General features: G+C 38.7%; 2 protein-coding genes and 1 long non-coding RNA gene across 6 annotated transcripts; 1 reads left to right on the forward strand and 2 right to left on the reverse strand.

Moving 5' to 3' along the window:
• Positions 1-1,631: 1,631 nt before the first annotated feature.
• Positions 1,632-100,735, forward strand: fgf13a (fibroblast growth factor 13a). 4 transcript variants are annotated; one of them, XM_026144991.2, is made up of 7 exons: positions 1,633-2,180; positions 2,459-2,621; positions 51,835-52,002; positions 78,880-78,990; positions 83,911-84,014; positions 93,903-94,101; positions 98,749-100,735. In XM_026144991.2, exons 2-7 carry the CDS (start codon positions 2,573-2,575, stop codon positions 98,883-98,885), a joined length of 768 nt encoding a protein of 255 aa, XP_026000776.1. In that variant the 5' UTR covers positions 1,633-2,180; positions 2,459-2,572; the 3' UTR covers positions 98,886-100,735. The 4 variants fall into 4 exon arrangements, with proteins under 4 accessions (XP_026000784.1, XP_026000776.1, XP_026000790.1 ...); XM_026144999.2 differs by lacking the exon at positions 51,835-52,002 and having other exon boundaries at positions 1,632-2,180; XM_026145005.2 differs by lacking the exons at positions 1,633-2,180; positions 2,459-2,621; positions 51,835-52,002 and adding an exon at positions 73,780-74,089.
• On the reverse strand, positions 9,551-38,870 carry LOC145431878 (uncharacterized). The gene is made up of 4 exons (XR_013912184.1): positions 38,692-38,870; positions 11,244-11,417; positions 10,526-10,568; positions 9,551-9,793 (listed from the first exon to the last, which is right to left on the reverse strand). It is a non-coding gene; the product is annotated as an uncharacterized LOC145431878 (long non-coding RNA).
• On the reverse strand, positions 24,380-33,011 carry LOC113007912 (uncharacterized). The gene is made up of 2 exons (XM_026144977.2): positions 27,765-33,011; positions 24,380-26,950 (listed from the first exon to the last, which is right to left on the reverse strand). The coding sequence occupies exon 2, from the start codon at positions 26,690-26,692 to the stop codon at positions 25,376-25,378; it is 1,317 nt and encodes a 438-aa protein (XP_026000762.2). The 5' UTR covers positions 26,693-26,950; positions 27,765-33,011; the 3' UTR covers positions 24,380-25,375.
• Positions 100,736-144,179: the final 43,444 nt, after the last annotated feature.

A 144,179-nucleotide genomic window follows, 5' to 3' on the forward strand; every position in this document is an offset into this window, starting at 1 on the left:
ACAAGACTCAAAAGGATTCCCCTGGAAACCCACAGAGGTTCTGTTTCCAGGTGATAGGTGTTTTTGCAGCACTGGGGGAACCTACAAAATATGTTATGGCTGCTTGATGCATATCATGTTTTAATAACCATCCTCTGTCTAAAAAAGTATTTAAAAGATTATGATTTAGCTTAACTGGGGTTCACTTTCTTTAAATCCTGTGTCAGAAATATAACTAAACTCAACTCAGTAGAGTGCAATTTAAAAAACAATGCAATGACTGGACTGTTTTAAGGGAAAGTAACTCACCGAGACAGGTCCCAGTATGTCTCAAATGTCTCAGCAAGATCTGCGGATGTGAAGAAAGTTCGAAGTGGTTCCAGTTTCTTCTAAAAATAGCAACCATATGGCGTGTAACCCTTAACCTAGGGGTCTTTTTCCCTTTGCTGCCACTGCATGCTACAGCTCTGCATGACCAGGGGTTGTGACATAGAGCCTGCTAAAAACTGGACATGGATTGAAAGACTTTTGAACAGAATCTAAAAAATAGCACCCCTAATTAAAAAGATTATAGTGTCCTTAAAAATGGAAATCAATATGTTTTGCTGTTGATATGGCTCAGTTGAAACTGAACAGTTTAACGTGACTTCAAGTGAAGCTTTTAGGCTTCATCTTTACAAGTTTCACAAGGTAAGGACACTTATATAACATATTACTGCAGTAATATGTTGCAGTAATATTAATAAATGGCTTTATTCATTAGTCTGATAGTCTCTGAACACTTACAAAAAGATAATTATAGTTAACTCTTTATTGCATGCATTTTACAGTGAGTGCACTGAAATTGAGGTATTCCTCACTCCCACAATCGATTTATCATGACCCACAGTGAATCACGTCACACTCAAACGAGTTACTCAGTATACTATTTGTTTATCTACATTGAAACTGTATTGCATGTTTTTTAAATGTGTAAACTTGCAAGCATTCCTCAAACAATTCATCTTTATTTATCTGAACCAATTACACCTGTAAAAATCTGTGCGGTATGGGGACAAAACGCATTTCAAAACAGTGGTGGGACTGCGACATTAGCTTCTCCGGTGTAAAAGACACCTATGTGATAAACTTCACCTTGTGATTATGTAACAGGAATGTGAGGTGGCATCTGGAAAAAAAATGCTCATCTGGTGCCAGAAGGGGGAAAGGACTTAATGTGGTTGGCACTCTCAAAACACTGCTGTAGAACTGGATGTGTCCTTTCAAGGACCTGAAAAACTTTCAAGGACCTGAGAAGTGTTCATGAAACTAAAACAAACTGATACGTTCCACTATCCAGTCTTAACTAGGTGGGTTATGTTCTCAGTTAAGAGTCCGATCCATCGGAGCTTGTTTTACATAACACCATCGTATTAGTCATATGGAACAAATATCTTATTAACTAATGAGGTTATGTAAACTGTAAAATGATAAAGCTGCAGGTATGTAAGAAAGCATAACAAGAATTTACTGCGGTTTTTATTTTTATGTGTTATCCTCCAGCCACTTACTGACTTCCAAATGCATATTTAATCAAGTCAAAGGAAAGACCTCCGAATATATATTTAGAAAATGCGCATCTCGGATGTGAATGGGATAACGCATAGCTCTGCAAAGGCAACTGAATGAGAGCAACAGCAAGATGGTGCGCGCCATGCAGCACAACCTCCTGCTTTAATTCTTCTCCGCATCGACACCACAGCTCACATGCTGACTGCATTCATGGCTCGAGCAGCTCGTTTTCACCACAGCCGTCATACGCGGGTCAAAAAACAATTGTCCACTGTGTGAACGGGCGCTGTAACTGGTAGAGCGCTCTCACGTTGTGTATCCTGTTGATTCTATCTGCCGAGTGTTTAGAGGAGCAGAGCTCGACCGTGAAAGCCTCAGACAAGAAAACCTGGTCGCCAAAAGCCACACTGGATGGGATTACTCTCGGGGTTTGTTAGACACTACAGCTCAGTGTATTATTCACTTGAATTTTTCTTGACTGAAGACCTGTGGGGAGCAAAAGTGCGCTCCATTTCGCAGCTTTTTGCTCGTCTCCCTTGTCACAATAGAGTAGGTCGTGATTTTTCGTATGCAACATAACGGGATTCATAGTGGGGACGTTTCCTTTCATCAATGTGCATTGATGTAGCAGAAAACGTGGAGGAGATAAGGTAGGTTAAAGCGCGGTGTTAAATCACTGGAAAGGCTATACGAAGATAGGCATGCGTATAGGCTGCTTCTTTGTGTTTATTGAAACTACATGAGGTCTTTGTCGTGTGGCGTGTGAGTGTGTCTATCAATAGTTGAATGTTTTCATTGATACCCAATTGAGAAACACCTTGCAGCACGAGAAGCTCCATTGTTACGTTCTTTGGCCCTGCTGTAACACCAAACGCAGCTGTTGTGTTATGAGAGAAAATGCAATTTTGATGAATATTTCTCTTTACAGAAGCCTTATCTCATCACTTGGAATCTCCGGTCAGGATTTCATTGAGGACTGTCAGCAATTAAGGGGATTTCGATTCTTATCTAATTCGGGAATTACACATCCAAACTGGGATCTATGAGCGGAAAAGTGGCGAAGCCTAAAGAAGACAAGGATGCTTCCAAGGGTAAGAGAAGAGCCTTGGCTTGCACAGCTTGCTTTATCCCCAAATCACAGGTTTAAACGCGACCATGCGCTCATTCATTCCCTGCATGGTGCTCAAATCACCCTTTGAGGTTTGACTGAAAACAATACCAACCACTGGATGGTTCACCATTCCCAGCACGATGCATGTGGATATTGCTCTTTGAGATATGCTATTGCAGGCCTATACGCTGCACGATGTTTTGAGTTTGAGATCACATGCGTTTCTTGCCTTGACTTGGTGATCGTCAGAAACGCAGATGATTTAGCAAAGGCAATATGTTACAGGGTGTGTGTTACAGGATGTTAATAAGCTAACCAGTATAACCAGTGTAGCGATGGTGGTGGCATCCTATTGTGTCACTGGCATCCTGTTGAAAGGTCCCTTTGTGTTTCTCGCTCGTACACTGAGCCGCACACTCTCGTCACATCTGCACTGCCACGACGCGCGGAGCCCTCTCGGTCTCGTAGCTCGAGTTTATGACCTGTGGCGTAACAAAGAGGCTCCGTATCCCTGAGAAAAAAGGAAGTAAACTGCCTTGGCATTGCCATGGAGACAGAATGGAGACAGGTTGCCAAAGAAACCTAGAGGGACTAATCGCAACCGTTCCGTCCTGATGTGCGGGACAGCTTACGCACCGTCACACACGTTACTGCGTCTTTGTCCTCGTGCTCAGTTTTCTATTAAAAGATTTAAAAAAAAACCACACACCAGAGAGGACAGGACTTTTCGCGTCAGTAAATATCTGGGTATTAAAATAAAATAACTTAAAAAATAACTCTTAATTGCAACCAGTAAAAACGGCTGTTTCCCAGGTTTAGTGACAGAATAAAATACCCAACACTCACACCGTGGCAGCGTGCCCATAACAGTCTTCCTGTTTACTTACAGTATAGAAATGCAATTGAATCTTCCTACTATCGTGTTCTGACTCCGCTTGAAGTGCTTACAACAAATCAATGAACTTATTGGCTTATTTTGGCAACACTGCTACCTGACTTTTGGTGTTACTATATATGGTACAGATGCATCCTAATCAGGGTACTACAGAATATTACAGTTTTTATTAACATTTAATCTTTATTAATAGGCATTAATAAAGTATTACTGCCTAGTGAGCTATTGAGCATACCTCATCCAAAGCTGCTTTCCTGGATGAGGGCACAGAAGGAAAGATTTGGTGTCATGGTGCATTTGTTGTTAAACCACTCTACTTCTCAACCTCCGTGGTTAATTTGTTGATGCATTTAACAAAACATATAATGGAAAAATAGATATTCTTTTGATATTATATAACCTTTAGATCCATATTATGTCTAGTATGTCTATAGTATGTCTTTTTAATGTTTATAGTATAAGATGCTTGACAACTAACTTCTGCATCTAAAATAAAACACCAGTAAGGGAAGCTTATCAGTTTTTTTGCTGAATGTGCAGTGAGTAAAACATGCTTTAATTGATTTCAAGATTAACCTCCACGGGAGCTTTTGTTCTTGTCTCCCACTGGAAATCAATGGCACGCTCTCTGGAAGCGCTATTGCCAAAACTATCAGATGACAGCAAAACATCTTCAACTTAACTATGAGTGTTCACTAAGGCTTGTCTCCTTTTATAAATTTACAGAAAAACACACAAATGTGGTGTAGCTGACGTGCTTTCATGTGAGAGGAAAAAAATAGAAGGGGCTCGGGGGAGGACAGTAGACTGTGAATTGCTGAGAGGGTCATTTGGTACCAGCTGCCCTCCATCAGAGACTTGAATTGCACAAGAGCCGAGAACCGCATGGGGAAAATCACCACCGACCCTGCCAATGTTGGCAACCACCTGTCCCACAAATTATTTCAGGGAAACAGTCCATTAAAGCCGGAACCACCTGCCATCTCCACAGCTCCTTTTTCACCCTGCAAGCTGTTGGACTGCAGAAGCTTCTCACTGCCCTGCTTTTTTTTAACAGAGTGATACCCCCTTTTTTCTTAATTTGAAAAAAGAATCTCTCTTGCCAAGCTGCTTAAATTACCTATGATGGCATATTTTAATTTTATTTTAGTAGTATGTCTTTTGCAGTTGTAGTTTTCTGAATGCTTACATCTTTACAAAAACATTATTTGGTTAGAAAAAAAAAAAAAAGAGGGGTCGAGCATGAGCATCTCGTTTTTGCATCTACAGACAGATTTAAATCCTGAAAAGTACAAGTAATGTTCTCTGTGGGGGTCCTAGTAGTAGTCATACCACAAAGACATGCTATTCAAGCTGTCACTCAGTAAGAAAGTCACTTTTTGTTACAGGGTGTTTTCTTGGTGACTCAGTTTTGTGACAGGGCACTGTTTTCTCTCTCCGACTCCCTCAGGGATTTATTTTGTTAGCAAAGCATGTGAAAACAGAAAACATGCATAGACTGAAAGAGAGAAACATGGCTCTGTGTAGAGTACCAGTATCAACACCAGTGAATCACGTTGTGTTAGTTTCCCCTTGTCCTTCTGAAGCTTAGTTGTGCGGACAAAGTGATGTGTCAAAGCATGACGTATACACTCGCTCGGCTTTATAACTTTCCAGGGCTTGAAGCCTCTCTCAGATAACTCTCGTGCATATGCATTAACTGTTGAGATGATTAACTCTCCATTGGTTATACAAACATTTGCACCGTATGTGTTTTACTTTATGGTCCAATTTAACGTACATTTCTCTGATTGCTTTTTATCATCATTTTGCTAATTTATCATTATAATCAGTTAAAGATTCCATATTTCTGAAAAAAAACTAACAACTTTGTGCTTCTGTTACTTTCCTCAGACTTGATCCTAGCGCAGTGCATTGATAAACCCCCTCTTTGGCTATGAGTGTCATCCAGTCGATTCATGTCTGCCTCAGACTGCAGGACAAAGTGCAGAAGAAGACATAAGTCTTGCATATTTGCAGGGAGATTAATTCAGCTCAGCGCCAGCCACAGAAATGAATCAATAGATATGCAGAGAACAGTTTGGAGCTGCTTCATTAATCACAGTGCAGGCAACTCTATCCTCCACAACACTGACACCTGCTCTGGTCTCATCAGCAAAACCAAATACTGTCTACAGTGTCATTAACTTCTTTTAATCTAATGAGGCTCTTCAAGAATCTCCTTTGAACAATATGTGGTGAAGGGAGGATCCACTACTTTAATCATTAAGACTCTATTAAATGCCTTCAGCACCCGTACTGTTGTGAACTCTCTCGGGATGTTTTAACAAAAATAAGACACAGCATGCAGTGACAGGATTGGCATTTGTGAGATCAACTTGTAGTTAATAGTTTGACATGCAGGGGTCGAACAAAAGTCACGCCAGGGTGAAAAATGACTCCAAACAAAGTTTCAACATTGTAAACTCACAGGATTTTCTCACATTTGTCTGGCTCAGATTCATAATATTTATTCAGCATACTGTATCAACACAAAATGAATCTTTTCCCCCAGTTTATGTCCTTTTTAGTGACTGTCCTACCAAAATTGTGAAGTTTAAGTAGCTTAACATTCCCTTGATATTGAAGTGTTTGGATATTCTAATCTTGTCAGAGTATGTCAGGATCTGGTAACATGAATGAACAGATTATAGATTGTCTTTTCTTTTCTATGTCAATCCAAACAGGTTATGTTCTTCATTACACTACAAGTCTGTACCATACTCTGTCCCAACTTTGTCCCAACTTTGAAGTTAGTGACAAGTGTTAATGTGTGAAAGTGCGTGGTTCTGCACTGTCAGATGCTTTACTTGTACTGACGCAGATCCGGCTACACGACCTCAAGGAAACTGGCTCACCTCCTGAGCGGAGTCTAATGCCACTCAGATCTCCGAGTGCCATCAGTGATCTGCCACTTTCCATTGCTGAATTGTGTGCTGATCGGTGTTTGAGAATGTTGAAGGCCTGTCTCTTCAGTTCCTAAGCTTGGGTTTCTGACTCAGGGTCCCCTGTGACTGGTTTCTGGTGCTTGATTCATTAGAGTTCCTAGGATGTTTTTTTCTTTCACATGAAAGGTGTGTTTTGGTTCAGCATGACAGCTGCATTGTTGGAAATGGTTATGTATTGATCATTTAGCAGTGAAATACATCTGAACGTATGTGTTTAGGATGAAGACATTTTAATCTTATTAATTTCTCAACTTTGAAATGGAAACTATGCTATGTTTTACGTCATTGCTGCCAGAAATGTTCTGCCCCTAAAATCTCTAAATGCTTCACTGCGGGTGCATTAGTCTGCCTGCTGCTGGTAATCCACAGAGCTGCGTGTCTTCTGAGGTGAGGCTTTTGTGAGAGGCTGGCCTCCCTCAGAAAACAAACCCGCAGGTTGTTTGTGTAAGCTGTGTAAGCTGACCTAGTACTAAATTTTAAAGTTAAGTGACCACTACCAGCCGTGTGAATAAACTCATGTAAATAAGCTCATGTAATAAGCTCACGGGGTTGGAACATAGTACCTGAAATAGTTTTTTGTGCTTAAACGATGAGTGAAAAAAGGTCCCAAATGACAATTACGCTGCTTCCTGCTCTGCCTGGCTCTTCCTGTGAACCTCTTGCCATTTCAGAAAAGATCACATGAGTATTTTCAGACTGTAGAAGCATATGGCCGATAGAAAGGTTTTAAAGTGCCCCTATAGTTTATACTGCACTTTTCATTTTTCAACTAATCTTTGCAGTTTTATACTTTGAAATACCTGGTTGTTAATTTACACATGTCATTTGGCTTCCTCCATAAATATTGTGACTAAGAGGGGCTAAAGACATTTAATCCTTATTACTTAAAAAAGGCCATGAATGCTCTTTGCTGAATATCACAGCTGTTTAGCAAGCATGCGATTATCTGTTAATCTAATCTCAAAAATAATAGGCCATGTTTGTTTTTTTTAACAATGATAATAACATTTTTTTGAATATTATGTTCATTGTATTAACTTCCAATTCTTCCAATAAAAGTTACTCAACATGGTCTTGTAATTAACATTATCCCCCCAAATTAGGTTCAGGAGTAAGTATGTGTCCAGAGCTGAAAATTCTGACAGTTTGCTAACAACCAACTCATGTAAATATATGGGATGAAAAATAAGGCTCAATATACAGTACATGGGGTGTGCATGAATTGGCACAGGAACTGGGATGAGTAAGAATTTGTATGAGGATCCGGGATCTAAAGGGTTCTTATGATGTTCAAGGTAGTTTTTATTCCAGTTATTAAGGTAGTGCCATTATACCAGCACAGTAGATGGAAATTAAATGGAATACACAAAAAGAAGTTACTGACTTCCTTGTCACAGAACGCGAACAGATAAAATATCAAAATTAATGTTTTTTGCCATTTCGTATTTTTGACTTCTGCACAAAACGAGTGCGTTTTAACACAACAACAACATGTTCTTTTCCAAAGTCCTCTTCAGATCTGACTATGGCCTGCTAATGCTAACATGGTTCATGATAGTAATCTTATTACTTCACTTGAATCATTTCATCAAAAATGACTGTGTGTACTAAAAGTCTGACAGTAGGTTTGGGATTATTCACTACCTGTGGATTTTAGATTACTGCAGTTTAACTTTCAGAAATGCACTCCGTGCTACAGCAGTTAATCCCATCTAAAGATAATCCCCCATAATTGTGGTTGTGTGTGTCAAACTGGCTGATAACAAAATAAAAATCTCTCTCAATAAGGAAAGAACAGAAATATTTCAGATTGGGATTGCTGTGTTTTGCTTACTTAAAAAGTACGAGATAAACCACTTTTATGCAAGTGTGAGCTTCAGATTATTGGACCTACTTACACTTTCCTATAGCTGCTCATGTCAGTAAGCCAAGTTGAGGTTAGCCACCTTCATGTTAGCTCAGGGATTTAATGAGGGAAGAAGAACATTTTTCCCAGTGGTCTATTATCTGCTAAATTTAACAAAGATAAAATCAGCAGAAAATTGAATCATTTTCTGGTCTCCTTTCCGCTGCTGTTATAATGAAAGCATGTTTAAATGGCATTGCTTAGTTTCTTTTTTATGCTCATCATCTAGAGATGACAAATGGTAAACAGAATTATGTCCTTCTCATATAATACTGTTGCCAGGTGTGAGAAAATCCAGCTCTGATTGTTAATTGACTCAGCGCAGATCTAGTGCTGTTAGCCCGACTGAGATGAAGGAAAGCGTTCATCTGTTCAACTGAGCATGTGGCAGGAGTGACTCATTTGTGTGGAAAGCCTTCACGCCACCTTGGGCTCACATACAGTTTGTGGAGGGTATGCAACACGTGCAGTTCTGCAGAAGCTTTACCACAGATGTTCTTTCCAATTATCCCCAAACATATGGAACCAAGTGGATCTTTTATTGCTGAGCAATTTGTGCTTCTAAGTATAGACATTGTTAATTACATTAAGCACATTTTAGCAACATATTTTTAACTGTAAATACTGTACTTACTACAACAGACAATGAATGAGGAGCTATTGGATGTTTTGAGGGCAGAAAGAGGTCACAGAAGCAATTACAGCATCCCAAGGTTACCATAGAAACCATGTGTCCTGTCATCCATGGAGCCTAGTGGGACGGGAACAGTGTCACATAAAGTTATTGTGAAATAAAGATTCAAAAGGGGACATTTTCGGCTCAGAGTGACAGCACTGAAATGTTTCTGTTAATGCTTTAACATCATGTCACGTTCAAAGGTTTCATGGCCTTGGTTTCTGTATTTGAAATGATGCTCAGGATTAATAGTTGCTCTGCACATTAACTAATTAAAGTTGATGATAATTATAAAGGGGATTAAGCCGAGGTAGGAAAGGGACAAGATAAGGATGAACCAGTGGTAATAAACAGGATCTACAGGCTGAGCAGGTCTGGGAAACAGCATCTAACTGGCCAGCAGTGCTTATGGTAAGGGCAAATGATTGCCTCAGGTTTGAACAGAATGCAGATTAGTGATTGACAGTCTCTTAATGCCGGACAAGGCTGTAGTCTCTGTAGAGTGAATTCAACCGGAAGACTCCAAAGCAGCAGACCACCATCTCCTCTGCAAAACGTGCAGAGAATAGTTTAAAGGATTACCAGCTTCTTGCTCTCCTCCAGTCCTGCAGCTGTTTCACACGCAAGTTACAGGCAGGGCCACACTTCAGCTTGCATCAGTGATCTACCTTAGCAGTTCACTGGATGTCTATGAGAAAAACATATCAGTGTTGGAAGCACAAGGGTAATACTTAACTGATCCAATATATTGTTAGATTGGGAAAGACAAAAGCATTTTTTATGAAGTATGATCTAAAGTGTTCATGAGCTTATACAGTATTTTCTACTATAAGATAGCATCTGTTTTTAATGTGGTGCCATGTAAGGGCCCGAAGATCACAAGCGTTCAGTATTTGATTTTCTGCCTGATCCCTTGCACACAGAGATTTCTCTGAAATCTTTAAATCATATTATGGCGCCTAGATGATGAAATTTCCAAATCCTTTGCAATTTCATTCTACAGCAAGAATTATTTATTCATTTACACAGTTTCCTTAAAAAAATTTTTTCTCAAAGAGTCAGACTTTGATGCTGAAAGCTTGTCCAAGCTTTTGGTATCCCTAACCCTACTTTATTAAAATATGTTTCTGGCATCTAATTCAATAGCAGCACATATTTTGTCTATTTTAAAAACTGGCTATAACATTAAAAGGATCATTTTTATTGGGCTGGAATAAAACCCTTTGAGCTTGGGTCATGACAGTGATGATATATGGCAGAGAAAGGAAGGATAATACATTCTTAGGAAACTATTCAACAGAAAGAACTTTCAAGAATTTAGAAATACAACATATTAAGCCTTGAAGACGTAAATGCCACAGCCACTGAAATGTTGGTAATGTGCCTTTATGTGCATTTGGAGTAATATTTTAGTACTCACTGTGTGAAAAAGATGACACAAGTGTTAAATGTGAGTGGGCCTTCTGTTTCAAAGATGTGAGAAAGAAGAAAGAAGAAAGACATTGTTAAGATGACTGCTAAATATAGCAATGCTCCTTCACTGGTCCCTGAAGCCAATTTTACACAGTCTGGAGCAGTGAACATCACGGCTGCGCCTGCCTCCTTTTCATCAGGGAGACATCATTTACATAATGAGACGCTGCCACGGCAACAAAGCCCCAATAAGCATGGAAGTCGTCAGTCATGGGTGGAGGATATCGAGGTGGCTTGCTTACATGCACTGAACGCAGCGCTGCAAATGTGCATGCTGTGACCCAGACAAAGAAAAATGCATGCTGATACACAGCTCATTATAAAATGAAAAGGGAAAGGCAACAGTAAATTAGTGCCCCCTATTGTTTTTTTTTTAATAAATTTGTAATTTGAATAACATTTTATTAGTGCTTCTAACAATTCAAAAGTATATGTAAGGTTTAGCTCCCGAGCTCTTCATAGATTATGTTGCCCAGGATTATATAGTGAAAACCAGTTAAAACTAGCACAACACTGACCAACCAGAGTGGTAGAATGCCCTCTCCGCATGAAATCATCATCACGCTAATAGCCCGATAAAATCATATAACATAAGAAGGAAAACTTTACAGTTTAATGGGCAACTTTTACTCTTAATTGTGAATCACATTTTTTCCAGTACTTACCAGAAAAAAAAGCCACAGCCAGAACATCTTCTGATAAACTGCCCTGAAGTTAGTCTGGCATTGACAGACAAATGCAAAATAGTTTTCATCTTCTCAGTTCAGTTGAAATCTTCTTCAGGGTTTATTAAAGGCATAGGCCGCATGTCCCTGGGATGTTACTGGACAGCTCAGCTACTAATCAGAGAAAGAAACAAAACAAAACAGAGATGATGTGAAATAGCACTGATCAACAGAGGAATGTCAGAGATGCTAGTCATCATATCAACCCTTATAATTGTTGTGATTGACCTTCAGCACAGAAAAGGGTGGATGGAGGTTTGAAAGCAAGGGGAACGAGATCCATTCTGTAAGAGTAACACGAAGTCTCACTGGAAACACGAGGGCCAGTCTTAACACAGTCTTTTCCAGGCATTCCTGACACAAACCATAGCACTTTAAGTACTACCCTACCAGAAACTTTTGTACAAGCTGCGTTAGGATTGGATACTTGATAATGTGGAAACGGTTAAAACTGCTTGAAAGCAAACACCGTGGTGCTACAGTTTCCCCACCGTTAACCTCATAGTCAATGGACATTTAGCCAGGCGGCAGTGTGATTCAGTTTCCTGCCTTAAAACTTTTTTCTTTGTTTTGCCAGATGTCATTAGAGATTCTCTGTACTGAATGATCACATCGTTTTCAATGTAATTAGAGGAGACAAGTCTCTGCCTACACTGCAGCACTGAGATAGAGAAAGACAAAAGAGATGGAGAGTTAAGAGAGAGAGACAGCGGGAGAGAGAGAGAGAGAGAGAGAGAGAGAGATGGCAGTCAGTGATCTAACAGTAATACATAACAGGAGAACTGGCCAGCATAAAGAAGATGAACAGTGCTGTAGGCGAGATGAAAAGGTTACGTGCAATAATGCCAAAATATTTCAGCTTTGCTTAAAGGTTACAGTGGAAAATTAGGACAAAGACAATGTTAAATTGCTTCAGTTCCTTTGGTTACTGGGGGACCTTGCGCAATATCTTATAGTAGCAATGTCACCTAAAATAAAGCTGATTCCAGTTTTATTTAATTTTATATTTCTAATCAGTAATAGATGTGTATAGTTTCAGAAGAGCCGATGAGAACACCAATGCGTCCTGCACAATGCTCTGCAGTTGTGTACCCACTCCTTTGTGTTCCTGACCTTTATGTCATGTGTTTGCTGTGCTGTGTAATCAAGTGGTCACTTGTTTCCCCTGGTCTTATAGAACAAAGACGTGACTCTCGCACCAACATTTAGAACATGTTTGACAGAGCAGGAAATAAACTGAAATCCCCAAACAGCAGAGTCAGAAATAGCTCTTGTTTTCACATGGTACAAGTGTGTGTGTGTGTGTTAATGCTTTTTATGTCTGGTCTGCCAGAGTTATCTTAGGATTTTGCAGGGCTTTCTCTGTTCGGCTATACTCTGTAAATCAGAATTGACAGCATCTGGCGTCAGTTTATGATGTAGATTTAATGTGATTTTCTTTCATGTTTGTATTGTGATAGTATTCTGTGTATTATACTATGCACATACAGATCGATATACAGCCTGTGTAGAAGACTGTTGGCTTTTCGGACACATTTGAGCAAGTAAACATTTAAAAAAAATTACCTGAAAATGTGACACAGAATCAATTAGAATTTCAATGAGAGAAAAAGCTGATGTATTTCATGGAAAAGTAAGAGTAGTCTACATCATTCTTTAGTCTATATTATTCAAATATAGAAATGTTAGTGTCACAGGATTCAGAGTAGGTGCTAATGATTAGGGAGACTTATTTAACTCCATGTCATCAGGTGTTTTTTGTGCTGTTAAAGTGTGTGATGTCATCTACCAAGACCTAAGCTGCTCCACGAGAACTTCAGGGAAAAAACTGGTTGTGGATGCTCGCGAGATTATTAGTGTTTCACACGACTGCCAACTTGTATAAATACAAGAACATACATTTTGATGAAAAAAGTCTGCCATAACTCAAAAATGTCTTCTCATCTGTAGGCAGTTGTCACAACTGATGGTGTCAAATTGGATACATCTTTAATTGTAAAGAGGTTTTACAAACAGGAAAGATTATTTACAATAAGAATGTGCTCTGGACAGATGAATCAGTGACATAGTTGCTTTGAAATGGTAGTATTTGGAGTTGCTTTGCTGACTTGGCGACTGGGGAACATTACGTGATTTAACTGTGAATTTCACATCATATCAAAAAAGTGCTTAAACTGTAAGTATACCTTTGATCCTAAGCACCACTAGCAAATCCACCCAGGGATGGCTCAAGAAGAAGAAATGAAGAGTTATGGAATGGGTAGTCAAAGATCTGAATTCTGCTGAACTGTAGGATATTTGAAAGAGAGCAGCACATGCAAGCAAAAGCTCAAACATCTTAAACTGAACTGAAAACATTTTGGAAGGAAGAGTAGCAAACCCTTTCAAAAGGACCATTTCCTGGTAGATGAGGCTGAACTGGCTTCAAAAGCTGAGGATGTGCTTACTTTTTCTGAAGAGGAATTTTACATCTATTGATACTTTTGCTAAATAAATCTTTGCTTTGTTCACTATATGTGCATTTTAAAAGAAAACATTATCTTCCATCTATGTGTTACACAAAATTAGCTGATAAATAAGGTATAAAATTGGAGACTTTCACAGGTTCCAATTTTACAGATTTCTTTATACGTTGAAATCTAGATTTGGACAAAATAAAAAATTGGAAGAAATCCCCTTGAACTCTAATACTAATAATGATTAAAATGATCAATACTCAAATATCAGCTCTAGTGCTAGCATCGCTAAAAAAAAAGAAGACAAAAATGAATTCAGAGAGTTGGCATCTTACGAAAAAGTGAATTATGGTTTATTAGATAAATTGCATCAATATGATTGTATTTGGTCTCCCTTTACAAGCTGGCTTTCTGTAACTTGATGGACAGAGGAGTAATGAGAGAGTGGTGGTGTGGGGATTGGTGTGCGAAGAAAGAATAGGATAATCTCCCTTTGTTTTTTTATTTTTTTAAAATTATTTATTTATGTATTTATTTTTTCAGTTCTGTTATTGAAGTTTAAAATGAAATAAAAATTGCTGATGATAAAAAAAAAATGCATTCAGAGGACATGAAAACATTCACATACTCTCTCACGGTTACTTTATTAGGCACAACTGTTCAACCATTTGTTAACACAAATATCTAATCTGCAAATCGCATGGCAGTAACTCTGAGCTTTTCTGGTAAAGACAACCTGCTGGAAAAAAAAAGCATCAACATGGGGAATAAAGGTGATTTAAGTGACTTTAAATGACTTAATGGGCGTGGTTGTTGGTGCCAGATGGGCTACTCTGAGAATTTCAGAAACTGTTCATCTACTGGGAATTTTCCACACGAACATTTCTAAGGATTACAGAAGATGGTGCAAAAAAGACAAAAATATCCAGTGACGGAAGTTCTCTAGGCAAAAATGGCTTGTTGATGACAGAGGAGAATGAACAGACTGCTTTAAGACTGTAGGAAGTCAACAGCAACTCAAATAACCATCTGTTACAACCAAGGTGTGCAGAAGAGCATCCCTTTTCGTGCACCATATTGAATCTGAAGTAGTTCTGCCTTGTATCAGTGGGTTATGCTCACGGCGATGATAAAATGGTTTGGAGAATATTTTCTTGGTACACTTTGGATTCCTTATTACCAGTTTGAGCACTGTTTAAATTTGACAGCCTACCTGAGTATTGTTGCTGACCATGTCCGTCCCTTTATGACCACAGTGTAACAATTTCATGACATTAAAATCAGTGTACTCCAATGGCTCCCCACAGTTACAAAATCTCAATCCAGTGGTACACCTCTGGGATGTCATGGAATGGGAGATTTGCATCATGAGTGCAAATGTGCAAATTTAGAGCAAATGTGTCATGTTTTCATGTCAATATGGACAAAAATTTCTGAGGAATGTTTCCATCAGCACCTATGGATGAATCTGTGGATGAATCTAAGCCACGAAAAATTAAGTCAGCGCTGAAAGCAAAATTGGTAAAACTTTTGAGGTCCACCGTGGATGGAAATATTGAGAAACAAGAACATTTGTAGATTCACACATGATCCTAGTTCCACAGGATTACATCATGCTACCAATAAAAACAAACAAATCACTTAAAAAAAGTGATTTATACATTTCATTCTGTCTTTTGGTATCAAGTGCTGAGATGAGCCTTGTGAACGATATAAATAAATCTGATTGTCTCCCATGCTTCTGATTTGATGCATTGTGTATGTTGGTGTGTCTGTTCAGAGACTGTACTTGAACCCTGTGGGCTTATTTGGTAGGAGGAACAGAATGTGTTGTTAACACTGTGTGGAGGCAGTCCTCACACTTTCGCTAAAATCATCACACCCATTAAAAAAAGCACTTGCATGGCTTCTCAGCTGTGAGACACTAGAAAACCAAAAAATAATATAAAAGTAATATTTTTGTCTGTCAGGTCACTAAAAATGATTGCCATTATTATTGTTTCTTGCTTTTTTTAATCTTAAAAACAAAACAAAACCACAACTGTTGGCAGTTATTGTTGAATGAAATATAAGGACTTTCTGTTAATGAACATGTATGTTTTTGTTACAGATGTACAGGGCTGTAATGCATTGACAAAGCAAATGTTTAATTATAGAAGCAACTGTAAAAATGGTTTTCAGCTGAATCCATTAACTCTTTTGTTCATTCATGGGTCTTACATTATGATTTCGTTCCCTCACAAATTGTGAAATGTTCAGGCATGATGCACACAACATGCTCTACAAATCCACAGTTTCTCTCTGATGAATATGTTATGTAATTTTACATAGTATAGACGTGTATAGGTTGTGCTTGTGTGAGTGGGTGGGTTGATTCTCAACAATTTATGCTTCAAAGCTCAGAGGCACAGATGGCTGCTCAGTTTTGTTGTTGAGTTGCTCTACCGGTTTCTTGTCTTTGGCTCTGGGTTGCCATCCTGTCTTGGCCTTGGCAAAACAATAGTACCCACCTACTCATACAATCCACATTTACACACGTGCATGCACGCACACACATACACACACACACAAACACAAGCACAAACACATACTTGGAAGTATCTGGTCCTTACCCTGCAGGCTAATCAAGCTGCCTACTCTGTAATAACCACCAACCCTGCTGCATCAAGTGACCTGACCCCTGCCAGAGTCCAATCCAGCATGCTAATCGCTGTGACAGGCAACTTAGCTCAGCAGTTTTTTCATTAAATTTAATAGAACCATGTTGTTTTGCAGAGTTGTGTATACTGTACCCAAAATACACAGTAAGAGAAACTTAGCTTAAAAATCTCTATGACACAACTTACCTTCATAATCCAATGCAACTTTATCTCCTGAAATTATATGATTTTTTTCCACATATTTATTTGCTTATAAACTGTAATGTTTATAAAGACTTTTGAACCTTTACAATGAACTGCAATGTTGGAAGGGAGTCCCAGTCCCTTATTGAGTAATTAGCCATTACCTTAATAATAAAGCACAAATTACCCACAGATTGGTAGCACAAATTGAATAAAGGAAGCGGTGCAAATTTGCCCTGCCTAAACCTGGCCCTAGCGATCCACAGTTTATACCGAAGAGAGAGTTGAATGATGAAAAAAGTGGAATTTATCCTTGTGCAGTTGATGACTGCTGCTCCGGCACTTCTCATCCTGCTCTGAATAAGACTAAAAACCCTAGTGGGATGCGTATATATTTGCATGTGTGAGCAGCTGTGTAGCAGTGCAGAAGTGTTTTATTTAATCATCTCTCTATTTGCTCTTCTTTGTAGCACATTTTTAGACAGATAAAAAGCTGAGTGTGTACTGAAGGCAAAGCAAAATTCTTTCAATACACCTTACAGATGGAATGTGAACACACACAGAAATACACACACATGCTTATACTACACTGTAGCATGACGTGCAACATGAGACATGGTAGTATTATGCAGCGTAAACACAGTGCAGTGGATTAATTATCACATGGCTGGGGTACCTCTATTAAAATCCAATAGGCTGCTATTGTATTTAGCTTGCTGATAATGCTAATGCAATATGAAATGTTCTCCCAATGTAGAGTATGTTTTCTCATTTTCATGCTTCATACAATCTATGTATAGATTCAGTCTGTTCTGAAGTCCTTTTTTTTCCTGCATTTCAGTTGTTCATTATTTATTAGCTCCAATTTCAACATGATCAGCTCAGTTTCTGTCGTGCTGGCAGAGCAGGGCAGATACACGAGCACACGAGCGTAATACAGTGCAAAAAATGACGTAGACGACTACGTTGTAGACTTTACCGGGATGAAATTGAGGACCACAATTCTAACTTTAGTCTTGCACACTGAAGAATGTGGCACACCCAAAATGCATGGCCACTTTTGTGTTAATCATTTAATTTAATTTATTTAATTTGTTTATCAGTTATTTTCTGTGGCTATTAATATCCAAAATGACTTTGACAACATGACCAACCTAACCAGTGCATTATTTTGTCACATAAACTGTATAGAAGGTACAAAGAAATGGAGCAACACCCCAGGTGGAACTATTATTCCAAGACAGGTGCAACCCGGTTGCTTTAGGGGGATGGACTTCCGCCCACGAGTCAGATGCAAGCTGAGAGGCAAACCGAGTGCACTGTCTTCATTGCTCCTGAACTTTACCTGTGTTTGCAGGGATTTCTTACGGGCCCCAGGAATGGTGCCACAATAACAAAGAAGAAATCCCTGCAAACACAGGTAAAGTTCAGGAGCAAGTGCACTCGGTTTGCCTCTCAGCTTGCATCTCTTATTCAAGTTTCAACAAACATGAACAGCATTAACAATATCCACGTGTGCATGACTTTTTCAGTCCCAGTGTCCATATCTGTCCATTTCCCCAAAGTCACAAGTAGAAAAATAAATGAATTCACACTCTACACGTTCCACTATTTTACATGTACTTCATGCGATTGCTCAGTCTAAGCAAAACAAAAGTACACACCTGCTCTTACTTAAGCAGTTGGAAGCCACTGTAATCTACAATGAATTTACAGCAATATACGACTGTACAGATTCTGAATACTGAAATTGAGCAGAATTAGACACACATTTACAGCACACTGAGGATGAAATTCACTTTTGCATAACATGGACAACTTCTTTCTACTTCACATGTCATTAACACTCACATATTAAACAGCTATATACTTTTCAAACCTCAATGACACTTAACAATAAAACATCTTTGTATCAAAGGTTTATATAAAATAGTAAAGTGTGCGGGAGTACCAACCTTCATAATGAAAAGAAAATAAATCGATATGAATGACCTTCCTACAAGACAATGCTCTGGGCGCTAACGACCCACAATACAAAACATTACCGCGCCGTTTCTGCTAGCGGCCTGCGCAGCCTGACGCCGCTGTCTCACACTGATGCGAGTCGACCGCGCGGCAGTGCCCATAAGTGTTACAGGTACTGTTCTACTTCTTCACAAGTTAACATGGAGATAAAACATTGTTATGTACAAACAGTGGTAGTATTTCTTTACCAGGTACCAACCTGCAAACACAGGTAAAGTTCAGGAGCAATGAAGACAGTGCACTCGGTTTGCCTCTCAGCTTGCATCTGACTCGTGGGCGGAAGTCCATCCCCCTAAAGCAACCGGGTTGCACCTGTCTTGGAATAATAGTTCCACCTGGGGTGTTGCTCCATTTCTTTGTACCTTCTATACAGTTTATGTAACAAAATAATGCACTGGTTAGGTTGGTCATGTTGTCAAAGTCATTTTGGATATTAATAGCCACAGAAAATAACTGATAAACAAATTAAATAAATTAAATTAAATGATTAACACAAAAGTGGCCATGCATTTTGGGTGTGCCACACACTCCCCTACAAACCAAAAGTGGCTCCCGACACTTGCAATTAACAGTGTAAACTTCCATTAACTCTGAATCAAACTTTAACTCTTCACTCAATATACTCACAAATTACAAATACATATGGGTGTGCAATGATTTTCTACATTTTCTGAATACCCAACACTATATGTACCCAAGGTCCTATGCCCGTCTTAAACTCAGCAGCAGATCGGGTAAGTGACAGCGGAGTGTACACCAGGCATAATATGGATGGGTTGGACTGAATGCCAGTACGATTGTGGACACTGGTGCATATAGAACACTGGCTGTACACCCACAGAACTAACAGCAAGACGTGGCTGATACGTTGGTTGGCCAAGGGAAGAATAGGTCAGTATCTGGCCAGGTCTCCTCTGCCTTGTAGATCTCCTTAGTACGGGCTGAGGTTCAGGTTGAGACCCTTGAGTGTTTTCACTGGAGTCATTGGTCTGGGGCGCCAGCTGCTCTTCGCCAAACTCTGGTTCCTCCACAGGGGGCGAAATGTCATTCTCTCTCTCCTGCTCCATCTCTCCTACACTCACTCGGTCAAACTCTGATCCCATAGGAGCATCGCCACCCTGCATGTCACCAGGTGTCTCAGGACTAACCAATGACCCGCTCACTGGGACCTGATTAGGAATGTCCCGATTGGTCCTTAATGATTCTCTGGGTACCCGCAGCCAGTAACAAGGTGCCTCCTCATCCGTTTCAGATCCACTTACATCACCAGCCTCTATTTGGTCGACCGTTTCCCGTGGCTGATTTGACTTTCCTTTTGCCCTTGGCGGTCTATCAGGCATGCGATCATCTGTAATGTCTGCTGGTAGATCATTAACTTGAAGCAACAAATTTCTGTGGAGGGTGCGAGTATGGTGACCTCTGTTTTCAGGGCTGACCTTATAAACTGGGTTGTCACCAACCTGCTCTCTGACAATGTAGATAGTTTTCTCCCAATAGGGTTTCAGTTTGCATGGACCTCCCCTTTCTGCAACGTTGCGAACAAGAACCCTGTCACCTGGTTGTAGGGTTACACCCCTGTTCCGTTTGTCATAATAGTGCTTGCCTTTGGCACTCGAATGTTGGCTGTTCGTGCTGGCTATCTTGTACGCTTCGATCATTTTCTCTTTCCATCGTTTTGCATATCCACTTGGAGTGTCGGCCTCGTCCTCAGCTACCAACCCAAAGAGGAGATCGACGGGGAGACGTGGATGGCGACCATAAAGGAGGTAATATGGAGAAAACCCAGTGGACTCATGTTTGGTGCAGTTGTATGCGTGCACAACGTGAGACAGGTGATCTTTCCAGTTCTCTCTCTCTTTCTCGCCCAACGTCCTGAGCATTTGTAGCAGAGTCCGATTGAACCTCTCTGCAGGGTTGCCCTGTGGATGGTATGGGGAAGTCCTAGAATGGTTTACACCGGCCAGTTGTCTGAGAGCCCTAAACAACTCATTCTCAAACTCCCGGCCCTGATCATGGTGAAGCTTAGCTGGATAGCCAAACCGAAGATTCGCTCCGCAGCTGTCTTTCCAGCCTTGTTTTTAGTGGGGTATGCTTGTGTGAATCTGGTGAAGTGGTTGACTACAACCAGTATGTATTCGTACCCACCCCGGCTGGTCTCAAGGTGCAGAAAGTCAATGCATACGAGCTCTAGGGGCGAGCTCGATGTAAGGCTCCCCATAGGTGCCCTGTCAGGTAAGGCTGGCTTTTTTTGCTTAATGCAACGACATCGTCTGGTGATATATTCCTCAACCTCTCTCTTCATAAAGGGCCAATAAAAGCGATCTCTTACTAGGCTAAGGACTCTTTCCACACCAACATGTCCCATGTTGTCATGGAGGTGTGAGAGGACAGTTTGTTTGTAGATGGCAGGCAGGACTAACTGCTTTCGGCTGGGAGTCTTCCTATAGAGTAAGCCATTTTCCACCTGCAGCCTACTCCATTCTCGTGACAATTTCCTTGTGGACTTGTCCAATGTTCTACGAACCTCATCAGTTAGATCTCTGTTATTCTCCTTTAACTCTTAACATTTTTCTGATAACAGGATCTTTCCGCTGCTCATCTGAGAGCTCTTTGCAGCTGATGACTGGAAATGTTCCAGTGTCTGCATGTGTCTGGTGTTGTGATGTTATGTTGAGGGCTGCCACCCATGCTACATCCCCTTTTTCTGCAGTCCTAGTTCCCTCCCAGGTGGCACACACTGCCTCTTCTGGTAGTCTTTCTGAGCACTGATCCATAAAAACACTGATATCAAGTGGACAGCGCGAAAGCGTGTCTGCATCAATGTTCTGTTTGCCTGGCCGATACCTGATTTCAAAATGGAAATCGGCAAGCTGCCCCACCCAGCGATGACCCACAGCATTGAGCTTGGCTGTGCTCATAATGTAGGTCAGGGGGTTGTTGTCCGTGAAGACCGTGAAATGGGGCGCATAGTACAGGTAGTCGACAAATTTTTCACATACTGCCCATTTCAAGGCCAGAAACTCCAGTTTCCCACTATGGAGGTGGCAATTCTGTTCTGCGGCCCCTTCCCCTTTTCTCTTACAAGGTTAGTTAGAGGTGGGCTGGGGTTTGTCTTGAGCAATTCATAAAGCGGCCTGGCTATGCGGGAGAAGTCCTGCACATAAGTCCGGTAGTAGCTCAGAAAACCCAGTAGCCGCCTGACATCACCGACTGTTTGAGGGGCTTTTTGCTTTAGCGCCTGTACTGCCTCTAGGTCCTTTGGGTCTATCCTCACTCCATCTGCCGACACCAGGCGGCCTACATACCTGACCTCTTTGCGAAGTAGCTCACATTTCTCAGGGCGGAGCTTAACTCCATGGCGTTGCAGAGCTTGAAGTACACGCCGCAAGACCTCAACATGTTCCTCAAAGGACCTGGAGAAACATAGCACATCATCCAGATAAGGGATGCAACACTCATCCCTGAGTGTGTCCAACATTTCCTCCATGCTTCTTTGGAAGGCTGCTGGTGCATTAGAAAGGCCAAACGGGATCCTGACCCACTCATATAAGCCCCATGGGGTGGTGAATGCAGTCAGGTGCCTGGACCCCTCCGCGATAAAGCCTTGGTGGTAAGCCTTGCCCTGATCTAGGATGGAAAACCACCTGTAGCCTCCGAGTGAGTCAATCAGGTCCTGTATGCGGGGGAGGGGGTGCCGATCTGGCACAGTCTTTTTGTTGAGAAGCCGGTAATCAATGCACAGGCGCAATGATCCGTCTTTCTTTCTCACACAAACAATAGGGGCAGCATATGGCGAGTGTGATTTTACAATCCACCCCTTCACAAGCAGCTCCTGTATATATTCTTTAACCTCCCTGTACAATGGCTTTGGGACTGACGCATAAGCCTTTTGGACTGGGGTGTCATCTTTGAGTCTAACTGACATTTGGAGAGAGGGTATACATCCAATGTCACTGCCGTCCCGTGCAAAAGCAGCTGATTCCTCATTCAACATTTTCTCGACTATTCTCTGCTGTTCTGAACTAAGGTGACTGAGGTCAACCGGTGGTCGCCACAGGTCAGCAAGGGGAGTGCCAGGAGAGGCCACATTAACTTCAGCCTTCAATACACAAGCTTGTGTTGGACCCCCATCTCCAACGTCCTGTTCGCCTGGCTCCAGAACTTTGGCAACATGTTGGATGGAGCCAAGTTGGGACCTCTTTGGCAGAGTGATTACTTGGTTTGTGTGGTTGGAAATTGGCACTCTAACAAATGGTTGTTTGGTGTTACTGATTTCCAACAATCCTTCCCCCACACTCAGCTGCTCTAGCGTGGCGCTATCCTCTAGTGGCTCATACAGGACAACAGGGTTGGAAATGTCAAAGGTAGATGGTACTTTACATCGCACATTTACCGTTTTACCAGGTGGAACATAAACATTTTCCTTCCCTACCCTAATGGTGGTTATACTGTGGTTTGACTCTTTCTGCAGATTGATAAAGTTGACCATGGCTCTTGCCTGTTCTTCCTCCACTCCTAGGGCTTTGCGGAGAAGGCTGAGGATCATAGTGTGTGCATCTGCATCACACTTATGACTATTAATCATCCCTTGGAGGACATTGGCTCCCAGTAGTGGCTGGGGGAGGGGGAGCTGGCTGATTAGGAAGGGTACTTCCATTGTAAGGTTGGGATCGGTGTTCCCCGGGAGATTAACTGTTAGCTCCACCCACCCATCATATGGGATTGGCTGTCCATTTGCTGCACACAGGTCAAGGCTTTCCCCAGGATCAAGAAGTTCTTGTAAGGGCCTCACTGCATATTGGGGAATGAACGTCTCCTTCCAGGATCTATCAATGATGCTCACTTGTGAGCCAGTATCAAATAGTACTGTCACAGCATAGCCGTTGACAAAACAATTTAGTAGGCTCTTTTTACCAATCAATGGCACTGTTCGGGCTGTACTGTCAGTAACTGCTTGGCTTTTCAGTGGGGAGGGCTGGCTTTCTTCTTTGCAGCGTTTTTTTCCCTTTCCCTTCAGACGTCTCAGTTTGCTAGTGGGCATTACTGAGTGGGACTGGGGATTTGGGATGGTCTCTGTCTGTCCCTCAACAGAGACCGGCTCCCGTTTCCCGGCTGGTTGGTTCGTTTTAAACAGCCAATTGCCCTATGCCCGGCATCCCCACACACAAAGCAGTGATTACAGTTTTCTGAGCCTTGCTGCATACATTTGGTGCAGCTGGGTATTTTACCTCTCCTTGCAGCTGAAGGTTGACTTGGTGGAGGAGTGAGTGCCTGGTTAACAAGAGGTTGGGTGCCATGGAATTGGTCCTGGCCTGGCGTTTAGAAAGGTGCAGTCTTTGATTGGGTTGTATGAATAGCTGCCGCTTGTTGGCCCATTAAAGTCGCAACCATGTTAGTCAAAGCCTCTACTTGTGCACTAAGCTGTTGGATCGCATCATTATCCCCACTGTTTGCACTCACATCCCCTCCTTCCACCTGGGGCCTGTTCTTCGTACCTCGCTAAGTAAGTTAGCTGGATTAGATTGTTGACGATTTCGCGTGATCCTGGATCGTTCGGTTCCCCGAAGCTCATCCGGGACTTGCTGTCATAGCAACAGAGCCGTAAGCGTAAACCTGCTCGGGAGCAGGTTTACTTTATGTAAACAGGATTAGATCGCGGCCACGCAGGTATGTCCGCTTCATTTATACGAAAGCAACAGCGATATTCCACCACTGTTTCACCATAAATAAATAACATCAATGTAACTAAAGATAATGCAGCACTTGATCCTTTTATTGATGTCACACAGATACATACAGGTCATTTTCTAAAAAAGGGAAATGTACTATTAACATTCTATTACATGTATGTGATTATTACAGATGTAATTCATATTTCAGAGTAGTAATTGTAAATTACTTCGTGTAATCAAGATGAGAGACCACGGCTATAAAAGCGAAGGTGGATTTGGGAAGCCTGTCGCAGCCATGTCCTGTCCGTATACGCGACCAACCCATTGTATTACAGGCCAGTATTACCTTGCCAAGAGACGAAAAGCAATCTAAGAGATAAATATTACCATTCTGTAGAATACTCCTGTATTCCACTTTTACTTGTTCCCATGTTCTTGTGGGTCCTGTTGTGGCTCTAATGTGAAAGGGGATATAATATAACATATTATAATATAATATAATGCCATATGATATTGGACAATATAGTGTCATATGATAGATCTACCCTACCGCCTACTGGTGTTGGCCAGAGGGGCCGATGGCGCGATATGGCAGCCTGGCTACAACCGTAGCTGCCTCCACCAGTGTGTGAATGTGGGAGTGAATGAATAGTGGTATCGTACAGCGCTTTGGGTGCCTTGGAAAGCGCTATATAAACCCAATCCATTATTATTATTATTATTAAATTACCTACGAGTTTGATTTGTCAGCAACTTTCTGCCAGCCCCTCTCTCCTTGCTTTTGCAGCCTTTGCAGTGTTCTCTTGCGTTTTAATTAAACTCTGAAACTCCTGAAATCCCGCACTCAAGAGTTCTTGCTCTGCTGCCGGAAAATACCGTGCACGCCCCTTCGACATTTTCGCCGACCAATCAGCGGGTTGCCGATCAATGTTTCTACTATCGATGCGTAGCCCCTTTTACGACACCCAGTGATGTCACATTACTGCGTCCAGCTGTACTAATCGTCAACAGCAGGTGTGTTCGGGGAACCGGATTAGCGAGCTCACGGTTAGCGCGATGGTTTGGTCTTGGATGTGTCATTTGATCTTGGATGTAGTAAGCGACGTACGAAGAACAGGCCCCTGGACACTATGTGTATGTGTTGTTTTTTGACGGGGGGCATGACCTAACCTACGCTGGTGTTCATTTTCATCGCTAATCATCTTCATAACCTGTCTGAGAATCTCCTCATCAGTGACGTTGCTGTTTGAAAGGAGTGGCCTTAGTTGCTGTCTGATGTCAGTATGTTTTGTGCCCAGGCCTTGGTGGATACTGTGAAGAAAGACTTCCTGAATAGTTTTGGGTTCATAACGAATGTCTGTACTGACCTGTTTTGATTGGAACAGGATCTTCTGTTTGAGTCCAATCATGCGGTACAAGAACTGTTGTGGGGTTTCTTGTTCACTCTGTCTTGCACACATAAGCTCTTGGAACAATTCAGTGCTGGCCTTTTCACCCAGATGTGATCTGAGAAAGCCCTTGAGTTCATTCACAGTGATTTCATCTTTGTTGATGAGCATATCCTTGAAGACACCTGGCTTTACAATTCTCAGTACACCCCGGATAACCTCAGTCTCTGTGAAACCCTCTCTAATGCCTTCATCTATCTGTTTACACATGCTGCTATAAGTTATGTCAGCATTGTGGTCCCCAATCTGGCCACCATGTACCTTAAATTCCCTCCGTTGGAGGTAAGAGAGGTCCTTTAAGGAAACCATTCTCTCAGTGGTTACATGTGATGAGGGGTGAGGTATTGCTGCATGTGTTCCTGGGTCACCTATACTGTGTGCCCCACTAGGATGTGTGTTACTTGCATTTCTAAAATGCTGTGGCTCTCCACCCCGCTCATCATTTATGATTTTAGGCTGGGTTGGACTCAGATTGGTGGTGCGAGCCTGTGCACCAAAGTCAGTCTGCTGTGATGTTGTAGGCTCTCTGGGGATGTAAAGTAAGAGGGTGGTATGCTGTTGAGTGTTAGTAACTGGTGGTAACTGGCCTAAGGTAGCATGTGTCACTGTAGTGCGCTCGACTGTCTTAGCACTAACAACTGGTGACTCCAGTGGCTGCGCCACCCCATTAGCAGTGTTCAATAGGCCACGATTTTCAACCATACTGCATACAAGATCATTTAGCACCAGCAACTGACTCATTCCCTCATCCTCAGAATTTAACAAAGCATCTGACTGCATATAGTTGATAATGCAATCCACACAACCTTCTTCATCAGTGGACTCTAATTCACTACTCTGGCTGTCTGTGACCAGGTCCCTTGCGAGCTGATAGGCTTCTGCACCTGAAAGCTTATACAAGTTCTTTTTGATGCTCCAAACCAGCTCCTTGCGCGCTGCTGCCATGATGAGCTTCGACTAATGAGACACAGAGGTGCAGTTCCGTTGGTGGAGTGAAGACCCTCGTACAGATCTTGACTTCTCTTTGTGGACACCCACCAGCTGTCGTCTCAGCTACAGCGATGCCATCTCACGTTGACTTTCTGGTTCTAGTATCTCTGGACCCTCTTCCTTAGAAGACTCAACAGGAAGTGGATCCCGGACGAGCCCCCACAATTTGTTACGGGCCCCAGGAATGGTGCCACAATAACAAAGAAGAAATCCCTGCAAACACAGGAGCAATGAAGACAGTGCACTCGGTTTGCCTCTCAGCTTGCATCTCTTATTCAAGTTTCAACAAACATGAACAGCATTAACAATATCCACGTGTGCATGACTTTTTCAGTCCCAGTGTCCATATCTGTCCATTTCCCCAAAGTCACAAGTAGAAAAATAAATGAATTCACACTCTACACGTTCCACTATTTTACATGTACTTCATGCGATCGCTCAGTCTAAGCAAAACAAAAGTACACACCTGCTCTTACTTAAGCAGTTGGAAGCCACTGTAATCTACAATGAATTTACAGCAATATACGACTGTACAGATTCTGAATACTGAAATTGAGCAGAATTAGACACACATTTACAGCACACTGAGGATGAAATTCACTTTTGCATAACATGGACAACTTCTTTCTACTTCACATGTCATTAACACTCACATATTAAACAGCTATATACTTTTCAAACCTCAATGACACTTAACAATAAAACATCTTTGTATCATAAGCTTTATATAAAATAGTAAAGTGTGCGGGAGTACCAACCTTCATAATGAAAAGAAAATAAATCGATATGAATGACCTTCCTACAAGACAATGCTCTGGGCGCTAACGACCCACAATACAAAACATTACCGCGCCGTTTCTGCTAGCGGCCTGCGCAGCCTGACGCTGCTGTCTCACACTGATGCGAGTCGACCGCGCGGCAGTGCCCATAAGTGTTACAGGTACTGTTCTACTTCTTCACAAGTTAACATGGAGATAAAACATTGTTATGTACAAACAGTGGTAGTATTTCTTTACCAGGTACCAACCTGCAAACACAGGTAAAGTTCAGGAGCAATGAAGACAGTGCACTCGGTTTGCCTCTCAGCTTGCATCTGACTCGTGGGCGGAAGTCCATCCCCCTAAAGCAACCGGGTTGCACCTGTCTTGGAATAATAGTTCCACCTGGGGTGTTGCTCCATTTCTTTGTACCTTCTATACAGTTTATGTGACAAAATAATGCACTGGTTAGGTTGGTCATGTTGTCAAAGTCATTTTGGATATTAATAGCCACAGAAAATAACTGATAAACAAATTAAATAAATTAAATTAAATGATTAACACAAAAGTGGCCATGCATTTTGGGTGTGCCACAAGAAGATAAAATCCAAGTGTTCTTTGCGGAAAGGACTTTACATTTGCAGGCTTGTTCTGGCTTTTCCCAGACAGATGAGCTTCACATAACTGAAAACTTCTTAACAGTGAGTTCTTACATCACACACACTTGTTGACCACACATTCAGGAGAATACCAACAATACACGGAAAGCTCCACAAACACAGTAATTGTGGCCTCCCCTATAAATTGGGAATCAAAGCACAGTCATAATTACAGTGCTGTTTTTTCACCAGCTTTTCCAAACTATTTTGAGCTGAACTTATTAAAGCTGTGCCGCCACTAATTAAGTTGTTTGTCTTTGCAAAGCGATCTCTGCCTGCCCACTGCTTCTTACTAATAAGTAGTTGTGTCATGGCACCCTGTCTACTGATTGAAGAGTCACGGAAAACAGAAAGGTGGAAGAAAAATGACCCGACAATGGCAGACATTCATTAAAGCAGTGTATGTTTTTATAATTTTGTTCACACTTTGAACTTTGAATTTAATACACTGAATGTTGCTTTATTTGCAGTTTTTCATAAAGGTGAAACTGCATCCTGCCAACTTACAAGTCTGCAGGGAGCTGTTAAGAACACTGATCATGGCCAGATACAATAAATTTTTGTCAGCTTTTGTTATAGTTTATTGGCCTGTGTGCACACCAAGTTTATTTCCTACAGATGGGGATGGTGAAAACTGAGGTTCCAGATTTTATTTTGAAAGCTTAGAGATTGAACCCTTACTTCAGAGTATGTAAAAGCAAACCCTTGGAGGCAGAGGTTGTGTAAGCCAGTATAGAAATAATTACTCCACCATCTGCTGTATCTGAGCAATGTTGAGACTGTTGAGAGGTCTCATGTTCCTTCATGTCATCTAATACACAACTTGGAGCAAGACAAGTAATTTAAGCTTGGTTTGCAGACATTACAGAGAATACCGTGGGGCAGCGTGCATGTCAGACTCTATAATCATATGAGGAGATTCTGTCAATGTCTGTATGCATATTATATCAATGCATGTTGTGTAGTGTGAATATTTTAGCATCAATTAAGTGACAGTTTGTAAACATGCAAAATAATCTAGGCACAGCATCATTTCTCAGTTTCCCAGAAATGAAGCCAAGCAGCACAGGGTGAGAAACAGACTTTTTGAAATGAGTTCCAGTTTAAAAGCAGTAAATTATAAACGTAGTTATGAAGGAATGCAGAAGAAAACCAACATAAGGCACAAGATTAAATTATGTTTGCATGTGAGTAGCACCATATGGTGGTTTACCCTTTCTGTACAAGCTGCGTGACTGCTAATATAAGTATGCTCAAAGTTTGCATGCTAGAGGCCCATGTATGCGGTCTTGTGAGGTTACTTCGTGTGACTCTTCTAGCTGGAGGCTTTCTCGCTTTCTGTCTCTCCTACTTTGAAGCATGCCGTGGAGTAGGAAGCTGTCTGCACCAGCAGCAGTCTGATTGGTGATGAATGTCTGGACAGATAATCTGTGACTGATCTTGCCATCTATCTGCCCTCCAATTTAACCCTTTGCACCTAGGGAAGTTAACAAACATTCCTACCTACAGTATTCACAAACTGATCAGGATTAAACACATGTAAAACACACAGGTAAAATCAAGCCTTGAGTTTGAGTAGGGTTGACTGCCTCATTTACTTGTATTCTGATGATAGTCTTCAGAAGTGGACATGTCGCCAGTCTGCAGGGCTAACACATAGAGACAGACAACCATCTACACTCACACCTATAAGAAATGTAGGCTCCCTAACCTAGCCCCGTATATGTCTTTGGATTGTGGGAGAAAGCCAGAGAACCGCAAGAGAGTCGACACAGACACAGGGAAAACATCCAAACTGGCTTCAAATTTAGGACCTTATTTTTGTGAGCTGACAGTGTCAGCCACTGAACCATCATGCCACCCTAAAACAGAGATAATTGTAAATAAAGGTCTGCATCTATTGTACAGTAATGCTGCAACTTAGAAATGGCGGTTACTTTCCAGAACTGAAATAAAAACGATTTAAAGAAAAAAAAAACCCAAACAAACAAAAAACACAGTAGATCTCATTTTAGCTAAGTAATATGGACCTTTAAAACCCCCCACTGTAAAACAAGTAGGTTTCAATAAATATTTAAAACTCTTAAGCCCAGTCTAAAATTAAAGTGATGCACTTGTAGACTGCTTTTGTCACATGTAGGTTTAAATCCTTTTGCCTGTCTCTTTCCCCTTCTATCCCTGCCACTCCAACTTACTCTGTTAACACTGAACTCTGTGTAACATACTGTTTAACTCCTCCTCTTCTTTCCTCAGCGACACTTACACTGCATGTCATTAAATTTTATGTCACTCTCCAGGCCAATGAGCTTGTAATATCCTGGGCCAGAAGTTTTATGGTGGTTTGTCTGTGCCGTTGGATGAGAGCTGGATGTTTGAGTGCAGGGTGAGCAATGATAGCTGAGAAGTCCTGAGCCAGGCACACAGGAATTATGTTTGCTGTTAAAATATCAGCTCTCTGACAGTTCATGGCCTGAACCCCGTTTACCTATTACCTCCCCTCTGTCTAGCCCATAGGATATCAAAAACAGTACTTAAACAGATTTTACCCAAACGAGAGCAGCCGTGCTGTATAAGAGTCATTACACACAAATCACATAAAATTGCTTAAAGCTACAGGATTCTTGATTACATAGTAAAGACCTTATCAGCTAGGGTTCATCCAATAAGCAGTCTGCAATAAGCATCTAATAAGAGTTTTTCATTAATAATACAAAAATGTAAATTAATTGAAATCATTTATAGTAAATCCTGCACATCTTATGGAAAAAAGCTCCTAAATCATGGATAACTTAAGCTCTCGTTCATTGCTAATCTATGTCTGATATCTGGAACTCCTTTACAAACACAAATGCACACCTTACATCATACCACTTCTGCGTCACTTCAACCCCACCTGTCTTCAGTCTCTTCCATCCTAAACTTTACTTATTCTTATGTCTTGCATATTGCTTGGTCTTCCAACATGTTTCTCTGCACATCATTCTTTATCACTTTTAACAGGACTTTTCTTCCTGTGTAACTGTTAAGATTTGAACGGTTTTTGGTTGAGAATGCAACACAGTGCCTGCTCACATACACTCAATGCTTGTGGAGCAACAGTAAGTGTAGCAACACAAGAGTGTAGATCCCAGGGTGCATTGGGAGTGCTTGAGGAAATGTAAGCAGCTTAAGCAGTCCATGATGTTGTCATCTCTTCTCAGCTGAGCTCCCAAAATAACAGGCCCTCTGGGTACAGACTGGCAGAGCTGAGCAGGGGACAGTCAACAGACAGACCCAGAACAACCCGGCCCAGATTACACCAGATCAGACCATCCCAGTTACTCAGGCCATTTAAGCTCACACTGGTCATTTTAACTTTACAAAGCAAAAGTTCTTCCAGAGGACTTTGCCTTTACGTTTTATGACAGTTATCACCCCCGCTACTCAGAAATTTGTACAGCTCAGCCCATTTCATAAAAGAGCTGAGTGCAGCAACCAGTTTCCTGTGAAGCCCTTCATTTTGTTAAATCACTGGCTCACGTGTTAGCCAGTTAACTTTAATGAGTAGGCTTTTGGCCTGTGGCTTGTGTGACTGGTAAGGTAGTCATGGTGGCGATGACAGCTGAAGGGGGATGAACGTGCCACTCTGTTTCTCACACGTGTATAAGGAAACACATACAAAAACACAAACTGAAACTCAAGTGTAAAGCAGCCCTGGACCATCAAAGCAGCACTACTATGTTTGACTGTTGGTATGATGCTCTCTTTTTTAAAATGCTGTATTAGCTTTACTCCAGATGTAATAGGATGTAAACCTTTCAAAAACTTCAATGTTTATTTTGTTGATCATCAATGGTCTTTACCTTGAAACTTTCCTGTGGATGCCATTTTTGTCTGTTTGTTATGTTGAGTCATGAGCACGAAGCTTAATTGAAACACGTGAGGATTGCATTTCTTTAGATGTTGTGGGATCTTTGCGATCTCCCGGATGACTTGTCAGTGCTCTTGGAGAACATTTAGTAGGCTGGCCACTCCTGGGAAGGTTAACCACTGTTCCAAGTTTTATCCATTTGTGTAAAATAGCTCTCTTGATGGTTTGCTGTAGTCCCAAAGCTGTAGAAATAGATTTGTAACCCTTTCCTGACTGATAGATGTCACCGACTTTATTTCTCGTGGCATGATTTGTTGCTTTTTGAGAGCTTTCACTTTGTCATTCAGGTTCTATTTAAGCAATTTCTCGATGAGGTGATTATTGACTTAACAATGAGGGGCAGGGTCACACAGGGCCAGGTAGGTTTAGCCAGTTTTTTTTCCTCTTAATAAATGAAATCATAATTTAAAACCTGCACATTGTATTTACTTGGATTATCTGTGTCTAGTAATAAAATTTGTTTGAGTATGAAACATGTACATGTAACAAATATGCAAAAAAAGTACAAAATTGGGAAGGGGGTAAATACTTTTTCCACAGCACAATATCTACAAGCCCTCATTAAGTTGCTAAGTGTGTCGGAGAAGGAAAATTCTACACTTCCACTGAGACAGCAGACAGAGAAGAGTGTTTAAGTCTTCTCACTGCCCCTCTTTCTCCCATCTAGGTCATAATATAGGCTATAGGCTCCTCTATGTGTTTTCTAAGTATGGTAACACAGCACGCTTGTCTGTAAATAGGTGATTGGCATCCACTGTCTCTGTGTCAAACACATGCAGTATATGCTGCAGTGTGTGTATTCTCATTCATACCAGTAAATACAATGGGACCAGTTAAAAAAAAATACTGTGAAACTGGGCTGCTCTGGACTGTATTCCCCTGATCCTTTGGACACTTGGAGCTGTGTGTGTTCACTGTTTACAGTTGTTGCCAAAGATAGAGAAAATTAATATTTTATTTGCCCTAAAAGTTATATCTACAGTTACACTGGAATACGTTTAAAAATGTAAAGTTGCTTTTTACTACACTGTAAGAGCCAAATGTTGTATTCAAATAAAGTGTTTCCATTAATAATAATAAAATGATTATGACTTTTAGGACCCCAGTTGGCACAGCAGTAAAACCTATTACTCACTCGTGTCCTGCAGAAGTTACACTTCTCGCAGAGAAGTTTAAGTTTGGCGAGGCATTTGCAATTATTAATGTTGCAGATCGGAATCCATTAAAGGATCTACAAATGTTTGACCACATGTGACACATATGCTGGTCTCAAAGTATGACATCATTGAGGTATTTCAAAATACTCATCAGTGACGGTGATTAAAATAAAGTCAGGTTTCAAACTGCAGTAATCAGCATTTTCCTAAATGTTTCTCTTAAAAGTCTAAGTGCAACAGTCCACAGTATTTTTGGTTAAAGTATTATCAAGTTATTTTGCTGGGCCAAAAACACGAGTTATTTTAAAACACTCACTGGTTGCTAAGCTGTCGTCATGCGTTTAACTTTGTGCCACGTTCACAGCTTTGCTCCTACAGCCTGTCATCACACCTGTTTATGGCAGAGGTCAGGGGGCAGGTCACTGAGTAGGTTGAAGGCAGGCCAAGAATGAAGAGAATGATTGTGGATGTGGTGCTGATTACTGCTAAAGTATTTGAAGTGTTAGTATTTGTGGATGAGCTCTGAAGGTACCGACGTGTGACAGGTGGAGAGGTGCAGAAGTGCGTTCTATAAATTTTCAAGAAGGTAGTCAGGTCATCGGGTTCACAGACGCTGCTATTCTATATTTCTTTCGTTTTTTTATTACCAACAATCATCTGCTTACGAAAAATTTAAGCATGCTCTTAAAATCTGAATCTACTGTTGGTATTTAAATTGAAAAGTAAGGTGACTATTGAACATTATTATACAATGATCACCTTCCAGATTATTGTATAACCGTCAAACGTTTTTCCCATAAGAGCAATCTGTGTGTCTTTTTATAGTCCATATACATATTAGCCGGTTGTTGTGTCTTAAACTGTAGTATGCGTATAGTCTGTGGCTATACTACTCTGCATCTGTCGGCCTCTTTCAAATTAGATCGCCTCTACCCTGAAAGAGATCTTTCATCATTTCTTCCCTTTTATACACAATCCTCTGTGGCTGGTGAAAATCAAGCTAGCAGCAAGAAAGGTCACGGAAAAGCGCTGCTGCTCACTTTAGTGATTGGAGTTCCTAACCATTATCACTCAACTTTGCTGCCAAATTTTACTGTGCTATATGCTACATGTCATACATGCATTTTTTTTTTACAGTTTAAAGACACAGCGACTGACAGTTCATACTAGATAGAATTAGAAGTACAGTAAAAGCTGAGTGTGTGCAATGGCTACTTTACCCTAATAGCTTTTTGACATACCATGGTAATCAGAGTAACATGAAAAAGTTCAATTAAGGGAATTGTGCTGGAGCAAAGGTGCTTTATGTACTGAACCAGAGTCCCTCTGGGATTTATAGTGTCAAGCCATAATGGAGTGTTTGTGGTTAGGTCACATGAAGGACAAAGGCATATCCAGTCTGCATTAGATTTAGACCTGATAGACTGTGGGGAAAGCATCAGTTGTAAGTCTGTGAGAATGATGTGTACTGTTGTAAGCGCCTCAGTACTGATGCCAGTGGTAGCATGTTCATGTTTGCTGGATTAGGTCTGCTGCTCTGACATTAAAAAGGGCTGTGACTTTATGTCAGAGCCCTTATCAACATCAGATAGGAAACAGCAGCATACAACAGTTTAATGAAAACCTGTACTCAAAACAATCTGACAGATCCATGACTCCAGATTGCTGGCAGAGAGCTATTGTATTTAAAAAGAGCACCTGGTCTTTTTACCCTTGTTTAAAAATCCTGTTGATAAGTTGTGGAATCAGAAAGCATCTAAAATGCTGTTCTGTTTGGGTCTAACTGTATGTAATGTGTCTAAAGGGATTTAAACTTATTTTCTGCGGCATTGCTGAAGTCTAAAGTTTCCAAATATCTTATGTATCATAATGAAAAAAAAATAGTGATACTTTATAATACAACTAATGACTAAGGGTGTAATCCTCCTGTAATTAAATGCTATTATATTTATATTATATCACATTTTCCTGCAAATACTGAAAAACAGGTACACTATAACAATTGGGTAACACGCCAGGTTTACAATGCAGGAACTCCAGCAACACTTGAGGGAAGATGAACAACTTTAATAATTGACCAACGCGTTTCAGCCTGTGGCCTTCATCAGGGTCAACACGCCAGGTTTAGACAGGAAACAAAGAAATCATTAATAAGTAATTTTAGGTAGTTCATAACTTCCATTATTTTACAGGAAAAGAAACACAAATTATTATGTAAATAACTTTAAGAATTGCATGGAGAATTTTAGTTAGTGCGTAAGTAATTTTACATGTATAAGTAGGGCATAACTTCATGTATTTTATAGGAAAGAAGAAAAAATACTTTATGATTATATTTAGGAAGTCCAAAACTCATTTAAAGTAGTGCCTAAATTCATGGTATTTTACAGGAAGTAATTTTAATTACTGTGTACTTTCTTGGTAATTTTGTGGAAAAACAAACAATATTTCCCTATGTCACACTGTGAGTGCACTGGGGTGTTTGGGGTGTGTGCCAGTTGCTTAACTTTAGCTCTATCATTATAATGTTACCTGTACTATTATAAGGCCTGCAAATTTTGATAGTATTTATTTTTTTGTAAGTTGGTAAAGCAGAACATGAAGTCCCTACCATGAAGTAGGTAGGCACACTACATGTAGCTTTTAGGCAAATACAATTACATTCTAATATAAATTATAATGCATTGAAATTTAATTAAATTACAGAGAAATTATGCTCTTAATTGTTGGCTGTATTATTAATATATAGAAGAAGTGCGCCACTGATCTTGCATTTTTGGTTGACTTGTTATCAGGAATACAGGCTGCATAAATATGTAGGATTATGGTTGTCTTAGAGAGGCTTTGAAGCACAGAGAAATGAACATAAGGCTGAAAATAGAACAATCATAATATTGTAGAGTATAAAATGCCATCAAATGTCTTCTTGTGTCCTAATAACAGCCTAAAACTTACAAATATTTAATTTACTATTGTACAAAAACAACACAAGTATACCCAATAACAAAAAAAATGTATAGCTCTATCATTGCAGCTATAATAGAAATGCAGTATAAGCACATGTAGAGCCTCATTAAGTATATTTCAGATAAATTAGGTGTGACTGGCACTTTTTTCATTTTTTTACTCAAAGAATCAAAATCATTTCCTCAAAATACATAATTTACATTATTTGGTTACTGCTTTGAAAACCATCCTTATTAGCAGTTACACAGCATAATAAAGAAAATCTAAACCATTTATTTCACAATACCTTTGTATGCTACCATGAAGACTGAGCTCGATGTCTTTAGAAAGACAGACACTGATAGCGCAGGAGCTGGAGCTGATAATGACTTTCAATGATCTGCGTAAATTGTCATGGATGCAGTCAAATTTTGGGTGTGATTCAAAACAAAATCTGTAGCTTTACTGATCACTGTGATAGTTTGCCGTGGTGCGTAATTTCAAATCCTGCACTCCTGATGCGTGTGCGTGTGTTTTTGATTTTAATATTATTATCAAGCACCGAGCATACTGGGTTTATTCTTAGTATCTCTTCATCTCAGCTGAATATGACATCTTGCCTGTAGCTGTGGCAATACAACTATAATAACATGAGGGAAGGGATGCTGCATCAAGAATCTTTCTCAGTGCCATTTTCATTGGTCAGTGGTGTGGCATTTGTTTCTAGTGTTTTACTTGGCTTTCTGTTAGGACTAAAGGGCAGCACTGTTAGTACAAACTGACCTATGAAACTGTCAAGAATGCTCATAATTGTCATCACATGACAATTATGATATATGATCAGAGGCATCATTTTAAAGAAAAATGCATTTCTTTTTTTTTTTAAATAGGAAAGCTGCACTTCTGGGCAACATTTTAGGGATAGGTTTAATACAAATGACATTTAAATAATTAAAATATAAAAATACAGCATATTGTAACTAAAATAAGAAATTAAATCAAAGTATACCATCACTGCTGCAAACAGCCTCTGCTGTATAAATATGGCAATCGCATAATTATTATAACAGTATAGCTGATGTAGCTGACAAACATGCCTTGTACTTAAGTTCAGTGTACAAAAGTGAAGTTAACAGCACAGACAAGAACATATACACTTTGCTCTTGTGAACAGTGTCAGCAGCATTTGAATCATGGCACCATGGCATTAATTGTTGGATGAATCCCACTAACAAACTACCCAACTATAAAGTCACAAGAGCTTTAATGGAGTAATTAGTGCCTAATTGATACAATAGTTCCTCATTAAACAAGTATCGACCATACTGTAGCCCATATCTCATGGGAAAAACTGCCTCATTTGATCGAACATTGCAAACATTTGCTTTGTTTCTATTCCAGCCGCTCTATGTCTTATCCACTGTGGATGTTGTCATAGCAATTATCTGCAATGCTGTAAGCAGGTTTACTGTTTTGTGGCCTTGGTGCCTGCTCATCAGTGCTGGCTGTTTAAATACACAAAAATCAAACAGCTGTGGCACCATTAATGAGGGAAGAACACAGTAATCTCTCTTTACAGGAGGAAGAGGATGCAGGCATGGGCCAGGTACTTTATTTTCAGCAATCCATTCAGGCAACAGGAATCTATCAGTGGGTGAATGTCTGAATGAAATGAATGAAAGCATATAAAAAATGAAGCTGGAGCATTTTAGTGAGGCTCACCAGTTATTCCTCAAACCCTGCAGTGTAGAATGTTCTGGAAAAGTGTGGCAGGCTAACCAGTGGTTTTCAGTTACAGAAGCACTTTAACATCATGGAGATGACCAACAACTGGTGCTTTCTTTCCCCTCCCTGGAGCTAACATTTAGTCTCACATGATATCACTAAATAATCTGGCAGCTTTTTGTGTTGTGTTAAAAATAGTTGCTGGATAACTGCTATGATGTAGTTTTATTTCATTCTGTCACACTGGAGAAAAGCTTATTTTGAGGCAGATCAGACTAAATCTAGTGTATTTGATTTCCTTGGGAGGTGTTGAGCTGAACCACATTTGTTAGAAACCAAATTGTCACATTTTAAATAGAGCAACAAAAAAAAAGTTATTTGATTTTTGGGCTGAATTGATGTATTTCAGTAAGCGAGTGTTTTGAGAGTGTTTAGGTAGGCTACCTAGCCTAGGGCAAATGATGAGCAAGATTAAGACAGATGTCTCTCATTGTTTAAATATATAACAAGTTGGAGTGACTGTAAAAAATGTTTCTGTAAAATAAATAAATAAATAAATAAATAAGTATGAGAACGGATCTGATTTGGCTTAAGCTATTTCTGTCTTCATTTCCAATCCCAGTAAACACTGTCAAACTGGCAAAACCCATGTCTTTTGTCTCTGTTTAAGTCTACACTATTCATACATACTTGTGAATGATGCTCACTATTAGTGCCTTAAAATTGAATAGTTACAAGAAATTGCAGTATGACATACAGACTGAAAAACAAAGGTATTTTCTGATGCTATGTTACTTGCCTGTTGTTTGATATGTCCGGATGCCAGTAATCCCTGGAGAAATGTTGTCAATAAATCTACCAGCACCCCAGATCGTCACCTGTTACTGTTTTAAGTGCTCATAAATACCAGGAAGGGTGTAGATTTCCATTTACCACTTGTGCGTGTTGTTAGGTGTCAGCGTATGGTGAGTGTGGGTGGCTTGATAACACTGAGTAAAGCAGCTGTCTTAAGCAGTTCCTGTGTAATTGTAATCCCTCTGATCAGGCTCTCTGTAAACACTAGATAGTAAACCTAGCCTGGAGCTTCACTCAGCATTGGACGCGCACATGTGCACAGTTTTTCCACTTATATTTACTACTACTGGCAGTACAACTACACCTGGACTTATAGTTGGTTACATGCTGACACACATGTATCTTTTCTTTAAGATCAAAGGAGATGACACTTGATGAAAAAGTGTGGTCTTTTATAGTGGTCCTGTTTTTTAATGGTCACTATCTGCAGGACTTAAAATGATAACCCCCTCATCCAGTTTGCACAGATGGTGCCATTTGCCCTATTTGTTTATGACTGGATGCAATTCCTATAAAACGCTCACTTGGGATCAAACTGCGAAAGTGGGAGAACTCTACTCCATGTATCACTTTTTTAAATCCTTCAAGTGCAGTGCCCACATAAGACGGATGGAATGAACCTTTTTTGCTGCACTGCTCTCGGATGACAGCTTTTATCATAGGTTGTGTCAGACGTTACTGCTAAAATACCCCCCCCCCCCCCATGCCCCTTTTACATCTACCACTCTCGCTCACTCTCTCTCTCACTTAATGTGTAGCACTGAAATGTTAGCTAAACTTGCTTTGCCTCTGTAAGGCATTCATAAAAGATACACAACTACATGTCTGGATGGCCCGAATGCATAATTTATGTCTTGGTGTGAAGCTAAATCCTACACTCATCCCTCTTTCTCTCCCTCTCTCTCCGCTGTACTCTTCAACTTTGTAATGGCTTCTGTGTAGTCATAAAATGCTGGTACTGTTGCGTCATCTGATGCCCATCCTATCCTTTCCAAACACGCACACAAAAACACACGCACAGACTCAGAATGTCAACCTGGTAAGAAGTCAGAACCAGAACTGCACTCAGCTGCAGCACTTTGTAGACATAGTTTATTTATCACACTGTCTTTCATTTCAAACATTTGCTTTCTTTTAAAGTTTTAGATTCAACCACCCTCCTTGTAACACAAGATATGCTGATAAATTAGAGAGACATTGCCACACCTGCTTGGAAACCCACCCAAAAAGTTCTCTCTGTAGTTAAACTGGCAAAATATATGAACCATAAATAGTCAACTTTATTTAGCTTTATGCAAAACAAGGTTTTCAAGCTGTGACATAAAACTACAGTAACTTAATGCACCAGGTAGCCCGTTTCACGGAAACATCTTGGAAGTTGTCCTTGAAACTGTAAAAAGATGGGCACTTTAAAAAATTCTTGGCGGGGGACTGTATGAAAAATATATTCAATATCAACTACCATATGATAACTTCAAATGATAAGATCAAAAAACATGAAGAGAGCACCACAGATAAAGAACAACTTGAATTTTGAGGGTCTTTGAAAGGCGGTCGCCAAACAAACACATAAAAAGCCCTAGCAGCCAATAGAAAGTCACTTTCAAAAAAATACTTAGATACTTTCCATCTGTGTACCAAGCCTTAGTACCCAGCATAAGATATCAGTAGATGTCAGTAAGAAATGGTGGCTAATAATTTTAGCTATTGTCGAGTCTCGATTATGTCTTGGAACTATATATACATCTTAGTATGATGTATGTGTTCTCTTGTAAAGTCCTACACCACAAGGATTTGGCATCCAAGTAAATATTAGACCCCTGTAGGTTCTTATTTAGCAACGATCTAACAATGGGTTAAAATGCCCTCCAATTAGCAGTGGCAGTTTTGCTTATATAGCACATTTTATTATCACACATAAACGTATTATGTGTAAAGCCCTAACTCTGACTTATCTGTGAAATGGGCTTTTGATAGTTCAAACAGAGGAATAGCAGGAATGTCCTCACTTTCCGTAACTGTCCTGGCTCATAAAGGTAAAACATGAATATAAAAATACACACACAAGCATAGTCTTCACATGCCCCTAGGCCCTTTGGGCAGATGGACTTCCCAGATACTCCCTCCCATGCAAACTGCGGTATGCAGGCTTGTTCAACGTACACAATCACATTTGAGTCAGTCAGCTGTGAGAAACACGAGAGCCAAGATGACCAGAGACAATGAGCTCACCATAAACAGCCGGAATGAAATTGTTGTCGGCGCTGTCGTGCTGTGACGTGGGTGTTACGTGCTACAGCTCCAGTTTGATTTCTTCAAAGTGACAGAGGCCTCAGAAGAGGTAGGTTTTTTTTCACTGTGCTGGCAGACCATCGTCAGAGCTTGTGTAGGATTTAGACAGGGAGACAAAGTGAGGCAGTCACCATTTCCCACTGACGTATTATGCTGGGGACTAAGACTTGGTATAAAACAGATGAAAAGAGGAAAAAAAAGGTGGATCTGTGTTTTACTTTAAACGGTTATTAAAGTGTCAAAACAACAGACAAAAATTCAAATAATTGTGATTTCACAAATGCAGACACTGTTATACAGGAGCAAAGCACCAGAAAAGAAACATTCTTTTTCTGTGTGAATATGGCATCTAGGGATGTGCTGAACATCATATGAACTATTTTGGCAATACTATGACTGATGGCTGCTACCAACACCACTTTAAATGTCCCCATGTGCCATTTTCTACTGGTTGAACATTTGAGAATGTAGCTGGGTGTGTTTGGGAGAGTGTGTTGAGCACATGATGGTTCAGCAGCTGTGATGTTGGCTTATGTAGTAGGAAAGGTTGAGGGTGTGTAACAGCTGCGAATGAACAGGATTTGTCAATTGTCACATGACAAGAACTGGAATATGTAGTTCAATTCATATTCTAATAATACAATGAGAAATTAATGGATCTGCAAATACATAATCTAATTTCTAGGACAAACTTTCCAAAGTGGTACATTATATTCTCTACATTTACCTTTTACATTTACCATCTTTAAAGGGTTAGCTATATTACCTGATATTGTCCTAAAAGAAGCTATTAACTGATCCCCGTGCTTTTAAAAAAATTAATTTGGTAGAAGTTGTCCCGCTTCACATGTTCTCCAAATTTTACCCAGTTTTATTTATCCTTCATATTCATATCTACAGCATGTTTACTTAAAAAACTATCGTGAATATATAATTAAAGCTCCTACAAGGAATAATACCAGACGTGGCTTTAAAAACCATGGATTGCAGTATAAATCTCCAGGTCTCACCAGAGGCTCATAACTTTTTATTTGAATTTCATTTCCTCATAAACTCCCCCTCAATACCCACACATTATTAACACACACTGCAGGACTTTTATAGAGCATATTAATCAAAGAAGACATATGGAACAGTGTTTATTGCAGGTCTTAACAACACCGTCACAACACAATGAGGTTAACAAAAACACATTTTCTGTAATTTTTTTGTAATGTTCACTTTTGCAGAGTGAACAACACTTGGCTGGAAACCCCCCCCCCAACAAAAACCAAACAAAAAACCCTGTAAAACAAGTGTGTTTCACTACTCTTTTAACATTTAATTCTGTAGTGTCTGAGGTGTTTGTTAATTAAAGTGTTTGGTTGCCACAGCTGTGATAATTTAACAGTACTTTATTTTTAAATTAATAAACACAAATTAAAATATTTATCTAAGTTTGTTGAGTTTTATATTTACATAGTTTACATAGTTTTAGTCTTTAAAAAATATAGGTCCTATAAAGTATTCAGTGACTTCTTTCTCTTCCAAATCTCTGCAAAGCGATATGGAGAGAGGCATTTTTCTTGACCACTTCAACTTTAAATCTAACATTTCTCATTTCCATCCCTGGAGCTGTTATTTTTAAAAAATACTGATCTGTCATAAAAGACTTGAAGACTCTTCAGCATGTTTGCTGCAGAAATTCAGTAAATAGACTCACACTAATAAGGTCACCCTGATTTTCTCTTCTCCACCTCGTACTCTTGTTCTTTAAAACTGTGCAAATGGCTTTACTCCTCCACTTTCCTTCTCCGCCCCCTCTCCCTCTGCTACCTTTCCTCCTCTAACAACAGTGAAGGCTGTAAATGTGCATTAATAAACTAAAGTACGATAGGTTTTGATGCCCATCTGGGATCTGATCTGGTTGGCAGAAGGCACAGGAAGATGCTGCCCTCCATATTTGCTCTGCCAGAGACTGTGTTCTTGGCGGAAAGGCTTGGTTCAAGGACTATTTCAGTGCAGTAATTAATAAAGAGTCTTGTCACAACCTGTGAAGGCTTAGTGGTGATATGATTATATGGTACTCACATCCAGTTACACAACTTCTCAAATTTTAACTTTGAATTTAGTGATATAGTGTTTGAACCGCTCAGTACTTTGTCTACTTTGCTCTTTACCTCTATGTAGTTTGAGGTAGAGTTTACTTAACACTGACCCAAGACCCGATGACCTCATACTAACTTATAGTAATGTGTAATATAGAATGTGAGATTGCCATTTGCACTTAGTCAACCATGAACTCAGACATTAGTTAGTGCAGTTAGTTATTGGATGACTGCTGCCACTGCTACCTAGAAGGCAGGTGCACTGCATGCCATTATATAATACTATTGGACAACAAGAAATGACAAACTTAGTGGGTTTAAATAATTGATTATGTCAAATACTGATGCTAGTTTACAGCTTTTGAATGTTTTAATTATTGTTTTCTCGTCAGATTAAACCGACTGACTACAGGAGATCTATAACTACTATGCTCCAGACAATGATACTTGGCTTCATGGGCCAACAGCATGGATTCGCTCTTTCTCTTGCACTCAGCTGCAGGTCTCACACTGAGATTACCTCCTTCTATCCAACTCACTAGATGACAGTGCTCTGTTGGCAGCAAGCAATTTCTCATTTTTTTGTATTGAGCATCTAAGGCCACAAATACCACTGGACCTCTCAAGGACACATTTATGGCTTTTGCAAAGTGTTTTACATGCTACTTATTTTTCTCTCCCTTTGCTCTCTGTGCACCACATGGTGTGCTTTTGAAGAGCAATTGCCCACTTTAATTAAGTGCATCGATCCATTAACACGAGTGGCATCTTTCTGTTCACCCATTCATAGCTATATCACATGTTTTTTCATCAAAAAGCAACAAATGCTCCGCTTGGAGCCAAGAGCAGTCAAACAGCTGCTACAGACTTCTGCAGTGCATTAATGAACTTGCCATGTCATTTGAAAGCAGCAACTGTTTGAATTTCTTTTTTAGGCTAAGGAGTAATTTTATTATATCACATTCTGAACTGGTTAATAAAACAAAAAGGCTGCAATCGGCCACTTCCAGAAAATTAATCAATTACAAGCTTCACAGGCAGCTTAATGTCATCAAAAATGTAACCAAAACATTTATTTTTTAATTTTTTTAAATCTTGCAACAAGATTGACTGTCTGTTTTTCCAGAATTGATTATGAAGATTTTATGTATTTTATGTTTTAATATCCACTCTTACCATGTCAATGCCTGGTTAATTTCTTCAAATCCAAGGGCTTTTGGAGGAGATAGTTGACACTGTGCTAATCGTCTTATGCTTAAAAGACAGATGTTTCCTATTAAAATCCCCATGGGAAGATGACTGCACATCAAAGTATATGCTTTTAAACACCGGCAAGCCATATAGTGTGATGGACAAGCTACATGTTCTTTCGATCGGTGTAACGTTATTCGTAATGTTCTACAGCGAGCGTGGGGTTGATGTGAAAAGAAAGTATAAATCGTATGTGACTTTGAAGTGGATTTGACATGAGATATATCATAAGCTACTTGGAGTCACTTACCTCTCAGGCTTTGTTGATCCTATTACCCTTGAACCACCTCCCACAATGTTTCAGTCATCCCGCAGTCAAAGGCCTATTAATCAGCAGGCAGTAGTATAGACTTTATGATCCAGTTTGCTCTCGTCAGCTGTTAATTGCGGTGAAATGGATCTTTAACATTAATCTCTCTCAGCATGAGTGCGTGTTTGAACCCAGAAATATTTGAATGCATGACGGGGAGGGAGATGAAACATTTTACATGTTCATCTGTGCGTCTATAAATGCTTGTGTGCATACATGCAAAGTAGCACATTAGAGCAAAAGGTGAGAAAAAAAGTGTCAAAAAAGGTGAAATTACATGTAAAAAATTACTCTCAGGGCATGTTTTATAGTAAGGTTAAGAATAACCAAGCACTTAGGTTTACAATGATCTTTCTAGACTTCTCATAAATATCCATTATTTTTTTCTTTGACAAAAACTTTGTCAACCCCTGCTAGTTATTCTTATTCTTCCTTATTCACTTGCGTAGTAGGTAGTATTATGGTAGGTGCAATACTGCACTGTTTGAGTGCCAGCGGGATAACTATTGGTGCTATTGGTTATGGTGCTATTATGTATATTATACTGTCTATCATTACATATACCAATATTTACATTTTTAAATATAAATGATAGCTTTTATACTTCTTATTATTAAGGGATCCCTACATTGGAAGTCTGTTATACTGAACCCTATTATTTTCAATGCCACGCTGTGCAGAAATACACCTTTATTTCACTAATTTGCAAGCAGAAAATCCTATGAGAACTTCTGATAGCGCTCTACCACAGTAACTCCTACAGTAACTTGCTAAGACACCTCAACAGGGGTCACAAATTATGTTCTAAGACCACTGATGCAATTTTAGAAGAAGAGAAACAAGTGTTCTGCATGTTACTACAGCAGTTTTAAAAAGGCTTTTCTTTTTAGTAACCTATTAAAGCCACCAAAAGTAACTCAGTCGATTGGGCTCATACTAGACGAGTTGGTCAGAAGCTTCTACTCATTGTCCTCCTTTGGCCATACCTTTTTCTCCTCATGGCAACGTCTTAAATTCCTTGTTCTGTTGCGCCTTAGTTCAGTGGACCAAGACTTCCTGTTTTTTCCACATTGTTTTGAAGCTTATTGTTTGAGAAAAGACACAATATTTCAACACCTACTCATTTCTAGATGAATAAATAGGACACGATGTCTGCCGCCCCTTTGAGGCAGACTCATAGCTTCTATACATGGTACATATTGGTGTAAATGGATTGCTTTTGCTGGGGGAGCATGACTGGAGCTATGGCCATATCATGTTGCATTTGAGTAATTGCTCTGTGGTCCTTTACAAGTTGTGCTTTCTTTCTACTAATGGAATTGGATTCTGACATAAGTTTTAATATACTATAATACTACTGGAGCATGACAAATTATCTGAAAACATACACAATATTTTACATTTCTCCATACGCTAAAGCCACAATTTAAAAGTTTAATTCATCTATAAAATATAACAGCTATTAGACATAATGAAGGCTAAGCAATGCAGAAACCTTGGTTAGGGTTTATTATAGATATAGAAAGATAAAACAAAATAAGGCTGCTAGTGTTTTTCTGGCTGGATCAGATTCATAGTAATTAGAAAGGTTATCTATTAGATGAGCTTATGGTATTTAAAACTACCACTCCATAAAGTTGCTGGTTATGTAAAAAAAAAAAAAGAAGCAAAAGAAAAAGAGACAAAGAAAAAGTGAGTGTGACAGTTCAGAGGCATGATAGAGCAGGAATAAAAATGCAAGCTCATTCTGCGTTTCAAAGAAAACCTCCAGTTCAACTCGACTTACTTTCTCTGCTGCCTGCAAGGTGACTTACAACCAAAATAAAACTATTCTTTCTTGAGATTGAGCCACGCTGAACCAAAAGCATCCCAGAAGACAATGTGCTAGATTCTGCTTCTTGTAAAACTACATTGAGGCCAGGCTATTTTTGAAACACAAACCTCAGGCTACAGACCCGTTTTCTGTGCTTAATTTTGATTCTAATTTAGTGAGTATGCTATTTGTCAAGCACGTGATGCATGTGCGTCGCCTTCGTGATGGATACAAGCCATGACTTGAGTAACTGGTGCAAATTACCAGTGCACCTATGGAAGTCAAAGCCATTTCTCTAGATCTGACACTACATCAGTTGGTTGTCCTTGAACCTCATTTGACCATGGCAGATGGAAGTTTGAGCATGTGAACAATAATACCTGTTCATATTAAGCCTGCTCCTTTGTCCCACAGTAACATAGATAAACCCAAATATGAAAATGAGCACAACATTGTTATTGTGCCTTACTTACTTTATTCTACATACTATAAATACGCAGCACATCTACTGTACTGTTGCACACATGACCTAATGGTAGGGGGTGTTAAATAGATGTTCAACTAACCAAAGCAAGATATATCCTGCACTGCCCTGCACTTTATTTGTAAGTATTTCTCCTTACTGTTAGATTTATTCCTGTCAGAGGGGCAGGAATATCTATTGCAGTTTGCTGGAGGTCCAGTGCGGCAGCACTGGTGTCTATAGATCACGGACTATCACGAACCTGGCTGACATTTCACTCTGTCTGTGAGTGGCTGTCCTGATGGAGAGTGAGGTACCAAGCCTCGCTGTATCATCCATCATGCGTCCTTCATTCCCAAATATGCGTTCTTCATCAAGGCCGGGGAGAGGATGAAAGCTGTAAAACATAGTGCCTACCCCCTCCTTTGCAGTCGTCCTCTTAGCCCCATCGTCACTCTTTTTTATTACCTCTAATGAGCCAACAGTTAGCTGGCTCATTAATAATTGCTGGCTGTAATTAGACATTTGTTGTAGTTCTCAAGAGTCTTTTCTCCCTGTCTTTTACACCCGTTCCCATTTTCTACATCAGCAGTGACCTCAGAAAGGTATATTTAGTAAAAATGATATAAAGGATTAAATATGTAGTAAATGGTTTACAGCTTAACTCTATCGAGCTTTGGAATAATTATAATAATGGCGAAAGAGTCTATGTTTAGTTTTCTTGTGAAGAATACAAAGCAAACATGGGACAGGGAGAAAACTGCTAAAAGATGGAGCGAATATTTGAATATTCTCTTGACTGACTCCTTTCTGGCATTGTTTTGTGTTGCTATTTGAATCAGTCTGAGCTACTTATTTATATGAAAAGTTACCGGTATATATAAATATATTTTTTGCTGAGTTGAACTACTGGAGAAAGGTTATCTGAGAGCATCAAAGAGGAGCAAACATGCCGCTGAGTTGTGCAGGACACAATTTATGTGATAACTGATTGTTCCAGGTGTGGAAAATTGAATATATGCTCTGCGTATCTATCTATTAAATATGTGAGGAGACACATACTGTGCCAAGCAAGGGACGTTCTGTACTAACTTTAGAGTTTATGGTCATTGTTTAGGACTCTGGTCTTGCTAAAAGGTTGTTTATTTAGTCTAATAAGCTGGCTTTTTCCACTGTGATTGGAGTCTTGGTGTAACTATTATCAAGTCATAATTCCTCTGTTACAATTATATATATATATATATATATATATATATATATATATATATATATATATATATATATATATATATATATATATATATATATAAAACACCCAGCACGCCCCTGCGGGCAGTTTATCCTTCAAACTCCTGTCCTCTACCAGAGGCCTGGGAGCTTGAGGGTCCTGCGCAGTATCTTAGCTGTTCCCAGGACTGCGCTCTTCTGGACAGAGATCTCCGATGTTGTTCCCGGGATCTGCTGGAGCCACTCGCCTAGCTTGGGAGTCACCGCACTATGTATATATATATATATATATGTATATATATATATATATATATATATATATATATATATATATATATATATATATATATATATATATATATATATATATATATATGAAAGCTCCTTACCATGCATGGAGGGTTTCACCCCAAGTCCAGCACCCCGAGGCTGTACGCTAAGCGGAAGGAAGGGGGGCCGGGGACTGGTGAGTGCCAGCACCACAGTCCAGGATGAGACAAGGAAGGAACATCCAAGAATACATTGGGAAGATGGCCCCAACTGACCGAGTGCTCAGTGAATACCTCAGGCAGCAGAAACCCAAGAAAGAGGAGGGAGACGAGGAACCATCATGGAAGGACAGGCCCCTGCACGGTATGTACCACCGGCAGATAGAGGAGGTGGCTGATATCCAGAAATCCTACCAGTGGCTGGACAAAGCTGGACTGAAAGACAGCACAGAGGCACTAATCATGGCAGCACAAGAACAAGCTCTGAGCACAAGATCCATAGAGGCTGGGGTCTATCACACCAGGCAAGACCCCAGGTGCAGGCTGTGTAAAGATGCCCCAGAGACAATCCAGCACATAACAGCAGGGTGCAAGATGCTAGCAGGCAAGGCATACATGGAACGCCATAACCAAGTGGCCGGCATAGTGTACAGGAACATCTGTGCCGAGTATAACCTGGAAGTCCCGAGGTCAAAATGGGAGATGCCCCCAAGGGTGGTGGAGAATGACCGAGCTAAGATCCTGTGGGACTTCCAGATACAGACGGACAAAATGGTGGTGGCTAACCAACCGGACATAGTGGTGGTAGACAAACAGAAGAAGACGGCCGTAGTGATCGATGTAGCGGTTCCGAATGACAGCAATATCAGGAAGAAGGAACACGAGAAGCTGGAGAAATACCAAGGGCTCAGAGAAGAGCTCGAGAGGATGTGGAGGGTGAAGGTAACGGTGGTCCCCGTGGTAATCGGAGCACTAGGTGCGGTGACTCCCAAGCTAGGCGAGTGGCTCCAGCAGATCCCGGGAATAACATCGGAGATCTCTGTCCAGAAGAGCGCAGTCCTGGGAACAGCTAAGATACTGCGCAGGACCCTCAAGCTCCCAGGCCTCTGGTAGAGGACCCGAGCTTGAAGGATAAACCGCCCGCAGGGGCGTGCTGGGTGTTTTTTTTTATATATATAATTTTAATAATAACAATTATAATTATTAACATTAACAACAACAATCTTAATCATAGTCATAATGTTGCCTAAGTTGGATTTTTGAACTATAATCACACACTGATTGCCATTTGCTGATAGACATATTGCTCCTATACAGAGTCCACTGTTTCCATTAAACCCCACCATAATCAACAGTTCAGGAAAGTCAAACAATTTATGAGTACATTAATAACAATACAGCACACTCTGAAAACATTTTAGTGACTAAAAGTGAAGATGCTTTAGGACATTTAAAAAAAAAATCTAGCTTATATTTAACTTTTCTTTTCCAAGTGACTTCAAACAAAGTATAAAAATATGAGTTAAAAGAATGAGTGAGTGAGAATAAACTCAAATTAATATTTTATGGACCCACCCATGATCTTTAAAGTAGTAAAGTCCATGTACACCTGCATAGTTTTTACTTGGAAGGTTGGTTGTTCTTCAGCATCATAAAGAACTTGCAACAGCTTTCTTTGGCTGTAAGGGCATTGGGTGCCTCGTGTTGATTCTTGTAACCACAGATGTCTATGACGTTCAGGGCTCTGACTCCTTTTCCTTTTTTAGTCTAGCTATATGTTTGGGATTGTTGATTTGTTGCTGGTGTGCAGCACATAGACTAGATGAAGAACATTTTATCTCTACAACACAGTGTTCAGTAACTTATAGGTTATCTTGAAGACTAGTTAAAAACATTAAGTAAGGCCATGTGCTGCTTATATACTTTTTCATGCTGTTTGTTTTTTAATCTTAGAGTTTGGAAGTCATAGTGGATTGCACACTGCTCTGTCAGGATTTCCTCCATATGGTTACAACATATCAAAGTCAATAAATGACAGGTATAATATTAAACAGTCAAAACAAGAGTACAAGATGTTTTTTCAAGATATGTGTGAGGTGTGTATGTACCTTGACATACTAGGTGTTAAAGTACAGTGCATCCACATCAATGTGTGCTGAGGGTCTGTGTACGTGTTTGTACATCTGAGTTTGTATTTATCAATTCATGGATTAGCCCTCTGGATGAGGCTGGCTGAAGTTTACATGCAATACAAAAAGATTTAATATCAGATCATCAGTTGAATGTGAGGGAAAATGAGTCATGAGTTATATGTAAAACCTTGGAATTATTCATAATGTCATTTTTCTGCAAATGGAAGATAATTATGTTGGTCACACATGTCATAGATGAACAGGGTATTACTCCTATTTGTGGTTCAGTGGAGGCAGATGATTAATGGCCTTCTCTTTTGTCATTTTCATTTAATAATAAGTGTGTCAGAGAGAGGCATGACACTGAAATCCATTAGGATAAAAAAATACAATTTATTTGGACTGGTTTGCTTGTAGCTAATCCATCAACAGAGAGAAAATAGGTCAATGATTAAAGCACATGCATTGTGCCTGAAAGAGGACGGATGCATTAGGCCCAGTCCAGACCGAATCAGAAACACAAGGATCTTCACAAGACCCCAGAAATCCTATAGAGACATGCAGAGTCAAGTTATAAAAACTCTCCTTAATGTCACTTGTCCCAAGCATGATTTCATGAAAGCAAATGTGGCCACCCAGTGTGATCTGGGGGGTTGTGCATGGCCTTGCATTTGCTTGCCTACTCAAAATAAATGGGGTGGATATGTTGTCAGAAAGGGGCCTTAAGATTCTGGGATGCTTGCTTCATATATACTGTAGCAGACTGCACGTTTGCCTGCTTTGGCTTGTCCACAACTTAATATTATTCTCCCAACCCCAATCACCTCATTTAAGTGCTGGTCCAGTGCCTGCTAAAAACCTGCCATAACACTGAGTTTGAACATTGAACTGTTCTTGGTCCCCTTATCTTTTCTTTGTGTTATTTTAACACTTTTCCTTTTCAGAGACTAAGGATATATATAACACAACCCCCACTGTTGTTTATTTGTCTGTCTGTTATTTGAGTTATTTTTGTGATCTTAGTGTTCTTTATCTGAGCCTGTCTATTTCTTTCTTATTCTCTTTTATCCTCCTGTACTCTCTCTCCCTGCTCTGCCTGTCAGTATGCATTTTAGTACCGTTATTTAATGCTGTTGCTGTTGCTAATGCCTTTTTATTTGCTTGTGTTTTTGCTGTTGTTGTTGTTTTCTTTTGTTTTTATGTGGTTTCTAACCCCAGTTCATTCTGTTATGGCACACCGCAGTCCAGGATGACGCTGCCCCAGGTACCCAGGAGTACATTATGTTACGGCAGGATTCCATCCACTCTGCGGATATAAGGAGTAAAGGGTCCCCCTTTCGTGCTAAGTGTCACGAAATCTTCTGCTGCCCACTGAAGCAAGTCGCCCACAAAGAGAACGCAGAACCCGAAGGTTTGTTTGCACCCCTCCTTGTTTTGATTTGCTGATGCTCCTCGCTTCTTTCGACCACTCTCATCTCACCCCCTCTTCATATTCTGTCCCTCCAAACGAAGTTTTTTTTCAAAATTTCTGTTCCATTTTTAGAGAGCATCTGGTGCGCTTCTGCATGTGTGTGTTTGTGCACGAAGGCGTGCGTGCAAGTGTGCGTGTTGGGCATATTAGACGACCCAGTGCTGAGGGGATATTCGCTAGCAGAGAACTTGTAGGACGGCGTCTCTCCCTGGGCCTCGTCCAGTTTAGTGCGTGTTTGTGTGAGCGTATGTGTGTCTGCCTGCATACCCGTTATGTTGGACTGAGGAGCATAGCATCTGTAGCTCCTGTCCACCCCTCCCTACCCCAAACCATTAACTCGGTCATTGCCACCCTGAGGCGCATGCACAGACCAAAACAAAGTGCAAAAAGAAAAGGGGTTATAGATTGAGGCAGCTGCTGCCCTAATGAGTTCAATGACTAGGCGATTTCAGTATGTGCTTCCACTTAAACTGGCCCAATAAAGCAAAACAAAACAACACAAGGCTGTGAAGATTATGTTTCATATCCATGACTAAAGAGTGATCTACTCATCCACAGACTGTCAAGTCAGCAAACCCCTCCTCCCTCTCCTTCCTTCCCGTGTTTCCTATGCTTCTGCCTGTGGTTCAGTGGTCTTGGTTTTTGCAGCCTACCATTGCTTCCTTCTTTCTCTCCCTGCCTAACATTATTTTGTTTTACATTTCCTCCATGTTTCATTTTCCTGCTTCAATACTTGCTGTATGCAGCTATGGGGAGAAAATATACCTGCATATAGTACAAGTACGCAGAATTTGTTAAGAGAAGTCCATGTATAAGAAAAATAAAAAACAAAATAAAAACTTTCTGCTCCTAGCATGTCACTGCACCTTGCTCTTTCTGGCATTCAGGTTCTTTGGCTACCTCATTTATCATTCAACCTTCTGTATGGTATTACGATTGTAGAAATTGCTTTCCTTTACAGACATCGTGATTGGTAAGAGATGAACTCTCTCACACATGTTGTCTACAGTGTGCTGGTCTATATTCTGCTGTATTTAAATGTCATGTTTGGCACAGAGTTTCTGGACCTGTCATATTAGTTGACCTGTTGATAACGTTCTCTTTACTCACTGAAGGACTTGCACACACGTTCTTATCCTTGTGAGGAAAGAAAGTGAGGGTGAGAGAGATAAAGTAGTGGTATACTAACAGAGGTCTGGCTGGAGAATTACAGATGTATTATTCAGTTTGTCTGCAGCTCCAGTTGGACGTGACTGAATTTACAAAGGAAGGAGGGGAGACTACAGCTCTTACGTAAGCTGTTCATGAGGATGTCATTTATGCTGATGCATGATGTGAATGGAAACTGTGTTATTAAACTGATCTATGGAACAGGCCGTGTAGACAGATACACAGATTATAAAGAATATGTAATTGTCTCCTGAAAATCTTTGCAAAAGCACAAACTCCCACATTAAGAAACAAAACAAAGATGTTTTATATTTTTTGGTAGAATGGCAACAAATTAGCTTTTACATTCTTTGAAAAGACGGCATTTAATGTAAGTTTATGCGTTCTGAGAAATCTGGGCAAGAAAGTCAGTCCCGTCACACTGTTACCATGGCAACAGCATTTCAACTGCTTTGTGTTGCTTATTAATGATTTTCATGGACTCTAGCTTCTAGAATACTTAGCTCTGTGTCTAACAGACTTTGTAAGTCACAGTGGACTGCAGTCCAGGCTGTTGCAGTTTGTTACATTTTTCCCTCTATGGTTAAACTACATCAGTGACAGTAAATAAAAACTATCACAATAAGTAGTAAAAACAAGACTTCTTTTGTGCCAGCAGGAGTAGATTGTTGAACTGTGAACAGTGACACTTGCTTTGAAGAAGTATGAACAGCAAGATCCATTAATTACCTAGGCTTTAAGAAAGTCAATCCAATTCCTCTGATGCATATCCCAGAACTACACTGAAGTGGCTGAAGTGGGACCAGTATATTAGCTTTACACGTCCAGAGACATGTGTGACATTCTCAGGCCTGTGTGGGTCGCCTGCTGTCAAAGAGTTTGTTCTCTGTATTATCCAAACTCTCCTTGACTCAGTCTGTGTAACCATCTTTTTCTCTTTATACTCAAATCATTGTTTTCTGCTTCTGTTTTTCTCTTTAGCTCTGTTCTGTGTCTCCACAGTAGAAACAAAAGATGGTGCCTGAGGAGCAGATCTGTGTAAATATCCATCCATAATTCAAAGTACTGCAAGACTTTGTCTTTATAGTTTGAGGCTATATGATATATACACAGACAGACAACTTTCTAAGGCAATCTGGGAAGTAAAGTGCTTAAATCATATATATATAGTATTTGCGTGTGACATACTTAATAAGCTGTAGAAGTATTTCCAGCTGAATTATGCTTTCCTGTCCATTTCAGACACAAGATGTTCTTTCACATTGGCTGACTTTAAATTGCAGGAGTTTTAAAATGCTAACTGACGTAGAAATGTGACTGTGTTGCAGAAAGAAATGTCACATGCTGTCACTTTTGAGATACCCATTTCACAAACTTGTCTTTATCATATGTATCCCTGTCTCTTGTTCTCTTTTTCTGTCTCTCACACACATAGACATTTTAGGTGTCACACATATTCGCATTCAAATGCACACGAGGAACTTGAATAAGTTATGGTATAGATGAATAATGTTTTTAAATTGTGGTTATTGGGAGAGTCCTTCTAAATCAATTTTTAGACGAAGTGATGAGGGACAATATCCACAGTCCTTGTTCTCTCAAAAAGCTTAGTCATTGTCAACTTATAGACTTATACCTATACACAACTTTTAGCCAAAGAATTACGTAAGAAAACCTAATTTTTCTAGGATTTTCTCTTTGTGTTTGTGCAAATTGTTTCTTTTTTAATTATAATGGGCACAGAGTCACCCACAAAGAACCTTACACAGAAAGCAAGGCTGCCACTGGTGCCATTCTGTAAAAGCTGTAGCCATGCTGGATACAAAGAGTAACTGCCTGTTTGTAGTCGCAGATTTCCATCCCGTTAGGCCTTTTATTTTCATTCTTTTCACAACAGCTTGATATCTTGAACCAATCACAGCTGTCGCTGAACTTGTAATGCTGACACATTGGGGACCAGGACCTGTGCAACATTTATGCTACTACCTAATGTGTTTCTACTGTACTGACAAATATTTAATCTGCTGCCAAGGAAATGAAAACAGAAATGCCAGAGGAGTAAGTAGTAGCACCATTTATTTCCCACTTATGCATGATGGTGAATCACCACAAAGTTGCAATTACATTTCAGGGGGTTACTTTTGCTGCTGATAATAGCACAGTCTGTTGGGGGATCCCACTGCGGCCTGCACATTACTGCAATATCAACAAGACCAAACATGCAACCATTAGATGCACTCATTCCACAGTAGCAGCTTGTCTAATTTTCTCTCTGTCCTTTGCAGTCTGTCTTTCCGCATAAAGGCAATAATTCCAAGTTGATGCATAAATAGACTATGCATGAATAAATCATGTGTATGATAATGCGATTTGGTACCTGGAGAGCGCAGGGTAGCAGAAAAGCGTCAGTGTCATATCAGCACTGCATGGTCTTCTGCATTTACCTAACCTCTCTGATCATATGTAAGGGGAGAAATTTGTATTTTGAATTTTATGAAAGTCCTACTGTGTACTTTTAGTCTTATGTTTCTCTTATGTGCTTTTAGCCTTATCCAGATGTAAGTACAACTGCTATACAAACTTCAATTTTTTAGTCATTTTGATCAGACAATAAAAAGAGTGCAAATTAAAGCCACTCAAGAGTTGTTATGCAGAGGCCTCCTACTGGTAGGACATGCCTGAAACGCATTTAGTAAGATGCTCCAATCACCTTAATTTGCTCGTTTTGATGTGGAGGAGCAGTGGCTCTACTCTAAACCTCACCCGAATGACCAAGCTCCTTGCCCTCTCTGTAATGGGCCCAAATAGGGTCTGCTTGTGTCATGAACTAAATATGACATCATCACAGCCCCGTCATAAATTATAATGGTATCGAGGGTACACCAGAGTTGTTACAGTTTTCTCCTAAATGATAGGCAATAAAACCAAACCTCTACATCAGCAGTGGTATACCAATAAAAGACGTGAAACGAAGGAAACGAACACATCATGAACACATCTCTTCTTCATCTTATCTTTTCTACTTGCAGTAGGATTTCCCTCTGTATAATCTGAACATTTATGAGATTCTGCATTGACATTATTAGAATTTTATTTTTAAAAACTTACATGATTGTGGTCACCAAGCTAGCTGTGTCATGTGTACAACGTTACAAAAATCGAGAAGTTCATGACAAGCCGAAATACGCCTAAGCAGAGCTTGCACCAGCATATGTGATGTTACTTTTGGCATATGCCACCATAACGGTGGGTATAATGGGCCCGCAGTCAAGCCACCCACTTCATGCCTTGTGTTGCATACAAACAGTGATATCATCACAGTTGTGTACCAGAGGGATTAATAATGTTTCTCTGATTCTGATTCAGAATGATAGGTATTGCCACTTACAGAGGTGGCAAAAGTACAGACTTTCTTTTCTTAACTACAAGTACAGATATTATTGTTAAAATATACTCCAGTAATAGAGGAAACTTCTTTACTCAAGTTAAAGTAAAAAAGTACCAGCTCTGAAATGTACTCAAAGTAAGAAAGAAAAAAGTAGCCCCTAGTAACCGTTTTTGAACCTTGTGCTATATCCATTGTTGCCTGCTTATCGGTTTAAAAGCGAAGCATCCACCCTTCTCTTGTCGGCTGGGTGAATTGTTTATGAATTGTTTATTGGCATTTACTAATCCTAAAGTGGGTGCAGTCATTGTCTCAGTATCAAGTCAGTTAAAACTTCCATCCATCCATCTTCTTCCACTTAACCGAGGCCGGGTCGCGGGGGCAGCAGCCTAAGCATAGAAGCCCAGACCTCCCTCTCCCCAGCCACCTCCTCCAGCTTATCCGGGGGAACACCAAGGCGTTCCCAGGCCAGCCGAAAGATATAATCTCTCCAGCGTGTCTTGGGTCTGCCCCGGGGCCTCCTCCCGGTGGGACATGCCCCGAACACTTCGCCCAGGACACATCCTTGTCAAATGCCCGAACCACCTCAGCTGGCTCCTTTCGATGTGGAGCAGCAGCAGCTCTACTCTGAGCCCCTCCTGGATGGCCGAACTTCTCACCCTATCTCTAAGGGAGAGGCCAGCCACCCTTCGGAGGAAGCTCATTTCTGCCGCTTGTATCCGCGATCTCGTTCTTTCGGTCACTACCCACAGCTCGTGGCCATAGGTGAGGGTAGGGACGTAGATCGACCGGTAAATTGAGAGCTTCGCTTTTACACCCAGCTCCCTCTTCACCACGACGGACCGGTGCAGCGTCCGCATCACTGCAGCCGCAGCATCAATCCGTCTGTCGATCTCCGGCTCCCTTCTCCCATCACTCGCGAACAAGACCCCGAGATACTTGAACTCCTCCACTTGGGGCAGGAACTCATCCCCGACCCGGAGTGGGCACTCCACTCTTTTCCGGCTGGGAGACTTGAATGCTCACGTGGGTAACGACAGTGAGACCATGTGCTATATTAATGTAATAATAAAATATTATTAGTGTATGAGAATACAAATATTATTCTAATCTAAATTCGGATTCTAATCTGTTATGTAGGTCACATGCAGTAAAAGGTAATTTAAAAAAAAAAAACTTTTTTCTTTTGCCTCCACACCTAAACAGTAAAATGAGAACAGCCAGGGTTTCAGCAGATTGGGGGAATGCTAGGATCTGTGTAGTGGCTCAGCATAGGGAAAAGAATTACAATTCACAGTCATTTCTAATGTGAGCCTCACTAGGTTTTCTTAGTGCACAGGATCAGCTGAACGGCTGCTCTTTGTGGATTTACACAACTGAATTTAACAAGATGTACGCAGATGTTTCAGTGCCATCATGGCTGATTTCCATCCTCTACACTGACAGTATGGTCTTTATACTATCTTTATACTAGACCATAAACAGCTGGTATAAAGTTGAAATTCAGCGAATTAATCTAAGCACTCTCATCTTAAATGCAAATTCATCTCCACTACACTTGATATAACCTAAATGTGACTCTGAGAACCACAGCCACTGTGCACCAGTCACACACAGTGCTTTAAAGCAAGCAAACCTGTTTATTCTGCACAAATCTAACCAGAATTTTCATGCAACATTTAAAAAACATTTAGTATACTTAGTTTAATTTGCAGGATGTCTCACAAAATGAAAATATATAATATATTAGACCACATCATACATAGATAGATACATCTGAGCAAAATGATGACATTACATGCAAGCTTTGAATTTGCAGTTTATCAAGTGTCCCTGAGTGATCCTTATCTTTAAATAAAACCTCTCTTCTTCCTCTCCTGTCCCGTCTGTCTCCCAGCGTCTTTCTCCATCTCTGAGTGAAGTTCTCTTTCTTTTCTCTCCCTAGAAAATACAGTAGCTGGACTTTTAGCTAGCAACACACTGTGTGACAAACTGCACAAACAGCTTATGTGTTTGCTGATGTTTGTTGAGCTGATAGAACTGTTGAATATAAAATTACCTGACACTTTAAAAAAATGTTGCTCACTTGATATTTCCTCTCCTTCTGTAGAGCTAGCTAGATGCTGAAGTACCGCAAACACAACTTACGGGCACCTCTACTCCTTCCTGCCCACTTTAACGCTATAAATGATACTGTTCAACCAAAAGTAACGGGCCTGTTCTGAAAATGTAAGGAGTAGAAAGTACAGATATTTGTTTTAAAATGTAGGAAGTAAAAGTAAAAAGTTGCCAGAAAAATATATACTCAAGTAAAGTACCGATACTTAAAAATTCTACTAAGTACAGTAGTACTTCCCATTCTGGCCACTTAGACAAAACCTCCACATCACCTGTGGTATACGAGGAGAAGTCAAAACCAAAGTGTGCTTTCAAGGTCAGTTTGAGGACTTCAGCATCACCTAAATATTATAATTAAACTTTCTAGTGAGAGAAAATTTGTGCCTTAGAATAAATTTCTACTTTTTCCAGGACAAATGCAATTACCTTTCTCTTTGCAATTATCTGATGAATATTTCTCACTTTGTAAGTCTGATAAAACTTTTATTCTACGTGGATAAAATAGTTACATTCGTCTTTCTATGAGTCCAGAGAGGTGTCATTGGGGTTTCAACCACATATGCTGGTATAGATTGACTAGTAAATTAACAGCCTATGTTTCACACTCAGCTCTATCTTCACCACAGCAGACTGGTACAGTGACGCCACACCAATCTACATGCGACCCTCAAACATGAACAAGACCCAGAGATACTTAAATTCCACCATTTGGGGCAGCAACTCACTCCTAACCCATAGCTGGTGCTCCACACTTTTTTTGGGCTGAGAACCATGGCCTTAGACTTAAATCTTACAGACATACAAACCTAGAAATAAAATGGTCACATTTATGTTTTTACTCTCCAAATGGGTTTCAAAGTCATATACGTAAAAATAGTACGTATGTTCATGGAAATGTTTCTCTGATTTTGGCAGAAATATTAATGTAGCATTAATTTCTGGCACCTTTGAAGCTTAAGCTGAAAGCATAAACAATCAGCAGGAGCGGGAGTTCATTGCAACATTAACAAGAAATTACTCAGGAGACCAATGCAGAAAAGTCAAGTTGCCAGGCTTATTACATTCCATCATTGTCTATTTAATTAACATTTCTCTCTCCCCTGCACGCCTCAGTTTCTCTCCTCATGGCAATATCCACACAGAGTGAAATAAGACAGCAAATAACCGGGGCCATTCTGTTTAGAGATACAGTAAATTGCTTTGACATGAGTGGATATACAGTTCAGTACACAGTTTAAATATACATCATGTCATATAGTTAATCAAAATTTGTGCTGTGCATGCAACGGGAGGAGATGCATGTCACCCACAACCTCCCTTACAAACAGAAACTCTATTAAATAAATTAGAAACGTCTAAGGCTAGATTTAAATCAAACAGAGTATGTGATAACTATAGGGCACACATCAAATGGAACACTGTACATTATATGTACAGTAGCATTTCAGCAAAGCTGCTCCCTGTTGATTGCAGAGAATTCTAACAGAGACTCGAAGAAAAAGTGGATAAGAGCAACATACTTTTGTGAGAAAAGGCTTTATTTTAGTCAGTATATGATATTTTTTTTCATATTGTGTAAATTAAAGTGAGGTTTGGCAAATAAAAGATGCTAAATCGTAATTAATTGACAAATACTAGTTGTTTATTTCATGCAGTCCAAGGACAGCAGAAACGGTCTGTTTTAATTTCTCACGTCTGTTTATTGCCCGGCACACATTAGTCGGTCTAATGAAGTCAGTAGTTCCCATCACTGCCTGACTTCTTCACCCAGCTTGACACTAATATCCCAGCTTATGTCATTAATGGACTTTGTTTTATTCACTAAAGTTCATGTTTGACTACAATCTGAGTCTAAACCACACACTAGAGGAGTCACGTTAAAGTAACTGTGACACAAGCAGTGTGTACATCTTTCTCAGAGTAAACAAGCATTAAGCTATTTAATGGGGGCAATGAGGCACGCTGCTGAGTCAGCACCACATTAATGAGAAGCGAGCAAATTAGCTTCTGACAGCTGCCAGGATGGAGATTACAGATATACACAAATTAGTGTCACTTATTGGAGAGAAGGAGAAGATGTTCAGTGGATGTAATATATTAACAGTTCAAAAACATTCTGTTTTTAAGTAGTATAACAGGCTGCTTCTGTGATGCTGTTGTGACCTTATCTACAACTACAACTGAAAAACTGTGCCTCTATACGACACAAGTTCATTCTCTTCCTTCTTGTATTGGTAAACATTGCACTTTATACAGATCATCGCTTCTTCAGTTTACAGTGCCTTGCTATGCTAATAATATATATTTAAAAACTGGCAGTTGGTGATTTGTGAATTAAAAAATAAGTTGCTCTTGCCAAAACAAACAGTGCAGGGGTCGATTTTCTTAATGCGCCTTAAATTGTTTTCCTTTTCCTTTTTTTTTTTTTTTTTAGATAATTATGAGAAAATAAGCTATAACAGTTTGAGAGCCTTGCATCTTTGAAAGCGTTGTTGTTATTGATAGCAGCTGAGACTAAATTTAAATCCCACATTGGAATCTGAAGCAAAATACTCAAATGGACAATACATATATTCTAAATGGAGCCTGGATGGAAATCGTGTTTTTTTGTTCTTTTTTTTTTGCTTTTATTTTACAATTTTTCTGCCACTACATAATAACCTCAAACAATACCAGTCAAAATCAATACACTGCACACTATACTGTATTTGGTCCTCTGCCAGCACTGCAGCATGGCACTGCTAGTTATTCAACAGCTTGTTCCCCTTGCCAAGTCATAGCACAGGCATTCACTGGTAGAGACTGCCCAACCGTCCTTATTGTGTCCATTTTTTCTTTGTGTTTACTCTTAGAGCTAAAACAAAAGTTAAATTACCCGTATCCTCCTAGATGTGAGACAAAAAACAAAAAATTAGTGTTTAAACCTTCTCCTTTTACCTACAGTTGTAGCTTTTCTTTTTGCACCCACAGTAACAAGTTCACTAATTTTCTGTGGTGTTATTTAGCCCTCATTGACTCTGGCTTCAGCAAGTTTTTCTACATTCTATTATTGGTATGTAGAAATTATATACAGTAAATTATAAACGTTAGCTGTAGTTTTATATATAGTTAGTTACTGTTGTAACTGCAAAACAAAAACAAATTACACTCATAACATGAGTACATTAGTACTACAATCGCAACTTAAATCACATCTGCACCATGATCGCTTGAGAGGGATAAGGAGAGAAAGCGGATGTGTTGAGGGTGACCCCATGCTGTGGGATGTCATTATTTTCTTGGTAATAGAGCATATCTCCATGCCATCACGGGAAAGAATGCCAGGCTGCAGTATTCATGTGACAGTAACATGCATTAACCTGCCTCCAGATTTAATTGCTCATTAACTGAATGTGCCAGATTGTCCAGATTGTTCCAACCCCTTTTAACCTTTGATTTCAAGTGTCTGATAACCAAATGTGCTTTTTTTAAGCATGTTATTTAATATTATGTTTATATGCTTAAAAATATGCATATAAACATATATGTTTTAAAGGTCTAGTATTAGACAGGTTTTACTGCTGAGTTCAGACACTCAGCTGAATACTGAATAATAACTAAATAAACTGAGGTTGGATGCTTTTTCTTTCTGAAGGATCTGATCGGTATTTACAGAGTGAAATCATTTTAAAATATATTTATCAGAAATCATCAGTTGTGGCAAACTGATGACTGTCAAAAAAAGTGTGATTACCATTAAAGACACTAAAAGCTCCTAAGACCTTCTGATCTAATCTAATCTGCAGAAGCACTACACTACAAGTGCTGAAACATTGCAACAGCTGAGACTGAAAGAACAATAGACAAGTAGAGACGGTTGGAGGGTCATCTTGGGAGCTGGCGGGGTTATGTAAAACCCTTGAGTGTTTACTCTCAGGGGTACCAAGTAATGTGCCAGCTTGCCATCCAAGGCTAATATTGGGTAAGATTCATACAGACACCCAATTGTTCCCATCATGTCGCCTGCCATCCCCCTAAGATGACTTGGCAATTCCGTTGAGGCAGACAAAACCAGATTAAGGACTAGAAAAGTTTTGCTGTCCTTCACATACAGAGGGTGTACTATGTGTAGTGATATTGCCAAATGTTGCAGAAAAGTTGGTGCTGTAAGCTGACGTTTAAGAACATTTAATCAAAAGGGATTATAGGGAACTGAGACTTAAGCATTTAATGCAACCCCCATTTCACAATTTCTTTTGTTGTATTTTGGGGTGCTGCACAAATCTGAGACAGGTTGTTTGTTTACCTTCTTTTCAGTGGAGTTTATGTCTGGAAAGTGTTTAGAGCATTCCACAGTTGACATTTTAATTCCAAGTCAGCACAGTGTAGATATGACTATCTCCTCCAGAGTTTTGAGGAACCAGCTGTAGTTTAAAAAAAAAAGGCTTAAATTGTCAAATCATCGATTTAATCATGATACTGCATCAAACCGGGTGTTCACATTGGTATCCTAGACTTGTAGATATCTATAGATTTAGTGGTTGCATGCAACTTCAGGTTTAAGATGTTCAGTGCTTCTTAATTATGTGGTGTGTCTTTATAAAATAAACTCAGAAATGTAGGTAACTTGAAGGCCTTGCTATACAAACCAGTAGCCTTCAACATGTTTCAGCAGAGTGTAGTGCTCCTATGTCATTCAAGCTTGTCACCCCCCCCCCCCCCCCATTGCTCCTACATACAAGCACATAACCTCTGTCAGGTATCTTACATCAGTATGCTGTGAAGTCATTATTGAAGCCTGAAATCTAATTTTCCAGTAGGCATGTAAGTCACCAAGAGGGACAGGTCAGTGCATTGGACTGAATAAACAGCAGCACAGAGATGTTGAATCTCTTTGGATGTGCTTAACCTCAGCTGTCAAATGCTGATCAAATAATGCAGGATTCAGATGTGCATGCAAATACATATGTGCAGACATCAAAGACAGACTGGTCAACCAAGCTTTGTCTTGCTGAGGCAACCCAGTGCAGACTTCTGCCATATCCCCCCAAAGCCTTCTCCGAGCCTTAGTGCATTCTGCTGTTGCTTCATTGACCCGCCAGCTGCATTTTGCCTTACCTCCCCCCGCTCCCAGAACCACATACAGCACAGCATCTGCCTCCCAGGATTTCTACAATTGTTTTGCAAGCTGTGTTGCACACAAGTTGAGCCCTCCCATCCAGCATCTACAGTACAAACAGTACCAGTTTTTAGAATTACAAAAAAGGAAAGAAGGAAATGTTAAAACTTAGTACCGTTTTACCTTCCATTATTCAACTAGAATCCATCCACTTTTGTTTACTATTTGCAGAGGGCTTAGTCATTCATCGTATGTGAATGAGGTTAATAAAGATTCAGTGCTCCTCCACTAATAATAGCTTACATTACTTTTTGTTAATGCAGGAAGTGGGACATGACCTCACCACTCTCTCACCGCCTGTTTTTTCTGTATCTGAACAGGAGTAGCAAAAGCTGTAACTGTTTGCATTAACGCAGGTTGGTAGTACATTGATAAATATCCAATCGGCTAGTTTTTTTGTGTACAAGTGGGCACTGTTTGCAGCCAAATCAACTGAGAGGCACCGCTCGTGTATTGTAATAACATGAGTGCTTCTTCTGTGTATGATGAATAGTAGGTATGATGAGTGTACGCTTTGCTTGTCCCTATTGATGTGTGTGAGTAGGATGTCACAGGCCACAGAATGATGTAATGGGTAGCAATCACATAGACAGTGAGGCAGTCCATCAGCAGCACTGAACATCACACATAAACCATCACCACATCAGGCCAGTCCAACAAAACATCCCTTCCCTAATCTGCTACGACTGCCAAAGCGTTGGTTAATATGTTATAATCTCCTGATGTTATCTCCTCAGTTGCAAACACACACATTGACCCAGGATGATGGTGCATGTCGCAGGTCATGCTAAGATTCTCCAGTGGCCTTTTCCCCATGGTCTGTGCTACAAATATGATTCAGCAGTACTAAGAGACTTCTTATTAATATAAGAGCATGTTGAGTGAAGTCAGGCCAGCATGTCATTGCTACCAAATAGTCTAATTTATAGTTCTTAGAAAACAATACTTTGGGAAAAATTGTGAACAGCTAATTATTAGTGTAGCTTTAACACACATAAGTTTGTCCTTTATTATTTAACACATTTTTTCTGATTCTTTAGAACAATTCACACTTAAAAAACATGCTATCACCCTTAAATCTGCTTTATTTTGACACTTTTGTTCAGGTTTAAAGGTTGCTAAAAACTCCTTACTTGACCACTCAGCATGTAATGTAAAAAATCTTGTCTGAAGACTTTGGTATGATTCTCCAAATCTAATTCTGTTCTTTGATATATGCCTGCTTCAGACCACAGAGCACCACTGCTGCTTTAGTGTTTTGTTCCATCTTTTCTGTGTAGGGTTCCTCCCACCAGTATATGTCAAACACTAGCCCACTGCCATTCATTTTCATTATGCTTACATTGATTTTTCTATGTGCTAACTTCACTAACAGGAATGGGGGTATGGAACTGAAAGCTGAGAGACTCTGTGTTGGATAGGGAACATGACCTATTTACCCACCCACTTCCATCAGTTGACTCATGTCCCCTGTCATGTCATTTTCAGCTTAGTCAATCTGTTCCTTCTAACGCTTTTAAGTAAACTGAAAAAATCCATCCTAATCTGACACCGTGCAATCACACTGGCATGTTCACATACATTCGGATCTTTTGTAAACACTATCATAATTTTAATAATAATTGGGATGCCATATACAGTACAACCACTCATCACTTACTGTATGCACGACAAGAGCCATTCTTTTGATCTTTCCTGTCTATGAACCTTAATGAGGTTTCATGACACGCCACTGCACCGCAGCTTCCCCCCAGGGAAATGAAAAACCAAGACCTTTCATGAGGACATGTATCAGGTGCATTAGAAACCCAGAGTGCGTGGCCAGACTAAATTGAGCTTCATATTGTTCACATCCAGTTCGCTGCACTGCACATTTGACCTCATTGCATAATGTTCAGTTATTCTTGATGCCAGTTAGTGGGGTTTTCTAAGGACAGAGACCTGATTAATGCTAAAAAATCTCCTTGCAGGCAAATTGACAGATAGTGAAATAAAAGAGTTCCTTAATAACTTCTGGAAAAAAAGTGCAAAGAAGGTGGGAGTGTACATTGAAAATGGTATACACAGAGCTGTGAAGGAAGCAAAAGAAAAGAGGGACGTATAAACACAAAACACAGTTACAAAATAAAACTCAAACTTATAAAAACAGAGACAAGTTGCCACAAAATGACAAAGATACAGACAATTATCAGTGTTCTTCCTTATTAAAAAACACAAGACAAGAAAACATTTTTATCTCAAGTAAGAGTTAATCTTTTAATTTACAAATCGCGACACGATATTAGGTGTAAGTGTAGTTTTAGCTTAATCAATAGAAATGTTTTTGCTTTCATCATCTGTTTTTAGACAGAGCCCATCCTTCAAGAAAATAAATGTGTCTAAAGTTAGCAACTCTTAAAAGAAGGAAGCATGACCTTGAGCTCTGCCAGACTCTGAGCTTTTCTTTGTGTCTCCATCAGTAAGCAGACAGTTTAAGCCAGCCGGTGTCTGAGATGATGCTTTTAATCACACTCCATACTCATCCTTGATGTGTCGTACTGGAGAAAAAACTATGTAGGACAACATCACTTCACTTACAGTATTCTGGGACTAAGACTGCTCCTACTTGATGGGGTATAATTAGCATGAAGCTTTTTATACAAACTTTCAGAAACTCTGCAACATACATCCTCGAGTTCTCTATATCCTCTTTCAGACACGCGCTACTCTCTATTGATCGGCTAAAAAACATCTTGGTTGGTTTCATATCTCAATGAGCACCATGGTCACTGTTCCATAGAAATAGCAGTTAATGATATATTTATGTTCATCCAACATGTAGTATGAAAGCTGTAAATCTCATGCTCTATAAGTCACTTTATGTAATGTGCAATTTTGCTTATTTGGGAAATATCATGTATGTACAGTACGGTGGCTTACCCATCACTTTAGAAGACGAGTGAAGCCACTAATATTGCATATCCCATGTTTGATACCAGATGTCCCTCTTCACTTTGACAGGAGCCCATTTTCAGCGTACTGAAGGGGAGATTAGCTGAAAGAAAATCAAAGTGTTTTAGTCATTTATTTTCTTTCCATCTTCTCGTAGCTGTCTCATCATGATGGATATTGCCCAAGGGCTTCGACTGACTTATCTAGCTATGATTCACCCATGTGACTGTTCAACCATCCGTTTTGGCAAGGGAGCATCTCCTGCACTTGATTCCCTCCTCCAGCTAACTCCTGTTGTGATGCTGGCAAGGACAGATGCTGGACTTTGTTCTGATAACAGGCATTTAGAGACTCCTATTAGTTTTGGCCAGCTAGAAGTATATTCAAGTTGATGCACATCTAAATCATGGTGTATAATCTTTTCTTCCTAGTACCCTGCCTTAAATGGCCAACTGAAAAGCAATGTGGAGTTAAGTATTAATGAAAGAAAAAAAAGACTTAAAAATAATATATGGTATTTTATATTAATCTAAGCCTGTGATTTGCTATGAACTTGGTCCTCCACATTCCTCTGGAGCTAAACTTTATTTCATATAACCTGACCTGAGTGCAGTTTATTAAATGATTATTGTATTATAGCTTTATTTTTGTAAGAACAGTTTCTGCAGTTTTAACATTCACAGTCACATTGCTTAGGACTCCGTGCACAGCAATCTGTCACTGAAGCTTTTAAGAACCTCTCCTTTGCCTCCGGCAGAGTTAGTTATGATTCAGCCATAATTCACGTGGGACCTGAAAACTGCAGGGTCATGCAATGCATGACTCATCTACATACACTGCACAAATATGTGCCAGCGTAAAACATAGATGCTACATTTCAATTTACATTTTTCATACATCCTACTTTTCTGCAAACCTGCTTAGAGCACCTTGAGGGTCAAATAAGGCATGCCAGAGCTGGTTAATGAGTTTTTTTATTGGCATGATTTAACTCTAAGGTCTTCAGGGTCTGTGACTTGGAGATTTTTTAGCAAATCATCAGCAATCATCCTCATCTTTGAAGTCCGAAAAGAAGTAAGGGTAAGAGGACAAGAAAACTGGTAGTCTCTTTAGCTAATCGTTTCATATTTACATATGTGCTGAAATAATGAGTGAACATTTGCCCCATTAGTCATCCAGAGCAGGATGCTGCTATTTCTTACACCATGACAGAGATTTTGCCACATCATTACAGCCTAGGAACCTTTACACACATATTGTACACACATACGCTCAGACTGGAACAGAGGCATGTGCTCACATTTTGAGGCACAATAGGAGCAAAGGTCAGAGAACATGAAAGCCCTGAGTATGCTCCCAGCGAAAGCTGTCACTTGTTAATTTGTCTAAATGTAAATTAACAAGTGACAGCTACAGTCAGAGATGTTTAAACAGATCCAACAGTGTATTCTTTGTATTATTTTGTGTTTTTTCTTTTGTGAAGTATATCAAACATCTGTAAAGGACATGTTATGTCTAAACAAACATATATTTGAATGAAAGGCTGTAATTGACTCTAAACATAGAATATTTCTTCTCTACAAATCAGACAACTAAATGAGTTAAACACTAACACTTAAAAAGCAGAAAGATGGCCTAATCTCTGTGCTGTTTGTACCATCATAATGGCAGCATTTCTTATATTCAATAGTTAATATAATTTAAATACTTAATTAAATAACATCACAAATATCAATGTCATATTATTTGAAAATCACAATTACAATCTTTGTCTAATTTTATTCCTCACGTTTAGCTGCAAATTTTCAGAATGCAAATAAACATCTAAATGATGGCAATTACCCAGGAGTGAATCTCCACATCTATCTGTATTGCTATCAAACAAACAGGCACAAAGTGTCTGGCAGAGTGCTCAGGTCCTATGTCTCACTGCCATATTTAGCTTCCATTGATATACGAATTAGAATTATTTTCCTGTCACTTGGGTACAAAAAAGCTTAGTAGTCATATGTGTGAGAAGAAATATGGCAGCGCTAATCAGCAGATAAAGACTTTGAAGATGGTTGTTGTACAAAAGGGGAGAGGTTAGCTGACAAATGCCAGGCATTCCGTCTGTTCCTAATTAGCTTTAGCATTTAAAAGAGAGGTGGAGATGGAACTGGTGATTTAATGAGAAGCAGACTTGGAAAAAGCTCAGAGATGATCTTCTTAATGCCTTTTAGATGTTTAAAAATATATATTTTATCGTATTTTCACTCCAACTAAAAGCAAACATACCTTGTCAATTAATGTAAATTACTTAAAGACAGTGAAAAAGGCGCTTGGGTCTATAAATATTTGGACTACGACACCATTTTAATAATTCTAACGGAGGTGCAAACTTTTTCAAATTGCATCAGCTGTTTAGGCATTACAGCCACTGTGGAAATGTTTTAGCATATAAGCTTGTGAAAAAATAGATATTGGTTCCCATGGTGGGGCTTTAGACATGATCCTGAATCATCCACGCGAAGGAATAATAGATTGTCCTCTAGTTTCAGTCTACCGACTCCTTGGTTTCATACAGTGAGCACAGCCCTCTGGTTCAGAAAGAGTTGGAGAGATCACGCGATTATTGCTATGGGTCTGCCAGTCACCCATGACTGACTTGTAGAACCATGCTCTACTGAAACATTGAGTGAATGATAGTTTTCTGTAAAACCCAACCCCCATTCTCTCTCTCACTGTCTCTCTTTCACACACACACACACACACACACACACACACACACACACACACACACACACACACACACACACACCCTATTACGTATGTGCGGTCTCCATGGCAATGCGTGGTATCACTATGGCACTGGTGGCCTAGCATGCTGCAAGCTGCTGTTGGAGTGGAGTGACTGTTACCCACACGCACGCAAAGAGCAGAAAGCCAGGAGAATGTTGCCAAAGAGCTAAATGATTAGAGCAGCAACCCTCTGAGCTTATGAGACTGTTCCTGTCTCCCTTATAATGTTTCACTTAATCCCCTCGCGCTGTACAAAAAGGTTAAATATCCTCTTATTGCCATTTGAAATGGTGCGTGAAGATAACAATTTACTTTGACATTAAATATCTTTATACAGTCAGTAGCACATCGTACCATGCAACTTTGCCCACTATTAAACACCACTGGCAAGGTTAACCGCTGTAGTTTTTTCAGTGTTTGCCCTTGGAGGCCAATTTTCTTTCACAATTTGAAAAAATGATTAAGAGCTAGGTGTTATCATGACAGCCTTGGGTTATTAAAAAGCTGAGATAGCTTTAATTGTTGGGTGATATTTAATAATATAAAGGTTAACACAGCACTCAACCTTGGGAATACACACGCTATCTTCTAGTTTTCCTCTGATGTTTAACCCTTTTTTGCCAGAGATGATGGAGCACTAGGGTGACCCTTTGGGTTTCTTTTGTGGTTGCTGGACAGTTACATGTATACAAAGGACAAACATTCTTGCCCCCCCCCCCCCCCCCCCAAGTCCTGGCTTTTAAACATCTTTTATAGTTTAAATGTGTCTGCATTATAAGTAAAGATAATCTAGATATTAATGTAAACATTTACGTATATTACAGAAAATTAAAGGAATGGGGAAAAAGTATGCTGTATGTTTTCTGTTCTAAGATTCTGGTGCAGGCAGACTACCCTATAGACTCTGCATTACTACAGTTGTGACAGATACTATCAAAGTTGTATGTTTTTAGCTATTTTAAGCTATTTTCTCAGTCTTCCTTTGTGTATGAATGCATGTGTGTGGGCAAAGCAGAGGCAAGGTGCCCCAGGGAGGTTACAGTAGACTGGCATTCTGGGGCACTACAATAATTAATGTACCCAGGGCATACTGCTACACAAGCATCCAAACACACACACAGACAGACAGCTTCTGTGTTTGTGTGTGCCCTTGTGTTTTACTGACTTGTCTTATTTACTGTGTCTATAGGTGTTGTTTACAGAGGTCACTCTGTTTCTTTCTGTTGTTGAGAAAGGAACAGATTTTGCATTTGGACAAAAGCCAGAGATTGCTGTGTTATCGCCAATCTGTTGATTTTATGACAGCATAATTCATGAGAGCAAGACTTCAAATGAGCACAGTACAGCTATATTGCACTTTTGTCCTACAAAAAAAATATTTATATATATACAGTATACAAAGACAAAAGTGGAGTAGAGGTATGTTTTATTCTGAAATATCTTCTCAAACAAAAATGATGGATTCAAGATTTAAAGAAGCATTATAAAATATAACTTTATTTTATTGTTAGCATTGTTTATTGTGCCACTGCACATCCCCACACCCAATCCCACCTTTCCTTCATAGAAGGGCTGCTACAAAGATAAGCACTACAGCAAGAGGGACCTTCTTTGTATCTCGTGTGCTTGTACACAGCAGCTCGACTCTCATCACCTCACTCTGTCTTGCTAACTGTCAGTGATAAATCCAGTCATCTCCAGATTTGCAACACTGTTTGCTTGAGTGATGGTCTGGCTTTATCAATAGTAGGACAACTGACGCAAAACGTGAGATTATTGGTGAAAGCTGCTGTTCTGTGTTTACCCATGGGCAGAATTAGAGGCTTTGGATAGTACCAGATGTGGGTAATGTATGCTGCATTGTATAAATAAGATTGGACAGAGTTTTAATATTCCCCTTTCCCACTGTGATTGAGTTGTTTTTATGGCACGTACAATACTGTGCATATTAATATTCAGCAAATCTCCTAAACATACAGTATATTGTAACGTTTCACTTATAAACTACTCCTATTTAACTTGCAAGAGTCACAGACCATGCCAAGTCCGATCAGCTTAACTAGTTGCTTCATTATTTAGTTAGTCCTTTGTCGCGTACAGTATTACAAAGTAAAGTAAGTAAAGTAAAGATAAAAATCACAAAATGCTTCTTGACAACCACAGCATAGCTACAGTATGTTAATTCACATTTTCAACGTAAAATATTTCTTGTCTGTATCTGTAATTCTGTTGTTTAAAAAGCTTAGCCTTTCAAGTGAGGAGGAAGGAAATGAAAGGAAATATGAAAAGTATGCAGAATTGATTACAACAGCCAATATTTGGTTTTGCATTGCGATATTAATCACAGTGAAAATGTCCCCTACAGCTAGCATACATTATGGTGCAAACTGCTATACAGATAATGACCCTCTAAAGGGTATTTGTTACTGATATAATATGTTAATATTATAATTATATTTTGTTAGCAGTCCTATACTGTTAGAACATGCGAGGTTAAAGGTTAGTTTTGTTTCTAGACCATTATATTGAGCTATCTATGAAGCACATTGAAGATGGTGAATGGAAAAATTAAATATTTTCAACTCTCACCCCATTTGAGCCCCTCTCTTGTAAATCAGTATATTGTAACTGAGTGCGAACAATTTACAGTTATCTATCAAAGCAATCAAAGTGATTACCTAATATGTATTGTGCAAGTTTTCCTTCTTTTTCTCAAACAATTCTCAATCAATCGGACGTGGACACAGGGTTGTGGGTTTACAGTGGTTTTTGGGCCTAGGACACATCAGATTCTTTGGGCTCTCTAGGTTGCAAGGTGGTGCCCCTGTGAATCCATCTTGTTCAGAAACGTCCAGACTAAGTTGGGATCTGGGGGGTTTGGAGGCTGGATCAATTCCTCAAGTCGCTTCAGAGCTATTTTTGTAGTGTGATGGCACATTTTCCAGTTGGGAGAGGCTGTTCCTGTCTGGGAGTGCTTTTATCATGGTGGGTGTGCTTAGTGTGCACGAATGTTCTAGTGGGTGGTACGTGTCAAACTCACTAATATCCATGTGAATTATGGTATCCAAGCTTTTCTAGCAGACCACTGTAATGTAACACGGTTATAATTGTTTCACTCCACCTCCCAGTAAATATATATTTTCTGATTCAGGGCCCACAATACCCCTGAAATCTATTTATATGTGAATTTCATTAGGGAAGACTTACTATGATTTTTTTCATTTTTTTGCACTCTTGACCTTGATGATTTGTTTGTTTCGCCATGTTGGTGTTAGGTATTTCATTTAACTAAATAATCTGTAGTAGCTAAAGGTGTAATCTTACAATATTCTATATTGTTTGTAACAACAACAACAGTACAAGTCAGTTGTAGTGTGTTGATTTTAAATGTAACTATGCCTTAAGGAGAAAAAGGAGACAATTACTGGCCCTTAAAATATGGGGGCATGTCTGGTATAATAGTATAGACATACTCCATCTTATTACATTATGGATTTAAGTTTAGATTAGAGCTTAAGTGTTTCTCTATTACTGTATACTAAATTTAAAATCACTTACAAAGACAAATGTAGGTTTTTCCCTTTCGGGTGCATTGATTGCCCCATAGCCTGGCCACTTGCTCCATCTAGTGTTAAGAAAGCGCACATGGTCAGTCAGGGTACACTGCCCTCATCACTCAGGTTGTAGTTCTCGTCACTCTGCTCTCGGTTTTAGGCCCGTTCGCGATCAAGTCCCTTTTCACTGTATTTTGCTGTACTTTGACTCAAATTAAATGGTATAATTAAACCAATAGAGCATGCTTCGTGGTTTGCACTGAGAGAAATGTATACTGCAATAATGAATAACAATCCCATCTTATATTTGGTCAGCCTCAGTGTTACTGGGCATTTTGAGAAAGGAACAGTTTCAAGGAACTGAGTGCAAATACGGACAAAATACACTTTGTCTAATGTGTACTGTTGTCTCTGCTGAATGCTTATCGATATTTTTCCGTCGAAAGTAGACAGGCCTGTATAACAGGTTTAGTCAATGCATTATCGGATCATTTTACACATTTCTTTGTAATATGAGAACAGTCTGCACTGCCCCAAGAAGGAAGTACAAGCTTCGCCTGCGTTTTTTTGTTCATTTGTCTTCAATCTGCTCCCCGCTCGTCCGACTTCCCCTCCGAGCGGAGCAATACATTGAATACACGTACGTTTTTGGCGCACAAAAAAGACCTCTAAATTAATCTTTAATGAGCTTTTTAGAAGTCATAATGGCCTGTCGCTAATGTCCTATAACGATCTTCCTGTTGGTGGCCACGCCTCGATGCTTTTTCTTTCACTACGCCTCTGACAGTTGTCTGACAATGGTTTGAACTTTGCTGAATATATCGTCTACTCGCCTTCACTTCACCACCCAAGGACTGCAAGTATCCAAGTCACTGCTTTGGCTACGCTGTTGAGAAAATATGACTTTTCCCTTGAGAAAATCAGTTTCAGGTAGGCTGTTTATTTTGTTTTAGAATTTATGCTGCTTTGAAAAAAGGAAAAGAAAAAGCAATTATCTTTAATTATTGGGACTAAACTCGTATTTATTTCTCTCTTTTTTTGTAAAAGAGTTTCTAGTAAAGTCGATTATTGTGTTTTGTCGTCTGGTCTATTTGGTCCATTTATTTGTATCCTACTGCATTTAAGTTGCTGTCCATGGTGCTGAAGTGGAGATCGCTCCAAAAACAACAACAACACACACATAAAAAGGTCTGGGGATCTCATCTTCGCTTATGTGCTTCACTGATTTTATCTTGTTTGAACAAACTTTTTTCAAATGTGGTATTTTTAAGCGAGTTATTTTCAGAATTATGAAAAAAAGGGGTTATACTCTGTCGAGCTTAATTCTAAATGCCTTTCAGTTGATTTTATTGCACTTCTACTTCCCCAGATTTTACACTTAGTTATGCGCAAACTCATATTTATTCAACGCTAGTTATAAACTTGACGTGTGTTACTGGTCTCATTTATAAAGCAGTGGATATAAATAAAATATTAATTACTTAAAAAAATATTTTCTTGAGAACTCTAGATGGCAGCATTGGTTAGTCTGTTAAATATTCTCAGTAAAGCAACGGACGCTGTAAGTCAGGCTTGAAAACAACAAAACCGTGGCAAGTTGTTTTCAGCTTTAGATTCCAGACTTTTCTGACACTACGTTTGACACTAAGTTTCGATTTTCATAAAGTCAATTCATAATTCACCTGTAGCTCCTGTAACATTAAGAAATGAAAATTTCACCACGATGTTGGTGGAAAGGGTTTTAGATTGGGGTGATTTCAATTTGTTCAATTTGATGTTTAGTGTTAAGTGAGGATTTATGACATTTTAAGGATACATGCTGATGGTTAATCTACTGTCATTTTGTTGGTTGGGTCTTAATACATTATTTTCATTTTACATTAACTGAACAGTTGACGGTTTTATTCTTTACAGTCATCTGCACCTTTAGGTGGGCATTGGAAATAACAAATATTTAATAATACTACAACTTTAAATGTTTAAAATGCACATAATTCAAGTAGTATGTGGCTGGGAGTTCGTTCTCACCTCAGTTTAAAATACGGGATTTATTTTTCACATGCTGTTTTCTCATATTTCCATAGGGGAAAATGAGTTATATTGGTAGTTTTTGAGTAACTTTCTGTTCACTTCTGTCAAGTGAAACCAGAAAGGTCTCTAATATGCTCTCTCTCTCTCTTCATCTACTCGTTCTCTCTCTCTCTCTCTCTCTCTCTCTCTCTCTCTCTCTCTCTCGCTCTCTTTCGCTTTCTCTCTGGACTTTCCGCCTCCACACGTCTACGTACCTTTCTCCTAATATGAATTATCACTACTTTAAGTCAAACGTGTGTGAGTGTGCACACTGACTTGGTTTGTGTCTCACCAGTTAGACTCCCCGTCCTCTCCCTCCTCCCCACTGCTCATTCTCTTGGTTGTAGGTGGGATGCTCTCGGTAGATCAGCTGAGTTTGTGGTTGAGCCGGTCTCGGATACTGACCCAGAATGAGGGAGCTCCTGCTGTTACCTTGTCTTGCTTCGATTCAACAAAAAAGAGAAAAACAATGGGATCTCTGTTGTTATTCGTTTACATCATCTGCGAAAGCGGTCTGAATCCTTTTTCCTTTCCTTGTTTTTCTCGTTGTTGTTGTTGTTTTTTCTTAACAGTAGCAGCTACAGCAAGAGATTAGGGAAATCAGATAACGAGCACTGCACACTCCCCAGGCGTCTGCAAACAGGTGTTTCCATCCTATGACTACGCAGCGAGCTTCATTCACGACTACCATGTGTGCGACCATGTAGTTTAGCGGAAAACTGCTCACCAAACTGTATTTGTGCGCATTTGTTGTGATACCGAGAAAATGATACATTCGGAAGAAGATGCAATGTGCTGTGAGACCAAAGTCTTTGTACAGCTTCGGATGGAACGTTTGTTTTTTATGCTTTTCGTTACGTTTCACTTTTTTCTCGAGGCTACAACGGACAGTTTCTGAAAAGCGACTAAATTAATGATCAAAATGATACATGTGGACATCATCTAGCCATCTTCGCTGCACCCCTGGGACTATTCCATTTTCACTAGAGTGCACTTTGAAAGCTCTATAGTAGCCCATATTTAACACATCGTTGTTGTTGTTGCATCGGATTCTGGACATTTCCCCTCAATCTCTTGGATTCAAAGGGGGTGATATCTTCCCCGTTTCTCAGGAAGTTTTTCCCCCAGAGAGCTGCCAAACTGGCTATGGCGGCAGCGATTGCCAGCTCCCTCATAAGGCAGAAAAGGCAGGCGAGGGAGCGGGAGAAGTCTAATGCCTGCCGCTGCGTTAGCAGCCCCAGTAAAACCAAAGGAAGCTGTGAAAAACCAAGTCGACTGAACGTTTTTTCACGAGTCAAACTCTTTGGTTCCAAGAAAAGGCGAAGGAGACGACCAGGTCTGTTGTTCCAATTTCATCAGGCTCTCACATTTTTGATCACTCTGATCATCACCTTTCTTATTACGAGTGCCATTTTTTGCAGTTAAAAAAGATATTTACTATGTAACGCTCACTTTCTCGGAAAAGATGGATGAAAAAGTTGGTGCAAGATTGAAAGGCATGCTTATCAAGTGTATCAACACAGAAGTCGCCTTGCATCTCAAATAATAGTGCGAGATAAATCAAACCAATCGCTCGTTGCCTATCTACTGAACTAGATGTAAAAAAGGCTTAGGTGATCAATCACATAAGACTTCACTGTCACAAATTATTAAGATTTACTGTTCCAATTAATCTGGATAATCACTCCATCAAAAGTAATATAAATTTCACTCTTTTTAGTTTCCAAAATGGATATAATATTTGGTTTCCAGGATGGCAGAACTTAAAAACAGATTAATATTAAACTTCAGATGCACACATTTAAATAAGCAGGTCCCAACTTTCATTTAGAATTTTAAGCAAACCTCACAATTAGCTCCAAATAATATTTCCTGCATGCTGTTGCCAAATGCTTTGTTGTTGAAACTTATCCAGCAGGAATAAAAGCATTGGCAGATACAGTATTTTTAAGAATTTCCTGTATTTTAGGTATGTAGTTCTACTGTGAGATGTAAATCCAAGTCCAAAGTGGCTGCAATTTCTTGCATTATTGCAGTGGCATCACATCTTGCTATAGTGTCAGTCTCCTTATGTTTGTGGGTATGACCCTATAGCCTTACAACGTTCATCTCTGTATTTTCTTCCCACTTTATTCTATCCAATTCACTCATTTTCAAGTTGTTGTTGTTGTAATTGTGTGTATAATTCACCTGAAAGTTAAGACATGCGGTTATATAACACTTTGACTATCCTGCAGTTTGTGCATCTTTCTAACATCCAATTTCCAGTTATCCTGTAGGGAAAGCAATGGGTGTTGTCTTTTTGGCGGGTATATGGTGCCTCATCTTTAAGGAAATACATTATATGTACATGCGGCTGTAGAGCTAATGCATTTAGGCTCCTTTATGTCTTTGTGCAAAGTTTTATACCACAATTATTACGCTATCCCCACTCTATAGACTGAATAAACCCTGGCGCAGCGAAAGCAACCTTAGTAAGGCTGGTGATCACAGCACTGAAAGATGGATGAGATGATAGGACAGCTGAATGGTGTGGTTAACAACAGTAAAGGACACTCCACTTGGGACAGTAACCAAAGACTGAAGAGCACTTAGCACTTATCAGACACTAATGTAACTCAGACAGGCAAAACAGATTTAATATTTAAAACTATCATTTTTTTAAGACCATACTTTTGATGAACACGGTCAAAAGAACACAAGGCTTTCAACAGATATTTCAGAACTCTAACGCTTTCCTTACCATGCAAAATTAGACAGAAATATTATGCGCTGTAATTTGCGGTACTATTTGTCTCTTAAAGTGTGCCTCAAACATTTTGAGAGCATTTAATATACCATTTTTCATTGAAGTTTAGATTTTTATTAGCATTCCTTTTTACTTTTGTAGCTGTCCATCTGTTGGGCAGGTCTGATGGAGTAGAGACTGACAAGAAACATGGATTGAGAAAGAGGGGTTACTTGCATAATTTCAGCCATTTTAAATCACTTCATGCCCTCAGAACCAATTTCTTATTTGGATACTCTTGTCCATCTTTGATCTCATCTCTGTTGTCAAGCTACTGGCCCTTAGATTTTGCAGACGAAAGACAGAAATAATGCTTTTTAAAATGTTGACACAACACAATTTGATATAACTGTAGCTCTTAATAGTTTGCCATTTAAATACCTTTTAAATAGTTTACCATTTAAATGGTCAGTTGAACGTGTCTGACTGCAGCTTCTCTAACTGAGGCCAGAATCTGTCTCTAATGCTGTCTAGAAAGACATAATTACAGTAGTCTCTAATTCCTTTTCACGAGAAGGTGAGAGCAAAGTAAGTTAATATACTCCTTCCAGCATGTTTTTGCTCATTTTGGTTGCATTTGTTTGACTGACAGGTGTCTCACAACATCACATTCATTTGTGACTATTTCTCCTTTTTTTAAATCTCCCATCACGTGTGCCACTCAGCCTCATTAATTACCTGTCGACTCAAATGATTTATTTTGTTTTCTTTTATTTGTGGTTTTAATAGCTGAAAAGCTGTTGGAAAGAGTACAATGCAAGCGGCAGTATGTCCCATTACAAACCTACGAACGACTTTATCTTCCACCTTGTACTCTGTGGTTTCATCCTTGTGTCCTCCTCTCTGCTCTCTTCTTCCACAGAGCCCCAGCTGAAGGGGATTGTGACGAAACTCTACAGTCGACAAGGTTTCCACCTGCAGTTGCAGGCAGATGGAACCATTGATGGAACAAAGGAGGAGGACAATGGTTACAGTAAGTTTCACTCCATTGTACTGGTGTATGGATTCCACTTATTTTTCAATCATGCACCCACTTTACCTTTTATCAGCACTGTGCTATACTATGTACTATAATTGAGGTTACACCACTTATATTCATCTTGCAGTGTGTCAAGACTGTTTCAGGTTTGTCATAAAGCCCATGTTCCTTAAACTGCTATAGGAGAGCTGATATATATATTTTTTCTCCTTATTTGTGGGTTTCTTAGGCTTGACTTTAAATGCTGAATTTCTTTTAACTCTAATAGAGAGCAGCATATAAAACTGTTCAAAATGGATCTTGATTTTTTTTGCCATTAAATATTTCTTATTACATAGAAAATATTAAGTTTGTATACATGTTTGCAAGTATACAAACTAAGCGGTGAAGTAGTTACCCTGTTTAATTTGATCTAATCAAAATCATCCTTTTCCAAACTGAACACAGGTCATAACTGGCTTTTCACACCTACACACTGCCTCTGTCATGAGATCTAGTTTTGCCTTACACTATGTGTGGATGCATTCCTTTCGTTGCCACACACCCACTAGCTCTTTGTTTTCCAATTGATTAAAGAGATCAATGGAAGTGGAATAGCACAGGCAGTTGTCTCGTAACAATACAACAGACACTGACCAACTTTTAATTAGATGGTGCAATGAGCACTACTACATATCCCTGAAAGATTAAAATTATAAAATAGCTGCTGAGTGAAAATAACATCTAACAATGTGGGAAAAGTGTGCACAGTATTCTGTGAAACAGGATTTGTTCAGTGCTGTGTAATCTCACCATTAAGTGGATGTAAACACTACTGAGGCCTTTGAATTAGTATTCATTGAGTCCCTTGGTGTCTCCTACATATAAATAGCAACTCTGTGGATGTAGGATGTTTTCTAAGCAGAGCAATACCTTATAATGTCCTGTGAAGTTTGTTTCTTAAATATAAGAATATCAAGTTCCATAATACACAGAGCACACCGTACAGTAGTATAAGCAAAGCTTATGAAACGTTTTAAACAAACATGCACCCACAAAATGTTGCACTTCACTTCTTACACAGACCACCCCACCCATAATATCTGGATGGTCTCATTTTTATTAACTTATGCAACAACTGACCTGCATTATGGGACTAAAATAGTTTTGAGGAAAAAAAAAAAAAGATTGCTGCTGAATAGGAAAAGGAAAAAGAGTGAAGCTCTTTGCACTGCTCCAAAAATAGCGTTGTTAGGCGCTGGGTGCGCTTGTCTCCATGGTGACGGAGAGCACAGTCCTCTTGGAGCTACTGGTGTCTTGTGATGGTGGGAGAGGACCTTCTTAAATGTGTACACACACACACAGATACACAGAAAAAACAAAACAATACAAAACAAAAATCAAACCAAAAAACAAACAAAGATTTGATGTTTGCTACTTCCACTTGTTTAGAAGACCAAGTGTGGCTGTTAAACCAGTGGCACAAATAAGACATACACGTCTCACAGAATAATATGGATTTTTCCTCCAATATTATACAGTATCAGATATTTTCTTGTGTTGTATCACAACTAAGAAAACCTAGTAGGAAAATCAAGCACTACAATGAGACAACTCATTTTTGGGGAGGAAAGAAGGAGGGCATTTTACGGTTCAGCATACACACTATTGTCAATCTTGAGGCATTCATACCTCATTTTTGTAAATAGATTTAGATGTTTGAATCCATAATTTTAGATACTCTAAATCCCAAAGGGCAAACTAATTGGCACGGCTCCTAATGGGTAACACATCAGTTATGTCGTACATAGTCAAATCACATCACAAGAATCTTATTTATTATTTATCTAATTCAGTCTTTTGGTTTTTTTTAAGTAACCCACTTTCCTCAACCAACGAGTCACTAGTTCAACACTAATCTCACCACAGAAGTGCCTTACACTGTTGTCACCGCAGCTTCCTTTTAAGCTTCAATACTTTGTCATATTGTCATATTCAGGCTACTCTAATTGCTGTCATGTTGCTCCCAGAATGAGTAAAAGAAAGTATTTAAAATTTGACTGTTCTGTGACTTCATGGCTGTTAGTACGTGGAACTTAGACAGCTTGCAAGCAATTGTGAAAACTATCCCTCAGGCCTCCTCGCCCTTCTTACTCCATATTCCTCTGTGCAGCAGGAAAGGTCTGTGAGTGGGTGGTAGACCTATCATCCTCTCCAGTGTGCTCAGGTGTTTCTAGGATCCAAGAAGTAATTGAGTTTCACCTCTCGAAAATCCCCATCAGTAAACCAGCTGGTAATCCTTCTGAAATGAAGTAGAGTGCAGATGCGTACGTGCGCATCTTGGTGGGAGTATCGTGGCAGAAAACTCAGTGGAATGATGCAGTGAGAAGGGTGCAATTACAAAGACAAGAACAGCAAGAGGTTTTAGAGAAAAGGAGCCATCAAATCAGGTCAAAATTACAGACAAGGAATAGTTGATGCAAAATTGAATTACACAGGTCCAAATACAATTACAGAGGTCCAAAATCACCAAATATATATTTGGCAATCATATTTATCAGCTTAAATGCATAAGTTAGAGTACACCTAAAAATACTGCAGAAACTCTGTGGTAGGTCCTACGTTTGAGCTGTATAAAACATCAACATGCACCAGACTGTAATTTTTACGTCTTCAATATAGAGCGTTATGATTTTTAGTGCCATCTTTTTGAAAGCTGCATTAATGATGACGGTCTTCATTTCTGTTTGAGAGGGGATGCATCTTTAGCCAGACAAGTTAATTAACAATTTGACTTAAATATACTACAAATCTCACTGAGAATTGCATGAAAGAAAATCTACCATACAAATGCAGCATTCAGCAGCAGTGAGCAAGAGTTAGAGTTGTTAGGAGAAATAAACAGAAGGTCTGATTATATAATGAATAGATTAGAGAAAAAGTATGATAACTGTTGTATAATATGGACATTATAAACTAGACTTTACCAAAGTACTTTAAGAATATAAGCAGCTCTCATATATTACTTTTGATTAGCCAAGTCACCATCTAATTCATGTGTCATTTTAAATGGCTGGAAAATACACTCATGGGATGGATTATTTGAAACATGTCATAACAGATATTATAATAGACAAGTATGTGAGCAGGTCCAAGAGTGAACGAGTCATGCATAATTCAGCTGTTTGCCTAACAATGGCCCTGCTAGTGTTTTTCTTTCCAAATGTCACCATTGCAGTGCTTCTCAGTGGCAGGCGTCACTAAGAAGACTGACAGGATGGTTGGATGTGCACCCAAAGGTCTTGCATGTACACAATCATTGTTGACGGAATGTCTTCATAATCAAATTACTGAAGATTATGGTAAATGTCTCCTGATTAATGGCTCCAAGCTCAGAAACAACAAGCCTAATGGGCTTGTGACTTTTTACTCTGCACTGACTCAACTACACAAGCACCTAAGAATGTCTCTGAAAATTGTGGATGCATGGGAGAGCATCCACCATGCATAAACAAAATTCATTAGCATTAAGCAGAAGGATAGCTGGGATAGATGATTTGAAACATGTCAATAAGGATATTAGAACAGACAAGAGTGTATTTTCGGAAGAATACTTCATGTGGCGACTGAAGATGGAAACAAAAATATGGATTAAAAGAAGAGAAGGAGTAGAGAGATAAGAAAGAGACAGAACTAGAGAGTGACTGGTTCTGGGGCTTTTCACAGGACCAGAAATGACCTGAAAATGCAGTACAAAGTAAATATATCACACATGCCTTTGAGCATTGTATATAATAAAAAACCCAGAGAGAAGGGAGTCAGTAGGGTTTTTTTTTATTAAGAGCAAAAGAAATAGCCTATCATAAAACCCATATAGTGTGCTTTGCTCTAAGGACTTTACAGATCTACTAAGTGGCTGACAAGAGGATCTATAGTAAGGAAGCACACTGACTCACAGCTCAACTGACAGAAGTTTACTTTGTCTTCTCGTGTGTCTAAATCGAAAAGTTCTTATAATGTGATAACATAAACGCTTGACACTCAAAAGGGGAAATTTAAGAGAAACATTATTTTTCTATGGACTTTACTTGCTTTATTTAGTACCATCAAATGTTACAACAACAACCCACAGCAGTGGCAGTGGAATTTGGGAGTGTGTCCAACAATAGTCAGTACAATAGGCGAGAAGTTTCCTTTTTTGGGAACAGAAGCAAGCATGGAGACTCTCAGGTGGACATTCATGTGCTTTCCTCTAGTCAGCCTGCGGTGTTCAGTGCCAGCAACTTATGAAATCTACACGTGTGCGCACACACACACACACACACACACACACACACACACACACACACACACACACACACACACACACACACACACACACTATACAGGCTAACACTAATTAGGTAGAGATATACTACACAGCAGCCGGGCTGCCGCTGGCTCTGTCAACCTCACAATTTGCTTTCAGCCCTCCGGTCATAGACAGGTTTTTATATATGTGTGTGTGTGTGTGTTTGTATGTGGTCTATGCATCCAAAGTTATGCAAGGTTTTCTTTTTCTTTCTTAGATGTGAATGCAGAATTAGCAACACAAGAGCTAAAACAATAAACATATGGTTGCTTTCTTTGTTACCGTTACCAGTGGATTCTTCAATGATTCTCAATGATTGCATTTTGCTGTACTGACTGTGCTTTGACTACAGTTACTAAAAACAGCATGACATGTCCTCCTGCACTTGTGGCCATAGTAACCCCATTTACTGTTAGATGACATTGCTGCTGTAATATCAGTGAAACAATAAAATCATAAAACAATATTGTAATTGGTTTACATTGACATTTTTTGTTATTTACCATATGTATTGTTTAACATAAGTGCACTGTTTGCAGAATAAATTTGTTATCATTTGTTTCTCTTGTCCAATCTCTTTCTAGCCATGTTCAACCTTATTCCAGTGGGGCTACGAGTTGTGGCCATCCAGGGGGTGCAGACCAAACTCTATCTGGCTATGAACAGTGAGGGCTTCCTGTACACATCGGTAAGACACATCATACTAAGCCTGACTAAAAAGAAAAACACAACAAAACAAAACAAAAAATGATGTAATTTAACATGAATAAGGAGTTCAAGGAGTGTGTAAGCAGGTTTAGCAGTGAAAAAGTGCATCATTCAGTTGTTTGCCTACCCCTGTTAGTGGGGTTTTTTTTTTTGTTTTTTTTTTGCAAATGCCACCACCGTACTACCTCTCAGTGGCAGGTGCCACTAAGAAGACTGACAGGCTGGTTAGATGTGCACCCAGAGGGCTTCCATGTACACATTCCTTGTAGACAGAATGTCTTCATAATCAAATTACTAAGAATTGTTCTTTATGGTAAAAGGTCTCCCAAATAATTAATGGCATCAAGCTTGGAAACAACAAACCTAATGATCTTGTGACTTTTTACTCTGCAGTTGCTGCTGACAAATTATCTGTTACACATTTTGAAAATAATGAGATGAACAAAGAAGACGATCAAACCTCCTGGCCACTCTGTCTCTGGCCTGAATGTACTCTTTCACACACACAAGCACCACTTAATAAATAGGTTTATATGGAGCTGACACCATTACTTTAAATTTGAAATTGGCAATAGAGCTAAAACCTTAAATGTGAAAAGAAAATATTGAAAAGTACTGAGCAGCATAAAATATGTAGCCACAGTCACTCGCTGGTTTTGTACTTCACACACACCATCGTGATTAATATTTTGGCCTCTGTTGATTTTTTGGAGCCACAAGTGAACTTGGACGGATGAAAAGTGGAATGCAAATTTATCATTTATTGTTTGCTATCTTGGTTAGCAAGTTGCAATCATTACTGTATGGCTACAATGCATAGTCAGACATATCAGCTAATTGTTGCCAAGTAACAAACTAAAGTAACAAAATACTGAAATTTCACTCACCAAAACTAAGACATAAACTTTTTAGTTGACTGTACCAAAACAAAAGCCATGACATAAGTCACATAATCCATTAAAATGATCCTAAAGGCACTAACAGCACACAGATAAGTCCACTTTAATGATCATCCCATGAAAAAGGAAACTAGCCACAGAGCCAAAAATGTCTTCTGTACCTGACGTAAATATAATTCTTCAGCGCTGCTAAGCTGGACATTTCAACATGAAAGTCTGTGGAGTCTGATTACCATTTGGAGAAACTAAACTCCAGGTTTTTCCACTTTTGTGTTGGCTTTATTTTGCAGCTCTGGAAGTTTCTTTTTGGTACTGAACAAAGATTTGCTGGTGCTTTGGTGTGAAGGTTAAGTGGTGGTGGGAGGGACTGAAGAAAGTTTGGCAATCCAGGGATAGTTTGCATGCTGTTTACGACATACTGGGACATTCTTCTTAAGCCGATATCAGCCTTAAGCCTTTGGCTCCCTGACAAAGCAATTGCTACTATGAATTCATGTGGAACTTCCAAGCTGCAAGTGTGTCTGTTTGTCTTTGCAGTTTTTCCCCCTAAAATAAAATGGATCAGGCGTAAAGTTTGCTTGACTAATAAACATATGCACATTTTACAGAGATCCACTTGAGCATTAACTAACATTAACTCAATTATGTTTGCTAATTAACCCATAGTAAAAGGCAGATAAGCCTTTGATATCCCTCTTAGAGGCCAGTATTACTGCTGCTATACAATGTCTTACAAACATGTAAAATATCTGGCAGGTTCAACATCCAGTAAGGCAGAATTTAGTATGTGTACATACAGTAAATAAACTGGTTCTTATATAGTGCTTTGCTATTCTACTTGAGCACTTAAGGTACTTTATAATACATGTTTCATTCAACAGTTCAGTCATTTGTTTCTATGCCTAAGTGCTTTCTATGTAACATTCACACACATTCATGCTTTGACGAATCAAGGTTCAGTATGTTGCCCAGGAATACTTGGGCATACAGACTGGAGCAGCCATGGATTAAAGCACCAACTTTATAATTAGTAAATGACCTGCTCTACTGCCTGAGCCACGACCAAGCAAGCAATAATGCTAGCTGGCAAATTAAAAGTAAACTATAACCCAGTCAATTTATATGTATTAAAACAAAATGATTGGCCTGTTGCAGAGGTTGCATTGCAAAAAAACAGTTAGATTCAAACCAGCAGCTCTAGCAAAGACTTAAACTCATTTGAGATGATATGAATATGACCTTTTAAAAAAATCTACAGTCAAGTGAGAAAGTTTCAACAGCCTTCAGTCTTTACTGAAAGTCTCTGAGATACTCACTTTATCTATTAAAATATTTTCTTACCATTCCATCAGTTTGTAGGCTTGAATATATCCGTGCTTTAGGCAGACGTCAGACAGGAAGAGTGACAATCACTCTGATTTATGCAAATTTTATGCAGATTATATGGAAATTGTGCTCTGGCTATCCCCTTCTATAAACACCTTTCCTACATGCCAAAACATTAACAGAAGTTGAAGGAAAAAAAACATCACTGAGGAGAAAGTGTCTGCATTAAAAAATAATGTTAGCATAAAAATAATGACCTCAAAAAACAGACTGAAAATTAAAAACATAACAATAGTTGTTATATGAAAATGAACCCTCTGGGGTCGATGGACGCGCCGGCGTGTCAAAATCACACGACTGATTTAAGATGACACAGCAACAAGATGCAGCGACCCAGAATCTCCATTTCAACTTTTTCTGAACAAAACAGTGGCGTTTACAGCGGCAAGAAACGGTAAAAACGACGTTTTCTAAGGACAGCGCTAGCAAACACTCTCAATCTATTGCCTTAGATTGGCATAGTATGCATTTTTTTTTACATTTCAGTCTTGGTTACATGTGTTGTATTTGATTGCAACAACTCTGTTGTGAATTTGAAATAACATTTTAAAACCCGTTTACAAAATAGACTATTTGACGGTGGTACTTCTGGTTCTGTCACTTCTATGCAGATGATATTCATTTATTCCAAACTTTCTGACCAGGTTTCCTGAAATGTTTGACTGATGCCTTCTTGTTGAACTCAAAATCCAATTCAAAGTCTATATAATCACACTAAGAACTTTCCACTGGTAAGACATCTGCATAGATAATGAGTCATTACAACACTAGATGGTGTGTAATGTAATTTTACCCCATTTGTTTCTCATCCTGGTGAGATTCTGGCTGAGTCTGGCGGCATGATCAGTGTTATAAGTGAAAAAGATGTTGTGGGATGATGTGAGTTATATATATTTACATCTTTTAGGGAAACAAGTATCTGGATCACCATATTGAGATAGTTTCTATCCAATGAGGGAATCCCAGGGCAAAATGCTAAAACAGTATTTTACATATGCTGTTTTATATGTAATAGATATAAAGAGATATAAAAGAGCTCAGATCAAATAGAGTAGTTTTTTGTTTTGTTTTTTGTTCTTTTTTAAATTGTATGAATGCAGATAAGTATTGGGTTGTTGAGTTTTCTATTTCAGCTAAATTAGAAATGAAACCGAAGTGAATGGAAAGCCAACAATTAGTATTTGTGTTGTTGGGATAGCTGCTCTGGTAAAGTGTTGGCTTCTAGCCACACATTAAGCCAGGAGTCAGTTATTGTAGGGAGAATCCTAATCAACAGTGGAACAGCAGATAATGTGCTCTGGGTTGGGAATTGAGTGGTGCTGCTATATTATAGATATAGTTATATAGTTATTCTGCATTCATTGGTTTGTGCATAAATAAGTGTGGAAACACGTTTGTAATAAAACAAAGGGGATTCCCGAAATTCATATATAGGCAGATTACAGATTACATTTTAGACACTAATATTATTTTGTCATTTATTATAAATGTATATGCATTTTTAGATTCAACCAGTGCTCTGCATTTCCTTTGATCCCAATAAGTGAATACCTTTTGGAGCATAGACTGCTTTGCCTCCCTGTGTATTTGATCATACATTACGACGTGTTCCGTACATTTAGGAGCAGGAGACATACACCAAGAAAAAGGTAGTGTGAGAGAAATGAAAAGTGAGAAAAAAGAATGCACATGTGTGGGTGAGACAGAATGCACCAGTGAAAATATATTCATCTATCAGTGTTAACGTGTGGGAGAGGAAGATCCAATTAATATGTAGTTTACTTTACTATCCTCTATTTTTCTGTTTGCTTCTCTCCTTTGTCAGAATTAATGAAGCATTAGAATTCGACTAATATTATTAACAAGGAATAACTGTTGTTGGTATAATCTAAAAGAATCAACAAAAACATGCAGTTACCAACTCACTGCTTTTTAATATGGATAAAACAATCCTTGCTGATCTAGTTTCAGATCTGCAAGCATGTTTTTAGATGCTGAGCTAAGGTGTGTGCACATATCTCACGAGGTGCCTTAGAAGTGGTGTTATTAATTTCCTGGTGGGTCAAATTTGAATTAGTGTGAGTCACTATGGCTCCAGTTGAGTCTCGTCTAGACTGCTGTGTGTGAGCATACGTGTAAAATGGAGAGTTCAGGGCTCTTGGGGTGAAGATATTTATCAGGCAACTACTGAAGTTTATAGGCTAAAATACCTGACATTTAAATCTATACAATGGTCATACATTCTGTGAAGTCCTGTATGCTCATTTAAAAAGTGCCAAAAAATACAAAAGTTAAAGGACAGATCATCAGAAGAGTGGGTTGGAAAAGAAAAAGGTTCTTTTTGAAGTCTCACTTACTATTTTAGTTTATGTTTAGAAATGCATTTTAACTCAGAATATTTTTCTTCAGAGGCCATTAAAGGGCATGTTTTATTCTTTAAAATGTAACCAAAACATGTGTTTGTAGTAAAAAAAAATCTTTTCTCACTTTTCATGACAATCTACTGCCTGTGAGGTTTGTGTCAGCAATCACAAATACAAGCTGTCAGCATGTGGGGCATTCAAGAGTCATCTGTAAATTGTAATTACAGAAAATATCCCATGAACGCTCTTCAGAACTAGCACTGCACAGCAAATAAAATTACAGATAGAAGGGTATCAAAGAAGTGTATTATGTCCTTGTACATTATGTATTTGTGTTTTAGTGCACTCCTGTTTGATATGTGGTTGGCGCTCGCCTTTTCAGCTATTTAGCAAGCACAATACCTTTGGTAAATAGCCACTGCTGTATGGTTTCACTCCATTGAGCTGTGTCATTAACTACTTTGTGCTGTGTGTATGTGCTTGTGCTTGTAAATTAAATGTGTACCCTGTGTGGGTGTGCCTGTTTGTGTTTGGTATTTGCAAGGGTCTTTTCCACTAGATTAAAAATCTCAATTTATCCCCAAACAACTGAACACCACTGGCAGTATGTTCTTCTTCTTTAGCTAAAGTTAAAAAAAACCCCAGAAAAAACCCTTTTAGTCCAGTTTCACTGGCAGTGAAAAAACAGTTTTAGTAAGATTTGCCTCCACTGCCCAGTCAGTCACTGTGAATTAATGTGTCTGCAAAGAACAACACTCAGTTCTGAATGCACTGGTATAATTGGTGTCATTTTTGTTTTGATATGGCAGCTGAATACGCACATAGCATTGATTTGGCTTGTCTTGTCTCGTCGAAATCCAGCCAGTATATTTACAGAGGAGATCAGTTCCATTATGCTAGTATTTCTCCTCCAGCTGATTGGATCAGAAAAACATTACTGGGCTGCAATTGCTCCCCTGAAGCAAACAATTTAAGAGTGCATCGTAACTGACAGTGTTTCTTGACATGATTGCTTTGCTAATGGAATACTCATTTAACGGTTACCCATACCACTTTTGATTTGTTTAATTGTGTGTGTGTGTGTGTGTGTGTGTGTGTGTGTGTGTGTGTGTGTGTGTGTGTGTGTGTGTGTGTGTGTGTGTGTGTGTGTGTGTGTGCAGGTTCCCCAGATGGAGATTGTGGGTCTTTCCATGCATGTCAATGTATTTTTTAAAATGACAAGGAAACATCCTTTAGCACAGTATGTTTAACACTTCATCAGCTTTTAAATGTCTCCCTCCTACAGGCAGTTATTAGACCGTGCTCAGGCAATACTACCATGCCTTCAGCTGTTGTAAAACAGCAGACGGTTCTCTGTATGCAATATTATTTGACAATAAAAGCCTTTTGTTTATAAGACTACATTTGGATAAGCTTGTGACTGCTGAAATGAGAGCTCATTTGTCGTTTTCAAAATGCAAAATTTAATAAACCTAAGTATGAACGCTGTGAAGTTTAATAATGATAAAAAAAACTACACAAAAAAATTCAATTACTAACTAAGAATTACTGGTATGACATCTTTTTTATAACATAGAATATATGGGTAGCCAACCTGTGAACCACAAATCATACAATTCAATGTGTAATTAATGAACAGGGAAATATTTTTAAAAAATGTGTGAATAAAAAGGGACTCTTTTCATGATAATAAATCGTGAAAAGATAACCTTTAATTCTCCATCTCTATTCTGCCTACCAGGCATGTCAAAGAGCATGCTAATACAAAGAGGGTCTATAAAGTTAAATAAAAGCATCCTTTACAAAGCTTCTTTAGAAGGAATATATGAATAGACAAGGACAGATTTTTTTTTTCCATTTGTATTAAATGTAAAAAATTTATTAACAGTTCCAGGCTTCATTATTAGGAACAAGGTGATGTACTAGCACAGCAGGGGTAGTTGTCCAGGTTATATCAAACACATGGGAGACTTACTTCATCTGATTTACTTCAGCCATTTCTGGTATCTGTGAAACAGCTTTTCTGAACTTTTTCCAAGTAAGGTTGCCAGCTGTGAAGCATTAGGAAAATGACTTTTCATAGCTGCACATTGAAAAGGCCATGCAGCGCTATGGAATCATTAAAGGTCTATTTAGCCAATCCACCATAGAGAAATGCTTTGAGAGAGATGACAAGGCTGCTTTCTATTTTTAAAGTGATTTCCCCCTGCTTCGTCTAGCAGTCGAGTCGTGATTAAAGTGATGCAAGATTTTCTTATTTTTTCACTGGGAGATTGGTTTTAGTGAACAATCAGCATGCTATTGACTGAAGAAAATGCTACTGGAGCAAACTCCAAAGAGTCTGAATGTTTCTGTCTATCACAGTCCTGTTAGAATAGAAATGGGGATCCCCTGCCATTTTGGCCCCTCTTTGCGTCAGTTTGAGCGAGGCTTCTGTCCAGAGATCGGTTCAGATACAGTTGTAATGGCCAATAGCCTCTCCTCCATCCTGGCTCTAACTGTGCGTGTGTCTGTATCTGTCTGTTTATCAATAGACTCGGACTTATTCTTCTCCAGGAGGAGAGTAATGAGCCAAACCCACATGGGCTCGTTATTAAAGGTAGAACAGAACTCTTGGCTTCAGAGTAGCTTATTGTTCTGGTTCCAATTGCTGCTCGTGCATAACTGAGATGGCTGCTGCTTAGTCTTTCTACACTGGTCAGCCACAACATTAAAACCACCAGCATATTATGTATGTTGCCCCTTGTGCCCCTGCTAATGGATTGCCAGCTCAGGCTTGTTCTACTTCAACCCATGGATCATTGTGCTCTGTGTTCAAAGTAGTTTTTGTAGTTCATTGAGTGACTGTCCTGCTGAAGGAGGCTGCTTCAATTGAGATATGCTGTTTTTTTTCTCCTCCTTGAGGCCTTAAATGCTGATTTGTCAAAACTTCTGGTATCTCAAAATTATGCACAGGGTGACATTTTCATCTGTGTCCTGACACACTGGTCTTAAGTAGTGAGAGAGAGGTTTCCAACCTAAAAGATGCATGGAAAAGGACCCTTTGCATCACAAGGGGGCATATTTTAACTTAAAAACATGCAAACATATTTTCTTATAGTAGGTTCCAATGCAATGCTAAGAAGGAATAATTATAACAAGTGGTAAAAAAAAAAAAAAAAATTGGAAAGAAAAAATGGATAAACTGCAAAAATCAGGAAGCAAACTCCAGTCTTTAGACTGAAAAACCTGTGACTTGCTCTGTAACCACCCCTCAAACCTCAAACCTCCTGATGTGGAGTTTCTAGCTCTTTTAAAAATAAAGCATGATCTTTGGGTATCCAGTAAGAACACACTGAAGCCACTTACATAACTGCTTAAACTTATAGGCCCGCCTACAGCTGCACGGACATGACTGAAGATCTTACACTCTAATTTTTATTTTTGAAAGCTAGATGATTGTGATAATATACAAAGCAAAAAAAAAAGAAGCCTTTAATATGTTTTCATGCATTTGAATACAAGATTATTAGTAACTCTGGTAATTGGGTAGTTCGACCCATGGTAGAAAGACACACACATAGACACAAAGTCGGAAAAGCCCAGAATGGAGGCAAGGAGAGAGACTAGTGTGACTGTAAATTACATAAGATATGCAAAAAAGAGTCTGTCTCTTATTGCAATGGTAGTGGAAACATTGATCTATCAGTAGAATTTTGGTACTCATGATGCTGAAGCAAAACTGAGAACTAGGTCTGAGCTTACTGGATACATCTTATTAAGGTGATGTGTCATCATCTTTCTTTCACTTTCACTCTGCTTCTTTTAGAGATTTTTGATGCATGGTCTGTGAAGGCTAAATCAGTGAGAGGGGGTGATAAATGAGCTTGGTTCTCAGTTACTGTAGCTAGGTGTAGATTTTATGTCTTGAGTAACTTCTGAGGCTTTGTGTGACAAAAGGCTCAGTGTGATGTGGTAGAGCTGTTTTAACAAGTTCAACAAATTCCAGTCTTTTGTGTGCTTTAACTGTCTTGTATACACGCTTCAAACCAAACCATCACACATGACATTCCGCCTTTTGAAGTCCTGTTACTGCTCACAAAAGTGACACTGTTGAACTGTTAAAAAAAAAAAAGATACGCTGTTGCAGATGACTGTGTCTGGTAGTGACATGTTGTTTGTCATGCTCTCACACTGGGTTGCTGGCCTTGGAGACACGTCATCACTTTCACCTGTCATGTTTTGGTTTTTTTTTTTAACTTGGATTAAGACTGAGTCTAACTCTAATCTGTGAGAGGCATCCTTATTTTTTACTGGTTATTCTACATATGACTAACTGTGCACATGCTGGTGTTTGCATGTACTTTATGTACTTCCATTTTCAAAGTGTCCAAAGAAGAAAACTCTAAAGCAGGAACAATCACCAGTGACTTGCCCTACTTGCCTTATGCACAGTCTTGATCTCTCTCAAGGGAAATTGTCTCCTAACAGATTAGACACTGTTTTCTGTGCTTACCATCCAAGCAGCTCCACAAACACTGCAAACATTCAGCTAAGCACATACCCCCACCACCACCACCAACACACACACACATACACACACACACACATGCACGCACACATAGGCACTTGTCTCAGGGGAAATAAGCCTCAGTGATGCTGTTGTAGCAATAATGAGAAAAATCCATACAAGTGCTAGATACTAAACCTAACTCAAAGGGCATATGAACTCTTGCACAGTATGGAGTCCAGAAGATGAACTTCAAAACTGCCACACCCAGTAGATCAGTGACAGAGAAAAGAAGTATTCAAAAAACCTTAAAAGATGCATGTGCAACTTCAAGTACACATAAAGTTCCCTAACTCAGAAAGATAATGATCTTCTCATACATATTTAACAGCTAGGACCAAATAAGAATATAGTATTCAATCTGCCTGTATGTTTTATTAATACTCTTCTATATCTGTCATATCACTGTTATCTATGCTACATTCTTCACTACAGTAATTGGAACGGATAGATTTTAGAAGATTATCATGGCACATTAAAGCAGACGCTTGAAACTTAAGATACAGTTCTTGTCGAACTTGCAGCACATGTAGCATGATTAGGTTTCACTATCAAGTAATTAACTATTTATTTCATCTGCTTCCATTTATAGATATAGTTTAAATTAACGTTAGATCTCGTAAACTACTGTCCAACTACCTGTATATCTGATTGTCTTCATCCTCTGACAGGAACACTTTACACCGGAGTGCAAATTCAAGGAGTCAGTGTTCGAGAACTATTATGTGACATACTCCTCCATGATATACCGGCAGCAGCAGTCGGGCAGGGGCTGGTACCTCGGTCTGAACAAGGAAGGAGAAATCATGAAGGGGAATCATGTCAAGAAGAACAAGCCAGCAGCCCACTTTCTTCCCAAACCTCTAAAAGGTAGGCCTTTCCAGAGCTTTTACTTTTTACTTTTCAATACTAAGGTTCAGAATATATCTGTTATATGATAGGAACTAGTTTGTGGAATGTATTATCCATACCTGGTTGCATTAATGTTCTAATTGCTTATATTCAAAAGTGTAAAAGGTAACAGTAGCTATTATTACTGTAGTCTTCCCTGAAAATGAAAAATACTGACAAGTAACAGAAATAATAGAGAGAGAATACTGGCATATAATCAAGTATGTACACACAACACTACTTTGCAAAATGGTTGCTTTTCAAAAAGGTATCAGTTTTCCCATTCAATTAGCCCATTTTTATTTTATTTATATTTTAGACCTTTTTGTAGATATTATTGGCTAAAAACTAAGTGCATTGTTTTCTATATGGCTCCTTTACACTAAGCATTTTCTTCAGAGAATTTTACATTAACCTATTCAATAGCTTCCTCAAGCTGGTCACACTCCATTGCAGGCACAATGCGAAGCGAGGCTGACACTTTTCACTAGCAGTCCCCATGCAGGACTGTAAATTCACTGAGAACCCCACCCATAAAGAATATGTATGTGGTAATGTGGCCATGAGCAACAGAGGAAACAGGCCACAGTCCTTTCATCTTTGACAAGACACAGATTTACCTTTCAGAAAGAAGAGAGAGGGATAGACAAAGAGAGAGAGACTGTTTTCTTTTTAGTGAGACAAAAGAAAAACACCCTGGTCTTCATTTTTTGTCTCAGTAAGAAATCAAAGGCTTGCAGTGCAAAATACTCAAAACAATGCAGAGGGCAGTTTCTTTATATTGTTGACTGTTAAGTGCAGTTTAGATCCTGTCATCTGGTTCTGTATTTTTGAGCTTTAAAATAATGATCTGAATTTAGATAATCAAGTTTAAATATAAAAATTTACTTTTAAGGATGTGCCAAAACTATGACACGAGTCTTGAGTATGAGGGAGTCTCGCTGAATGTTTACAGCTCTTGTTATTAAGTGTCACTGATGCAGTTGTGAATTTTTAAAACAAAATTGCAGTCATTTGAGAAATTGCTGTGACAGCTTAACATTAATTTTACCAACATAACTCATAAAAATGTCATAAACATGGCAGCATGTCAAACTTACATTAATACGTTAGCATTATATTGCATTAAATGCGGTACGTGGTTGGCTTTACACTGGCTGTTTTGGAAAAAAATTATGTTTATAATTTTTAAAATTATGTTAAGATTGAATATTAAATCAATGGTAGTCTTTTTTCCTATTAAGAGGCATTTAAATTTTTGTAACATTCTTCAAAAGCCAGATATTCCCCACATATTGTATTTCACACTAGTCTCTGAAATGCAGTGGCTGGACCAACCTTTTTTTTGGGTGGGTGTCTGAAGTGTGATGGTAGTACTGATGATGATAATTGCAGCTTGAACTTGGTTCAGATTGGTTCAGAACCACCTCCTCAAAATGGGGAAATTGTTCATATTCATACATAGTTTGTAGAACTGGAGAAGAGATAGATTGTTGTGCTTAGTCTTGAACCCATCTTTGCTTTGCAGCTCAAATTTCACGTTTGAGATTGTGGCACATCAGATGGTTGCACATGAAACACAGTTATTGGCATATTCTGATGTAATAGCAGGTCTTTGTTCCTGTAAAGTAGAAATTTTCACAGTTCAGTTTATTTTCACTTCAGCTGAGTACACAGTTGAAAGCAAACGACCAAGAAGCTGGTTGGAATGTTGAAGCTTGACTTTGACTGAAAATTTCATTTTTCTGTGTTTTCAGCCAAATTGGGATTCTGCTTTGACATTTTTCATTTTTCATTTTTCATTTTTCATTTTTATTTTTGTAGACAACCTGACACTTTACAAAAATGTTTTTGTCCAGTAATAATAGCTAGCAACAGCAACAAGACAAAATGTTTCAAATTGTCCTTTTTCACCTGCTAAACATTGTCTCTGTCAGAATACAGTCGTGTGAAAGTTTGTTTGGCTCTTAAACTCTGCTTAATTATCCAAGTGCATGTCCTTGGAACGTACTTTCGCTGGCCGTATTCTTCACTTCGAACAATTTGATTGTCACACAATGTAAACTTTGCAAATAACTGACAAAAGTGACTGAATGAGGAAGATTTTTTATAAGGACTCAGCTGTTATGCACACCTCTTAAAGTCGAAGATATTGGCAATATAAGTGTGCATTTGCTTGCTTTGAGGAAGTTGTTATTGTTATTATGCAATCATAGACAGCATCAAGTTGGCCATCGCTCGGGTGCTGGTGTACCTTACTGGGTTAAGCAGGTGACCTATAAGCTCTAGGGTTATTGCAGATGCCTGGGGTCAAATCTGCCACTCACCCACGTTAAATCCCCCCCTAAAATATTACGTTTTTAATGGCAATAAAGAACCAAATCATAAAACATCATCTTAACACAAAAGAATACCTTAGTAGTATATGAGGAATTTTCTTCAGTATTTCAGCTGCGGTAGAGTGCTTTATATTCCAGTTTAGAGTTAATTTTTTCATTTCTTCTATTTGCTGAATCGATGGTCCCCCTTCTTGTGTCTTTAGGGAAGCTTCCCCAGCCAGCATCTTATTAAGAACCCATATTTGCCCTCTGAGATCACGATAATAGCTTTTCACCTTCATTTAACAGGCCATCCAGAGGGTCTCAAACACACTGAAGAGAAACAGCTGGTGAATGACTGGCTTGCTTTATGCTGACAGACAAATACAGAGAAAGAGAAGAATTGAATAACGAGGATAGATCGAGGCTATGTGACACAGTAATTGTAACTGATACCGAAAACTATCGACTGTGGCTGCATTTTAACTTGGAGAGGAAATATAGTTTTTTTTTTCTTTTTTTCAATAGCAAATATAATATGAGACACTATTGTAATACTCCTTCTTGTGTACAAACTTTAAAGTATCCTGTAGTGCACAATATTTATTAAATCTTCATTTGAATTTCAGATGTAGCGAGTTGATTGGAAATAACTTTGCACTGGAGAATCATTCCCTCTGAAATCATTCAGAGGGAGAAGTGTTACAGGGCACCAATTAAGAATCTGTCTCAACACTGGCGATGACATCTCTTTCAGACATTACTCACTGCTCTTCTGGTTGCACTCTGTGAGCCTCAGCCTACAGCCTCTCATACTGTGTTCCTCTGGATGTAGCGAGTTTAGCTCGTGTCATTTCAAGTCCAAGTGGAAAAGCCTCTTAAAACTCTCCCAAAAACTCCTGATACATGAAGCAAACACCTGCTTTTATGTGGAGTAGCATCTACTAGGTGATTTGTTTGGAGAAATGTGAAAAATGACAATATGGTTAGTTCTGGGTTTAAATACATAAAATAGCAGAGGTGTTGAGGATAGCAATGATCTAGTACTGTAATGTTGAGGTCAGCCACTTATCACTGTAATAACAGAATAGCCTGCTGTTACAAACAAGACTGGAACCAATCAGCAGTTTCCCAACCGAATCCTCCCAATGATTTATGTTTTTATACAAGGATGGGCACTGGATTGCCGCTGACACAAAAAATGCTGGACTAAGTAAAGTGTCTGAAGGACTGGGTTTGCTGTTTCAGCCACAAACTCCCTGAGGAATGAACATCAAATAGCATGCTAGGCAGAAGGATGTTGACAACATCCTGAAACCAAAGACTATGAACCTCAGATTACTGATATTTCTCCTGAAAAAGGTGCTGTTAAATGCAGACTGGACCAGTGCTGCACACACAGCAAAGCTGAAGCACTAGCAACTCTTGAATTTATAATGTCATGCTGTGAATATAAGATTTTTCTTTTTACTTCAGCACCAAGAGGGTCTACTTGATTCAGCAGTTTGGAGGGAACTATAACGTGGTGCCAAAAAGTACTTGGACAGATAAGCTGAGAGCAATCTTCCATAACGTCACAAAATATTAGATGAACAGGTTTTTAATGCATAGAAAAGACTAAGACAAATAATTATTTTGTCATTTAAACAATAATATAGCAGGTAGTTTTATGTGTGTGCAGAAGGATGGTCTCTTAGCGATACTGAGCTAATTTTGAACCATTAATCAACTGACACAGGTTTTTAAAATGTAAATCTCTTTATTTATCAAATTTTAATGTTTATGTGCTAAAATAGTGCAAAAACAATTGTCAAGCAAGAACAACTATGGTGAGATCACAGAAAACAAACAGCACAGCAACAATAACATGTTATACATAGATATTATCTGTTTTTTTCCTGGGTACATGATGATATTTATGTTTGAAAGTAATGAAAAAAGACAAGTTTTGTATTTCTGGTGATAGGAGTAATTATAGCTTATGATCTGATTAATAAGCTGACTAAACAATTAAACTTTGCTATCCTCCCTAGCTGCCACCTATTACTGCCTGAGACAGTAATTCAGCTGTGGTAGCTCTCCTTTTTTAGGCTAATTGCCGTAATGGATGATGTAATCCAGGATGGTGACAAGTGAGACAGATAACATCTCATGAAATTACTATATTCGGCAGTATTTTGATCTGGAAATATAATGGTTACAACTGGTTAAACAGACATTTAACCAGTGGACAAAACACTGCCTCTTTCACTAATATTGTTAAAACATGTCAGTTTGCCTGATTTGCATTTTTCTTGTGTTTTCACAGTTGCAATGTACAGAGAGCCATCTCTCCACGACTTGACAGAGTTCTCCCGCTCTGGCAGTGGCACACCCACCAAGAGTCGGAGTGCCTCAGCAGTACTCAATGGAGGGAAAGCTGTGAGCCAGAACGAATCAACGTAGCCTGGTAGCCCAACCCAGGCCTGGGGCCGAACCGTGAAACCTTACCTCTAGCAGAGCATGAATCCAAGCAGACTTGTTTCTCCGATCAGCGGTTCAGGACTAGCTAGGACAACAAATCACACATAAACAACCAGACACCGTCAATCAAAAGCACCTATCATCCTGGTCGGTCATCATCAAAACAGTATCAACAGTAAGAAACTTAACAGCACATAGATCATTCTGGAATTAAGGAACTGATTAAAACGTTATTTTTGGGCTTGAGGTTTATTGACGACCTTAGACACTCTATTTTTGTGATGATTGCATACCAGTTAGCTCATTTTTATCTTATTTTGGTAATTACTTTACTGTGCACAGTAAGTTTTCTTCATGCAGACACCAAGCCCGCGTGTATCTGTTAGACAGGGACGGGAAGTTAGACATGCAGGTGTTCAGGGCAGTCAGTAATGGTGCTGGTCTACAAGGTTGCAGTGGTACCGTACAAGCCCTGATCTCTGTCTCATCCATGCTTCTGTGAATACAAAGCCTATAAACTCCCTGGTATGGTACAGCCTAGTGCTACTGAGACTGTGGCCAGCCAGATGGTAGCTCTCCTGCGTCCTAGTGCACACGCTCAGAGACTGAGCTCTCTAGCATGGGAAAATGAAGCCTATGTACAACTGACCTGAGATATAAGGGGCAGTGTGGCTCTCTTGCAGTTTTACCTTTTCCTTTATTTTATTTTTTTTAAAAATTTGGAGATGCCACAGCTGCACCTTAGTTTTTGCTAATTTTCTGAATTAGCTGTGAGATTTTGTTTAATAACTGATTATGTTCCTTCTTGTTCTCTTCCCTTGCCATCGTTAAGCATTTGCATCTTTGTTCATTAATGAAAAATGGTTCCAGCAAACCAAAGACAGAAAAAGAGTGTCCCTTTAAGCCGCTGAAAGCCAAGTCAGTATAAAAGCAAAGCTGGATCTTTTTGTTTTTTTATTGTACATTTTTGATGAGAGAAAGCAAAGGTTTGTGAAAAAAGAAAAAAGAAAGACAAAGGAAGTGATTTTAACCACTTTGGAGTTGGCAGCGTGCTTGACGTGCTTTTTGATGATACACTCGATGACTGAGGTATGAAACGACTATCCTGTGTCCCCATTCCCTTCTGTTACCACAGTGTCACAATGTCTCTAGCTCTTGTCCTCGTAATCGGTTCCTCCCTTTGTGCTTGTGTCATACTTCGAAACCCCAACCATCCTTTTTTGTCGACTTCTATTGACTGATACACTTCACCATAGGATGGTGAATGACCCTTCCCAGGATGCTTGTTATGTGTTTGAGTAACTTATTGTGGTGACAATATTTTCTATATTTAAAAAAAATACTGTGGACTTTTAGGTGGCTTAACATTTTATAGGACACGTCATATTTGTAAAAGTGAAGAAAAAAAAAAGATAAAGTCATACAAAAATGAACATCTTCCCTTTCTTGCACTGGGCATGTACAAACACATATGTACAAAAAGGACCCTTTTGTGGGCTATGTACGCTTCCCTTCAGCTACATAACTTCCTTCTGGTACATGCTTCTGGGAGACTTTCTTTTCTTGGTTTCCTCTGGAGGTGGTCTTTATTAGGTGAACCTATCTGTTGCATGGGAGAAGGCAGGGAAATTCTGGTCTAGAGCTGCATGATGTAGGCTATGTGTATTAACCCATGTTGGATCATGTGTTCCAAACTACCAGACAGATACTCTGATGAAACAACATATACAGGCAGACATTGTGGCTGGCTGATAACTTCCAGTTGTTTATTATTTGTTGTATACACAAAAATGCACTGAATAAAATATTTATATTAAGATATACTTTTAAAATGTGTCAGTCCTCTTCTTTGTTCAGTCGTTTACTTCATTTATTACACTCATTAGCTATTGCAGTCATACAGAACACTAGATTGTTACAATTAAACAATAAATCTGTGTTTTATTGTCCCCAGAAATACATTCACCCTTTAGAAACTCTTGAACATAAACTAATTCCTGGCATCTTTCTTGTCTGTGAACATCAATGTGTCATACCTAGGTGGAAAAAGCCTTTAATTGCCTCTGAGTGTTACACAGGCCTAAAGGGCTTATTCTATCAAAAAAATCAATATCTTTTCAACGTGGTAGAAGACTGGGTATTTGGAAATCGCTTCACAGCTGTAACATTTCCTGTTGCCTGAATAAGTGCTGGTTTAGCTGAGTAAAATTATTATGTAAGCAATAATGCGTTTGCCTTTTTCCAAGGAGCTAAATATGAGTTGGTCATAGTAAAAATGATTCAAAAAGTCTTTACTTAATATTAATAACAATAAAATATCCATCTACATTCTCTTCCACTTATCCTTAACAGGGTTGCAGGGTTGCTGGGATAATCACCTAAGGCAGTTGAGAAAACTAAGTTAGGGAAGAATACTCCAAATGACGGCATTACAGTGTGTTAACCTACCAAGTTTATTTGTAATATGATAAAACCTCTCAATATGAGAAATGGCATCTTGCTTAACATAGGGTCACATTCCTCTGATTGCAATCTCGCATGTCAAGATTTTAAAAATGAACTTAAAGAAATTCATACTCTGGGATAAAGTTTAAGTTCTGTAATTATACAACACTCCAGGAGCAAACAAGACTTTTTCTGGTTATCACAGCCCATTGTTCATCTTCAGAATAAGCTCTCTCATCATCCTTGGAGTGTGAGTGTTAAAACAGGCATCAATCTGGTCTTTGGAGACTACCTCATTACGCCCATTGCCATCAGAGACAGGAGGACTAATAGGCTTCTGTAATATGGGCCCTGATATGAGCGACTTCATCGTTCATGTAGTTTGACATCCCCCTACTCCCTTCATTTCCTTTGCCCATCTCTAGACTCCATTCATTAGTATGGGACAGTCCAATTCATTAACGGAGGCTTCCGGCTTTGTTCAGAGATGTTGATCTGAAAAGAAGCCACTTTCTCTCTTTCTCTCCTTCGCAGACCAGTTACTCTTATTTTCACTTGGATAGACTGATAAGTCTGCATGGAGCCCCCCCAAAACAGAGTGTCTAATTCAAACACAGCCACACACATATAGACTTCAAGCAAAGCCATTGCCACTTCAGTGTATAATCATTTGAGATTGTGAGTGAGATCAGGCAGAAATATTCTGTCACGAATCAGCCAGAGCTGACGGAGCTGTGATATATGTGATCACCATGTACCTGTGAATGCTATAACTCATTACCCTTTATCACTTCCACCGCAGGCTGACTGGCTTCCTTTTTCTCACCCAGTCTCTCGTTTCTGTTGGTCTTTGTCATTTCCATCACTATTGTGCTGTCGCTCAGTTTTAATTCTCAGGCAAACATTAGTTACCCAAACAGAAATTAAATGAATGTCACTATAATGTGCTTCATAAAAAACTAATGGCAGGGCCACACTTGTTCTTTTAATGCTATTTGTTATTAAAGTGCATATTACTGGTTACTACTCATTAGTACTTCAAAATAGCCATGAAAACCCTACAAAACATATAGAAGATATGCATCGATCTTTAGATTTACCAGTTTTATCCATTGCGATTAGACTTTCCTTTGTAACCAAGGTTACTAAAGAATACGTGTGTGGCGGCTCGTTTATTGGGTGGGGAAAAAAAATTCTACCCAGTCAGGAAGCCAACACATGAAATTACTCGTATTATCAAAGTTCTTTTTTTTCTCCTTACATTCTGCACACGGTGTTACTTACAGCAAAATGAGTTAAGTGCAGCACAGACAACTGAATTTAATTGACTCGCTGGTGGAGAAACCTCCCACGAGGGACAGCTGCAGCTCCTCGTTCTCTGTTTGTCATTTTGCTGTGGACAATTTACGAATTGTTTACTCAGTACAATTATTTGCAGATGAAATGGGTAAATGGAAGTTGTGCTTTGTTACGAAGTGGTCTATTTTCACGCTAACCTTTATTTATTTATTTATTTTTTAACAAGTTGAAATTCCTGAGAGCAGACTAAACCAAAACAAATTAAGAAGCAAACTGCAGATAACACACTTGAATAATGCTAAGCTATATAGCTCCAAACCCTGGCGATATTAAGGACGAAAGAGGCTGGAGTGGGGAAAAAAAAGTAACAGATAAAAAAATACATCTGCTAGCATGAAGAAAGAAAGTTGTGCATAAGACCTTCTGAGGAAAAACAGCAGAAATGATTGACACTTGGGTTTAGTCATTGTAAAAACACTGTATAGTCCTGGCATGTATATGCCTGAGCTTTCACATGAAAAACAAAACAAAACCCAAAAAGTGTTTATCAGGTGGCAACAGTTAGAAACATAAGCTGACTAACATTCTGCAGGCCTTCAGCTCATACAAGGAAAAAGCGTCAGGTCGAGGAATTAAATCGAATGGAACGCATTGCTGCTAACCCTCAATGTGCCAAACCTGCCAGGCCCTCAGCACCTCAGTGCCCTTTGAGAGCAGAGAATCCAAATAGAGTTAGCTGTTATTTTGTCCCTCTGAAAACCTCTCTTCCATCATCCTCCCCATGTGCCCTGGTAGGCACAGGAAAAGCAACAACTTCATTCTCAACATTTTACCCTCAGCAGAAAGTGTCTTACACCTCGGCTTATCAGTGCTACCACCGTATCAGAGCACCAGGGATAGAAAAGACAAAAAAGACACACTGCCCACAGAATGTACGCTGAGAACACCCACTACAAATAGCACCAGACATCACCATTAAAGGTACAGTGTTGGTATTGTGTAGCGTCTTCTTCTTAATTTTATTTAATATGGATTGTTTATGGAGATAGGAGCTGGAAAATGGTAAAAGTAAGTTGGTTGGATGAATGCACCTCCAGTCAATGGTAGCAGATTCAGTCAGCGTTTCTTCCTGTAAAAGGGGAGTTTTTCCTTCCCACCATCACCGAGTGGTTGTATATAGAGGATCATCTGATTTGTTTCTTCTTTTCTGGTCTAATATTATGGGTCATAGTTCCTACAGAGTGCTGACGATTTACAGTAGTTATGCTGAATGCCAAATTAGATAGAAAACATAACTCCTTAAAAGTAATATTCCCCAGTTTTGGTGTCTAGTACACTGACATCAGCAGACAGTTGTAACGCCTTGGTGGGGCTTTCTCTTTTCCCGTCACACTTCTTAAATATGTTGAACCATTTTTTTGGTTTTAATAAAGTCAATAAATCCACATCATGGTCATTGTTCAATTAAATCAAATGGAGAGATCAAGTGCAAAAGAAAGAAAGAAAGAAAGAAAGAAAGAAAGAAAGAAAGAAAGAAAGAAAGGCAGGCAGCTTTTTCGATTTGTATTCAAACCCTTAATATCTTACAGTAGGTAACTGACCTGAGTTAATCTGGAATTACATGAACAGAAAGCTAATAGGATGATCTTAGTTACCAGAGCAATTCTGGCAAGTTCTTAAATAACCTTGGAAACAACCACACCTACCGAGTATTACCGAAAAACTGTGTTGCTACTTTCAAGGCTAGCAAACAGGGAAATTGCGTCATCATCTAAGCTTTTAGTTACAGCATAATGCATTTTTTCAGAATTAGATAACAGAATTAGACCACACAGTATGCCAAATTACACAAAAGCTGATGGAAAATCCATTTTTTAAAACCCTTTGTCCCATCTAAGCAATGTTTGTAAAATCCAGTAATGGTGTATTAATTTGCACATCTGTCTGCTGTACATCATGACCTTCTGGATGTTTTACCTGGCATCATTTGCACTGGGTTTATGTTTTGCACGCAGTCCACCTGTATGTCAAAGACTGCATACTACATTATGAGCAATTAGACTAAAGAGAGAAAAAAAGATGGTCAATGTAGCAACAGAAAAGCTCCAAAGCGATTTAACCCACCAACAAGAGTCACATATTTCAGTCTCAGTCAGGAAAGTCAGATTAACATAACCATAATCCAGACAAAGAGAACAATCCATTATTTCATGAATAATCTCCAGTTAGTAACACTGAGCAGCTTTGGATGTGAATTAGGGACAATGTAAGGAGAAACAATGTTTGGCCTGCCACACAGTCACACCATATTATATGTGCATACATGTGTGGGTGTGAATGTTTGTTCCAAGAGGTAAATGCACCAGCTAGCAAAATACCTGTTTAGTTCTATAATAGGAAGAAAACTGGAGGCACCGATGTTTGCCAACCTCCCATGTACTGCTGGGGTTATGTCCTTGTTTTGGTCATGCCAGCTGGTCACAAAATGTAAGTATTTGTGTTTTTAAAGTGTTTATCGCAGCATGGGAATTTAAATTTCAATTTGAAAATGTGTAATAGCGTAGTTTTATTTTAATTATAGTCAGCATTAACATAATTTTTGTCTTTTTTTTAATGCTGGCCAGGTTAGTTTCACAGCAGTATTGGACCGCCACCTCACAATGATATACTCCATGGATCCTTCCCTGTGCTTGCATGGGCTCTCGCTGGGTACTTCAGCTTCCTCCTCCAGTCCAAAGACATGCATGTTAAATTTACTGATGATTCTCAATTGTCCATTGAGTTGAAGTAGATGAAGGCTTAAAGCATATAGAATAAAACACCACATGGAAAGTGCTTTGAGTCATCAGTAAAATGTGAAATGCTTATATAAATGGGAGTTGATACCGTTACTTCTATAGCTTATTTAAAACTGGCAGTGAATGGCATTTTGGAACATTTGAAACACGGAAATTTGAATTTAGTTTAAAGCGTGCTCTACATGCAGCTGCAACAACAGAGTACAGGTTTCTGGCATACCTATTCTCAAGGCACAAGGAAAACTGGATTAAGTCTGAAGGGGATAAAAATACAGCAACACATTCACAAAAGATAACTTTATATAAGCTGTGAATAAAGGTGGTACATTTCACTTCTTAAGGTTTGACAAAGTCCTCATTAATGTGATTTTATATTCTCAGCTTTAAGATATTATAAGAGCGCTCTTTGAAGTGATTTGAGAATTAGTTAAAGTTAAGTTAAAGTAAAAAAAAAAGTGGAAATGGAACAAATAAAAAAGGGACAGGAAACCCACATAAGGTCAATACACATAAGGAAACACTAGTTTAGCAATTAATCCACATGATCTTCTTGTTGTTGCATGTGATTAGGATGTGATCACTAAATGCCTGGTGTCATTTTTGCACAAAACCAGCAAAAATTAAAATAAATTACAGTATTTCCTTGTGGCTGTTTTGTCTCTTCGTCTATTAAGGTTAAAGTCTAGAGACAGCTTCTATCTCCAGCTCATTAAAAATGCATTTCTCCCTGAAGGATAATTAAATGTCAGTGGAAAATGTTATCTGGCATGAAGCTCTTCCTCTTTAAACTGAGGAACTGACACCAAAGCCTGATGTTTCTTGTCAAAGATGTTAGATCATCTTTTTGTGCAGCTAATTAACATAAAATGTATAATACCATCTTTTGAAGGTCTGATTTTATATACATTAGACAATCTTTAGAAGGCCTATTTTTATGTACATTAGACAAAATGATTCTCAAAAGGTGTGATAATATACATCTTTTAAATTGTGCACAGTATTAAACAATTAAAAAAGATGGATGCTGGATGTAACATGTTACAAAGCAACACATTATTGTCATCACATTACACATTACGCTTCACATTGTTTACTTTTGTTTCACGTTTCTAAAGTAGAAACACTGCGCTGATCACTTTAAAGTCTCTTTGGGCTGGTTTTCAACTTTGCTTTGTGTTGTCGGCTTTGTGTTCCTAAATAAACACTAAAAGAAAGATTGTATGCATGTCCTTATCCAGATAGGGATTTGTGTTGGTGTGCAACAGTAGCCTAAGGTTTTCATTGTTAACTAGTAATTCTGTAACAATGCATTTGAGATGATTTTACGGAGGAACGAGAAAGTAATGAGTAATGTAACAAATTACTTTCTTCAACAAGTAACATAAATAAGTAATGCACTGCATCACTTTTAAGAAATGTAACAAGTGACATGTGATACAGTATCTTTTTGAATAAGAAACCCAGCATTGACTATATCACAACAGGGGACGTAATGGATAAAAGACCAGCTATATTTTTATTCCTGCTTTTCTTTTATTGTCTGATTGTTGTGAGAGTTTACCGTTGCATGGGAAAAACAACACATGTTAGTTGTTTGAGAACTTATGTATGAGAAGTGGATCAGAAACATTTCATCCACTTTGATATTGCAGGTTCAAATAGCAACCACTATCCGAGGTCATGTCCTCACTGTCTTTTGTCTTTTCAGGCACTCTCCTCCACACCATGCCAAAGAAAAAAGATGTTACATCATTTTCTTAAAAAAAAAAAAATGTGTGAACATTTCATGAATATGGGACATGCTGAAACATTTTTGTGAGGTCCATGTGAACATAGTATGCAATTAAAACTCTTCCTGTGTTATATCCAACAGATATTGCTGTCTTTGGGGCTCTGTGTAAGTCTCTGGAACACTTTGCAACCAGATTGCTATATAAATAAATTTTATCCATTCTTACATCATCAATTATTTTTCTGTCTTAAAGTCAATTTTGTTTGTTTGTTGTTTTGTTTAATTGGATTCATTCAATAGCTGTCCAAATAACTGGCATGAGGTGTTATGCAACTGTGGTACATTTGAAAAACAAAAACAATCTTCCAATTTTTTCTGTCACTACTTCTTTACCTGTTCCAGCTGGAGTTGCTTCAGTACAATGAAACACACATCAATCAAACCGGTCATAGAAAGCCAAGCTGAGCCCTCAGGACCATAGGAAACACTTGGCTCACTATTCCCATGGTTAACTACTCACTTTGTCATCTCCATCACTGTGAATCACCCCTTCTTATTATTGAATTTCCACGGTCAGTCACTCATACTGAACAAAGTATATTAAAGATGTCCATTAGAGTCAAGAATCAACTATTACTCATTTCTTGGTGTTGTTTTAGTTAACAGAATCCATTTAGGATGATGACATTTAATCTGCATTTTGAAGGGATGTGAGTAAACCTTTCTGTTACATTCTCCTTGCATCAGTGACCACCCTTGTTTTCTTTATGCAACATGGTTTTCCCCCTTCCTCCTCTCTGTCTCACTCCTTTCTCCCCACTGCTTATTTCCACGTGCAGGAGGGAATCCCAGCTCTTGCCTCACTGCAGTGGATGAGGTCAGGTGTTATGTAACTAGGAGTGAGCGAGTCAGGCAAGCAGCACTCACCTCTTTTATAATGCAGCCCAGCAATAATAAGAGACTAAGAATTGGCATGCAGGGAGCAGCTGCATCCAATATGCATTAAACCTGCAGCATAAATGTATTCTTCCTCTATTCTGCTACTTAATAGCACAGCATTTGGTAAACAGCTGTGTGAGGATGTTTTTGTTGGTCCTCCATTACTTCTATTACCATGGAACACGTTTATCAAATGATATATGAGACATAAGGAATAATAAATAAAAAAAAGCAAAAAGTAATGACAACTAATCCAATCTAACTGTAAGATGCCTGATCAGACAGATGTGAGCGGATATTTTCAGAATATCTGAGAAAAATTACAGAGTGAGGACACATGAAATGTGTCATAATGTTTTGATATCACACTGAACATTTATCAGTGGTAAACAACAAGACTAAAACAGAAGATGCTGAAGATGCCATCTATGATGTGTGTCCTAGTCAAAAATAAAAGTGCAGCTTTAATATCCTGTAGGACTGACATGCACAAGACGAGGTCAGGGATTTAATCAATACTGCTGCCCTTATCATGTTGGTGGAATAGGCTAAGAAAAAAAAAGACAGAAATCTATTTCTTCTTCTGCATATTATATCCTTGCAAATTCGTGGTTTTGACATCAAATATATGGCAGGAGAATGGTGTGAGGATTTAAAGACATGAAAGCTGAGGGGGAACATAAAAGAGTGAAAGGAAGTTTACAGTGAAAAACGGGCAAATATAAAGCTACATCCAAGGTTATCCTCTTTTTTTAATCACAGGCTGGCCATAAGAATCAAAACAATTCTGTAAAGGCAGCAAGGATGTTGCTGGTTTCCCAACTCAGAAAAAAATCTGCTGTATCTGTACCATCTTAATCCCTGTACTGGTATTAGATGTGTCCACCAAAAAGATTAAGAACATTAAGAAAGGAAAACAAACACATCTATAGATATGAAAGAGAATACTAACTCAGTATGACTCTCATTACAGCTATGACCTTTCAAGAAAGAAAAAGTAGTTCTCAGTTTTCAAGTAGTGCCTTCTTACTGCTGATGATTTTCATCAACAGATTTTTCCACTGAATTCTCTTTCCCTTCTTACATTGGCAATACTTACTTGATTTTGGATATATCCCTGATGTTTTTAATATTTTGGTTAAAGTTATCACATCTGTTACGTTCCCCTGAGGGGTCTAGGCGGGGAGGGGGAAGTAACAAAAGTGACCGGGTCAGAAAAAGGAGTCAGGGAGGCAAAACAGTTAAATAAAACAGTTTTATTGAAGTAATTCAACTAAAAGAGACGGACAAGCCGTTATCACCATAAAAGAAACAAACAAAACTCAGGCGTCGGTCAGTAAAGCAAAGTCAAAAGGAAAGCGCAGCTCACTAGCTGGAAACCACAAACACAGCTCACTAGCTGCAATCACCACAAAACACAGACAGCTCACTAGCTGCAAACACCACAAAACACACACAGCTCACTAGCTGCAAACACCACAAAAAATGGCACTCTGGCCCAGAGCTCACCTTTCCCTGGGCTTAAATACTTTTAATTACTGATGTGAGTCAGCTGTGTAACAGGGAAAGGTGGCACCTCAGGCAGAAGAAGTGGTGGGACACGCCCACACAGGCACCTTCAGGAGGAGGCCCTGCTAGGGCCGTAACAACATCAAAACCCAAACTTAAAGGTAAACTGCTCACTTTAATGATGGGAAATTACTAAAACAGGATGTAACAGTTACACTTTTTAGTAACTGTGAGTAATAGCTAGCCCATACTTAAGCTTGGTCCAGTCATGATGCCTGGATTATTAGTACTGTTGATCCAAAAAATTACAATGAGAGTCTTTCCAACCCATTTATTTTGAGCTCTTTCATCCCTCAATATTCTACACTGTTTCCCTCCCCCCTTTTCACATAGTCACAATGCCTTCTCAGTTTCTCTCATGGCTCTCTTCTCTGCTATCTCCTGCTCTTATCTCTTATGCACGATCACTTTCTCTCTCCCTCCAATTGCAGCTTTGTTGTGCTTTCTGTGTCATATTATTCTTTTCTCGCTAAGTGACTGTCTCTGTTTATACAAGTGGTGTACTACTGTGGAAATAGCTTTCACACTATCACTCTGACTGATTATTTTATTTTGATTTGTCTTGTCAACAGTGTGACTTATTATAAATGACGAACTTAGATAGTGAATAGTTATGCACATACTCAGACCTCTTCTTCTTTTAGCTGCTCCCTTTGGTCACCACAGTAGGACATCTGCCTCCCTTTCACCCTATCTCTATCATTCTCTTCTGTCACGTGAACCCTCTGCATATCCTACTTCACTACATCCATGAACCTTCTACGTAGTCTTCCCCATTTCCTCCCGCCTTGCTGCTATCCTTCTGTCACACGTCATCCCTGGCACTAATCTCTATAGTTCTCCATCAACACTCTCAAAGGAAACATCACATCTGTGGTGGTCATTCTCAACATGAAGCCATAATTTTGCTCTCTTTTTGCTCTCTCTTCTTAGCCTAGCTACTGTGATAGCCCATGTTCTTTAACTACGTTACATGATATAAACTCTTTCCCAGCTTGTTCTACTATATAACTGGTCCATCGGATATGCACATTGTCCTGTATTTCATTCAATAGCATGTGTGCAATTTATCAAATCTTTTGAGTGTAAGTTTTCAGCATTCTGCTGGAAGGAACAATCCCCATGAGTGCATACCACTCCTACAAACAATGAAGACTCATGAGGGGATTTAACTACTGAAGCATACTAAGGCTGGATTTGTTACATCAGGCAATACTTTCATCACTGCTTGGCCAGGAAAAGAATTACCTGTGATTCTGTGGGATTCTGTGGCTACATTGTAATGAGATGATGTAGATGGAGTTTTTATAAATTTCACTCATCGCTATATAAATGATGTTTTACATAACCAACTTCTTTGCTGACATTTCTGGAATAAATAATATGTTCTATCACTTAAATATGAAACAAGTTTACCACAGGCTACAGCAAGATATTAAAGGCCTGCTGATAAGGTTAGCAGTCTTGTTTTTTGCTCATCATAGTATTTTCTATTAACAACACTGGTGTTCTTAGACATGTCTACTCTTATGTGTTTTCTTCTTGAAAGAGATAACATTGTTTTGAATGCAGTGTTTGTTTTTGCAAGTGATTTGTAAAGTACTGAGTTTTGTGCATGAGTCACTTTTGTTCCTTGTAACAGTATTATAATAAAGTGGATGTATTTGTTTGCAGAATGAATTAAGACACACACAGCTTTGCCAAAACGCATAACCAAACTTCAGCGCTATCAAACAATAAATTGTAATAAATTTGTAAAGTTTCCATATGGTATTCTAGCTAAAACTGAGAGGGAAAAAATCAATTTAATTGTAAAATATAAATAGAGATATTTACTGTTTGCCTATAGAAGTTCTGGCTTTAGGGATAGGGTTACATCAGGGAATTAAGGGTTGGGTTAGATTTTTAAGGGTTGTAGGTTTAGGGTTAGCATCTTATATCTGACAACTGATCCTGCAATGCAAACACAGTAACTTGGTCTTGCAAAATTGCTCACATGAAATAAACTACTAGTCTTTTCCCTTTCATTACTGTTTTACTGTATTTATTTATTTAAATATAAATACTTTGGTACCTGTTGAGGTGTTGCCACTTGAGGCCTCTTTCTACTAGTACCTGTTTGGCTCAGCTTGACCATGCTCAGTTTTTATGGTTTTAAATTAGGCGGTAGTACCTGGTACCAGGTACTTTTTAGTATCTACTTGGCTGGTGTTCCAAGTGACCTGAGTTGAGCCGAGAATGTGACATCTACAGCCTGCATGCCACTGATTGGCCGGGGAGCGATGTTACTGAATAAGTCATGAGAGCAACACCTTTGCAAGAATCAAACACGCCAGTTTTGAAACCTGGCAAATGGTCAGGTAAATGGCTACACACACTAACACCATGGTATAATGATGAGTTCCATCAGTTTAGTAGCATGTATACCATCACGTTGTTGCGGTGTGTTTGTATCACATACAAATGAGATCACAGGACTTACAACAAAAAACATACATTTGAATTTCACTGTGAAACAGACTGAATAGGTCATTGACCACATTTTAAAACTTACATTATAGTTTGCAACAACAAAATAAGGGACACATTTTTAAAAATTATTATAAAATTAGAAGAGCGAAGGTTTTTCCCACTGTACATCAGTGCCTCAGCATCACCAGACTGATGGCCTCTGTCATCCCTCATCCACTCTGCTCCATCCCAGTCTTCAGCCATTCACCTTCTTAGCTCTGCTTCTGAGGCCTGATTCAGTCGGTCTGCTCTGGATTTCACCCTTTACTTGCTTTCGATTAGTTTCCCACAGTCTGTACTGTGCTTGGTTGAACTAAGGTTCCCCACTGCTTTGTACAGACAGCAACCTGTCCGCTTTCCGATTTTCCATTCTGCTCGACTTTTCCCCGACCATCCCAGACCCATTCAGCCCTGTAATAATTTTTTGTCCATTATCTAACTCTAGCCCTTTATATATTTATCTATCAATGACATCAAGCTAGCTATGGGTCATGATATAGTGGCCTTCATTTCTAAATTTGTTTAAACTATACGTGTTGCTCAGCAACCAGGCTTGCTGTGACGGCTGAGCAGAGCTTTTTACATCAATTTCTATGAAGGTCAAAATGACTGTCATCAAATCGTTGTCATTTTTTCTTTGTAACCCACACAGACCAAAAATTCACCAGATGACGAATAAACCCATTTAGGAAAAGTCACAAAATACATGATAGCGTTTTTTTCTAACAGAATTACATAATTTTAAAATGCCAAAAGAATCAAAATGACCATCTTAATGATTCTAGTGTTTTTCCATTTTACCAGATGTCACTGAAAAGCAAAGCCAAACATGATTGATGGAAACAGATGGAAATTAGCCCTTGGCTATAATCTGGTATGTTTACATTCATGTAATTTTTTTTTTACATTTATGTTCATTAACATGCACTGTCCTAAATAAATAAATAAATAAATAAATTGATAAAGCTGGTGCATGAGGTTGATATATCTTAACACACAAAAGAGGGGGTTCAGAGTTTGGTCAGTACCTACAAAAAGTGGTTAAATACGGACAGCGGAAGGGTCATGGGCTCATTAATGCATATGGGGAGCAAATGGCGGTACAAGCATATCTATGAAGCAACAGTCTAGCCAGAGTACTCAGGCTGACCCCTGTCTTGCTCTGAAAATGCTTTTAAATGGTACACAAACGTCATCACTAGACTACGGACCATGGCTGTATCACATTTTCTTTGACATCATCCTGACAGCCATGTGCATTTATCTGTGGAAGAGATGCAGCAAAATGCACTATGGGAAGGAAACAAGTGACCCAAGGCAGCATGACTGTGGATGATGTTCTGCTAGAAAAGTCCGTTTTCTGCTTTCATGGAAATGTTAGTGTGACATATTCATAGAAAACTGCAGATCCCATACAAATCCCTTGAGTTTCACTGGCGTTCCCCAAAGGCAGGAGCCTCTTTAAACCCCATAATGCTCATTGCTGCATGGCAAAAATGATTCAGGATTGGCTTGAGAACTTGTTTTGATATCACAAGGGGGAACTACAGAATTTTAGGCACAAGGTTTAAATGCTACTCCTAAATGGTGTATCTGAGGCCATACACTGTTTGCTAACGTGTGCCTGGACGATGGTAATCAAGTAAAATGACTGTTTCATCAACTTTCATCAAGTGAGAGGGAAAGTCTTTCCAAATATACAAAATGCTGAAAGTAGTCGCTTCAAATGACAGGTGTGGCCAATTCGTTCCTTTGAAGTCAAGCATTCCTTTGCCTTTTCAGTTATTTATCATGTCTTTATTATTGATGTGAGGGTTAAAATGTCTCACCTGTGCCAAAATGTTAAAATAAGTAAATGTGTAGTTTTAAACATTGCTTGAAATCAAAGTTTGTGGTAACATAGCAGTAATCAAGCTGTTTAGGCTTATGATTTTTAGGTAGCTCAACCTTTACAAATAACACACAAAAATGCCTAACAATCAGTATAAATAGCTCACATAAAATTGTTATGGTCAGTATTTAAAAAACAAAAAAAGTGAATGCTTTGTTTCAAAATGACACCTATTACTGAGAACTTGTAAAAATGTAAACCATGTTGAAGGAATGTAATAATTAATTAAATAATTAATTAATTGTCTAAATTACTTAATTAAGATAAACCAAGCTGATTTAAGTACATGATATCCCACTAAAAATGTCAGTTAGTCTAATATTTTAATATTAATTTACATGGACATCACACTCTTATTGTTTAAGTTGGCCCTTTGAAAATCCTAAACATCAATGACCTCAGTACTATGATGGCAGCTTAATCCCGCTGAACCATTTTTTTCTTTTTTTTTTACACAGGATATGTACATAGAATATGTTTTTAGTGAACTATCTGATCTCGTATTTGCATAATGCCATTCAGTGTTTACGTTGGGAAGCAGAGAGTTTAGCTTGTTTCACCAAGAGGCAGTTCTGTCTGCCAGTATCACTGGGTGAGCTGGCAAGAAGAAGGTATCTCCGTCGCCCGCTGTTAATCAGCATCACATATGTATGTTTGTGCACAAAGATTTGCAAATACAGGCCCACACAAAAACACAAGACTTTCCAACATTGCCATTTAGTAAAACCCTTTCGTAATATGAGTCTACAGAATAAATACAGAAAAGCACAAATACACACACACAAAGTTACAGAGCATATACTGTAGAGATACATAATGTTTAAAGTAAGAACTAAATAAATAAATAGCAGAGCCTACTTATTTTTGAGTGAAAACTTTTGCCACCATGGATTTAGAACCTGTTCTCTGCTGTTAATGTTTCTTTTGTTCTCTTGGTGTGTTAAAGAAAGCAATTAAACACTACATGGCACATATGGCAGAAAAGCAAGAGTGTGCGCTACGGTGTTAAAAATGAGGCATGCTTCAAGTATACTTACATCCTAATCAGTGAAATAACAGCAGATGTTTAAGCAGTGACAGCTGTTCATTTGTTCAAGTGTGATGAAATGATTCTGCCTTCTTTTTGGTAGTTTTTTTAGTGACATGTGTCACTATAGCTGTACAACATCCATGGTGCACTTTCTGAATTTTTCGTTATTTGTCAGAAACAACCTATACCTGTGCACCTATACATGGCAAGCATAAACACATCAACCAGATGGATGATGACTTGGAAAATAGACACCCCTGTCTCCTCCAATCAAAGCAAGATAGGTTTAGTGAGCATTAGTCATTATTGATTTCGTCTTTTTGTGGTTAAGTAACAAAATGAAAATGTGGAAAATTTGCATGTTTAAAAATAGGATTCATGGCTGGAAATTGTATTTGTACATATTTATATTATCCAAATAATATATATGTAACTTCTGTTAACAAGGCACTGCATTAACTTAAAATCATTAATGATTAGCTTGTCAAAAGGCCTGCAAGGATACCTTTATGCTCCTTATGTCAACAAATGTACTTTAACCTCGACCTGCCGTCCACGTACGTGGACATCACATTTTGGGTTATTTAGACCAAAATACTCAATTCTGCTCTACAATGGTCTGATATCCACTTACGAGGACATTATACTGCTACTGTTCTATCAACATTTCTAACAAATATCCTCATATGTGGCTCTTATTTTTCTTAAAAACAAAAATAAGGTAAAAAAAAAAATCTGGTAATTCTTTGTTTTTGTATTCATTGGGCCCCAATATGACCAAATATGAAAGAGAAATTAAAAATGCATGCCGTGGAAGAGTTCGGGTCTTAGGAGGTTAATCATGTTCATTTCAAAAAAATGCATGCTGATTTTATGATTAAGAGAACTTCTGCATTTCCCTGTTCAAAATTTAATTTGTTACGAGATCAGCACATCAATAACTGCAGCTTAAGCAAACAGCTGTCTTAATCAGTATTAAGATATTGCTGCTGAACTATTGCTAAGCAATACATTGTGTATCACTATAAACAAATGATAACCAAATTCTTTGGATATTTTTATTATTTTGATGTAAACATGGGAATTATCAACAGTTATGATGTGTAAAATGTAATATTTAAGACTCTTTCCATTTTAGCAAAACCCAAAGCCAAGCACTTTATACCAGTAGTTCACCATGAATGAGAGGGAAAAACATAGCTGATGAATTATTTTTGGTAAATGGAAGCTGAGACGTAACATCAGGCATTCTTGGCATCGGAACTTCATGCTCATGGAAAATACTCATCCAAATCTTCCTGGAGTAACAGGGAGTTATCAAGTAAGGTTGGGAACCACAACGTAGTTAATAAATTTTTTTATTATTATAATTTTTTTAGCCTTTAATGCATCATCATGTATAAAAATAGGGATAACTCTTCTACTCACTGATTATGAATTATTCTGAATTTTATCCATATAGTTGTGTGTATTTTCCTGTTCTTTGCTTTCTTTTCTTTTCATAACTATTAAGCACAATAGGTAATGTAAAATGTCTGATGATGATGGTAAGAACAGAGATGGTGAGCATGGGAGGTGCCTGAAACTGTGAGCGCTGATAATCAGTCTCTCAACAGGAGATTGAGAAAGGCCCCTAGTAATTGGAAGAAATCTTTTATTTTGTTGTGTCTCCTCCAGGCCAAGGGAAAGAGAACGATAGCTTGTTTCAAAGTTAATGTGCCTGTGTGTATGTGGGTGTGTCAAGTGGGTGCACTTGGTTGCACTAGGTTATGTTCAGTCCCAGTGCCACTGTATATAAACAGCACATGGATTTTATTGGACTACAGTGCAACACATGTAACAACATTGCTTTGCATTTCTCAACATCTGAAGAGCACATTTTAAACAAGAGGAGCAGGAAGAGTTCACAAATCATTTTAGAAATTAAAGACCCTTGACATTATTTGCAAAAAGAGGATGAGAAGAGGGGGAAAGAGGAGAAGGGTCATCCTGGGCAGCACACAGACGAGAGTTGGTTGCCATGGTTTCAGAGTAGCTGTGCCTGGTGCTGCTGGACCGATGGGAGGCAGGCAGCTGGTTGCCTAACAGCAGCAGATGGAGCAAAGCACGTTTTCAGGAACACACAGGCGCTGTCCTTCGCCTACATGTGTCATATCATCCCCGTCATCATTATCCTATTCGCACAGACACACAGACTCACATGCACACATTTACACATATCACACTACTCCATGGGGAGTTGTGACTGATTTTAGCAGACTCTTAGCCTTTTATGTGACAGCATCTTCGTCACCAAAGCATAATGACGTCAACTACATACAAGTAGAGATTTTGATTAGTAGACTTAGAACCTTTGCAAGAAATACAGAGCAAAAAGTACTTTTTTTGCAAGGAAGCAAATGCACCTTTGAAATGCATTTTGGTTTTAGATACCAATGGCCATCTGCATTACTTCTTTTGGATGTTGATGATATAATTCTATCTTATTTGATCATTTTAGGATCATAAATGTTTTGCATCAGTTTACATTGCTAAATTCATAATTTAGCAAACACATGAACTGAATGCACATTATTGGAAGATGCTTCCATTGTGCTTTAAAACTCCATATGTGTGCATCATGTTATTTTAGTTGAGAAAGTTTAGAAAGGCAGATAAGCAGAGGTGGAAGCTGAAAACAATAACCAGAGGATCACTGAGCCCACGACTCTGAACTTTAATAACTTCGCAGTCCTGTGCTATCTTCCTTCGTAAGACATGTCTAAACATAGTGAGACAGCATACAGTATGAAATGCAGAAAAGAACTTACCATCTCCTTACTATGGGGCATTAATTCTTTGTAACCACACAAAATATGACAGTATGTGAGCAAGAGAACCACAGATGATAGCATACCATATTGTGCAGCCTTTATTTTTTTCTTCACCTCTACTGTAGAAATCCTTTTTTCTGCAGTTTCTATGGAAACCATAATTAGAGTCCAGCATGGCGACACTGTTTCCAATTAGAATATGGCTCTCTACCAAACTAAGCAATGCCAACTGGTTGCTGGGTTTTTAATATATCTCACGGACAGCACATTCGTCAAAGTTGGGTGTAGAAGAGCTGAATTATTCTAAACCAAAACACTGGCAGGAAAATGAGCGGAGAGAAAGACAGACACAGACAGCTATACAGAGAAAGAGATGGACAGCGCACAGATTGGCTTGGAGAGGGTGATAGTGGAAATGGAGCAGTCATCACAATAAACAAACAGCATTCTTCATATTTGGGCGGTACTGGCTTGACTGAATTGAATGAACAGCCAAAAGATTTTGAGGAGAGAGGTGAGTTTGTATACACAGTCTCTACTTTATACATATATAAATTTATTAATTAAAGTGGACCTATGTATGTCCTTTTTTACTTTTTTTTTCCTCTCTCAGATGCTCTGTTAAAATGAATTCTCAGTTTAACACAGCCATAGTTTCCAATAATGATGTAGGCCAATACACAGAATGATGTACCAATCATCAAAAAAGTTTCCCATCCCAGTACAATATAGATACCAGGTCTTTGGCTATCTTCTGATTTTAACTACCAGTGCATTGGAGAGTTCCACGGCGAAACCCACTTTGGACCAAAAAGAACACAAAGGCTTGTCTTACCATTGTCGGAAAACATAACTGAAATTATTCTGTGGACGAATGAGATAAAAGTTGAACTACTTGGAATGGTTAGCATCCTGTAACATCTGGCATAAATCTAACACAGCATTTCATAAAAAGAACATTATAGTGACATTCAAGTATGCTGGTGGTAGTGTGATGGTCTGGGACTGCTTTGCCACTTCAGGATCCGGACAAATTGCGTAATTGGTGGAAACACGAATTCTGCTCTCTATACCATAAAATCCTGAAATGAGAATATCTGATTTCAGGATTTTATGGTAGAGAGCAGAAAATCCTTAAATAAACCCTGAAGCTCAAGCACACTTGGAATATGCAGCAGGGCAATGATCTGAAACACACCAGCAACTCCAACTCTGAATGGCTGGAAAAAAGACGGTTCTGGAGTGGCCAAATTAAGATCTGGTGGACCTCTCGTTGCGAATATATCTTACACTCACATAAATTATAATAATAATAAAGTTGATGTTACTATAAGAGCAATTAAGCTTCACAACCATCGTTAAACTGAACATATGACTGACAGAGTGAGTGAGTGAGAGAGAACCAAGTGATAGCAGAAGATTTTCATAGTTGTCAATGTGGTTGTGGTTAACTTTTGCTCATAGCAAAGAAAGAATTCACTGATGCTAAGGCATGGTGGAATAAATATAGAGCAACATAGTGTTACTATACACAAACTAGAATCCTGGTCTTTGAGTCCTATAAATACACATACAGTATAGAGCTACACATGAGAAAAGGTCTGCTTTAAATGATTCCCTACACTGAACATTGCATGTCTTACAATGCTTGCTTAAATAAAACCCTGATAAAATACATGCTTCTGAGAAAGTGTTTTCTTACAGACCCCACACAGACAGTTGAGTCTTGTTCACTCAGCTTAAGAACATTTAATAGCTGTATCAAAGTCACTGTTCCACTCAATCACACATCTCATCTATCTTGCCCACATGCAAAGCAGGGGGAACTGAAGTGACAGTGGAATTACACCCATTAGAATAATTCATTTCCCATGGCGGGCCAAATGAGAATGTATCAGCTTTATTAATAATGTGCTAGCCAGGTCCAAAAACAGCCCTCTGATGACAGAGATGGAGAAGGCCAGTGAAATTAAGCTAAGAAACTCACCGCAGGCGTAAGGCTGCTGCTCGGCTAAGCTGAACTGCACTTTACCAGAGAGCAAGAATGAGAGCATATGGAGAAGAGTTGGTAAATGCAGAACTACTACACACTACAACACCAGTCCATGAACTCAATGTATTGATCCACTCCGAAGGATGCAGCAGGTAATTCATCATTTCTGGAGAATGCTAGCATTTCCCAAACGGCTATAAATCATGGTCTCTAATGGTCAATGGCAGGACTTTTTGCGTCACCTAGAATACCAGCTGACAGATTATGTTTGTACATATTGATTCATGTTCTCCCTGCATGATAAAGCTGAAACTCCCATGAATTTCTGTCCACAGGTTTAATTACTGGTCCTCCTTCTGAAAGCTCTGTTTTCTTTACACATTTATTTTTAAACAAATGATTATGAGTTTTTTGTTCAATTTTTCAACTTAATAAATGGTCACGCTTCAAGTGATCTGTAAAGATTCCCATATATCCAAAATCTGTGTCACAAGATAATTCACAATGGTTGAGCAAATAGTACTGTGGATTTCTGAAAATACCAAAATAACCTCAGAGGCCAGAATGGGAGCGGCTAAACACGTCACATATCTGAATTAAATAATAATAATTTAATGGACAATAGTGATGATACACACAAGGATGGCAAATATAGGATGTCACTGTTCTTAGCATCTGATGCATTATTTCATACAGAAGAAATTCTATTTGTTCTCTTGTCATTTCTGATGATGATACTTTAGCACTTTTTTTTTTTTTTTGCTTTGAGTGCTCCAGTATTTACAACTCTACTGTTTTAAGTGTTATTCAAAGAGCCAAATGAAAACATTGAATGTCTGTGGTATCGATGTATTAAACACTCGTATAAATGTATATGGTATACATGTAATAGATACACCAGTCTATGGACACGCATGCACAAATTGCATTACCAGCAGAGGGAGATGATATGTTTAAAGCCACAAAGTCGGTAGTGAACAAAAAATTTATTAAATACATTCCAACGTAATTGTCAGAAACAATTAAGCTCGGCAACTGTGTAAATGTAAATGTGTTAATAATGTCTGTTTAAATGCTCTCCCCTTGATTATTTTCATGCTGGCTTGAAAAAAAATCTCCTTCTGCTGTTACTGCAAGTTATTGCAACTTACTGCAACTTCTGCATGCGTGTACATTTCACGTTTTGGAGTGTCTACGTTCACACTGCAGGTCTTAATGCTCAATTCCGATTTTTTGATCAAATCCGATTTTTTTGTCTGCTTGTTCACACTACAAATAAAACGCGACAGCAAACATGCTCTAGTGCAACGGTCCCCAATCCCTGGGCCTCGGACCGGTACCGGTCCGTGAATCGTTTGGTACTGGGCCGCGAGAGTTGAGGCTCAGGTGTGAAATGTGTGGTTTTCAGGGTTTTTATCGGTTTTCAGCGGTTTTTTTGTTATGGTTTTTATCGTTAACTCGGTTTTCCTGGGTCTTTTCCCGTGTGTTATGAATAAATCTTCTTTTTTCGGTACCGGTACTACTAGTTTTATTTTGTTGTATTTATCCGCAACACCTTAAAGGCCGGTCCGTGAAAACATTGTCGGGCATAAACCGGTCCGTGGTGCAAAAAAGGTTGGGGACCGCTGCCCTAGTGTGAACGCTCAAAGCATGCGCAAAAGAAGACGTCACACACAGCGCGCTCTGGTTAGACCCAGAGCAAACAGTATTGTTTGACTGATGGCCCTTAATATAAAGACTTCGGACTTTACGTTTCCCAATTTTTGCTTTAAGTTATTTTGTTATTTACATAATAATGTAAATAACCTAATAATGATCCTTATTGCTGTTTTAGAGGAGCGGTGCTTCAAAGGATAGCTGCAGATTTCTGTCAGAATCTGCAGATTATACAGTACAAATAAAATGTTCACGTTTCTCCAATGTTGTCTTCCCAACAGTTTCACTGACATCTACACTGGATGGCCAGGAAGTGTTCGCGATGTCTTCTCGGGCGCTTCTCCGGCACTGATAATTGCCGTCTGTCTTCAAAGGGACATGGACTGGTGCATCTATTACATGGTTTGATGTGATATCAGGTTGATTGACTTGTGTATGGAGACACTTTGTGAGAGCTCGTTACCTAGCACAGTTCCAAGTGCCAGGAGGGCATATGTAGGTATAGTGTTGTTAAAACTGTTAAATCATTAATTAACTGTGAACCACATTCTTTTGGAAATCTGAGTTTAATTTAACTAGCCACACTTGGTCTGATTACTGCTATACTTGTCAAATCAAGAAATTGCACAAAGATAAGAAGTTCTAAAATCTAAAAAAGCAACACATTATGAAAAACTCAAAAGAAACAGCAGGAAAACAAAGTCAGTGAGATCCATCAGTCTGGAAAGGGGAACAAAGTCAAAAAATGTCTTGATCATCCCCAAGACTTTTGGGAAAATATTCTGTGGCCTGATGAGACAAAATCTCAACTTTATGAAGTTTTGTGTCATATTACATCTGGCATAAAACTAACACAGCATTTCATAAAAAAGAGTATAACAACAATCAAACATGGTGGCGGTACTGTGACGACCTGCGGCTGCTTTGCTGCTTCAGGTCTTTGAACACTCATATAAATTTTACCCTCTAGCAGAAAATCCTGGAGGATGTCATGGCTGGAATGGCCGATGTGTCTGAGGAACAGACCCAAAAGCAGATACAGGAGGGACAGGACTAAAGTTTAACAAAAAGCGAGGCATTTATTTTTGGCTGATAACTACCACAAAAACAAAAGCACAGGCGAACAAAGGTGAAAAACTAAAGGATAACCAAAACTGGGAAAAAACTAAGACGGGACATGGAAAAGCTCTAACAATAACCGTAAAACTAAACATGAACATGGCAAGAACACGAGAATACAGAGACTAGAGAAACATGACATCCATGGAACATGAGGTGAGAATAACAGACAACCTAATGCTAAACAAAGTGAGACAGGACTTAAATACACAGAAGGGTAATGAGGGAAGTGGAAATGCATGGGGAACACAGCTGACCCAACTGAACATGACGCCACAGGGAAAGCAAAACTAAACACACTGAACATGGAAACACAAGACTTTTAAAATGAAACAGGAAACAAGGGGAGACGTAACCTGGGACACGCAAGCTTGACACAAGATAGCTAGAGAGCGAGGGAGAACCAGAGGGAGAAAACAGGAGAGAAAGAGGGAGATTTAAACACAGGGGATGTGGGAAGAGGGGACGAGACATGACGGGATGAAGAAACATACACGGACAAACATAACAAACAGGGGAGACATGAAACAGAGCACAAGGAGGAGGCATGTAAACAGGAAGGGGACATGAGACACCTTGGTCAGACAACATGGAAAAACATATAACTAAACATACAGCCAAAGCAAAGAACTGTTAAGGTTCAATGCGGGGGACTCAAATGCAGGACTCCTGAATCAGCTGAACACAAAGATTTATTCACAGAGTTCACCAGGTGTATATACACGAAGTGCAGGGCAGTGCTATATACAATAATGTAAGGGACGGGGAATCACTTGCTCTCCAACTTTCCACATACTCGACCGCGGTTCCTTTCCTCACACTTGATACACAGATTCACACAGGGGAGGTAATCCAGGAGGTCTGTAGACAAGGAAACAAGAATGAGTAACAATATTCACAAATAGACGCTTGACTTAGCTCGAGCTGTAGCTTGACTCTCACTGACGCGTGGTAGACAACGATCTAGCAGTATTGGGGTTTTTATATTAAAAATCAGGGTTATAATTTCTGTTTTATTGTGTATTTATGTGTTTATTTTTATGAAGTGCACTGTGTGGTTGTTCAGTATATGCATCCTTTAAGGCACTGCACTTAAAATATCCAAACCCATGTTTATTAGCTTTCAAACCCATTTCATTATTTTAGATATCTGCAGTCAAGCCAATACTAAAATACCTCATTTCACCATTACACATATAACCTGAAATTTTAAAAATTAGGGCAGATGAACAACCATTGATACCAGGCAACTATAAAACATATATCTTGGCCCCAATGAGACCATTAACTCTTGCAGCACCGGGTGTTCGTAATTTTGGTTCAAGTGAATTGCTAAACAAGCTCAAAGCTTGTTTATGGCTAATTCAGCAGAAATATATTTCAGATTTAGGAGGTGCTTCATTACATAAATTCAAAGTTGATACATTGCCAACAAAATACTGGAGTGTGAGCTGCAGCATCAGAACCACTATAAACTTTGTATCCATAGGCAAAATTTGTCAGAGGTTTGCCGAGACAAGGAGCAATTTTTACTACCAGTTACATTATGCTGAGGTGAAAAAATTGTCATATTTGATTACTGTAGTGATATTATTTTATTACCTATTAAAATAAATAAAATTTAAAAAACTAATGAAAATTGCAAAACTATTAAAAACCCTGGTGTACAAGCACATTCACTGATCCATTTGCCTGTTAATGATTTCAGGAGTGAGTATCACTAAAGAAAAATAGGAATGGATACATCAGGGAGTAATAGAGACTGAAGTATGAGTTTTGTCACGGTTCTGGGTCATTTTGACCCAGCTTTTTCAGTTTCTTATATTTTGGTATGTTTCTATATTATTGATTATTATTCTAGGTTAAGTTCAGTGTCTGTCTGCGTCCTTGTAAATTGTTTCTTGCTGTGTCTCCCTCATGTTTTCCATTCCCTGATTACTCCCCTGTGTATATAAGCCCTGTGTTTCCTTTGTTCTCTGTCGCGTCGTTAATGTCTAATCACCTTCAGTTTACGCTGTGTGTTCTGCTACCTGTTTTGCTTGTTTGTTAGTTTGTATTTTCCAGTTTAGTTAGTCTTCTGTTCTATCAGCAGCCTGCAATAAAGCAGTTTATTCCGAGTTCATTTTTGCCTCCATGAGTCCTGCATTTTGGGTCCTTCCTCTCTGCCTGCCTGCACACAGCCATGACAAGTTTATTTGAAAGTGTCTTTCTGCGGTCTTTAAAAACTAATAGAATGCTAATGTAAGCAATCCACTGTACCGCATCATTTGAATAGCTGTAGCTTTTAATCATTCATGAATTTGCCAGCTGTTTTTTTTTTTTTTTTTTTTTTGCTTTTCTTAGTAAAAAACAGAGTACATGAGTTGTGTTCAAAGCAATCAAAGCCTGGAGAGACCCAAACTAAAGAACTATCTGAAAACACAATACCAGGAAACTACAGGCACATTCAAAGGTTTTGTGTCCACAAAAAAGGTTACACCTGTTAAATTTTAACTGTATAATAATCTTGAGCATGCGAGGCATCCCACTTCTTTGCTCAGCAGATTCAAGGAAACAGGAGAAACACAATGAGATATGCATTTACCAGCTGCCGCTAAAATATATGGACTATTCTACACAGTGACTGCAGTAAAGGCTACCGCATTGCATGTATGCATGTGTAAAATAACATTGCGGTCCACCTGCCAACACTCACCTTAAACACAGAGGAACCCTTATGTCAGGTACAGCTATTTTTAGTTCAAACAGGAAGAAATAAATGTTATGTGTTGAAAAAGAGCATTAAATAGCTGAGATGTGTTCTATGAAAGTTTGTTTAATATTATATATTGAATATAATATAGTTTGTGTTCTATTTATGCTGAACTTGGTATGTTGTACCATGTGATGCTGAAAAATGCAGTGAAAGGTTTTTTAAAACTTAAAGTCATGAAATTTTAATTAGAAACAGAGCCTTTCCCTTTGTTCTCATGATTTGTGCACTGTAAGTCTTGATGGACCTCAAAAACATAACTGAAGAGAATATTTTACTTTCGTCCTGTATAGAATATTTACCACATATATTTTTCATATACATATACAATATTAAATCCTTTTAGCTGACAATCTAGATGCTGGGAGACAAATCTGCCACCACAAGCAAGTAACTTGGACAGTTTAAAACGTGTGGAGAAGTTGCATTAACATTACCGTGAGGCGTATTTGTGAAAGCGATTCTGACTGTCACAATCCTGTTTTCTTTTTTTTTTTCTTCCTTCACGTACAAACACCAACACCATATGGACATGTCGCCTCATGTCACATCATAAAACTTGACAGACGGACACAAGCAGGTGCTAAATAAATCTGCAGTAACACCAGAATATAATTCTAGCAAAAAACTCCCCACTATAAAGATTCACTGGATTTTTCATAAACAAGTCCTGAGTTCTAACAACATTCGGGAGTGTGACAGAAGCCATGACCAATAATAGCTGCTCGCCTATAGGCTACTTCTTCTGGCGACAGTTTCAAGCCTTTGTGCCACTTTTATAGATCATTCTGATGACAACATGACTCAAATGATAGTCATCAGTCCAATATGCTATTCCTTTTGTGTTTAAAAATATCTTATCGGTCCTTCCCAACTATCTCTGAGATATGTGCTGGTAGTCCTCTTTCTCCACTGAGTTCTCAGTGAAATATTTTTGACAGTTTGAAAAATTTCAAAGTTCAAAATGTTCAGAATGCAAAGACTCTAAATAAATAAATAAAGAAGCATAGTGAAGTTTCTATAAACTTTTCAATCCCACCACTACACAACACTTATGTTCATTTCCGGGTTTTGTCTTTTATGGTCAAAAAGAAAAGCTATCATTGTTCTCTAGAAACACTCATTAATTACAGATAATTTGGAACTGAAAAATAATTTAAGTTCCAACTGCTCAGTTAATTAGATAGCGTATAATGAATTGTTTCTAATAATATCACAGCTATTTTACTCTAATAGACACCCTCAGCAGTTTGACACTGTCTAGAATATGTCATCGCATCTTGGAAGCTGTCTTCTTTTCCTGTACCTACCCATTATTTTGACATGATGTCAACAACGTAATAGACAGGGGGAAGTATATAAAGTGAATCTAACTTGAATGAATATGATGTTGCTGATACACGTTATTTTGTAGACTTGAGATCCTTTTGTTACTGTTAATGATAGATAAAAAAATGTGGGTTGTGTGTTAAAATTAGTAAGCAAGTGGTCTCTGTGGCAAGTGTTGAGGAATAGAAACACTGGCTGCAGCCTTCAGCATGCCAGGTGTCATGGGCAGATTTTTTTCCTTCTTAGACTGAGTGAGAGGACATTATTGTAAACAATGACACTGTCATAACTACCTTAATGGTCATGGCTGAGAGACAGCAGTGTAGAACAACATTAGTTTTTAGTGGTAATGTCTGAACTATAAATTTCAAAAGACTGCAAAAACTGAAACTTTCTGCAACAATTAAGCTCCGTAGAAAGATATGAAAGGTATGAAAGCTTGCAGACATTAGTAATCTACCAAGCCCAGGCTGGAATGCAATGCTTGACAGTTTGAATGTATTTAAATCAACCCCACTTCCATCACATCTTCTTAATGGCCACAAAGTTTTACTATGTCAGAAGTTGAAGACAGAATTCTGCTCTATCAAATATATACCATGACTACATAGCTGGTCTAAAAAGACAATATGCTGATGAACTTTGATGGCATATACCTCTTAAGGTTTGTCTCTTAACCCTCAAAATGTTCTCTTTCCTCTTGGTATGGCCTCTTAATTAAAAACCTGAGGAAACTATTATAATTAGGACAACAAGCCTGTAGATGAGATATTCAGTTCTGAATCTGAATCTCCAGATTTAATGAACCATCCATCCCCTTAAACCAGTCTTAACAATCAGTGATGAATTGTAAAGTATCATTAACATTCTATGGTTTGTTTTTATCACTGTTGCCATTATTATAGAGATGATTATTGTGCTGCTTTGAACTTTTCTCTTTTTTTCCTGTAATTTATTCTGATGTATGCTTGTATAAATTTCAGTTAACATGTGGAGCATGGCAGTTAACAACTGAACTTGAATGGTACATTCAATAAGCAAGTCTCCCAGTAAATGAAAAAGTCAATGAGCTATTATGCTGACAAATGAGAGAGGGAACAAATAAAAATTAAAGATTATTCTGCAATTAAGGCTCTTAACAGCTGACAGTGATGTTAAATAAACAATACTTTGGCTTTGCCAGCTTGGGACATTTGCATACTTGCAGTACATGTGTAGATCTTGAATGCTTGTGTATTTGTGAGTGTGTGCGTATTTGTATATCAGGCTGTCAGGGCTGTCCTCCACTACTAATGGTTTAATGGGCACCCTGTGGTGCCTCTCAAGCCCCCTGGAGTGGGACACACTCAGGGAGAAGGGGAGCACAAAAGCACAGCCATGTTTCTGTAGAGGAGTGCCTTTGTGGCGAGGGGCTACTGCTGTGCTGACTGTTGCTGGCCTCATGGTGATTACCCTTCCCAGGGGGTCTGCATTGTGGACTATGAGACCGAGTACTCCACCTTTACACATTCACCCGCTGCGCCTCAACAGGGGGCTGAAATGTACCCCTGTCGATCATACAACTTCAACAGAATAGCTTGTTTGGCTAGCAATCTTTCCTGAATTTTACAGTTAGAGTCATTTTATTACAGTGTTTCACAACCATCGTTGTCCCTGGAGTTTTTGTTAGATTATTTTTATATTTTTTAAGTGTGTTAATATATATGTACAATTATATCCATATTTACATCAATTTTGTCCTGGCAAGCTTTGACGTCAGTCTCTGAACAGAGAAAAGTTATATTCCTTCATACATTCATGCACACACCCACATAGTACATGCATGCAGCAAATGCATCTGCAAGCCCATCAAATCTTCCTCATTTCATGACCTACTTATGACAAATACATGTTTTATATGTTAAGCATCTTTAACCACAACATGCTCATACACAGAAAGCCAAATACAGTATGCAGATCCAGTCCCACACATTCTTCCTACTGGCAGTCCACACCAAACACTATGCAAGTTGCTATAATTGTGTATCGACTGTGTTCCTTAATAAAGCATCTTAAGACTTAATATGCCTTTAAGAATGCTATAGCCAAGAGCAGAAGTGCGTACCTCCGACAGCCTGGCGTCAGGTCAGGACAACAAAGGCGAGTAGCTCCGTTCCTTAAATGTCTGTGATCAGGGTCACACTGCGGGGGCCAGTCCCTGGAGAACAGTTTGCCGCCCACCTTTGGATTTTGCTGTCATGGAGACTGCAGTTGACTCCTCAGATTTTTTTCAGTCTTGTAGTATGTAGTATCTTGAGCATGCTGTTGATGTTTTATATGTTAAAGTTACATGGATGATGATGTAATTTGCACAGTGTGCCCAGCATGTTGGCCTGATAGATTGAACTTTATTTAAAGTAGCTCATTGTAATAAATAGACTTACATTCAGGTTATACAAAATACAGGGTCAGCTAACTCTTTCTTCATAAGTACATATTTTAATGTAAACATGGCCAACTCTGAACCCAATTCTGTGGTCCTAAATGGAGAAAAGTCAAGGTAATTCACAAAGGCTGATAGATATTGTTTGAATAGTGATGAATATGGTTGATCATATTTAATCAGTGTCTAGAGGGTCTGGGGGAGAATAACCAGGTTCTTGGTTGACACATTTTTGGATTAAAAAGAAAAACAAGCCTCATGAAGCGGGTGCAGTCATATGTGGCATGTAGCTTGGAATTTAGAAAGCAGCCCTCAAAGTTGTTCTGCACTGTAGTTGTCATACCACAGAGATAAATGAGAATGTTCTCATTATCAAAAATCACAGAAGAGCAGCACTGCAAGGAGAACAGATGAAGTAAATAATAATAAAAAAATGTCTCATGAAGAAAATGTCAGCATGATGAGATTAATTGCAAAATATTACACGGACAGATCGATATAACATGACAGCGTTCTGGTTGTGGGGATTTTTCAGACTATTGTGAGTTCGGACAGGCCATGCTTATTCAGTATCTTCCAGCCTGACATAAGCAGTGAATCTGTGATATTTTTCAGTGGCCTTTCTTTCATGCTGAAATACTGCAGTCCACTTTCCACAGGCAAGAACAATTCACCATAAGTAGCACTGTAAGGGTGAAGGCCAAACTCTTATCTTATTTTCTCTCATTTTTCTCTACAAAAAATTGTTTATCCCTCTTCAAACTTGTACCAGATACCCAGGTCTTGTAAGGACATGTTTAATTCTTCTATTTGTGAGTGAGGATGCATTTGTGGTGTCTGGCTGTCCACCACAATCAATAAGCTCTCTGAGCAATGTCTGGGAGCAATGTTAGTGTAAAGGTCTACTTAATATGGATCAGCCAATGACTGGACTATTTAAAGGAAAATGTTCACAAATTGTATTTTTAACCTCTTGCTCATCATTTTGCAGCTGCACATGTGATATATCTTATTTGTGTTTTGTAGTGGGTTATTAGAATATCTTTTTTCTGTATTCATGGAGGATTCCATGAAGTTTGTAGGCCAAATGGAACTTAAATTCCCTCCAATATGTTTTGGATTTGGGCTTCTCCCACTTAAGAATACTTCCACAGTGTATCTTCCAAAGGGCACCCTAATCAAGATCTAGGCTTCAGAGCTTTAGGGGTTTGCCAGCTACCTGAAAATTATACTTAATTTTGTAAATTGCATTCTCTGGGTAATAACTTGCAGTCAAAAAAAGAGCTTGTACATAGATTAGTTGGTAAATAGAGCACCTCACACTTAGCTAGATTTTCATCACAACAGTAACGTACAACACGTCCCAGAGGTTTAAAGGCCTTTCCTCATCAATCTAGTCTTGTGACACATTGGATACAATCTGCAGTGCATCATTGTATTGATTTAAAGTTCCTGACTCTAATTACAGCCACTCCACGCAGGCACTAAAGGTCACAGTTTGGTTAAGGCTCCAGATGTACATCTTGATGATTAGTCACTTTAAATCACATTTGCTTGCCTTGTACGGGTTTCATATTACTCCGCTCCTTTCCTGAGCAGTCTCATTAGCTGTTTATGGTCATTCAGTGGTGGCAGCAATAATAAAAGACAAAAGCAGTGAGACATGACGGAGGCAATGTTTCACTGCAACCCTCTTCTTCCCAAAAGCCCTCCTCTTTTCAAACTCAGCTTTGATTCAATTCTACAATAAGCATTGAGCCAAACGCTGAAAGGCACCTCCCTAATGATGTCTAAATAAAGGCTTGTTTAATGGAAATATTTAGACAGGGGATTTAGGGTTACATGCTCAGTAGCTGTGTTCCTGCTAAGCCTCCATTTTAGGTCCCTGCTTCATTCAAGGTTTGTTCTCCTTTACAATATAGGGTCTCTGTCTTCTGCTAATCAGCTTAGATTCCATGATGTCTTTCCAGCAGGCACAGAGATGAAATGTATTCTAAAGTGAGCATTTAAGCTGTGATCATATGCAAATATCATTTTCACAAATCAGGATTATTGGTTAGATAAATCAATTCAATCGACTTTCACAAACATGCACAAATAGCCACGTGTTTTTGTACTTTAAACAGCAAGAGGCAAGTAAGTAATTACTCTCAGATGTGAAATTAAAGGAAAGGAAAGTCTAGTTTATACAGTAATGTATGTATATGTAGATGTAGGCATAAGCAAACAGTATCTATTGTGTATGTGGTGAAAGTGTTTGTGTGTTCAACACTGAAAGAATCCCAATTTAATCTAATGTGAGCACCATCATGTTCCAGCTTATTGGCAAACAAAGTGCACTACTGCTGCATTATGTAATTTTGGAGGAGTTCCCACTGTAAAGCTAAGCAGTAATTCAGAGGCCTCAAGGTATGCTGCTGCTGCCTACAGGAAAACTGCTATGAACTATTCATGGCACTTCCATTACAGCAACTGTGTTTGTTCTTGCTTCTCACTACTTTTTAACAGCTGTGCAAACTTGCCATCATTGCAGAGGTCAGAGGGGATTAGAATTACTTTTTGCCACTACGTTAAGGCTGGAGTTTCTGGAGATATTTCACCCTGGCCACAAAGCATAACTGCTCAGGCAGAAAAGAGTAACATCAACACCATTTGCAGTACAATTGTAGCATTTAACCCATGTTGGATATCGTAATTACTACACAGAATATATTAACCAAAGAAATTGGCACAATTGTAATTTGTGTAATTCTGTAAAATAGTAGAATTGTGTAAATTAAATTCAGTTCATTCAGTGCAGCACAATGTATCAATACAATGACAGAAACAGCCTATTTTTAGAACTTTATAACATCTGATTGGGCGATAATTGCATCAGGAGAGAGAGGAAACGTAACCATTACAGCTAAACCATTGCTAATTGGTTCCCGACAGTTTAAATGGCAAACTTTAATAGTGGAGGTTTGACAGGCATGAGGACAAGTAAAAGGGGCACAGGGAAGACACACACGTGAAAGATTTTAAGAGGGGACTCAGTAAGAAGAAACTGGGATTTTTGCAGACAAATAAACAAAGAAACAACGACAACAAAAAAGAGTGTAAACTATAGCAAGTGCAACTGTCTTTTTTATGTAAATGACTCAGTACTGTGGTATTCATGTCAGGTAGGTTGTTTATTTGTGAAATTCATGACATTCTGTTCTGCAAAACCTGAGATAGCTGTGTTTAATGCCTGCTTTAATTGTAGAAACCATACTGTGACATGAAAAGTTTAAATGTCAAACATGAGTTTTAAAGAATAAATTGTTTCTTTGTTTTTCTATAGGGAAACAACAGTTTTTTTTATCTGTTATATTATTGGGGGACTACCAGTAGTGCAAAGAATAACAGCTCATTTCTTTAACATATATGATATGTGGTTACATTATACATTAACATGACTGCATCAATTTATTTTATTTTTTAATATAATAAATTGATAATCCCATCTTGGAACAGTAATTTTGTTTACTTATTGTGCTTACCTTACGTAACTGTTAGGTAATTCACTGGGATACCATCACTTTGTAAAGAGTAATAGCCATCTTTGCGCCTACAATGTGAAAAGTTGAAGGGACAATTTTTAGATTGATGGTAGCACAGTTCTGAAGGTTCTGCACCCATTTTATGTTGAAACCTCTACTGTTGAATACCTCTGCGAATAGATTTGAGGGTGTGTTATCATGGCTCACCTGCTCTTTGAAAGGGCTTTCTAACAAAAGCCTAATAGAGGAGAGTGTCTAGTTACAATCTTCTGTGTAGCTTTGCAGAAAATGCATAATGAGATCGTGATGTAGAGGATATTCATGCTATTCAGGCATTCTGGCGAGGTTGAGGCAGGTCATTTTCAATTTGAGATCATATACAACAGCCTCCTGATAACACTTAAGATTTCTGCCATGAAATTATTCATTAAAAGGTGCCTACCTCTATGAAAGCACATTAATACATCATTTGACTTGATTTTAGTTTAAAAAAAACTGTAAAAAAGTAAAAAAGAATTTCAACAACAATGAAATCAGACTATGCCTTTTTATGTTGCCTCAATAGATAGATTATATGCTTGCATACCTGCTGCAACAGTTGTTGTATGGAGTGATAAAGGCACTGGCAATGGGAAAAGAAGGTGAAAAGGGTCATTCGTAGAAGGTACTCTGGATTAAATGGAAGAAAAACTGGATTTGCTGCAGAATTGCCTGGTTTATGTAATCGAAGAGCCTTTTCTGTGAAGCTGCTGCTGTTATCATTAATTCATGTCACCCAGGACAGTGTGCACAGCAGCTGAGGAGCCACACTGGGAGACACTGAGAAAGAGACTGATCCTGTGGGTAGATCAGGAGGTACAGGGGGAATGGAAAGTTGGAAAAATTGACCGGGAGATCGAGGCCTTGAGGCAATAGGAAAGAAAAGTGCGCCAATGGTCAAATAGTCAGATGGACACAAAAAATATTTGTAAGGAACTAAGGAAGAAAGTGTCATGCTGAAAGTTATAATAGTTAAATATGACTGTGACATTTCAGTTGATTAGTGTTCTTGCAAATATTAAACTGAGAGTCTACCCTTTCTGGATTAGTCACACTGTTAAAGCCAGCCCATCTGACAGAATAAAATGACATCATGTGGATGAGCTGAAACCTTTTGTTCTTTTCTACTGCAGGGTGCTAAATCTCAAACAACACGTCTAATGTTCTATGACAAACTGTAGAAGTACTCTGCTTTTTGCTCCAGAGTTAATCAGTTATGCTACAAGGGGAGATGTTTTAGACTTCATTGCAGTTGTTTGTGTTGTTAATAGAGACTTGATAAGAGCTAGAAATTGGTGCTTTTTCAGGAGACATTTTCTACAAAACATTTTACTGTTCATGCAAGCAAAAACATACATATATATATACATATATATATATATATATATATATATATATATATATATATATATATATATATATATATAATGGCATGCCCTTTAGGAAAATATTATATATATATTCCAACCAAAGTCTGAATATATAGAATGAAACTTGAATATATAGAATGAAGCTTGAATATATAGAATGAAACTTGAATATATAGGATGAAACTTGAATATATAGGATGAAACTTGAATATATAGAATGATCTTTTGAATATATAGAATGAAGCTTGAATATATAAAATGATCTTTTGAATATATAGAATGAAGCTTGAATATATAGAATGAAACTTGAATATATAGGATGAAACTTGAATATATAGAATGAAACTTGAATATATAGAATGATCTTTTGAATATATAGAATGAAGCTTGAATATATAGAATGAAACTTGAATATATAGAATGATCTTTTGAATATATAGAATGAAGCTTGAATATATAGAATGAAACTTGAATATATAGAATGATCTTTTGAATATATAGAATGAAGCTTGAATATATAGAATGAAACTTGAATATATAGAATGATCTTTTGAATATATAGAATGAAGCTTGAATATATAGAATGAAACTTGAATATATAGGATGAAACTTGAATATATAGAATGAAACTTGAATATATAGGATGAAACTTGAATATATATAGAATGATCTTTTGAATATATAGAATGAAGCTTGAATATATAAAATGATCTTCTGAATATATAGAATGAAACTTGACGTCACGGAGGCGCTTGCGCCATCTAGTGTTTTCCTTGTTTGTACCTGCGAGGAATGGCACTATGAGCCAGTCCGCACGGAATTTTGTGGCTCAAATTCTAAGTAATGAGGAGCTAATTAACACCCTGGCAAATGCATGTTCTGGGCAACCTAATATTTGTACTAGTGTACCGCATCGTACTACTGATGAAGAAATTTATTCACTTTTTCGTCGTGGAAGACCAAATGCAGTGAACCTCTCCGGTCAGATAACCCCTGGTTATCCAGCTAACGTTACTGCGGTCAAGTGAGCCCTCACTTACGAAGTCGCAGTCAAGCTAGCCGCCCCGCCAGCCGCACCTAAAATGTTGTTGCACTACTCTTACGCATATTACGGTATAGGTGCCGACTGGCTTAGAAACGCAGTGTTTTCTGTCCTGACACTATTTTACTTCACAATCCACTCCCAGTTTTGGTTAATCTCCACTTTCACCCCTGTGATCCACAGCCCAAATTACTGTATGATTCAGAGAAAATTAACAATAAAATTTACCCAATTTACTCAACTATACTTTTAATGTCCTCATCTTTGAGCTCAGATTACAGGAAAACTGAAAGAGGTGACGCAGATATCTCACTGGATTCTGACTCTGGGTGACCCCCACTCTGCATGCTGTGATCCACAGCCAAAATTACTGTACAGTTTTTGAGAAAATTGATAGTAAAATCTTCCCATTTTGCTTTACTGTACTCTACATATTGACATCTTTGAGCTCCGATTACAGGAAAACTGTAAGAGGTGACGCAGATATTTCACTGGATTATGAATCTAGGCCATCTCCACTCTTCACCCTGTGATCCACAGCCAAAATTACTGTACGGATTTTGAGAAAATTGATAGTAAACTTTGCACAATTTACTCTACTGTACTCTATATATTCTCATCTTTGAGCTCAGATTACAGGAAAACTATAAGAGGTGACGCAGATATTTCACTGGTTTCTGAATCTAGGCTGTCGCCACTCTTCACCCTGTCATCCACAGCCAAAATTACTGTACGGATTTTGAGAAAATTGATAGTAAACTTTGCACAATTTACTCTACTGTACTCTATATATTCTCATCTTTGAGCTTAGATTACAGGAAAACTGTAAGAGGTGACGCAGATATCTCACTGGATTATGACTCTGGGTGACCCCCACTCTGCACCCTGTGATCCACAGCCAAAATTACTGTACGGATTTCTGATAAAATTAAATCCTATTCCATTACCAAACAAAATGAGTTCATTGAAGTATTTGCTTAGCTACAAGAAATGTCTTTCCACACACAATTTAAATTTTTCAAAATGTCATTCACACACCACCTCAAGTATCAACTTCAGTTTTAGACATTATTTATTCAGTGCTTAATCACAACAATAGTCAACTTAAGGCACTGTAAATTGTGAGTAAATTGTGCAAAGTTTACTGTAAATTTTCTCAAAATCCGTACAGTAATTTTGGCTGTGGATGACAGGGTGAAGAGTGGCGACAGCCTAGATTCAGAAACCAGTGAAATATCTGCGTCACCTCTTATAGTTTTCCTGTAATCTGAGCTCAAAGATGAGAATATATAGAGTACAGTAGAGTAAATTGTGCAAAGTTTACTATCAATTTTCTCAAAATCCGTACAGTAATTTTGGCTGTGGATCACAGGGTGAAGAGTGGAGATGGCCTAGATTCATAATCCAGTGAAATATCTGCGTCACCTCTTACAGTTTTCCTGTAATCGGAGCTCAAAGATGTCAATATGTAGAGTACAGTAAAGCAAAATGGGAAGATTTTACTATCAATTTTCTCAAAAACTGTACAGTAATTTTGGCTGTGGATCACAGCATGCAGAGTGGGGGTCACCCAGAGTCAGAATCCAGTGAGATATCTGCGTCACCTCTTTCAGTTTTCCTGTAATCTGAGCTCAAAGATGAGGACATTAAAAGTATAGTTGAGTAAATTGGGTAAATTTTATTGTTAATTTTCTCTGAATCATACAGTAATTTGGGCTGTGGATCACAGGGGTGAAAGTGGAGATTAACCAAAACTGGGAGTGGATTGTGAAGTAAAATAGTGTCAGGACAGAAAACACTGCGTTTCTAAGCCAGTCGGCACCTATACCGTAATATGCGTAAGAGTAGTGCAACAACATTTTAGGTGCGGCTGGCGGGGCGGCTAGCTTGACTGCGACTTCGTAAGTGAGGGCTCACTTGACCGCAGTAACGTTAGCTGGATAACCAGGGGTTATCTGACCGGAGAGGTTCACTGCATTTGGTCTTCCACGACGAAAAAGTGAATAAATTTCTTCATCAGTAGTACGATGCGGTACACTAGTACAAATATTAGGTTGCCCAGAACATGCATTTGCCAGGGTGTTAATTAGCTCCTCATTACTTAGAATTTGAGCCACAAAATTCCGTGCGGACTGGCTCATAGTGCCATTCCTCGCAGGTACAAACAAGGAAAACACTAGATGGCGCAAGCGCCTCCGTGACGTCAAGTTTCATTCTATATATTCAGAAGATCATTTTATATATTCAAGCTTCATTCTATATATTCAAAAGATCATTCTATATATATTCAAGTTTCATCCTATATATTCAAGTTTCATTCTATATATTCAAGTTTCATCCTATATATTCAAGTTTCATTCTATATATTCAAGCTTCATTCTATATATTCAAAAGATCATTCTATATATTCAAGTTTCATTCTATATATTCAAGCTTCATTCTATATATTCAAAAGATCATTCTATATATTCAAGTTTCATCCTATATATTCAAGTTTCATCCTATATATTCAAGTTTCATTCTATATATTCAAGTTTCATTCTATATATTCAAGTTTCATCCTATATATTCAAGTTTCATTCTATATATTCAAGCTTCATTCTATATATTCAAGTTTCATCCTATATATTCAAGTTTCATTCTATATATTCAAAAGATCATTCTATATATTCAAGTTTCATCCTATATATTCAAGTTTCATTCTATATATTCAGACTTTGGTTGGAATATATATATAATATTTTCCTAAAGGGCATGCCATAATATATATATATATATATATATATATATATATATATATATATATATATATATATATATATATATATATATATATATATATATATATATATATATATATATATATATATATATATATATACACACATACATATATACATATATATATGTATGTATGTTTATTTATTGCAAACAAATGACAGTGTAGCAAGTTTGCCTTGCTTTCCACTGCTTGTACAATTTATTAATTTTCATTTAGCTTCCTGATGGTTGAAATCAGCCATTTTAGTGTAGAATAAAGTACATAAACATTATATTTGACAGTTTGTGAAGGTTCTCAGTCATCCGGGGTGGCTGTAGCTCAGGTGGCAGAGCAGGTCAGCCACTAATCAGAAGGTCGGTGGTTTGATCCCAGGCTTCCTCCTGCCTGCATGCCAAATATCCTTGGGCAAGATACTAACCCCGTGTTTGCCTACTGGTGGTGGTCAGAGGGCCCGGTGGCGCCAGTGTCCGGCAGCCTCGCCTCTGTCAGTGCGCCCCAGGGCAGCTGTGGCTACAATGTAGCTTGCCATCGCCAGTGTGTGAATGTGTGTGTGAATGGGTGAATGACTGAATGTAGTGTGAAGCGCTTTGGGGTCCTTAGGGACTAGAAAAGCGCTATACAAATGCAGGCCATTTACCATTTACCATCCAGATCATTGTAGTGTAAGGCGCTTGGAAAGAAAAGCGTCTGGATTTCTTTAAGTCTCTTTGAAGACGTTTCACCTCTCATCTGAGAAGTGAGCGAGGAATGCTCAGACCTCTACACTGAAGAGACCAAACAACTACTTCATAAAGGCATGGCACAACATAGAAGAACCACCTCCATGGGACAAGACTCAGCTCTCCATCTGAATCTAAAGGACAAAGGTCACTCTTTTGAGGATGCCAATGTTAACATTTTGGACAGAGAAGACAGATGGTTTGAAAGAGGAGTGAAAAAAAGCCATCTATGTCCACTGTGAGCGACCATCTTTGAACAGAGGCGGTGGTTTACGACAACAACCGTCTGTCATCTATAATCCAGTTTTGAGATCCCTTCCCTGACACCTTGATGCCCACTCACATCCTGGGCCTTTTAACCTCAGGATGTGAGTGGACATCCTGAGGTGGATGCCCACTCACATCCTCATAGGGTGGGGCTAGGTTTCACAATGGGTTTACCTGAAACCTTGGCTGATTATGACCCACCCGTTTTCACACCTTGACTTGTGTGATTAAGTAGAGGACCAATAAGGGGTCCATGACCCTCTTGGGAAACTCCCATAGGGCTTAAAATCTGGGACTCTCCACCAGATGCTCTTAGAACTGAAGAAGCTTCTCGGATGAGAGGTGAAACGTCTTCAACTCCAGATGCTTTTCTTTCCAAGCTCCTTAGACTATTATATTTGACTGCTTCTGCAAACACAAACATGTAACATACACATTTTGTATATAGCTGTGCAACCAAAGGTGCATTTATAGTCATGAACACAATGGATTACCTATTACTACAACATTTTTACAAACATGCACACTGTATGTGCAAATTACTACTTTGCAATATTTATATTTTCATGAATGATGAAAAAGGTAACTAATTTGTTAACTTTAATTAGATAGCAATCTCCAACTTCAGAACCCTTCTATTAAAATTTTAATTCAAGTCAATTAATTTTATTTATATAGCGCCAGTTCACAACAAAAGTCACCTCAATGTGCTTTTTATCATAAATTAAAGACACTATAATAAAGAAACCAAGAATCACATGATATTCATATGAACAGTGGGAAAGAAAAACTTTTAACGGAAAGAAAGATCCAACCGACTAGGCTCGGGGTAAGCTGCATGGGAGAAAAAAGCCAGAGTTAATAATTACTGAGGAACATACAGGGAATAAAAATAATTAAATGAAGAAGAAGTGCTCAGTGCAATAACAGTAAGCAGCCTAAGGCTATTGCAGCATAACTAAGGGAGGGTTCAGGGTCACCTGACCCAACCCTAACTTTAAGCTTTATCAAAAGGAAGGTTTTAATTCTTATGTTAAAAATAAAAAGAGTGTCTGTCTCCCAAATCCAAACTGGGAGCTGGTTCCATAATGGAGGGTCTAAAGGCTCTGGCTCCGATTGTACTTTCAAAGGAACCACAAGAAAGCATGCAGTGTGAGAGTAAAGTGCTCTGTGAGGATAATAAGGCTCTATGCGGTCTTATATGCATTTATGTTGTTGTATTGTAGAGACATAGGGGAAGCACTCCGTGTCTGCGGTTGTCTTGTCCACTCTTTGTTGACACATGGGAGGGCAACGCCTCTTTTCTAGGCTTCCATCAGGCCCACTGAGCTGTTTCAGTACCAAGAAGCCTTTGGTCACAAAGTTTTAGATGTATCACAGGGAAAATAAAATGCTGAACTTCCTTCCAAACAGACGGACATTCACTTTCTCTCTGCCTCATTTCCTCCTTCATTTGATTTACAAGTCCAATCATGCCATTCATGCCCTTAACCCTAACCTAACCCCTGACAGCACTTAACCCTAACTTCACTGCTCCCAGAAGGACGCAACATCATAATCAGACACAGTAAGACCCCAAAATACAAACTGTGATGGAGCAAATGTCTCATAAATCCTATGTGAACATTAGGAGACAGGAAGATTATCCTTTTTCTGCTAAATAATAGAGATAACGTAAAGGGTTGTATTCACATTTGTTCACACTGTATAAACACTTGGCATTTCCACAAATAACAAAGAGAAATTCTCTCCCACAACAACGTCACAAACTCATTTTTACTTCAGCCAGATGGCAGGTGGCTAAGCTAGATGGGAAAGCTATTGTCATCAATCAATAGAGAGTAAACAAAAATGCACCATTGTACCTCAAAGAAATGAGAAAACTCAGGCCAGAAAATCAATAGAGCACATCCATCTTTTTTATTTTTTTAAGTCCACATAGCTGAGTTTGATACGATATCTTCATCAAGATAGTTATTCCTCTTTGATGTCTAGGTCACATCTCAACTTAGTCTTTGCTTTATTAAACTGCAGCTGTGTCAATTTTAATTGACACAGAAATGAAGACTGTCCTTATCTTTGTAATGTAATTTAAATTATCTGCCCACTGTTTTATTAAGGACATATCACTTATTAACTGATGTGCAGTCAGATTACAGAATAATCAACATTTAATTAGCCATTATTTGAAAAGATATTAAATACTACAGAAATTCTTCTCTGCAGTGACAAAGACTATTTTAGTATAAATGCCATCCACAAATGAGATAACATCTAGTCACTTTTCAAAGCATCTAGAGAAATCTGAATTTGAAGTTTGTGTCTTTGATCTACTGTACATTCAGTATTATCAGGATGTTACAGCACTGGGATGGAGTGCTAGATAATTATCATCAGTACAGTATGTCTGTTTCTTACTGTCTTCTCTCCCATATTCAGATTGTGGTTATGTAATAGCAGCATGCCTGGTCTGTGGAGGCTGACAGCGTTGGATGTCAGGCTGCAGATAGAGATCTTTTTTATAAACCTTAAAGCCTGAGCTATCGAGAGCGGTTTACATCTTATAAACAAGGTTGGTCATTCAGATAAATTTAGACTCTTTCGGAGGTTGCAGGTGTGAAGAGGGTAGGGTATATGCCATGTCTTGATCAAAGGCAGCTCAATAAGAAAACGCTAATTTTAGCTGAAGACCCTGGATGCCTAATAGACGTGAAAGAAACAGAACTGGGCCAAGGCAAGACCTCTGTGTCAAGAAAAGTTTGAGCAGGAGAGAAAAAGTATGCCTTTCCTTAATTTAACAGTGTGAAAAATTGTGAAAGAGAAGGAAGAAGATCAGAGTCGTGTAAAGATTTTGTGGAAAAATGCATTTTTAAACACAGTGTCATACAAATGTCTGCCTGTGGTGGGTAGCTGTGTTACAAGGCTGCAGCAGCTACTTTTCATCTTCTTCAAGGGTAAAATGAATACTGGCATATACAAAATGAAAATGACAAATGTTTTTTCTCTGTTTGCAGTTGATTGTTAATATGACTATTCTTATAGCCAGCAACAAACAATGTTGAACTTAAAATCCTCCTTCCTCACACACATACAAACTCACATAAAAAAAATTTTTCATCATTATTATTATTTTTTGGCTACAAAAGGCTTATTCTACTACTGCCATTTGTTTTGGGGAGAAAGCCCTCAGAGACAGTAACAGTTTTTTTGTTTTGTTTTGTTTTTTTCTTGAGAGTAATTTTAGCCATGCTATAGGCTTCCAAAAGATTTCGTTGAATTTCTGCAAAACAGAAATGGATTGGTAGGTTGCGGATTATTGTTTTACACTTTAAGAAGAAAGACCATATGAACAAGTATACTATTTTTCTCAATGCCCAGTTAGTCCAGAGAATACTGCCAGCTACAGTGTGCGTGGTAAAGTACCACACACCTTATCTTGTCTAGGGATGTTTTCGAGACTCTGATAAACGAGCTATTTGCGCTAGAGACTCCAGTGTTAATATCCCCTGCAGTCCAGCTAATCTCACTTTACACAGTTCTTTGCAATGGGGAAAATGCCCCGGGGTCATGTTTCTCTTAGCAGCTTCACATCTCCTCAGTGCACCAGCCATCCTCCTCTCCTTCCTCCTCAGTCATATCACATCATCTCATTTTTGCACCAACGTCCTGATTTCACTCAGCCTCTATTTCCTTTTTGGTGCATTACGGGTCCACAGCCAGCCAGCCACAAACTGTATTAGTGCTTACACAAAGTGGCTCTAGAGGTTAGCACTCATAAGTGGAAATGTTCCCAATAGAGCCACGGCCTGTCAAGCTGATCCATTTTACTCTGCATAGTCATTAACCAGCCCCGTGATAAGATACGGGAGCAAGTAAAGGCTCTTTACAACTAAGTGGGCTTAGGGCTCCATGTGGAAGATACAAGCTTCGAGTAAGTTTGCTTCAAGTGGAAATATGATAAGGGACAGAACAGCTTACTTACATGCACTACAAACTATTTGCTGTGCTCTTTGCAGGAAGGAATCTGAAACATATCTGTACTTCTTTTGGGGGGGGGGGGGGGGGGAAGACAGCAGAAAGCTTTTTTAAATAATATTTTTTATTATGGAACTCAACTTGTCCATTCATTTTCACTGATCAAACAGATAGTATTGCAGAGAAATCATAAGAGTGACCTAGGTGCACATCATAACAGCCCCAGGAGACTCTTGTCAAAACATGCTCTTGTGCATTCTGTCATTGTTATGCCAGAAAAAACAAATGTGGCAGCAAGAAAAGCAACTGTTCCCAATAAGAGCAAAAATTCAGTAGATATAAATACATCAAGGAAAGAGATGGAATTAATTAAGGCCCCTGTGACATTTTTCTGAATTCTGGGCTACATTTTCTGTGCAATGCTGCCATCTGCTGACAAACGAACAAATTGGTTCAAACAAAACAAAGGGAATGTTTGTGAATCAAAAAAAAATGCAGACTTGCTTATTTTTACTCTTAAATTACAGACCTTTATTTTTATTTTTATTATTTTTTTTATGTTTAAGCTGATATATAACAGATCACACCAATTAACCAAAGCATTAAAACCACTGATGAGTTAAATGAACATTGCTACAATGAAATCTGTTGCGTGGAAACACCAGGCCCTGTCTTTGACATACACTACATACATAGGACAAAGCTACATCCCAACGCCAGCCACCTTCTTCCTCCAAGCCAGAAAAACTGTTTAGGAATGGCTTTGATGAGCATGACCAAATCCAGTCTCCAAACTCCCAAGATTATATTCCCATCAGGCATCCATGGGACACACTGGAACAAGCTTAATCCATGAAGGCCCCACCCTGCAATTCGTTCGGGGTTCGGGGGGGGGGGGTTAATATTATGTATATTTGCATATTACGACATGAGATCAGCACAGTATTAACACCTGAGAGGCACGTTCCTTGCTCATGCCACCCGACTGTCATATCTCGCTTGGATCAAAGGAGATAAGGAGACAGGTTTGTCCTTCCGCTCTTCCACTTACGTTGGGTAAAAGCTTTCACAGTGCAGTAAAGTTTCTATTTGAGGAATGTTATGTTCCAAGTGAAGTTTGAAATGTTTAATTACAGCACCTCACAGGCTGACTTTGAAAATTCTAAGCTAAAAATATAATGAGTAAATACGGTGTCACCTCATCGCACCTCATGTCTTCTTCTCTCCTCTGCTCTCGCCTCCGCCTCTCTACTCTATTTT

This window comes from Astatotilapia calliptera, chromosome 2 (assembly GCF_964374335.1).
Source record: "Astatotilapia calliptera chromosome 2, fAstCal68.1, whole genome shotgun sequence".
NCBI classification, from domain to species: domain Eukaryota; kingdom Metazoa; phylum Chordata; class Actinopteri; order Cichliformes; family Cichlidae; genus Astatotilapia; species Astatotilapia calliptera.

Excerpts from the sequence above, each read along its gene's own strand:
- fgf13a (XM_026144991.2), top strand. The coding sequence starts at position 2,573 with ATGAGCGGAAAAGTGGCGAAGCCTAAAGAAGACAAGGATGCTTCCAAG. Across the intron at positions 78,991-83,910 it reads GGAGGAGGACAATGGTTACA|CCATGTTCAACCTTATTCCA; the intron begins GTAAGTTTCACT and ends ATCTCTTTCTAG. Across the intron at positions 94,102-98,748 it reads TCTTCCCAAACCTCTAAAAG|TTGCAATGTACAGAGAGCCA; the intron begins GTAGGCCTTTCC and ends GTGTTTTCACAG.
- LOC113007912 (XM_026144977.2), bottom strand. The coding sequence starts at position 26,692 with ATGGCAGCAGCGCGCAAGGAGCTGGTTTGGAGCATCAAAAAGAACTTG.